General features: G+C 36.0%; 2 protein-coding genes and 2 non-coding genes across 4 annotated transcripts; 3 read left to right on the top strand and 1 right to left on the bottom strand.

Annotated features, from left to right (window-relative positions):
* Positions 1–10,193: 10,193 nt before the first annotated feature.
* Cpr76Bb (Cuticular protein 76Bb) lies at positions 10,194–11,232 on the top strand. The gene is made up of 2 exons (XM_073980408.1): positions 10,194–10,652; positions 10,713–11,232. Exons 1-2 carry the CDS (start codon positions 10,307–10,309, stop codon positions 10,979–10,981), a joined length of 615 nt encoding a protein of 204 aa, XP_073836509.1. The 5' UTR covers positions 10,194–10,306; the 3' UTR covers positions 10,982–11,232.
* Positions 11,233–41,973: 30,741 nt separating this feature from the next.
* Positions 41,974–126,188, top strand: Cpr76Bc (Cuticular protein 76Bc). The gene is made up of 3 exons (XM_073985353.1): positions 41,974–41,985; positions 65,688–65,837; positions 124,875–126,188. Exons 1-3 carry the CDS (start codon positions 41,974–41,976, stop codon positions 126,117–126,119), a joined length of 1,407 nt encoding a protein of 468 aa, XP_073841454.1. The 3' UTR covers positions 126,120–126,188.
* A 12,145-nt stretch (positions 126,189–138,333) lies between these two features.
* Positions 138,334–138,454, bottom strand: LOC141404426 (U5 spliceosomal RNA). Its single transcript, XR_012413025.1, has one exon. It is a non-coding gene; the product is annotated as a U5 spliceosomal RNA (small nuclear RNA).
* Positions 138,455–139,473: 1,019 nt separating this feature from the next.
* On the top strand, positions 139,474–139,595 carry LOC141404428 (U5 spliceosomal RNA). Its single transcript, XR_012413027.1, has one exon. It is a non-coding gene; the product is annotated as a U5 spliceosomal RNA (small nuclear RNA).
* Positions 139,596–144,179: the final 4,584 nt, after the last annotated feature.

The raw sequence follows: 144,179 nt of genomic DNA, 5'->3' as shown, positions 1-144,179 counted from the left end.
GCCCCGGTTTAATGTATATATTTGTTGGTCTTTGTAGTTGATCGCAATAAAGGGAATGTTAATGTAAAATTAATTAGTTTTATTTCGTCTTTGTTTTGTGGTCAGTTTGTTATTACTTGGTAGAGGATACCCTACATTACTTTAGACCGTGTGATTAGATATAACATAAATATGTCATATCACGAATACGAGTATGTTCACTTTACTATAACATTTTAATGATATACTACACCACATTGGGGAAAGGGCATTTTAATAAGTGTGTTTTGCCCAAAATCCATGTAACATCGCGAAATATTCGTCATAGATCGCCTGGCCTGAATATTCCCACGCATTTGATCTAAAACGTAAGCAATTTTAAAAAATATTCGATTTTTTGTAATTTTTGATTTTGAGCGAAAACAAGTAAAAAAGTATCTGGCTTTAACAGAGATATACACTCAGCCTATGTGAATTGAAACTTTCATCTACGGATAGATCGAATGTATTTAGGGTCTTTTCAGAATTTTGTGGCCCTTTTTGAACATTTAAACTTGCCGGCAAAAGTTCAAAAGTGTTGCGGAGGAAGTACTTGAAGGAATGGACCGACATAGTCCATTATGACAGTGGATATTTTGGGAGTCATATCTTTTCGATAGATATCGCGCCCACTTGTGGGTCATCGTATAGCTTTTGGACCAGTATGCCAGGAAGCGTGGGCTGTAAACAGGACCACGACGAACAGCATCGGTATACATTTTCAAAGGATCTTCGAACATACCCTAAACTGCACTTAGACACAAATGTTGATCTTTTGTGGAGGAGGTACCCTAAAGAGAGGACCGATATGGCTGATTTTAGAAGTTAAATTAAATTTGGACAAAATATTCGGAGATCAAAAGTTTAGACCAAATTGGTTGCTCCGTTCAAGAGATATCGCGCATACCATTTTTATAAATATTGGTGGGAAGTAATGGAATTTGTGGACCGGTAGTAACGATCTTCGAACTGAAACTAAGTTTGGACAAAATATGTCGAAGGCCAAACATTGGACAAAATCCGTTGATCAGTTAAAGAGTTATCACGCTCTCCAGCCACTACATATGATGCCATAAGGGTTATTTACACCTTTCGTGCGGCTTTCTGAAGAAGTATTGAATTGTCCCTAAAAAAAAACTTTTACCGTCGTAATGGAAGCAACGAGTGCAAGTTTCTACAACAAACATCAAATTGATTCGAGATTCGGTCTTAAAGTGAATGTATGGGAGGTATCCAAAGGAGCGGACAAATATAATCCATATTGGAACCTGAGTGGAACCCACTCGAGAATTATCATGCGCAAAATGTTTTCGAACATTTTTGATCTTTTGTAGAAGGAATGGCCCGATATGGCTTATCTTCGGACTTAAACAAATTTTGGACAAAATTTTACGAAGGCCAAATTTTGGACCGAATCGGTAGATCCGTTCGTTTTCTCAGGAAGTATGGACTTCTCCCTGATGAAACTTGTACCGTCGTATGGAGGGCAGTGAATACAATTTTTTACAACAAAAATCGATTCGAGAGCAGGTCCTAAACTTAACTTTTCCGAAATTTTGTTTGGGAGGTACACGAAGGAGTCGACCGATTGAGTCCATATTTGAACCTTATTTAAGTCTGGTAGAAATTTTACGATGGCAAAGTATGGACCAAATCAGTTACTCCCTTCAAGAGTTATCGTGCGCTCAAATTTTCCGAACATTTTCCAACTTTTGTTGGGGAGGTACCGGAAGGTGTGGACCGATATAACCCATCTTCGAACCTATACTGAGTTTGGACAAAATATTACGAAAGCTGAATTTTGGCCCGAATCAGTTGATCCGTTCAATCGTGCGTCCGTTATCGTGCGCTCCAGCCAGAGAGACAGACGAACGGACATGGTTAAACAACTCCAAATTATTTGAAACGTATTTCGTCCAAACATACTTGGGGTCTAAAACCATTATTTTGATGAAAGTGTATATTAGGGTTATGACTTTTTTACAACCTCATATCCCTGTATAATATTTTGATGAGCTTTTGCCCAAGATTAGATAAAATCTTACTTATAAGGTGATTCGATAAAAAAAGCTCACGCACAAAAAGCTTTTAAAATTTTTATGTACGAGCTTTTTTGAAAATTTGTTGGAATCACTTCAAGCACATACATAACCAAAATGACATAAGTTTTTGTATCTCATCATTTGTGTTGCCATATCATTACATAAATGTATATCATTTTATACCATATACAAATTTATTCCATATGTCATATCAATTAAAAGTGGTTAGTGCGGTACCTTTTATACCCTCCACCATAGGATGGGGGTATATTAAGTTTGTCACTACGTTTGTAACTACTCGAAATAATCATTGTAGACCCCACAAAGTATATATATTCTTGATAAGCGTGCAATTCTACATCGATATAGCCATGTCCGTCCGTCTGTCCGTCTGTGGAAATCACTCTAGCGTCCGAACGGATTGACGTAGGTTGATGAAATTTTGGGAAAATATGTTATATTTATGTAGGACTTTTGGTATTGAAAGCGGGCTATGTAGGTCCACGCTTTCGTATAGCCCCCATACAAAATGACGCGTGACGCGTCGTCGTTTTAAAGAATTTTTAAGATATTTGGCCCATTTTACCACCGAATTGGTTGTAATTCGGTACTTTGTGTCTCCAGAGGCCAAAAAATATTCCCACCAAAGTTGGGTTATATAGGTCCACGTTTTGGTATAGCCCCCATATAAGGCCCCATGTAAAGTACGCGTCATTTTAATATATTTTGAATGTATTAGAGCCATTTGACCACAGAATTGGTTGTAATTTGGTATTTTGTGTCTTCAGAGGCCAGAAAACATTCCTACCAAAGTTGGGTTATATAGGTCCACGTTTTGGTATAGCCCCACATAAGGCCCCTTATAAAGTACGCGTCATTTTAATATATTTTGAATGTATTAGACACATTTGACCAAAGAATCGGTTGTAACTTTGTATTTTGTATTTCCAGAGGCTAAGAAACCTTTCTACCATAAAATGTTTATATAGGTCCACTGGTTGATATAGCACCCATAATACAATATCTCCCGATTTTCGATATTTTGAACGTTTTAGCCTCATTATCACACCGAGATGGCTGAAATTTGGTATTTAGTCTTCTTTAGGCGTATAAAACTTTCCCCCAGAAATGTGTAGGTATAGGTCCACGCCATCATATAGCCCCCATAGAACGGTACCTTCCGAAATTCGGTATTTTGAAGGTTGTGGCCACATTAATCCACCGAAATGGCTGAAATTTGTGGTGGAGGGTATACAAAGTTCGGCCCGACCGAACTTAACGCTTTTCTTACTTGTTTAATATTTAAATGGAATAAAAGTTATTTTTGTTATTAATAGGAAAAATGTTATTCAATCGTGCAACAGGAAATATTTTTTTTAGATTTTTTTTCCATTCCATAGCATTTTTTTCAAAAAAAAATTTTTGAAAGTGGTTTGTGTGTGGCCTTTTTTAATAATTAAATGGAACGAACGTTATTTTTGGCATTAATAGGCAAAAGTTCATTCGTTCTCGATGCAGGAAAATGGTTTTGAGAAAAAATGTCAAAAAGGCATAACCCTACTTTATATACCCTCGTTAGCATAAATGCTGAGGGTATAAAAATGTGGTATAAATTTAATGATATAAGTTACATTCATATTAATTCAGAGATTTTTTAAGTAACATGGTAAGAGTATTTCTTTTCGGCATTTTTACAAGAAGACCTGATTCCAGGAGAGAAAAAGTTATTTATTAACAAGTAAGAACGGCGTTAAGTTCGATTGGGCCGAACTTTTTATGCCCCGCACCACTAACTGTATTGAAGTAAGTACTAAGCTCTTCTTCTACATTAAGGCTTATTCCTTGGAGGAGCAGAATATCTTAACTGATGATAATCAATTTATATCGATAAATTTCTACGTTGCGGTTTTCTACCCATTGAGATTCCAAAATACCATGTTACATCCACTTCAGAAGGAAAATGTAGCAAGCCCATTGAAAGACCTCACATCGTTTTCTTTCCCAAACATATTCTCTGACAACACACAATACCAAATTGCAGCAATCTCGGTTCGAAAATTTAACAAAAAATCCGCGAAATACATAAATCTGACAAAAACCGGTTCATGAGGGCTATACTAAAACCCGGATATACATGAATAGTTTTTTTTGCGAGTAAGTTTTCTATCTTCTGAAAAAACAAAATTTGAATTAACAAGCATTCGGTAGAAAAACGTGACCATAAATCGGGTGGTACCCTTATATGGGGGGCTAAACCGAAACGTGGACCTATATAGCCTGATTTTTTGCAAGGAATACCTGGTACCTATTATAATATTATATACCCCTGGCAAAGACTAAATACGAAATTTCAGTTATTCTGGTAATGTCGCTAAAACATTGAAAATAGAGAAAATCGGAAGTACCGTTCTATGGGGGCTGTATCAAAACGTCGGCATTTACCGAGAAAATTCTGGGGGAACATTTTGTAACTCTAACGAAGACTAAATACCAAATTTTAGTTAGTTTGGGTTGAATAACTTGGCTAAAACTATCAAATTACCAATGATAGGGGTAACGTTATATGGGGCCATATATGAAGTTTTATATGGGATACTGAGACATAACCTTAAAAAAATTCTGGTGCAAAGTTGTATTACCCCAACAAAGACTTTATACCAAATTTTACCCATTTCGGTTGGATATATGGACCATAACTTTCAAAACACTGAAAATCGGGAGCTACCCTTCTACAGGTTCTATATGAAAACATGGTTCTATACCCCCAAATTTCTGGTGCAAAGACTAAATACCAAATACCGCAACACCAATACCTCAACGAAGACCAAAATACCAAATTTCAGCCATTTCGGTGGGATATTGAGGGCACAACATTAAAAATATCGAAAATCTGGAGGTAACATTCTATGGGGATTATATAACAATCTGGACCGATATAGCCCATTTTCAATACCAAACATCCTGGGAGTAATACAAACTTATATACCAAATTATAAAGCTCTATTCAATATATTTCCAATTTTAACTTGATTTCAGCAGAAAGACGGACGGACGGATATTTTTATATCGATAGAAAAATGCCTTAAAGGTCTTAAAAATATACACCAAAACATGGTTTCTGAACGCTTTCACAGCAACTTCTGGCGATTGATGCTATTTTCGGGTTCATAAGCATAGTCGCGTGCTTGTCACCTGGATCCATCTTATAAATGTTTTAAAGCGCCGCGATCGTACAGGGTGGCCCAAAAAGGACTGAAGGGTTAAAAATAACTGTAATTTTTTTGTTTTTATTTTTTATTATTTTTTTATGTTTTTAAATATTTAATTCATGGAAATTTTTACATTTAAGTGTGAAATATAACATCTCTCAAATGGTGTCCATTTTCTTGCAAACAAAAATTGGCTCTTTTAACCGCATTTTCCATTACTGCCGTAGAGTTTCTGGTTCCAAGTTGCTTATTTCTGCGTGAATGTTGTGCTTAATCTCTTGAATTGTTTGGGGTTTATTGATATACACAACTTCTTTCAAATAGCCCCACAAAAAAAGTCTGGAGCGGTCAAATCTGGTGAACGTGGAGGCCAAGCAAAATCACAATTTCTGGTAATTATTCGTTCACCAAAAATGTTATGAAGTAGTTCCATTGTCGCTCTTGCTGTATGCGCAGTTGCTCCATCTTGCTGGAACCATATGTTTTGATTATTCTCAACATGTGGACGCAAAAAATTGTCTATCATAGTCCTATACAGAGCCCCGTTAACCGTTTCTGGGTGACCCTCCACATCTTCGAAAAAATATGGACCGATCATTTTATCAGCCATAACACCGCACCAAACAGTACATCTGGCGGGGTGTAATTCACGCTGATGTAATGCCCTAGGATTGTGAGTGTCCCAAAATCTACAATTTTATTTGTTTACATAGCCATTTAAGTGGAAATGAGCTTCATCGCTCATTATAAGATTGTTTAAAAAGTTATCACTTTCTCTGGGTATTTGACTAAAACGAATAGCATATTGCAGGCGTGACTGATGGTCTTGGGGGAGCAGTTGCTGTGCCACTTGAATTTTATACGGAAACATTTTAAGATCCAGCTTCAAAATTCTTTGCAGGGATGTTCTGGAGATTCCCAATTGAGTACAACGACGACGAGTAGAGACAGATGGATCTTCGTTTACACTCTGCCGTACAGCCTCCACAACTGCTTCATTGCGCACAGATCGACCTCTTCCTCTTCCTGGAAGATCTGACACTCTTCCATGTTCCTCAAAACGGGAGACTAAGTTCCTAATCATGTTGTGACTGGGTGCTGTTCGGACATTAAAATGACGACGATAATTTCGTTGAGTTGTAATAATAGACCATCCAGAAGAATAAAAAAATTCAATGATTTTGACGCGTTAAATAAGATAAAATAAACAAGTAAAAGAGGGCTATAGTCGAACAGGGCCGACCATGTGATACCCTACACCACTTCCCCTGGGCACTAGTTTTCCGCGGAATTTATTTATATGATTGCGAAGTCTCTCTTGTTCCTTCGGGGATGTTGAGGAATCATATTTATGTATGTATGATTGCGACACGTTATATATTATTTTCATTATTTAGTAATTGACAGATACATTTTGGCTACATATATGTAAATACATATTTCTTTAAAAAAATTAAAAATTTGTATTAAGAAAGAAAAAAATAAGGGAATTAAAGGGAATTTCAAATAGCTTTTGTTGACTTTATCCGATTCGATTAATGAAAGAGGTCAATATTTCGAGGTTTTACATTACTTCTAATCAAAGCTAGCATAAAAACTTGAAAACCCCGTAAAGCATCGTAATTTCCATCAAACAGGCTGTAGCTGTGAAAATTCTCTACAAGATTGACCTTTATGACTTTTTCCTTGGTTTTTCCATTTCTGAGATATAGAAGTTGAATGAACTGAATGAACTGACTGTATCGCCTTTATACAAAACAATATCATACACGGTGCGACTTAATTAAATTTAAGTGGAAGGTGCTTACACCTGGGAAGTTTTGCAGATTCTGAATCTACAATCTCCATAGATGAGAAAAAAAACCAAAAAAAAAAATCGACGAAGGGTTTTTAGTTTTTTTTAGGTTTTCAGGATTTTGCTTGCAAACTGAAAGTCCTATCGAAATGGGACTAAAGAAAATTTTGTAGCAGTGAAAATTCTCAATAACATTTTTTTAAATAAAATGTGACTTTTGACCGCGATTTATTTAAAAATCCCTTCGTCGGTTTTTTTATTTTCTCATCTATGGACATTGTAGATTCACAATCTGCAAAAACTTCCCGGGTGCAAATGACAATCTTGTAGAGAATTTTCACAGCTACAACATTTGCTCTAACCCCATTTCAATAAGACTTGCGGTTTCCAAGCAAAATCGTGAAAACCTAGAAACCCTAAAAATGTGAACTTTGACCGCGATTTATTTAAAAACTCGCTTCGTATTTTTTTTTTTTTTTTTTTTTTTTTTGATTTTTCTCATCTATGAACATTGTAGATTCAGAATCTGCAAAACTTCCCAGCTGTAAGCACCATGATTTTAGACAGTAATTTCTTTATCTAATTGCTACATTGATATAATTTGCATCAAGTGAGAGGTCAAGAGTTGGTGGTCAAGTTTAGTTTTCGTAAGTTGTCCGAATATGCCCCAGAATTTAAATTACTGATTAAAAATTAAATTTGAATACTTTTCCCACAAAAGTTATGGTCAATTTTACACGCTAAATACTATCCGATCATTATCAACAATTATAGGCATTATCCTGCACCAAAACTATTACCTCGTGCAAATATTTGTCAGTACTGAACTATAACTGCGATCTTTAGCATGATTAAGGATTCACTTCCCATAATTAAAGCTAAGGGATCCCTGCATATACTAGGCTGTAACTCTGTTATCTGACCTCGTACATCAACATAATTAGCATCAATGGAAAGGTCAAGCGTTCCTCTTCTAAATATAACTTACATTGGTTTAGCATAGTTTCCAGGAATAAAGATACACACAAAAGTTCTGGTCAATTTAACCCGCTAAATATTATCTGATTATCACGTTAAATTGCAAGCTACTTCTCTGTCGTAAACCCAAACCTTACATAAAATTTCGCGCCGATCATTGCGACCTACAGAGCCGCTACAAAATTGGATAAAAATTTGGTTTTTGGTCCATTTCACCCCCTACACATTTTACGATGGTCGCCAAAAACTATAGGGGTCTATTTTGGTCTGAACCTCCATACAAAATTTCGTGAAGATTGGTCCACAATTGCGGCCTGTAACGTGCGTACAATTTTTAATGCACGGACAGACGGACGGACACACATCTCAAAATCGCTTTATCTCGTCAAGGTATGAATTTGGGTATACCCACGAATATTTCTCGGTGTTACATGAATAGTTCGAAAAACAAACTTATAATACCCTTTCCACATTGTGGTGCAGGGTATAAAAATTCTATTGGACATTTAATATGCTAGAGCTCCACGCAATTTGCAATAATGCTGGGAATTTCTCTATCATGATAGAGGCAAATTGGAGACACATTATTGCAATTTGCATCAGGGGAAAGGTCAGTAGTGCTTTTTCCATGGGTAGACTACTTTGCTGGTATATACCCTCCAGAAAGTAAAATATGGACCAAATTTTAAATTTTTATATTTTTCATACAAAAGTAATGGCCCATTTAACGCACTAGATAATACGAGATCGTCATCCAAAATTGTAGGCATGTTCTTCGATCTAAACTCTTACTTCGCGCAAAATCTCGTGACTATTGATCTATAATTGCGACCTCTAGCGTGCTTTTGATTACACTTCAAACAAATAACAGGGTATATTAGGTTGTAACTCTGTTATCTGAGCACGTAAATCAACATAATTGGCATCAATGATAAGGTCAAGAAATGGCATTCCAAATGGTATTTACGCGGGCGGAATGTATCTTCCAGGAATAAATATATAAGCTGTATATTAAAATTTTTCACAATTTTCACACAAAATTTTGGTCCATTTAACCCTTTTAATCTTATCTGATCACAATCTCAAATTGCAAGCTTCTTCTTTGTAATATACTCTTACCTTATTTCAAATTTCGAGGCGATCGGACTATTATTGCGACCTACAGAGCAGCAACAAAATTGGTTAAACATTTTGTTTTTGGTCCATTTCACATGCTAAATATATCGCCAATAACAATAGTTGTCTATTCTGGTCTGAACCCGACCTCCATGCAAAATTTCGTGACGATCGGTCCATAATTGCGGCCTGGAGTTTAATTACAATTTATAATGGACAAAATCGCTTTATCTCGTCGAGATATGAAGATTGGTATACCACATTGGGGGTCTACGACGAATTGGATTGTTGGATATGACAAAAACAATTGCTGTAATTAACAAGAACAATTGTTGGAGTCACAATACTGCATACGGAATCTAACAATATCTTTACAATACATATTTTGCTCCTCGAATATTGTTGGATCAATCATATTTTTTCTCTGCGAGTAGGACAAAAACTGTTCTAGTTTCCCTCGTATAGAGATCTGCTACATATCATCCGTCTGATTCCACATAAAACCCGGATAAATGTATATTTATTTCCATAAAATAACTGTGATATTTGTTATAAGAGAATACTTTTAACATAATTTAGAGTGTTGTAGGGTATAGAAATACTGACCAACTTCGATGTGCTCCTTACTGGTTTTCTATTTTAGTAGTACAAATTATTTTTTTCACTACTCAAAATTGATTTTGTTTTCATTATTAAACAATGAAACTGTTTTTAATTAAATTACACAAAGAAACGTAACAAAAAGAAATAAACAAAAATATTACTTCAAATATTGCACATTTTTACTTCTTTATTAATTGCACAATTATGACGGTGGTAATAAAAATTAACTCAAGCACAAACACGCGATTTGTATTTTGTGTTCGTAAATATGCAACAATAAAGGAAACAATGAATAACCTCACCAACAATAACGCTGCTCGCTGCTAAATATGAAACTTAGAACGACGCAATAAAGTTCTAATTCTAACTTATTATGAAATATTGATCGATTTAGAACCTATAAATACTAAGCAATAGATGGAAATCATTATCAGTTCGGTTCTAAGTTCTTTAACTTCTTTGTATTTCTTTGGAAACGTCGGAATAGAACGGAGTTTTTGTCTTCTCTTTTCTTCGAGTTCTTATTCTAAGTTTAAGTGGTAGAAATGCATAGATTTAGTGTTTTGTTTTTAGTTTCGGCCTTTATTGGTCTTGTCGTGGCGGGATATTCACACGGTGGCGGCAGCAGTTATAGCACAGTTGTCAAACATGAGATACCCATTCATCACCACCATCATCATCAGAAAGATATTAAATATAGTTCTGGTGGTCATTACGACTTGGGTTACTATGGTGGTGGATACCTAGATCACGGACATGGCTATGTTGGTCATCTTGGCAAATTGGATTACTACAAATATCCTAAATATCAATTTGACTATGGTGTTAAGGACCTAAAGACTGGTGACATTAAAAATCAATGGGAACATCGTGATGGTGATGTTGTTAAAGGTAAGAGATTTTGAAAAAATAATAAATAAAATACAAAAAATAATATTTAAATATCTTCAGGTGGATATTCTCTAAAGGAATCCGATGGCACAACTCGTGTTGTTGAATATCATGCTGATGACCATAACGGCTTCAATGCCGTTGTCAAGAAAATCGGTCATGCCCATCATCCAGAAATCTATGCCAAGGATCATCTACATGGTGCTGGCTATGCTTATGCTGGCAATTCATTGGATCAAGGTTATTATCATGGCGGCTATGGTTATGGTCATGGTCACGAACATGGCCATGGTCATGCCAGTAGTTATGTGAATGTTAAGCAATTGTAAAGGACAAAGTTTGCAAATCCCTTTAACTAAGTTGACGATGTTGATGCAATTGAAACTGACTGTGAATACCAATATCAAGTGTAAATCCCCTATTTCCACCACAACCTAAACCAAGTTCCGCCTCCAATAAAATAGATAACCAAATATATATGTACATGTGTATGTATACATATACATCCATGCAACTCATAATGTGTAATTCTAGTTTGTTAAAATAGTTAAAGTTGTTAAAAGCCAAAAAACCAAAAAAATATATAATCCTTAAAAAGGATATTAATGCAGAACAAATCGTGAATTTTTAATTTAAAAGTGATGAGCTCTTCTAACATTTGCAATTTCTACAAATGTATTGACTTTATCGTTATCGAAATGTGGGAATGCATTAATAATGTTTCAAAATATTAGTACGTAAACTTCACTCTGGTATGATCTAATGGTTAGAATATACCAACCAACGATGCACTATAGGTAATTTGCCCTGTTTTTGATGCAAAAAGTCGATTTTGCAACTTTTAATAATAATAATTTTTAAGTTGGCATTGAAAAAATAACATGTCAAAATTTATTAATATGAATGATATTTTTCAAAATAACGTCATTATCGCGGTTCAAATTGCAGTCAAAGTGAGAATTTCGAAGAAGAACTAAAAAAATATATATTGTAAGGCATTTTTCAATGAGTTTAAAATCGCGGAAAAATAAACCAAATACAAATATATGTAAAATGGAATAGATTGACAATTGCGAGAGGAATTTATTTAATATATAATATAGCTTAAACATTTTGGGTAGCGACCAAGAAACACAAAAAGTCAGAAATAAATATTTTATTTTTCTTAAACTCACTTCATATAGACTTATACTAAATTGGCCGTGTTTGGCCGAGATTTTGCCACCTATAACACATTACTGAAAGTCTCCTGCATTGGTATTACTAGGTTTCAAAACCCGATTTTGCCCCTTTTTGATATTTATCAGATTTTATAAGGTTACTTCTCAACAAAAAGTCTTAAATTTGTGTAAGTTTGGTTTGAGAAAATAAATCTATATATGGCGAAAAACAAAAATTTTTTACAATCGATGAATCCGAGTTTCACCTTTTCAGAATTCGCGAACTGTTAACATATTCTATATAGTATGATATACATTCTTTAAACTGAAGTGTTTTAGGAGGAATCCCATAAGGTCGACCATTAAAATTAATTTACGTGGAAGCTGTGTTGGCATCAATGTAGAAAAATAGGTAAAAATGGGTTGAAGCCAACAAGTTTTTTTATGCTCCCTTCCGATTTTAGGCTTAACCTTACATTTTATAGACATATGCCCAAAGAAAGACTCAAAGAATACTTCATGGGCAATATGATACTAGTGTATCATTTTTCGATATATCCACTGCATCAACCTAAAATTGATGCTTACATTTTGAAGCCGGAATTTCGGGGTTTTTTGAATTGTTTTAATAATTCGGACGCGCAACAAGATAATATTCAAAACTCACATTAGGATTATAAAACTCTTGATTCTACGTCGTTTAATGCATATCTCATGAGTGTGCTCCTTACAGCATCCTAGTAATTGGAGTCTAAAGGCCAATATTTGATGTGTGATTTTTTTTAAAAAACCTATTTTTTGCGTTTAAAATTTACAAGTGCCATTCAATTTCCTTTGTACCCCGCGTGAATTTAGTTTTTTTACGCGACGGATCTAATGAGACCTTCCGCGAGCGAATCCATCCACTAAAACCGCGGATATAGATACCCTGAAAATAGGAAAAGCAGCAAAAAATTATTTCGAAAAATCCGCGTACTAAACCGCGATTTTCTTGAAATTTTTTTACGTAAATGGAATCCTTTATACGCGATTATAATATTTGCGAAAACGCGTGTCATAAATTACAGAGATTCGCGTGTAATATGGGTTTTTCACCAAAAATAGAATGTGGAGGCACATCCGCGGTTCTTGAAGAATCTAGTAAAAATTGGTATATTTGGACGTATTTTTGATAGGCGCTGACGAAACCGGATGCGCATCAAAATCGTATGCAGATTGCGCGACTTTTACCAACTTTAAGGTTTTTTGCAGTGTATGATGCAACTGGTGGCACACAATGGCCCCTGAGTGAAACATCGAAATGTGCATAAATTTTGACAGAGATTGATTCGCTGTATCCAAAAACGGATGCGCATCAACCGACTTTAACTAATTCGCGAATAACAGGCTTTTTAATTATAATATTAATTGAATGATTGTAATTTCAATATTACTCTTAATTTCCTACCCATATAAGTTATCACAGTAATCAGTTAAACTCTGGCGATGGTAAACCATATGTTTTGATGAAGATTTTAGCAAAATAGTTGGAGAACTCCCAAATATTTTTTTCTAATTTTTAGAATCAAACCAAAAAAATATTTGCAACAATATTTTCCAACAATAAGTTTTTCTCTTTTGTTGTTGCTATAATATGCAATTTATGTACCCAATCTCTATAAATTTGGTATCATATTTTTCTACGCATTGTCTAGATTCCGCATATATTCTTTAATTTATTTTTGAGGGTTTGTACGGATTCTGGGACAGGATAATTTGGATTTACTTCAAAATTGTTTTATTATTTGTTGACTTTCCGCGAAAATAATAATAAATTTAATAACTATTTAAACATCTACGAATAGATATGGACTGCTGTTAACGATTTATGCATACATTTTCTCATAACAACAAAAAAGATATTTTTAAATATTTTTTCTTTATATGAGAATAAAAACCGCTATAACTTTTGCGCGCATTGGCCAATTTCGTGAACGCGAGCAGATTTGAAACCGGATTTTTTTTCCTTTACCTCTGTACCAAAAATCGTAGATGTGCTCGTAAAAAAAATTTTTAATTTTTTTCAAATGGAATTGTAAAGGAATTTTGTTATTCGCCATATATAAAAAAGAATGATGTTAGTTACTACGCTTATAACTCAAGAACGGCTGAACAGATTTTGACAATTCACACCAATTCGGAATGGTCTCATGGCAGAAAAGGATAAAACCTAGAAAAATCGCGAAAATCTGCGAAAATTTTGCAAAAATTTTTTTGACATTTTTTGACACATTTCTATGTAGCTTCGTGTTAGGAGTATACTGTGACACTTTCTTTGGCAGTTTTTGGCAAAAATTGTATATGCACCAACTGTCAGTGACCATTGTACTACTCTGTTTTGTCAATTTCTGAAAGTTGTACATACATTTTTTATTCGCAATCAAATCGATTTTCATTTATTTTTAAGCGTCTTTCGAGAAAATTAACAGCGAAAACATTGTTAAAAAGGGAGAGTTTAGTTAAAAGTTTTTAAAGATTAGTAGTTTTTTCGGCCAAATTCCGATTAAAAAGATGAAGATGATAAAGCAGGAAATGGTTCCACAATTTTGAGGAAAAAAGTACAAAATCCACAAAATTGGTGGGTTATTTAAAAAAATCTAGAGCTCGGAGGTAATTTCATTGGAAATGAGGTTGTGGCATATATGTACAAACATATGTATACTTTTAAACCGTAAGTAAAAACATCTTCGAAAGATCAACTTCCGATTTATGTCGTATAAAATTTGAGCGGTACCAGATATACATTGATACTGTCTAGGTCCTGTCATGTTACTAAAAAATGATATCCCCACTGAAAAGGAGTATGAATTCAATCAGTTTAGTTCTCGCAGAGCTGAAACGCAATTGCAAATGCTCAAATACAACCATTGGTCTGTTCCAGAACTGCAAGAATCTTCTAATTTTTTCCGATAACATAAAGGAAAAAAATAGTACCTTCTTGTAGATTCTGGAACAGGGCACATATATATGTATATCGAAAAAGTATGATATTCAAAATTGGAAAGAAACAAGTAAGAAAGTATCAGTCAGCTGTACCCTCAGCCTTTGACCAAAAACAAAAAAGAAGCAAACACAATTTTAAACCAAGTTTGCAAATTTTTTTTTTTTTAAATTTAAAAGTTATCCAGTTTAAGTATGTACCGGCAGGGTGTCATGGAGCTCATCCGGAAAAAAATTGTACCGTTGTAATAGGAATCGTGAAAGCAACCTTCTGCAAAAATCAAATAGATCCGAGACCAGTCCTCAAAATCCACATTTCCCAAATTTTGTGTGGGAGGTACCCGACGGACTGGACTGGATGAAATAGTACGATGTGCAAAGTTTGGACCAATCAGACACTCCCTGCGAGAGTTATCTTCAGACTTTGGTATTTTAGATGGTGCCGTCAAGGTTTCTTGGATTTTTTAGGCCAGTATGTCAGGAAGTATGGACTTGCCCCCCGAAAAAATTGTACCTTCATTTATTTTGTGTGAAAGGTACACGAAGGAGTAGATTGATATGGTCCATATTCAAACCCGATCTATATCCGGAAGGAGTAATACGATTTGCAAAGTTTGGACAAAAGCGATTGCGATCCTTTGTGGGGGAGGTTCCCGAAGGAGTGGACCGATATGGGTCAACATCGAACTTTAACTTTGGGCAAGGTATTACGAAGTTCAAAATTTAGTTCGGTTGATCCGTTCGAGAGTTATCGTGCACACCAGCCATACAGATGGGCGGACAAGGCTAAATTGACTACAAATTGTGTGATAGACTTCGTCCAAACACTCTTGGGGTCTAAAACTATTATTTCGATGAGGCACATTTAGCCTAAAAGCTGATGGTATAAAAAACAAGAAATAGGAGTTACTGAAGAAGTTTTTATGGAATTATGGAAAAATAGTCTGTATCGGCGACATATTAATTAGTGATATTGATACAATTACCGCAGTTGTCCGAGTTACCAGAGCCATTGCATCTAATTCAGAGATGAACAAGAAGAGCGCGCCCCTCTAATTTAAATTAGGATTCTGCATACAAATGCACTCTCCGTGTTCACCTATGATTTTATTCCGAACTTTCGAATTCGGCAGATCACTTTAAACAGAGAAGTCAGAAGAAAAGCAGACGAAAATTGTTACTTTTATCAAGTATCGGAGTAATCGGATCCCTCTGTTCGAAATAGGTTATTTTTTTGCTACTTACATGATATTCTTTTACATATGTATTTACACAAAATGTGTTATTTGCTTAATTATATCTAAGTCCCCATTTACAGTTGCCCAATTGTCAATTTATGGGACAGAGATTCGAGGAAAATAGAAACACTTTGCCCCTCAGTAACCTCTTTCTTCTACAAACTGACATCGAAAGTACAATTGTCGAATGTACATCTGCGTCAAAAATCGTCTAAATAGTTCAAAAAAAGAAACATTTGCAATTGAACTCGACAACGAGATAGCAATAATAGTATAATAGGTTTGAACCAAAGCCATCGACTTCAGTATGTAACAGACTGCGAGACGAAGTTCGCCGGGTCCCCTAGTAATGAATAAAAAAAATATTGTTGTTTATGATTTCATTGCAAGTAAAATAAGGAATGGCGACAAATTGCTCGTTATATCCGTGGTTTTCTATAAACGGTGAGGCAGTGCTTTATTTTATCTCTCTTTTACATATTAATAATTTATACGGTTTAAAGGAGTACCAAACTCGTCTTTATTAACGTAAGTTCAAAAAATATACAAAATTGTAATAACAATTCGTTTGAAAATCTACTCGCGAATACAAATTTTTTATTTCCAAGGATATGTATGGTACAAGTGCACTTTTTTTGGACAATAGATCCTCAATAAACTCACAATGTTCCCTTTGAAAAGTTGTATATAGCATTTGTAGTGTTCAATAAAATTAGAGCAATGTCCGTCTGTCGAAAATTTCAGATATGGCAAATTGCATTGCATTGTATATTTGCAGCGGCTTTTATTTATATTAGGTGTATTCCAACAAGGAACCTGATGTTCAAAGAAAAATTATAGATGTATCAGAAGGGGCTACCAATGTCAATTTTCCAATTTCGGAACTTTTATTAGAAATGTATAATGATATACACAATTGTTCCTCAAACATCCCAGTAGGTATAAGGGAGGCTTCTCTCATATGAATGAGTGCGTCGCGATTCATACTAGCTCAATGATAAGGAACCTACTGTTTATCGCCGAGTCCGAACGACATGTCCTAAGACACCGCATGTAGAGAAGTTTTACATGGCTGAGCTACTCAGAAAATGTCACAATCATTACAGAGGGGTATTTTGCCACCGTTAAAAATTTGATGTGGTCTGGCCTAGGAACCGAACCCGGACATTCAGCGTGAAAGACGGGTGTGCATACCATTGAACGTGGCACCCTATTACATATGTCAAAACATGGAAATTTTAAATTTTTTGATTTTTGAAGAACAGATTTCGGAGATATTTAATATGCTCAAAGCAAAAAAAAAAAAATCATTACGTATCTCCGTTTCTAATATTATTCCATTGAGTGGAGATATATTTCAACTTTACGCCGTTCGCACTTGGCGATAAACTGCAGGTCCCAAGCTTAGTGTGATAAGGTGGCAGAATCGACAAAGTTATTTCTTACAATAAGCTTCTTTGTTCCATAAAGGAATTTTGATTTGATTACACTGTGATACAAAAGTGGACAAAATTTTTTTGCAGGATTTCTGATGCACAAATTCGGTTTTGTGGGAGTCTATAGAAGACGAAAATACCTTTGGTTTCTTTGGGTCACTTCGGGTTTTGATTTTATAACGGTAAATGTAGTGAAAAATGGGGTTTCTTGGATTTTCAAATTTAAACGGACATTACTTCTTTTTTCCACAACCGATTTGCACACAATGTTTTTCATAATAAAGGGGAGAGTAAAGCCTTTCGAACAAGCCATAGATTTTTAAAATCGGTTAACAAATGGCTAAGTAATAGTGGTTTAAGTGTGACAAAAACTCATTAAAAAACAGTAAAATGTTTTTCCTTGTGTTCTAGGCTGCGTAAATGACACCTAACAGTAAAATTATTTACCGTAAGCAAGTAGGAAATTTAGTTGGCTTTCCAAAATGGGAAAAACCAACGAAATCGGTTGAAAAATTAATGGGTTATGGCATTTTTAGTGTTTCAACTTTTTGGTTTTTTTCATATTTTCCTTTATAAAATATGGGTATCTTAGCATGTATGATTCTAAATGTGATTATTCTGCTTAACAATTACGCACAAGGTATCAATGTTTTATAAAGGAAAATATGAAAAAAACCAAAAAGTTGAAACACAAAAAATGCCATAACGCATTCACTTTTCAAGCGATTCCGTTGGTTTTTCCCATTTTGGAAAGCCAACTTGCTACTTGCTAACGGTAAGTAATTGTACTGTTAGGTGTCATTTACGCAGCCTAGAGCACAAGGAAAAACATTTTACTGTTTTTTAATGCGTTTGTGTCACACTTAAACCACTATTACTTAGCCATTTGTTAACCGATTTTAAAAATGTATGGCTTGTTCGAATGACATTACTCTTTCCTTTATAATGAAAAACAGTGTGTGCAAATCGGTTGTGGAAAAAAGAAGTAATGTCCGTTTAAAGTTGAAAATTCAAGAAAGCCCATTTTTCACTACATTTACCGTTATAAAATGAAAAACCGAAGTGACCCAAAGAAACCAAAGGTATTTTCGTCTTCTGTGGACTCACACAAAACCGAATTTATGCATTAGAACCCCTGCAAATTTTCACTGTAGCACTGTGTTATTTAAGAAGAGGGCGTGCTAAAATAGTTCCTTTATAAATCGGGCATAGGCGGGGTACCTCCGCCCCACAAAATATATAGCCTATTTTCACCACGGGTCCTGCGTGTACATTATCTGAAATTTCGAAAAATCGCCTCTGTAGTTTTGGATTGTACATATATAAAAAAAAAAAAAAAAAAAAAAAAAAACATTGTTCCACAACATCCCATACGGGACAAGGGAGACTTCTCTCATATCAACGAGTGCACCCCGATTCATATTAAGCTCAATGATATGGAACCTACTGTTTATCGCCTAGTCCGAACGACGTGTCCTAAGACACCACTTGTGGAGAAGTTTTTCAAAGCTGAAATACTCAGAAAATGACGCCAACATTACTGAGGGGTATTTTGTCACCGTTGAAAAATATTTGATGTTGCCTGGCCGGGGAATCGAACCCCCGACCTTCTGTGTGCAAGGCGGGCGTGCATACCATTGCATATACATATGTATATAACATATTAAAAAAGTGGGCGTGCTAAAATTAAGTTTTTAAACAAGTAAGAACGGCGTTAAGTTCGGCCGGGCCGAACTTGTTTTACCCTCCACCACGAGTTGTATTGAAGTAAAATGGAATATTAGTTTCCTTTCGCGTGTGAAGAAGACTTAATACTAAATTTCAGCAATTTCGATAAAACAATGTGAGACACCATTCTATGGGGGCTATTTCAAAACGTCGATCTATACCGACAAATTTCTGACGGAAAGTTTTTAGGCTCAAAGAAGACCAAATACCAAATTTCCTATATTTCGGCAAGAGAATGTGGCTAAAACTTAAAAAATACCGAAAATCAAGAAGTACGCTTCTATGGGGATATAGGAAGACGTGGACCTATACTGATAATACTCTTCTGGAATATTTTATAACTCTTGGAAGACGACATAACGAATTTCAGCCATTTCGGTTGGATATTGACGTCACAATCTTCAGTATTACGAAAATCGGGAGGTACCGTTCTATGGGGGCTATATCGAAACGTGGACCTATACCGACGAATTTTAGTCAGAAATGGGGCAATATGAAAGCGTGGACCTGTACAGACATATTTCTGGCGAACAGTTTTATATCACATTGAAGACTAAATACCAAATTTCAGCCATTTTGGTGGAATATTGAGGCCACAACCTTCAAAATACGAAAAATCCGGAGGAACCTTTCCATGGGGGCTATATGGAGGCATGGACCTATACCGACAAATTTAAAGGGGAAGTTTGAGTACCCCCAACGAAGTCTAAATACCAAATTTCAGCCATTTCGGTGGAATATTGAGGCCACAAAGTTCAAAATACCAAAAATCGGGGGAAATCTGGGGGAAAGTTGTACACCACCAACGTAGACTAAGTACCATATTTCAGCCATTTCGGTGTGATAATGAAGCTAAAACCTTCAAAATACCGAAAATCGGGAGGTACCGTTCTATGGGGGCTACATGAAGGTGTGGACCGATACCGACAAAATTCTGGTGAAAGGTGTTATACCCCTATAGAAGACTACGTACCAAATTTCAGAAACACCACAGATTTCGCAACGTATTTTTTCTCCTTTGATTTATGTTAAATAAGAGAATAAAATAGAATGTCTTCCGCTACACTGCGGTAGATGAAAAATCTGATACAATCCTCATAATCAAGTTTCATTAACATCATCTGCGTCTATCCCAAAGATTAACACACCCCACCAAATATAATCTACGAGTGCCGAGAGGAAATATATGACCGCAGTCGTGACCTTAAGATAGTAATCTTCTTTAGTCTTTTCCACTTAACTCCTTGAGAAGTATAGGGCATCTATAACATCTTCCAGGATGATCTGTCATTTGCTATTGCTTTTATTTCACTCCATGATTTCCCGCGGATTCTAACTCCTTCATATGACTTCTTCTCCAGGAGTTTTTAGGTCTTCCTTTTTTCCTGCTACCTTGATGATTCATCGTTGGCCAATTCTATTTGCGATGTCCGCTTCTGCTCATTTTTCGCTTGCAATAATGCTTCCAAGATAAACGAATTTCTCTACGAAATCCGTCAGTTCGTCGCCAATAAAGAAGGGATTTGAAGTAGTGGATTTTGCTTTTATTGCTGTGGTTTTATTTATATTGACCTTAAGTCCTGCACTAGCTGACTGTGTTATTAAGTCATTAATGGGTACTTTACACGGTATGTTTTTTACATATGAGTTGTCACTTATCCCATACAAAATGTATATGCAAAGTGACAACTCATATGTAAAAAACATATCGTGTAAAGTACCCATTAATCTCGACTGAATGTCGCAATTCTTGGTGGACAAAAGCCCTATATCGTCTGCATACTCCAGTCCATTGAATTCGTCGATTTTTGTTATAGATTGTGTGAGTGAGGACGTTGTCGATGACCAGCAAAAAAAGAATAGGTGAAAGAAAGCAGCCTTGTATTACACACGACGTAGGAGTGAACGGTTCTGAGAGGCGTCCATTGTGTAGAACTCTGCACTTAAAGTCTTTGTATTGCGATTTTATGATATTGGTCAATTTCTTAGGAATGGCAAGCGAGTTTAGAATACTCCATATATTTGACGGTAAACACTGTCGGACGCAGTAGGGTAGTCGACGAAGGTTAGATATAGTATGTGGGTTTGCTATTCTTAAGTTTGTTCCGTTATGATTCGGAGTGTACGTCGTATTTATATGATCAATGCACGATTTGTTTGCCCGAAATCCTGCCTGCTGCTTACGAAGTAGTTCTTACACTGAGAAATATCTCCTTTTTTGTAATTTTAATTATTATTCCCTCTAACCAGTCTTCTGGCAGTTTTTCTTCTTCCCAGATTGGAAGGAATATTTGAGCCATAATGTCGGGGCAGCATTTTAATATTTCTGGAGGTAGGCGATCATAACCTGGTGATTTATTATTTTTTAGTTTCCTAATTCAGAAACATCGCTATAGAATTTCATCTTACTTTCGATTGTTGATGTCTCTATTGGTGCGTATACTTGGACTATCATTTCGGTCCATTGCGTTATAGCTGAAAAGGTATGCATCCGACTTACAAATCGGTTTAAACCAATAAGGCAGCAGGAACTGATGGGCTACCAGCCGGACTGTTCATTACCAGTGGAGAGATACTGAGTATAAAAGCAGTATACCTCAAGTCCTTAGCGAAATCTGATGGAGGAAGGAGCTTATGTGCCCTTCTGTCGTATACAAAGTGGTAGTCAACGAAATAATTTGGTCATACTAATTTAACTTTAAACTGAAAAATTCACTAAAGAGCAGACTTTTCTCTACTCCAAATTCTACAAAACACCCTTGGAAAGCAGATCAACTACCCGCTATGATCCAAGGTGCTCCAACCTACATATGTATGTCTGAGGTGGCAAATTATGAAGGAAAACATGAAATAAGAAAGAACATCTCCATGCTTTTCAAACGTGTTTTGGACCATCAAGTAAATATCTTTTTGGAATAGATATAACGACATGTATATGGCATGGACATAAGAAGTGAAAATAGTAATTATTCGAATCCCACTACCAAACACAACTTAAAATTTTTGTAATTAATCTTAGTTTAATACAGAAAAATTTCAAGAAAATCGAAGAGTACAATCATTGATAAAAATTGATTTTCATTGATAAAAATTATTTGATTTTAAATGTTTAATCGCGATAATTGCATCCAAGCCCACTGTGCAAAAATTTCCTCTACTTTTTATTATATATCTGAAAAAAATAAAAAATACAAAAAAAGACATTTCCTAAAACTATTGGATATAGTTTTTAAAGAATTCGACTTTTTCAAGGCGCGATATCTCTGGAACTGTTAGGAAAAAATCTGAAAATATACTAAAATGTTTTGCTGATGAGCAGCATCACCACAGCAAAAAATAAAGGATATCAAACACCTCATTTTTAAAAAGTGTACAATTTCACTTAGAAATACCAATTGTTAATTCTTATTAAAAATAAAATACATAAATTAAACAAGTGAGCCAAGGCTGTAGTCGGATCGGGGCCGACTATGTGATACCCTACACCACTACCCCTGTTCATAAGCTTTTAATATTAAAATTGGGATAGCTTAGCGCCTTTGCTCTGAATGTCTTCATTAACACAGGTCAATTTTTTTGAAACGCATTTAAGTGCATCGACAGTACAAATAAAAAATGGAAAAGTGGGATGTATGCCAACCATCAACAGGCTTCTTTCTCTGTTATACCCCCATCAACCCCTAAAATTTCGTGAGGATCCGATCAAAATTTCGTAGTGTGATTGCACAAAAATGGAAAAAGGGATGCATTACCGACTATTGCGATATCTCTGTTGTTTGACCACCTATGACAACATCACATCGTTGTAAAGGTGATATTTTCTACTTTCCTCGCCAGGTTTTGCTTTCGATATACTTCCTACAGAAGGAAGATATTAACTTTGGAATAAAACGTTGGTCTTTTTTCCAAATATTTTTTTTTGTCACATTCCGACCCCTGAATAATATCCGACCATTATCAAAAATCAAAAGGTTTTTTCCTCTGTGGGACCCCCAATAACACCCAAAATTTCGTGACGATCCAATTAAAATTGCGACCTGTAGCGTGATTTCCAAAAAAGTGGGAAAATGTGATGTATTACCGACTATTGCGATATCTCCGTTATTTGGATACCTACGCCAACCTGCTTTACATCATTGTAATTATGGCATTTTTTACTTTCATTGCCAGACTTTGCTTTTGGAAGGTCCCGAACCAAAGCTGTGATATTCGTCATTATTATTAAATGAAAAGTTGTGTTCTATTAGCGGCTATTGCGATATATTCGTTGTTTGAACACCTACGAACCTACTTTACATCATTAGAAAGGCGATATTTTCTACTTTCATGGCCAGGTTCTGCTTTTGGTATACCCCATATTGAAGCTGAGATATTCGCTTAGGAAAAAAACGTTGTCTTTTTCTCCAAATAAGTTTTTTGCCATTTACGACCTCTAAATATTATCCGACCATCACCAAAAATCAATAGGCTTCTTCATCTATGTGACCCCCATTAACCCTCAAAATTTCGTGACGATCCGATCAAAATTGAGACCTGTAGCGTGATTTCCAAAAAAGTGGAAAAATGGGATGTATTACCGACTATTGCGATATCTCCGTTATTTGGTCACCTACGCCGACCTAGTTTACATCATTGTAAAGATGGGATCTTCTACTTTCATAGCCAGGCTTTGCTTTTGGAGTTCCCAACCAAAGCTGTGATATTCTTCATTATAATTAAAATCGCAAAAATGAAAATTTGTGTTTTATTTGTGACTATTGTGATGTCTTCGTTGTTTGATCACCTACGAGAACCTACTTTACATCATTTTCTACATTTATTGTCAGGTTTTGGTGTTGGTATACCCCGTATAGAAGCTGAGATATTCGCTTGGGAAAAAAACGTTGTATTTTTATCCACATACGTTTTTTGCCCATTCCGACCCCTAAGTATTATCCGACCATCACCAAAATCAATAGGCTTCTTCCCCTCCGGGACCCCCATCAACATCCAAAATTTCGTGACGATCCGATCAAAATTGTGACCTGTAGCGTGATTACAAGGTTTAGATGGACAGACGGACAGACGGACGGACGGACGGACTGACGGACGGACACACATAGCCAGATCGACTCAGCTCGTCGAGACATTCATTTTGATATATATATATAAGTATGGGTCTACGACCATTATTTCGATGCGTTACAAACTTTTTGGCCAAAACCAACTTATAATCCCCTTCCCACATAGTGGTGTAGGGTATAAAAAAGTGAAAATTTGCAGGGGTTCTGATGCATAAATTCGGTATTGTGGGAGTCCATGGAAGACGAAAATACCTTTGGTTTCTTTGGGCCACTTCGTTTTTTGATTTTATAACGGTAAATGTAGTGAAAACGGATTTTCAATTTTAAACGTACATAACATCTTTTTTCCACAACGGACATTTACAGATTACATTTTAAAAGGTGAGAATCATGTCTTTCGAACAAGCCATAATTTTTAAAAATCGGGTAACAAATGGTTAAGTTATAGTGATTTAAGTGTGACAAGAACGCATTAAAAAACAGGAAAATGCTTTTCCTGGTGCACTAGGCTGCGTAGAAGACACCAAACTGCATAACTATTTACTTTTATCAAGAAGAAAATTTAGTTAGCTTTACAAAATGGGGAAAATTAATAAAATCGGTTGAAAAATGCGTGAGTTATGGCATTTTTTGTCTTTTAACTTTTTGGATTTTCCTTTATAGAAGTTGGTACCTTGGTGCGTATGATTGTAGTTTGAATTTGTCTAGTTAACAATTACGCACAAGGTACCAATCTTTTATAAAGGAAAAACCAAAAGGTTAAAACGCTAAAGATGACATAGGTTAGGTTAGGTTGAAAAGAGGGGCGCAAGTCGACACATGTCCAATGGACATACACTTAAGCCAGAATAGGCCTGTTGTGCGCTCTAGAATAATTGAAGAAAGGGTCGTATTTGGTCTCTTTATTATTTTAGGAATTCTGTGCCCTTAACAAAATCCCTTACTGTTTAACGTCTTTTACCGTTATCTGATTAAGTCCCGGTATAGTGTCGGTCCCTAAAGACTGGGACCTGATATTTGCGAAAGCTGGGCATTGGCAAAGAAAGTGTTCCAACGTTTCGTCGTCCTCATCGCATGCCCTGCATAAGCTGTTATCTGCGCATTTAATTTTATGCAGATGTGCTTGTAGGCCCAAGTGACCAGTAAGGATACCTGTTAGCCTACTAATGTCTGCCTTACCTAATAATAGTAAGTTTTTATTTTTTCCTCGTTTGGGTCCCCCCAGAGAATCTTAGTGGTTTTCCCTATCTCCTCTCTGTTCCATAGGGATGTATGGGCCTGTTTTGCCCAATTTTTTAACTCTAGACGTGACGCATTTAGAGGCTTTACGCTGTCTAAGTTTATTGTTGCTAATTCCCTGCCATTTTTTGCCAGAGAATTTACTCTTTCATTACCTTTAATCCCCGCATGGCCTGGTACCCATATAATGCGCACTGTTCCTTGCTGGGAATAATTGTTTATCGTATTTATGCAGTCCAGTACAGTTTTCGATTTTACTGTCTTGGATGTTATTGCATTGATTATCATTTTACTGTCCGTAAGGACGTTAACGGTAGTTGGTCTCGAGTAAGCATTAAGCCAGTTCAGACACTCTGTGATCGCCCTGACCTCCGTATTGAAGGACCGTATTGTAATCCGGCAACCGAAGAGAGATTTCGGCCTCTGTTTGGTGTCTTCTACGCAGCCTAGAGCACGAGGAAAAGCATTTTCCTGTTTTTTAATGCGTTTTTGTCACACTAAAATCTCCATAACTTAACCACTTATTACCCGATTTTTAAAAATTATGGCTTGTTCGAACGACATGATGGAAAAAAGAAGTTATGTTTTTCCACTACCTTTTCCGTTATAAAATCAAAAAACGAAGTGACCCAAAGAAACCAAAGGTATTTTCGTCTTCCATAGACTCCCACAATACCGAATTTATGCATTAGAACCCCTGCAAAAAATGTTGTCCACTTTTGTAGCACAGTGTTATTTATCATGATTTGCAAATATTTACCGGAAACATGCAATATTTTGTAACCTCCATTACATTTCGAAAACATTTATTTGACAACTTGCACTACATTGGTTTATTGGTTTGATTTTACTGACGAAATTTAGCTCCGAACTCTTATATTTTCCTCTAATTTTGAATGCGATATTATATTTTACAAGAGTTTCCAATCGGAATCTTGCCTTTCTGGTGTCGGCATCTTTAAAACTAGTACAACAGTTGTCATCTTATTCGAAAATTGTAAAAATTTATGAACACGTACACCACACATGCAGTTATCTTCAATATATTTTACATAAAATTGCATATTTGTACTATGCAACAAAAATTAAATTGGGAAGCTAAAACTAAGTTGCAGCTAAAACAAATGCAGGAAAGCGAAAACTACTGTATTAAATTTGGTCCATGTAAATTACTTTTCTCTGTTAATTGTCTTAGAGAATCGTTTGGATACAAATGAAAATCCAAAGCCCTGAGTACATAATAAATTAAGAAGGCCAAACAAATTTTGAACTGGGTTACCCTTTTCTTTTTTATCGTTTTATCAGCAGCCAGCAAGGCAAGCAGGCGAGGCATCTTATGTACCTACCCAGCAAACCAATCGTACCGACATCTTAACGAAATCGGAACAAAATTCGGACGATACGTCCGATGTCTGATCCGAAATCGTAACGATATCTTAACGAAAGTTGTATGAAGTGGTGGACATAATTTCGGAACGAAATGTCGGGGCGACATCGTATCGATTTCGATCCGATTTCGTAACGAAATCTGATGAAAATCCTTGGGAAATTCGGAAAGGAAATTTCTTTCCGACATTCGTTCCGAAATCGGTACAAAATCTGAACTATTTCCGCTCCGAAAAATCGTTTAGAAATCGGAACGAAATCTTAACGACGTTACTTCCGAAATTGTTCAGACGCGTCGGACATCCGACATTTGGTTTGCTGGGTAGGCTTTAATTGATTGAAAACAGTAAATTCTATATATTTTTTTTTTTTGTTTTTATTTCCTTGGCAAAATTTATTTAACAATATTAAAACTTAAATAAAATTCTATATATGAGACTTTCAAAAATTGACTAAACAGAGACGTAACGTTGTCTAAATGTGTCCAACAAAGTGTCAAGATATACAGCAAATCTAAAAGCGTGGGAAACCAAATTTTATTAAAAAATTGTGTATTTTGTCGCGGATTTTGTTTTTGTGATTTGTTAGGTTTTATTATTTTCGGAGTCAGTTTCGAAAACAGTTCAGTCGTTCTTGAGTTATAACATCGCTGATCTGATCGGAGGAACGACAGGATATTCTTATCGCAATGTATTCCTCTGTAATAAGTAGAATTTCCTATTTAACTTCCTATCCGAATTCTTTTTATTAAAACAAAGGTGTTTTCACACTAATAAGTGTTGAATTTATTTGTTATATATTTAATAATGTAAGATTAAGACTAAATGCATATCTGTACTTTTAACAACAATGTTTCATTTTCTTTGCATGTGAAAGCACAATCGTCTTGAACTGCTTATCCTGCTGTCTCAGAGGTCAATAAACATCCAAATGTTTAAATTACACTAAATCAAGTTTTTTCTGAAACTTTTTTATTATTTCATTTTTATTTGCATGCATTTTTATTACGATTTCCTTTTTTATTATATTTTTAATGATTTAGTTTGAGTGCATTACATCCAAAGTGTTTTTGTTGCTGTACAACTTACATTGGGATCAAGTTGCCTCTTAAGATTTTTTATCTGCCACCTACCCATCGGTATGTATGAACGTAGAGATCAGTGTATTTTTCGCCACAATATTTGTAAAAAAGTAAAAGTTGTTGAATTTGCCATGGACGATTTTCTACGACTTTTACATTTGCTTTTGATCGGTGGCATTTATTCAATATAATGAGGAGAAGATAGTTTATGTGTATGACTATCAGTAGATGATGCCTGTTTGCGTATTCATATTATGTGCATGTGCTTAATGAAGTTTTACAATATAAAATAATAAATAAAATATTATTCTTATACAAATGATTATAGCATTTTCTTGGTAATTTATTGGCAATTCATCGTGGATATTGACAGTTTAATAATTCGTAATGTGTACATACATACATATTTTTAATAAAAATCTAGGGCAATAATAAGAGGGGTTTCTTTATAATTTTATTGTATTTTTTATTATAATAAAAATTTCAAATAAATAAAAAATAAAATGAGAAGCTGTACATATACATGTACATGATTGGGTGATTTGACATAATTAACGCTCAACAGTCAAATGACCCAAAAATAATTGTGCGTGTTTCTACCATTCAAATCCATCTTAGTGTCTTCTTGGTGAAAAAAAACACCTCATTATTCAAAAAGGTACAAATGCTCATTAAGTCCTTAATTGCTCCACAAACATTCCAGACGGGACAAGGGAGACTTCTCTCATTAAGTCCTTACCGAGCTAATTTTCCGTATGTGCAACCTTTCTTCAAGCCAAAAACAAATATGTCCTTCTCAGTTCAATCATGTCTTAAAACCATTCACATTATTTTACTTTTTTTATTACCAAAAAAATCAAAAAGTTGATCGAACTTGTTATAGATATATGAGTTCGATTTCTGTTGAACGTTTGCAGAAAAATTTCCATTTCAATACAATGTTATATTGCCCACATTTCATTTTCCAGTTCACCAAGTTTATCCACGAAAAAAACGTGTAAAGAATCACTGTTAACAAACTAAACATGGATTTGTTGTTTGTTTTTCTCAAGAGCATCATCTTCTCTGTTATTGATAAGAATCCCGTTAGACAAGTTTCCTAATAAAGAAGTTCAATGGGCATTTTACATGCATTGCCATGCAACAGCTAGATAAACCACCACATACTTCTTCTGGTAATACCAGAAAAAGAGAAGCTAACCAATGGATGGCATCCTCAACAACGTCATCCACATACTCGTACACTCACTCACTCATCGCCTGCATCAGCGGCATCGGCAACGTCAATGGCTTTCATAACATTGAACTGGAAATTAGATGTGTTATTGGTTTTGTTCATACTCTTCCAGTTTTGTCGGCATATTCATTGTGACCGGTTTCGACATGGAAAACTACTTTATAGTGATGATCATGATGATGGTGGCGTCATCCATGTACTACTCTCGTCCTCGAACCCGTCCATCTCCATCACTATTAGAAAAAATATAATCTATGGATATTTTCAAGAGCATTGATCAACATTCAAGCATATTAAAAGCGTTAATTGTATTGCACAGTAGTTTACAAATAGTAAATAATAATGTTGGGGTCTGGGGGAATGTTTGCGAAGAAGAAACTGTATGAAAAACCTGTATAGAATGGCAAATATTGGTTCAAAAAACACAGCCTTTAGAATGATATGCAATTATCTTGAAATGACGCGTGACGATTTAAGGAATTTTGAAGATATTCGGCTCAATATTTGGAGTATAAAAATGTCCATATGAAATTTGTCGGTATAGGGCCACGCCCATAGAACGATGCCTCCGGAGTTCCGGTATTTTGAAGTTTTGGCATCAATATTCCAACGAAATTGTTGAAATTTGGTATTAGTCTTCATTCGGAGTATAAAACTTTCCATATTAAATTTGTTGGTATAGGTTAACGCCTTCATATAGTCCCCATAGAACAATACCTCCTGATTTTCGGTATTCTGAAGGTTGTGGCCTAAATATTCCTCCGAAATGGCTGAAATTTGGTATTTAGTCTTCATTGGGGGTATTTAACTTTCCCTTCTAAATTTGTCGGTATAAGTCCACGACTTCGCATAGGCCCAGAGAACGGTACATCCCAATTTTCGCCTTCATATTGCCCTTATAGAACGGTACATCCCGATTTTCTGTATTTTGAAGATCAGCCACCGAAATGACGGAAATTTGGTATTTAGTCTACGTTGGAGGTAAAAACCTTTCCGACGGAACTTCGTCGGTATAGGTCAACGTTTCCATATAGCCCCAATAGAACGTCAATATCCCACTGAAACGAGTGAAAATTGTTATTTAGTATTCCATGGGGTTATAATATATTCCAGAAGAGAATTATCGGTATAGGTCCACGTCTTCCTGTATAACCCATAGAAGCGTACCTCTTGATTTTCGGTATTTTGAAGGTTTAAGCCACATTATCTTACAGAAATATCGGAAGTTTGGTATTTTGTCTTCTTTGAGTCTAAAAACTTTCCGCCAGGAATTTGGCGGTATAGATCGAAGTTTTGATATAGCCCCCATAGAACAGTACCTCGCTAATTTCGGTATTTCAAATTAATGAAATTTGGTATTTAGTCTTCTTCATAAACGAAAGGAAACTAATTGTTCCATTTTACGTCTATATAACTCGTGGTGAAGGGTATAACAAGTTCGGCCCGGCCGAACTTAACGCCGTTCTTACTTGTTGGGTATTTTGTGTTTTCAGAGACTAAAAACCAATACTACAAAATTGCTTGTAAAGGTCCAAGTCACTTTAAAAAAGTTTGGAAGGCATTAGTCCCACTTAATCACCGAATTAGTTGTAATTTAGGAAGTCAACAAATTTATCCACTACACATAGGTCGGCGTTTCGGTATATCCCCCATATAACGATACCACCCGATTTCAGGTATTTTCAAGTTTTTATCTACATTTTTGGGCTGAATTGACTATAATTTGGCATTTATGGTTTACAGTGGTTAAAAACTTCTCCACCAAAAATTTTGGGCTTAGGTGCTAGCTTTGATATATACCCCATAGAACGGTACCTCTTGATTCTCGTTAGCTTAAAGGTCTTAGCCTTGTTATAGTATAGAAATGGTTTTATTTAGTATTCATTAGGCTACAAAACTTTTCTCCAGAAATTTGTAGGGGCCGAAAGGTACTATTCGATTTTGGGAATTTTTAATGAGTTACAGAATTCAACTACAGGTCAAAGTTCTAATATAGCTTAGAACGATACCTCCCGATTTTGGAAATTTTATATGGCCTTGTAGCAACACAAAACCTCTGGTCATACATTGCTGGAGGCTTGCTAACCATGTACGGGTGCTAACTGTTTATTTTTAAATATACGAAAACTTCGGAAATAATTACCAAAATGGAGTACTGCCGTGAAATTATATCGAATTCTTTGTGCGTCAGTTTTCTGGCTACTGAAATTCTCCTTTTAACAGCAAGAACAGATAAATTTGCATCATTACAATGCTACTGTTTAACTCCTACAATCCCTCTCCTCCTTAAGTATCCATATATCCCTAGTCTCTGAATCTTTAATATGTAAAAATAAGGTGACCGGCCTATGAGTCAAGACCTATGCTGTGCAAAAATAAGCTAAATCGAATATTTCTATCTACTTACTGTAGAGGTGACATCACAACAGTTAGAACGGATGGAAGACTCAACCAACCACTAGTGTCCTCGATCTACATGCCTTACAAGGCATGGCTTCTGGTAATAAACAAAGTTTTTGTACGCTTCGACCAGCTGAAAATTAAGGTGGTTTATGCTGCTGTAGTACTAATAAGTGGTAATTATTTTATTAAAGTCGTCAAACCTGATGCTTTGGTACAACTATCAGAATGGGGTCCTAACAATGGTCTCAGAGTGAAACAGCCGAACACGGATCTAGATTCTAGATTTCCAGTTATCAGTTCTGGATAAGGTTGCATTACAGCTTACTCTCCGAGCTAAATACATCAGTACAATCCTGGACCATAGCATGAGCCGAAAAAGGAACATAGATATGCAGGCAAAGAAAGGTTTCATAGCACTATATTGTTGCAAGAAATCCATTCGTAAATGTTGATAATACAGAACACAAACCATGCATTGGTTGTATGTAACCGTGGTTATGCAATCCTAACCGTCTGGTGGCAGGAACTTGGGAATAAGACACTTCTGTTTAAACTATCAAGTATTAAAATGGCTGCGCCAATCCAGATCACCGAAGTAATAAAAAGTACGCCTCGCTGCTCAAAATGCAATCCTGGATATCCAACCTTTGTATATCTTCCAAGCTGTGAGAAAGAAGCACAGATCTATGGGGTTATATGAAACCGTGAACCTATACCGTCAATTGTCAGCAGAAGTCTTTTAGACCCTCGGGAGGGCTGAATCCCAAGGTTGAATAATGTGGCTGAAAGCTTCAAAATACCGAACAATGGGAGAAACCTTCAAAATTCCCAAACGTTCAAAATATCGAAAATCAGGAGATACCGTTCTATGGGGACTATATGAAAGCGTGGACCTAAACAATAAATTATCTGTGGAAATGTTTTAGACCCCATAGAACACTATATACCACAGTAAAGACATTTTGGTAGGATAATGCGTCTAAAACCTCGAAAATATCGGCTGTATCAAAACCTGAACGGATATATAACCCATTTTTGAGTTCCAAACTTCTGAGGAGTAATAGAGACTTCTGTACAAACCTCTTTCTTAAATATTGCGATCTGTATCTTGATTTCAACAGACGGATGAACTGACAGACAACCGGAGATCGTTATATCGACTTTTGAGCTGATTAAGAATCTACATATATTTACTTTGTAGGCTCTCCGAATTAAAGGTTCTCAAGTCGTGGATCATAAACTCACGAGCCATACATTACTTCATAATTTCTCTGCATGATATACATACTATAGTTAAACTTTGCTGGGTTCCAAAGCATAGTAACAAAACGGAAACGATGCTGATGAACTAGGTCAGTAAATTGATTATGATGAATTCTAATAGATCAATCAATTAGGCCACGGATGTGCTATTACATCGAGAAACTTTGTAAGGCTTGTGGAAGCAGGATGCTAAATCTCATATAGAATCGGGCCTGCGATGTTCCAACGTGGAACCATTTCCTTGTCTTTCCAACGAAAAGTTAGGGATGGGAAATGCAGAAGAGATTGTGACAGTTGAGCATCTACTTTGCAGGTGTCCCTTGTTGCACATTAAAATCCAGCGTCTACTGGGTATATATGAAATAGGTACTCTCTCGCCTTATTATCAGCCATAGATCCCATTACCGTTTTCATACCCACAAAAATAGAGAGAATTGCGTCTTTTGTTTGCAGGCAGGTCAAGTTCGAAGATGGACTATATCGGTCCACTTTTTGGTAAATCCCCCATTATCGGTACCACCCGATTTTACATTTTTAGATGTTTTCAGCCACATTTTCCGATCAAATTAACTATAATTTGGCATTTAGGGTTTCTAGAGTTTTTTAGGTACAGTCGCCATATAACGTCTGATTCAGGTATTTTTTACGTTTTTAGCTACATTTTCAGGCTAAGTTAGCTATAATTTCGTATTTAACGTTCCTAGTGGAACTCTTATCACAGAACAAAACGTATCCCCCAAAAATTGTGGACATAGGTCAATGTTTTGGTATAGCCCTCATAAAATGGTTAGGCATTTCATTTTATTTTATCGCATTTAATGTCCATTGACATTTTATGGCCTAAAGGACAAACGTTATTTACTTCGGTAAGATTCGTTTTGGATTTGGATATTTTAATCAAATTTGGAAAAAGTGATTGAAATTGGTCTTGATATGGATAGTAGGGTTATGACCTTTTACAACCTCATATCCCTGTATCATATTGGGATGAACTTTTACATAAGATTACATAAAATCTTAATTTTAACGTGATTGGATAAAAAACCTCACGCACAAAATCATTTAAAAATAGCATTTATGCATTTTTAACATTGACACTATAAAACATAACAAGGATCATAAAACACAAACGAAAGTTAAATATTCACATTGTCATTGGAGAGGATGAATCGCAGTGGGAGGTTGTCCTTGTTAAGGCAGCAGTTGTATAAGTATTGCATACCTTTGATCCCGCGCTCACAACACTGGTTGCTTCGGGCAATATTGATTGGAGATTCATCTTTTTTTCCAATGAGTATTCAAGTATTTGAGAACTTTTGGGTAGTTATTCAGAGCTGCAGATAGTTCTTCGAAATCTTCAGAGCGGAACAGTTGACTACGGAACCAATGATCAGCCCTTGAAAAATAAATGAATAAATAGATTTTACGCAACCTGCTCCGAGTTTCAGGCATCAGTATAAAAGCAAGCAGAGCTAGAATGGCACGAGAGTTCGAGCGCGCATTGCAAATGTTTGGGATCTGCTTAAAATCTACAAAAGGAATCTCACTCTTCTCAGTGAAATGACGGAAAATACGAGTAAGATGGAAGAGAAACTTCATGTCGTCTTTCCAGCCACCTGTTTTCTTAATCAAAGTTGTACCATTAGGGAAGGCTGCTTTCAATTGAGCATAGTTTTTCATCAAATCCTTCACAAAAAAGTATTCGATGTTTGGTGATGTTGTATACGCATAGAGTTCATCGTCCATGACAACTCCAAGAACTCGATTCAGCACATGCTGCTGGCAACTGATAAACTTGGTGCGGTGTAACCTTTCGCTTCAAACATTTGCTGCAGTCGAACTACAACGCCAGTCTTTTTGCCGGTATTCAATTTTTTTGTATCGGCAACAATCATCACAATTGATCCCCAGAGGTTAAACTCCTCTAACAAATTCTGGAGACCTTCTGCGATTGTTTTAGCTTTCCCATCTTTCAATTTGAGCGCAGTCAATCTAATTTCTTTAAATTCGTTCTTGAGGACCACTGTCTGACATTCATAGCTCACAAGGTGTTTGCCGTCAAAATACATTCTCCACTTCTACAGATAAAGCGTGTTTACCAAGTGGTTATTTAACCGAGCAGCTTCCTTGTAGATAGCCCTGTGGATTTCTGACGGATTTCAATGCCTTCAGCGGAAAGCTGCTGAAACATCGTAGCTGCTTTATTGGACGAAATCATTGAACTTGTAACAAGGTACATGCAATGCCTGTTTGGTTATGCTTCCTTTTGTTCTTTGATGCTGCATTTTCATCCTCCCAGGGACTATCTATACTACTCTCGTGAAAATCCGAGCCACTTTAGGAACAATCAGGTATCGCTGAACTGGTAAATATGGGTGCACTCGCTTCTATTTAGGGTGTCCAAAAAACCGGTTTTTCCCAACAAAACGGTTTTCGGTTAACCGAAATTTTAATTTTTTTCAAATACCGGTTTTCGGTTTTCAGCATTTGCCAAAACCGGTTAACCGGTTTAAACCGGTTTTGTTAAATAGGTACAAAATTGTTCATAATTTATAAATAGTTGATTAAAAATGTGCGACAAGGGGTAAATTAAGTATAACGACATCGTTATTATATAATTATTTCAAAATATCCTTGTTATTTGGTATTCAACCTCGAAATGGGGGCGGCAAAATTAAGACAGAAATTGTGCTCTAACAATGGTAAACCATACAAATATAAAATTGTGTACCAAAAAATTAAGTTTACATTTCATTAAGTCCGGATTCTTCGTCTCGCTTTGCCAACCTCATGTTATCGTGAAATGCCTGAATCCAACTTTCATTTTGTTACCGTTACCCTTTATGACATTCGTCTAAATATTGTGTTAATTATGCACAGACTTCCCCTAGTGAGGCTGATCATAGTGAACATTCGGCGATCTGTTTAATAATTACTATGTTGGACTAAACATTGGGTTTAAATTGTAGCTACTACAGCTCTAGTTCCTAGTTCACTGTAGTAGTACAAACTGCCGTGTGATATTACGTACACGCAGTTTTCACATAAAAGCGATGTGGGCTATTGGAACTGCGTAGTGAACTAGATCGTTCAATTGAACTAGATTGGCACAACTTTACATTTTAAACAAAATATATTTCAAATTTAAAGGTTAATAGTTAAATTTAGTTTACTTTCAAGGAAACAATTGTAGTAAAATATTAAAAATATCACTATTTTTTTAAAACCGGTTAACCGACACAAATAACCGGTTTTGTCGGTTAACCGAAAATGACGTTTTTGGTTTTTTTTTCGGTTTTGTACCTCAATACCGGGTAACCGGTTAACCGGTTTCGGTTTTGTACACCCTACTTCTATTGTCTTCTTTTACTTGGGTGAATGGTATTGACACCAGCAGGTTTGCCGCTTGAATAACCAACGCGGCCTTTGCTCTCAATTTTCCCTTTACATTAGTGATGTCAAACAGCTCCCTCATTGGATCAAAGTTTCGTTTTCTTCAGTTGCGGTCGTAGTCTTTCAGAAGAGTACTTAATTTTGCCTGAATGGCTTGGTACGATATATGCGGGAAGATCAATATTTTACTCCATGGAACCTTAAGCTCTACAGCAATTAGAGCGATCCTCTCTGTCCGTCCTTTTGCTGTAGACTGAAGAAATTTGATGCGACCAATGACCTGTATCTTCAGGGGCATGCGACTCCGTTCACTTAGTGCTGTTTCCACAATTGCCACTATGCCTCTTCTTTATGGCGCTTGAAACTGGACTAGGTTCTTTGTCCAGGTTTTGTTTGTTCTTCTCCGCGTTGGAAGCACTCTTCTTGAATGACATGTTATAATTCATTATAACATTCATTATATATTAAATGCGATTATATATGGTGACATTATACCTAATTCAGCACGTGTGCGTTGTAAAATTTTAAAAAATTTCCTAAAAATAAGGCTAATAAATGTGGTTTCTCTAGTCAACGGAAAAACACACATCAATAAAAAATCCAAATCCTTTCCTTCATACATTGAATGTAAAGCAGTGACTCCCATAAATGAACCAGTAGAGCAATTAGTCATACATTTATGAGAGATTATTTGCTCCCTAGTTATTCTTTTTTAACTAATTTGCAAATTGTGGGAATCATAAAAAATCGTCAACGTTTTTCCCCCAGAGATACATTCGATCCAACATGTGATACCTTCCCTTAATTGTAAATAAAAACGTGAGATGTTCATCGATTTTTATGATCAAAGTCTCATTTTTTCATAGGTTTTGTGGCTTTTCGTGGGTAAAAAAAATTTTCAAATTTTTCCGTTTTGGGTTTATAAAACTAAAAAAAGAAAAAAATTAAAAATTTTCACAAAAATATAATTTCAAAGTGGTTTGTGCGTGACCTTTTTTAATAACTAAATGGAATGAACGTTACCATTGGCATTAATGGGCAAAAGTTCATTCATTCCTGCTACAGGAAATCATTTTTGAGAAAAAGGTCAAAAAGTCATAACCCTAATGGATAATTATCCAAAATAATGATATTAAAATCGGTTCAGATTTGGATATAACTTCCGCATATATTTTCGTCCGACTTCACTTAGTGGAAGCACTAAACACACTATGTCTGTTCAATTTCATGTGATGTCATATACACGACCCCATCCGACTATGATCTTTTCCTTACTGGTTAAACTTGTCAAAAACCTGTTACAAACATACATAATTCTTTACTTTTTATCTGTTCCGGTCAGAGCTCCGAGTACTCAAAGAGTACGAGTTTTGCTTATGTGGCAGCTGTCGCTAGTACTCCTTTGTTAAAAAAATAAGAATTGGCGCCAAAGAGTTTGCTCTAACAGTGAATTCGAGCGGAAAAATAAATCAATTCTTTCGTTCTGGTGATTATTTTAGTTGTCCTAAAACTCGACTTTCGACTTTTTGACAACCGCAGAAAATCGATTATAATTTTTATACTTGACTACTGCCGACATCTCTTTGTACTGATTGAAAGTTTCGCTGGTATTCTTGTTTAATCTTTAATACACCAAATAGAATCGGAAATATTTATCATTAAAGTAAAAAACATCAAAATTTTATAATATTTTACCATAAATGTCATATTTTGTATTAATTTAAAGCTCATATGGTTCAGTTTAATTACCAAGCCCTCTCCTTGGAATATGTCCAACAGAAGCAGAAATATCTGACATGGAAGTAAAATTTCATAATTTGGAAATTTGGATATCCCAGAGTCTTTTCCAACATCACAAGCATTTCACCAATGTTGGTAAAGCAATTGGGAACACATCTTCATTGTTGAAACGTATCCAACCCAAGATGAGATACTCGTTAGGGATAAGTAATAGAAAGCAATAATCGATTTTTTCGACTTTTCGATTTTGGTCTAAAATTAAAAATGTGATTTTTCGGTCTTGCGATTATTTCAGTTGTCTTAAAACTCGACTTTCGACTTTTTCATAAGCGCAGAAAATCTATTATAATCGACTATTCGTCGTATTTCGAGTTTTCTTTTGAAACTGTAAAACCGTCAAATGTGTAATGCTTGGTTTACATTTACGAAATCCACTCGATTTCAACTGTCAATTCCTTTGCGAAACTCATCCAAAATCCATTGGATTTCATTTGACGTTTAAGCAATGGAATTGACAGTTGGAATCGAGTGGATTTCGTAAATGTTAACCAAGCATAAAACCTCTAAGCCAACAATCTATGGGCAAACTCGAAAATCGATCACAAGATAATCGATTATGCGATTTTTCCTCCAGACAAAAGTCGACTACGATTTTTAGATTTTTGACTGCAAAAAGTCGATTAAACGATTAACCGAAAGTCGATTTACCTATCCCTAATACTCGTCAGTACAAATCAAATAAAAAACGGAAAAGTGGGATGTTTTCATTATAAAATAGGTGAATTTTCCTAATTTTTCTTTTGGAATAGGACTACTAAAAACGGAGATATTTACATAAGAATAAAGCTTTGAATTTTTGTCCACATAATTTTTTTGCTCATTCCGACTCTTGAATATTATCCGAACATTACCAAACTCAATCTACTTCTTCCTTTCTGGGAGTAGCGTGTGACTTGTAGCATGATTACAAAAATGGAATGCATTACCGATTTTCGCTATATCTCCGTTGTTTGACTAACCTATTTTGAAACAAAGTAAAAGAACTCTTATCTTCTTCCATGGACGGACTTTCCTTTTGGAATACGCCTACTAGAAGCGGAGATATTCGCATATCAATAAAACGTTGAATGTTCTCCACATAAGTTTTTTTGCCCATTCCGGCCCCTGAATATTATCCGACCATCAGCAACATCAATAGGGTTCTTTCTCTGTGAGACCCCCATCAACCCTTAAATTTCGTAATGATCCGATCAAAACCCCTAATAATATTATCTGGCCATTACCAAAATATGTAGTCTTCTTCCCCTCCGGGACCCCCATTAACCACCTAAATTTCGTGACGATCCGATCAAAATTGCGACTTGTAGCGTGATTTCAAAAAAATGGAAAAATGGGATGTATTACGGACTATTGCGATATCTCCGTTATTTGGCCACCTACATAAACCTACTTTGCATCATTGTAAAGTTGGGATTTTCTACTTTCATAATCAGGCTTTGCTTTTGGAAAGTCTCCAACCAAAGCTCTGATATTCGTCATTATAACCAAAATCGCAAAAATGAAAAGTTGAGTTTAATTGCGACTATTGTGATATCTTCGTTGTTTGACCACCTACGGCAACCTACTTTCATTGCCAAGTTTTGCTTTTGGTATACCCCTTATAGAGGCTGAGATATTTACAAATAAGTTTTTTTGCCCATTACGACCCCTAAATATTATCCGACCATCACCAAAATGAATAGGCTTCTTCTCCCCCATCAACACCCGAAATTTGACTCAGCTCGTCGAGACATTCATTTTGGTATATACATATAAGTATGGGTCTGCGGGCAAAACTAACATATAATACCCTTCCTAAATAGTGGTGTAGCGTATAATGAACCTACATTAAATAATAGGTGTTTGCATTGTATCTTTTTTAAGTCACAGACTAAGGGCTTACGTATGCCTGACGGCAAACCCGACTGACACTTTTTACTTGTTATTTAGCCACATTCGATTTCCTTCCACCCACAGTGTACAATTCCGTAAAATGCTGTTTTTCCTCTGATGATAGTTATGCAGCAAAAACACATATCGTGGCTGCTGCAACACATGTTTTCCAGTTCCACATCTTCAGCAGCGGAGAAAAAAATAACATGTAAAAAAGCGTTAAGTTCAGCCGGGACGAACTTTTTATACCCTCCACCATAAAATATTCTGAACTAAAACGGAATAATTATTTTCTTTTCTGTCCACAATTTTAGGCGGAGATATTTTGTGACCACTGACACCTAAATAAGGTATAAAAGCATAAAAATGTATTCAATCGGTAGGGAACCTTATATGGGGCTATATCAAAGTGAAAATCCGGAGGTACCGTTATATAGGGCTATACCTAAACATGGACCTATGTTAACGGGTTTAGTGGAGATATTTTGTGATCACCGGGAACCTCAAACGTGAAATCACAGGTAGTTCTGTCAAAAAATGTAGTTAAAATCCACAAAATACCGAAAATCGGGAGGTAGCGTTATATGGGGGCTATACCAACACATGGACCAATGTTGACAGTTTTTGGTGGAGATGTTTTGTGATTACTAGGAAGCTCAACTGTCAAATTAAAGGTAGTTCGATAAAAAATTTTAGCTAAAATCCTCAAAATATCAAAAATCGGGAGGTACCGCTATTTGGGGGCTATACCAAAACATGGACCTACAGTTGGCAGTTTTTGGTGAAGATATTTTGTGATTACTAGGAACCTCAACTGTAAAATTACAGGTAGTTCGGTCAACAATTTTAGCTAATATCCTCAAAATATCGATAATCTGGAGTTACCGGTTATGGGGGCTATACCAAAACATGGATCTTTGTTGAGAGTTTATTGTGGAGATGTTTTGTGACCACTAGGAACCCCAAACGTGAAATTACAAGTACATAGTGTTACCGCCACTGGTGATCAATACACATTACGTCGCCCAGTAATTAAAATATATTTTTGTTTGTTCTTTTTTCATCAATTTTGATAACATGTATCAATTACTGATTATTATCCCTGATCCTTCATTACATTGTATTTCTTTGTACTAAAATATGTAAAGCGAAGTTAAATTTATAGTGCAGAAGGAATCTCTCTTTCTTTTACAATTTTTGGTAGAGCAGTTAACACACTGCAAATAAAATTTAACATTAAGTCAGCATTCGGCACACAACAACAACAATTTGAGCAAACATTGTTGTCAGTGCATGGTGTTTCAATTAGTGAGTGGAGAGAGATGCTCTCTTTGCTTGCTCGCGAGTAAAGATCAAGAAATGTAGTTAAAATCCACAAAATATCGAAAATCGAGAGGTACCGTTATATGGGGGCTATACCAAAAAGTGTTCCGATATAGCCCATCTTCGATCTTGACCTGCCTATGAAAAAAGACCCTCGGGTGCAAAAATATAGCGCTCTAGCTCAATTATTGCGAACGCTAGAGTGATTACAACAGACGGACAGACAGACATGGCTAGATCGTCTTAGAATTTTATCCTGATCAAGAATATATATACTTTTTATGGTCGCAAATGTGTTACAAACAGAAAAACAAACTTAATATACCCTCCATACTATGGTGGAGGTAATAAAAAAGAAACATTTTAGATTCCATCGTGCACACGTTGCTTCATTCATTCATAGCATGAATAGATAACTCCTGCCGGCCTGCCGTCTGTCTGCTGATTCCAATGGTTATTGGTATAAATACACTGATTTTCATGCATTGCAACTTTAATAGTGAATTTGTCCTTGACATTGACATATCGCTCGGGCGCGCAAAATCCATACAGTTATAGCGGTATCCAATACTTGTTCACAACATCTTCTATACGCCTTGAAGATCCGCTGCAAAAAAAAAACGAAAACGCAAAAAAATTTTTACAAATCTAGTTTTGCTCCTGTTGTTGAAATATCACAACAATTACTTGTTGTTGTTGTTCGGATTATTGTTATTCATAATGTCGATTGATGTAAGTTTGTTTGGTGGAAGAGATGTTGTTTTATATAATATGAAAATTAAGACTGGATTATTAATTGGAAAATCATGTTTGTGTGAAATGAAAGCGAAAGTTTTATTACGACAACTTATTTTTTGCTCTCGAAGCATCGTGTGCATCGTGTGCGTGTGTAGGAGCAACTTAAAACGACATGTTCAACGACAATGTGGCTTTCACTTGAAAGTGAAAGTCCTAGTTAGTTAAAATTATTACATCGATTGTGTTCATTATTTTTTAATGAATGTGCAGTGTCAAAGGATATTGACATTTACATGGATTATAATAAACATGCTCGTATGTACATACGTACATACATATGTCTGTGTATATGGGATTCGTAATTAAATATTACGACAATATTTATCGTTAGCAATGTGATGTAATACCTAAGATGATAATGAATACGAAAATCATCTCAGCAAATAATTGTGACTATATGTGTAATTCTTGAATCAGTATTATCCATCAAAGTTGACAATAAAATGTGAATTTAGAAATAATTGAAATATTTCGGTTGGTGTTCCATACAGTAAAGTGGTTTTCCGTATTTTATATGCAAATATGAAATAAATACTTGACTTACTATTTTGAAAAAAAGGTTAAAAACAAGAACTAAAATTTTATTTAATTCATCTTTTTTTTTGTTTATTATTTTAAAGCAAACCAAAGCCATTAATTATACCCTCAGCCTTTAGGCTGGAAAGGGATTATACACTTTGATACGACCAAAAATGCGCCTAATCGAAATAACGGTTTCAGACAATTTGGAGTCGATTTAGCCATGTCCATCCGTCCGTCTTGCTGGCTGGTGCGCACGATAACTCTCGAACGGATCTACCGATTCGAATGAAATTTGGGGATCGTAATATTTTGTCCAAACTTAGTTTTAGTTCGAAGATGGGCTATATCGCTCCTTCAGCTACCTCCAACACAAAATTCGGATAAAGTGAAGTTTAAGAGCTCTTCTCCGATCGTTTTGAAATCTTTTTCCAGTAGGTTTTCCTTGTGGCTCTCTTTACGACGGTCTAATTGTTTTCTTTTCAATTCCATACTTCCTGAGATATTGACCTAAAAGTTCCAAGAAACCCTGAAAGGTTACTAAACATTTTTGGTATATGTCAACGATTTGGTATATACCTATATTACGGTACGTGTTTGGTTTCGTTTTTTTGTCTGTGACTGAGGGTGTATCTCCGTCAGCATAGCTGACTGATACTTTCTTACTTGTTATTGTCCAATTCGGTCCATAATATGACTGCCGTAATAATATGTTCTCCAAACTTAGATCAAGTTGAAAGATCGGTACTACCCCTTGGCTACCTCCGCCACAAAAGTACCAACATTTTCGGTCTATATCGATCCACTCGGGTACCTCCTACACAAAATTTCGGAAAAATGCATTTTAAGCCTTACTCGCAAATCGTTTTGATTTGTTTGCGACAACATGTATCTGCTGCCCTAATTGCAACGGTACAAGTTTTTTCGGGGGCAAGTTCATACTTCACGGGAAAATTGTTCGAAAGCTATAAAAATCCCTACGGCCATCATGTTTAGCGGCTGGTGCGCACGACATCTTTCAAACCGAATACTGCGTGGGTTCAAACTTTACAAATCGTAATGTATCTTCAATAGGGTTATGACTTTTTGAAATTTTTTCTCAAAAATGATTTCCTGTAGCAGGGATGAATGAACTTTTGCCTAATAATCACTACGCTATCGTTTATTCCATTGAAATATAAAAAAAGTTCACGCACAAATCGATTTTAAAAATATAATTTTTTGAAAAAATGTATGAAATGAAAAATTTTTTTTTTCAAAAATTATTTTTTTTTTTTTGCACGAATGAATAAATATAAGCCTATTAATAACTATAATAATGTTTATTTCATTCAACTATTGAAACAGGTCATGCACAAACCACTTTGAAAAAATTTTAATTTTTTTGTTTTTTGTTAAAAAATTATATCTTTAAATAAAAGTGTATACGACAGTTTTACGATTCTCAGAATTGAAGAAAATTAGGGAGAAATAAATGTTATGTCAGTTTAAATATCGCATCTGACTCTAAAGTTTAATTTCAATTGTATATCTGCTTACAGTGACTTCAAAAAATTTTCCATAATTTTGATAAATTCAAATTTTAAAATAATTTTTGCGTGAGGTTTTTTCACCGAATCACCTTATAATTATGATTTTATGTAATCTTATGGCAAAACTCATCACGCTATGATACAGGGATATGAGGTCGTAAAAAAGTCATAACCCTAATCTTCAAATCTTAGATAAAGTTCGAGGATGGTGCTTATCGATCCAGTCCTACCAAATAGTGGGTTATTGCTAGCCTCTGCGCTTCCAAGTTATCGATGTTCGCTCCACTAATCAATCGGAAATGGGGTGCATGACAACTCTCGAAAGGAGGAACTTTGCATGTGGGAATAGTACTTCCAGTCATATATCGGGTTCGAACCTGGACTATATCGGTCTACTCCTTCCTTTTAATAACGCGAGTTTTCTAATTTGATTCGAAGAGAGAACATGCCAAATTATATGTATGTTCAATTTGTTTTCAAAAATATTCAAAACTCACGGTATTTTTAGTTATATGACTTTTTTGAAGGTGACTTCCTTGGAAAAAAAATATTTTTTTTTAATTTTTGATTTGGGGAAGAAAATATTAAACACAAAAATGCATCCGATTTAAACTAAAAATATACATACATACATACATACATACATACATATGTTCCCACAACATCCCTGAAGGGACAAGGGAGACTTCTCTCATATCAATGAGTGCACGCCGATTCATATTGGCTCAATGATATGGGACCTACAGTTTATCGCCGAGTCCGAACGGCGTGTCTCACGACACCACTTGTAGAGAAGTTCTTCATGGCTGAAATACTCAGGAAATGTCGCCATCATTACTGAGGGGGAATTTTGCCACCGTTGTAAATTTGATGTTGATTGGCCTGGGATTCGAACCGCAGACCTTATGAGTGCAAGGCGGACGTGCTAACCATTGCACCACGGTGGCCCCAAAATATATTTTCTTTAAAGATATATTCACCATGTGTTGTAAAAATGTACATAGGTGCCATGGTCAACATTTTTGTTAATTATATCTGTAAAACGTTCTACTTAGGGATCATGAATGTGCGGTTTATCTGGTCCTTTTTAAAAAAAATAGTATTTATAAAGATCTTCTTCCGAATCAATAGTTTTTGGCCGATCAATATTTTAGTTCATTATAACCTTTTTATGGTTGGGTTGGAATGAATAAAATAGGTAAAATAAAACAAGTAAGAAAAGTCTATAGTCGGAAGGAGCCGACCATGAGATACCCTATACCACTATCCCTGGACAATCGCTCTCCACGAATCTTCTTTTCAATGATTGTGAAAATTTATCATCATATCAGAGATGTAATGTATAATACTTATGACCAAAACCAAAAAGTTATCTAGCATGACAAAGACATTTTTGTAGCAGGAAAGGAAAATTTAGTTCACACAAACTAAAATGTAATGAAAACCATTTATGTAGTACTACGAGTACTACTTCCGTTGTTTAACCGCTACGTTATTGCAATTTTTACCAATTTCACACAAAAGTTTTAGTCCATTTAACCCGCTAAGTAGTATCTGATCTTCACGTTGGTTGGTACGCTTCTGCTTCATCATAAACTAAAACTTTGTTTAAAATTTTGCGGGTTATTATTTTGAACCTACAGAGCCGCTACAAAATTGGTTAAAATTTTGTTTTTGGTCCATTTCATTCCCTGAACATTTCACGATCATCAGCAAAAATTTTTCTGGCCCGAACCCAACCTCCTTAAAAAATTCGTTACAATCGGTCCATAATTGCGGCCTTAAGCTTGTTTACAATTTTTAATGGGCGGACACACATCGCTAAATCGCTTTATCTCGTCGAGATATGAATTTTGGCATACCAAATAAGGGGTCTAGGACGAATATTTCGTGGAGAGACAATCAGCCCAATCATGAATGAAAATTCCGTGCGGAATTTCTCTCTTTTCCCTTCTTTGCTATCAAAAACAAAAAATCCGCACGGAAAAAAATTCCGATGGAGAAAAAGTAGGTATCATGAACGCTCTCAAACATGTGTTTTCCTCCAAAAAAATCTCCCTTGCAAAACTGAAGGGAGATTACAAAAAATGTTGGTATTCCCCAAAAATTTTGTACAAAACATGCAAAATAAACAGTTTTGTTGGGTTTTTATACTAAAATCTTCAATTCGCGGTTGTAAATTTATTAAAAAATGAACATATTTCACAAAATAACATTAGTTTGCAAACTCGGTCACTCTCAACTTTTTGTAACGATCAACGAAGGGATGGCAGAATTTTGCATATACAAAACACCGCTTCGCTATTGTTGAAAAACACTAGATAAATGCATATTTTCAATTATTCTTATTTCAACATTCATATTTTTTCATTTTTTGCCACCTTTTTATTAAAAACACTTATTTTTGATACACTCATGATAGTGGCAGTTCCATAGCACAATAAACTGTTTCCTTGGAATTTTCCAATCTTATTTGATGATTTTCATACCAAGTAACATCTTCTGAATATCTTTGATGTGTAAAAGTTTAATTTATTTGATTAAATTTGTTTATTTTGTCTAAAAACTCAAACATTTAACATTTTCTCTTTGTTTTCACAACAATTAGGGCACACAAGGTATGAAAACGACCGTTCAGTGCTGCCATATTCAATGATTATGTTTCCTCAATTATTCATGATAGGAAGAATGTTCTCTCGAGAAAAAACTATTCCGCGAGAACTGCATTCCGCAAGAATATTCATGATTGGGCTGAATATGTAGCATGGGATAAAAATGTGGTTCTCTACACAGAACCCATTATGTATTAGGCAGTAGGCCCGTTATCTAGCAAACACTTTATTGCAATTTACATCAGAAGAAAGGTCAGTAGTTTTTTCCCATATGTAGGCTACTTTGCGAAGTATATATGTCCTCAAGGAATTAAAATTTCGACCAAAAATAAAATTTTTATATTTTTCATACAAAGGTAATGGTCCATTTCACCCGCTAAAGAATATCAGATCATCATTCAAAATCCTTTTCGACCTATAATCTTACCCAGTGCAAAATTTCGTGACTATTGATGTATAATTGCGACTTCTAGCGAGTTTATTATTACACTACAAAAAAATAACGGAATATATTAGGCTGTAACTCTGTTATCTGATCATGCACACCAACATAATTGACATCAATTGAAAGGTCAAGCGTTCCACTTTCAAGTATATCTCACTTGTCCGGAATGTGACTTCCAGGAATTAAGATATAAGCTGTATATTAAAAATTTTCACAATTTTCACAAAAAAGTTTTGGTCCATTTAACCCTCTAAATATTATCCGATCGCCATCTCAAATTGCAAGCTTATTCTTTGTGATATACTCTTACCTTATTTAAAATTACGCGTTGATCGGACTATTATTGAGACCTACAGAGCCGCTAGAAAATTGGATAAATATTATGTTTTTGGTCCATTTCACCCGCTAAATATTTCACGATCATCACCAATAAGAATAGGGATCTATTCTGATCTGAACCCGACCTCCATACAAAATTTCGTGACGATCGGTCCATAATTGCGGCCTGGAGCGTGTTTACAATTTATAATGGACAGACGGACGGACTGACACACATCTCAAAATCGCTTTATCTCGTCGAGATATGAAGATTGGTATACCACATTGGGGGTCTCCGACGGATATTTCGCGGTGTTACATGAATATTCACCAAAACAAACTTATAATACCCTTTTCCACATTGTGGTATAGGGTATAAATAGGGGGGTAGAAACAAAAATTTTTTCGTTATATCCGCCGTTCGTTAAAACCGTTTTCGTTTGTAATATTCTTATTAAAGCTTACTTTCAAACATTGTATATTGTATTATATATTATTGTATATATTTGAAACAGTGCTGAAATTCGTCGCTATCCGCTTGTACTTAAAGAAGGGGCGTGTAAATCCTAGCTCGCGGGGTGAACATTTTTGTTCGCTATAATCGTAGTAATTTTAAGAAGTTGAATGTGTCTACAAATATTAAGAAAACAATCTTTGGGAACACAAAACTTTGTTCGTTATAATCGTAGTTTCTTATAACAGATTTTCGCTATATCCGAATTCTACTGTGTAATTCTTTGTTTTAGCTTACTTTGCATATAAAGCATTAAAAATGTATAAAAAGCCCATAAGTCCACCGCTATTAATTTTTGCCTCAAAAACAGGCCAAATTACTTATAGTGCGACGCCGCATCTTTTTCGGGGGCAGTGTGTACTTGTGTACTTCCTGAGATAATGGAACAAAATTTCAAAAATACTAACAATTACCAAATAAGGCAGTACGTAAGATAACCTATGCCTACACTGACCCCTCTTTCGGGTTCCTCCCACACAAAGTTTTGAAAGAGTGCAGTTTTTAAATGTTTGCCAACATGTTTTTTTATGCACACATAGTTGTAGGATCAATCGCATTCTAAGAACAAAATACTATATTTTAAAAGTCTTAAAATATATATTGTTGTTTCAACCATGTATATTATGTCAGCCACCATAATGGCACACAATATATTGTTGAGTCAACAATACAAACAGTAGGAAGGCTCCTCAGAAACATCGTCGGCTTTACTTTTTCAAAAATCATCTTGGTCAGTAAGCTCGTCTCTAACGAGAAATTAATTACAAATTAATAAAAAGTGAATAGGCAAAATTTTCAAATAAAAATCAGCTTGAGCCAGACTGGGGTTCGAACCCATGTCCTTGAAAAACACATGGAAAAAAGTGTTGTCACGGCGTGTAAGTGTTCAGAACCAAACTCATAACTTTCAAAGGCTACGCTAAGCGTTTGTCATGAAAGCCATACAAAGATTTGAACAAAAAATTCAACTTTGTAAAAAACAAATTGCATTTGAATGAAGAAAAAAGTTAGATGATAGCGAAGCCGCCCCACAATCGATGTGTCTGAAAAGCCTTCCTAAACCAAAGGCGAAACATGCATGTCACACAGTGGTGATTGTGTGGGTTCGTATCGTCGGCTTTCCTTTTTCAAAAAGCATCTTGGTCAGTAAGCTCGTCTCTAAAGAGAAATTAATTAAAAATTAATAATTTCATTTCCTCTATGCCTGCAAGGTCTGCGTGTGACATCCAGAATAAAGGATACGCCAGGAAATATTGATTTCATTACTTTTTTTGTTCCTTAAATTGAGGGGTGCCTTAGTTTTGTCCACCTATATTTGCGACCTAATATGGTTTTTTGAATTTTAACTTTTGTTTATAAAATTCTTTATTCATTATGTTTGTATTTTCCAATAATAAAGATATAAATAAAATTATAACAAGTAAGAAAAGCGTTAAGTTCGGTCGGGCCGAACTTTTTATACCCTCCACCACAAATTTCAGCCATTTCGGTGGATTAATGTGGCCACTACCTTCAAAATACCGAAATTCGGAAGGTACCGTTCTATGGGGGCTATATGATGGCGTGGACCTATACCTACAAATTTCTGGGGGAAAGTTTTATACGCCTAAAGAAGACTAAATACCAAATTTCAGCCATATCGGTGTGATAATGAGGCTAAAACGTTCAAAATATCGAAAATCGGGAGATATTGTATTATGGGGGCTATATCAACACGTGGACCTATATAAACATTTTATGGTAGAGATGTTTCTTAGCCTCTGGAAACACAAAATACAAAGTTACAACCGATTCTTTGGTCAAATGGGTCTAATACATTCAAAATATATTAAAATGACGCGTACTTTATAAGGGGTCTTATGTGGGGACTATACCAAAACGTGGACCTATATAACCCAACTTTGGTAGGAATGTTTTCTGGCCTCTGAAGACACAAAATACCAAATTACAACCAATTCTGTGGTCAAATGGGTCTAATACATTCAAAATATATTAAAATGACGCGTACTTTATATGGGGCCTTATATGGCGGCTATACCAAAACGTGGACCTATATAACCCAACTTTGGTAGGAATATTTTTTGGCCTCTGGAGATACAAAGTACCAAATTACAACCAATTCGGTGGTAAAATGGGCCAAATATCTTAAAAATTCCTTAAAACGACGACGCGTCACGCGTCATTTTGTATGGGGGCTGTACGAAAGCGTGGACCTACATAGCCCGCTTTCAATACCAAAAGTCCTACGTAAATATAACATATTTTCCCAAAATTTCATCAACCTACGTCAATCCGTTCGGACGCTAGAGTGATTTCCACAGACGGACAGACAGACAGACGGACAGACGGACGGACATGGCTATATCGATGTAGAATTGCACGCTGATCAAGAATATATATACTTTGTGGGGTCTACATTGATTATTTCGAGTAGTTACAAACGTAGTGACAAACTTAATATACCCCCATCCTATGGTGGAGGGTATAAAAAATATCATTTATAACAAGTAAGAACGGCGTAAAGTTCGGCCAGGCCGAACTTGTTATACGATTCACCTCCTCCACTTATATTGAAGTAAAGTGGAACAATTTCATTTCATTTTTATTTATTCAAAAATAAAGAAGCCTAGGTGGCCAATAATATATTACAAAGGTAAACATACGCCTGATACTTATATAATAATAAATTCATATTAATTAAATACAGAATAAAAATTATATCAAAATACATGTTGGCATGTGGATATTATTCTACTATGGGTACCACTCGGACTTTTTTCCAGATTTTAGGGAAAGTAGATGACGTTAAAATAGAATTCACCAAATCTAGTACAAATACGCAATGAAGAGAAAAATTTGCTTAATGAAGTGAATAGGGATTCCATCAATACCGATGGATCTGGATTTGAACTTTAAAAGAGCCTCTAATAAATCTTGTTCACCAATGCACCTAAAAGGTCGAGAATGGTCAGAATCAGAAATTTTATCAAAATCAAAAAATTCATCATTTTGTGTCGACATGGCAAAAGATTCATTGATAGCATTCACATCCTCATCAAAACAAACATCGTCAAAATTCATACAACAAGAAGCATTAAGGACCTTCCACAAACCCGTAGAATTTAATCTTTAATCTTAGTGAAATGTATTCTTCTCTCTTTACATACGTACTTTTTGCTTTGTTACGAACTATATGATAAAAAAAATATTTTTCTATTTTTAGAACAGTTTACGAGGGCGGTTCGGTTAGTTAGTTTTTCAAAAATATTTTTATTTTTCAATATAATCCCCTGAATCTTCAGTACACTTAGTCCAACGCTTTTCTATCCCTTGATTAAAATAATTTTCCTCAAGGTCTTCAAAATAGTGGTTTACAACTGTAATTGCATCTTCATTTGAGGTAAAACGCCTCCCAGCAAGGATTTTTGTAGATTTGGGAACAAGTAAAAGTCACTGGGAGCTAAATCAGGAGAATAAGGTGGGTGGTCAAGCAACTCGTACTTTAATTCGTTGGTTTTAGCCATTGTTAAAACACTCTTGTGCGCTGGTGCGTTGTCTTGATGAAAAATTATTTTTTTGTGTTGTAAGCCAGGAGGTTTTCCTCGAATTTGTACATTTAATTGATCCAAAAGGTTGCAATAGTACTCTGAATTTATTGTTTTACCCTTTTGCAGATAGTCAATCAATAAAAGACCTTTGAAGTCCCAAAAAACCGTTGCCATAACCTTACCAGCCGATTGAATTGTTTTTGCCTTCTTTGGGGCACTTCCTCCAGCTTCAGTCCATTGTTTGGATTGCTCTTTTGTCTCTGGAGTATAGTGGTGGATCCATGTCTCATCAACAGTTCTGAAACGACGCTTAAAATCCATTTTATTTCGCTTAAAACGATCCAAACAAGCTTGAGAAATGTTCATTCTTATGCGTTTTTGATATGTACGCACGTACCTGATTTTACATATTTTCAGTTTGTGTACCCATCGTCCAAATGGAATGACTGAAATATGGAATTTCGGATTCTGAGTGGCTATAAAACATCGATGTCTCATTGGTATTAAACCTTGTTTAAAGGAAGTGATATACTCCAGTTAGCATATTTTTCTTTCAGGAATAGCCTTGCCGTGGCGCAGAATTTAGTACTTTCATAAACGAAAGGAAACTAACACTGTGCGACACGAAAATTATTAACCATATTCTGGCACAGCAGTGGGATAGAAGACCAAAAATAAGAAGATACGTGTCCCGGCATTCCCCATCACTTCAACTTTCGCGGTTATGGGCCCCCAGAGACCTGAGGCCATGATATCAAAAGGTATCATTTTGTCAGGTACATATCCTTTAAACCGCTTAGGATTTGGGATTACTCGTGGAGGCAAGGTTGTAGCTCTCGTCTTAAAGGATAATAATTGTGAACACATAAAATCCATTCAACCTCACCTTCAAGGTCAAAATCGTCAGTGTCAAATTTCCCTTTTAATTTTTTCTCGGATTTTAGTCTACAGATATCAAACCGATCAAAATTTAAGCAAACAATCAACTAGAAAAATGTACCTTAGATCTTAGTTAACAACTTTCTAGAACATACAAACTCTGTAGAAACGGTTCTTAATGGTGAAATATCAAGTCAAATTGCATTTGTATCCTCTTTTATCGGTTCCTGCTCCATAGATACTAAACCGTTCAGAATTCGAGAAAACAATGGACCACAATAATGTAGCAAAGATATCAGCAAACAACTTTCTGGAACATACGAAATGTCTATGACCGGTTCTTTAGTGTGAAAATACCAAAATCTTTTGAAAATATTCGATTTTTATACATTTTTCTCCGATTCCGGTCCACAGATACCGAACCGCCCTAAAATTAAGGACACAGTCAACTACAAAAATGTACCTAAGATTTCAATAAACAACTTTCTAGAATATAACAAGTAAAAAGTCGATAAGTTCGGCCGGGCCGAACTTTTTATACCCTCCACCATAAAATAGTCTTAATTAAAATGGAATAATTAGGGTCCTTTCACAATTTTAGGTGGAACAACTTTTCGACAATGGATAGAAGCCTACTGCCTCCCACTATTGCTTAAATTACACTGTGAACACAAATGTTGGGGCAGAGATAATTCCTTTTGGAGATGAAAGCCATTGGTGTGTGTATATTAAAAACCCGAGGGACAGATGCGCCGTGAGTCGAACTTCCGTGTTATGGCGTGATGAAGTTTTTGCAAGAGACCCTGTAAGCCATCATGAATTAGCATTATATCTTCGTTTGTTATTTTTGTAGAGCACTTAAGCAACAGTGAACAAAGATATAACGATAATTCCTGATTGCCCACAGGGTCTCTAACAAAAATTTTATCACGCCATAACGCGGAAGTTCGACTCACGACGGATCAGTCCTTCGGGTTTCATAATATACTCACCAAGGCCTTTCTTCCCCAAGAGCAATTTTCCGTGCCCCAGATTTTCACCTCCATTTTGTTGCACAGTGTTATCTAATCTAATCTAAAAAATGTGTTCAGCTAGGTGAAAGGTACCACCTACGGGACTATATCAAAAAGTCAACCTATCTTTAAATTTTTTGGCGGAAAAGTTTTATAGCTGCAGGGAACTTCAAAAGTCAAATTGAAGTCATCAAAACAATGTAGACCCTCAAAAATGGACCCATGATGACGAATTTTAGTGAAGAAAGTTCGTGACCACTGAAAATTCCCGAAAATCGGGAGGTACAGTTATATGGGGTGATATACCAAAACATGGACCTATATTGACGATTTTTTTTAATAGACAAAATTGTAGCTAAAATTTTCAAAATACTGATCATTACAGCTAGTACGGTTAAAAATTGCAGCTAAAATTCTCAAAATACCGAAAATCGGGAGATACCGTTATATGGGGGCTATACCAAAACATGGACCTATGTTAACGATGTTTCGTTGGACATTCGTTTTATGACCAGTGAGAACTTCAAATGTCAAATTACAGCTATTTCGGTTAAAAACTGTAGGTAAAATTCTCAAAATATCGAAAATCGGGAGGTACCGTTATATGGGGGCTTTACCAAAACATGGACATATGTTGACGATGTTTGGTGGAGATGTTTCATGACCATTGAGAACCTCAAATGGCAAATTACAGCTAGTTCGGTTAAAAATTGTAGCTAAAATTCTCAAAATACCGAAAATCGGGAGGTACGGTTATAAGGGGGCCATACCAAAACATGGACCTATGTTGACGATGTTTGGTGGAGATGTTTAATGACCACTGAGAACTTCAAATATCAAATTGCAGATAGTTCGGTTACAAATTGTGGCTAAAATTCTCAAAATACCGAAAATCGGGAAGTACCGATATATGGGGGCTATACCAAAACATGGACCTATGTTGACAATGTTTGGTGGAGATATTTCATGACCACTGAGAACCTCAAATGGCAAATTACAGGTAGTTCGGTTAAAAATTTTAACTAACATTCTCAAAATACCGAAAATCGGGAGGTACCGATATATGGGGGCTATACCGAAACATGGACCTACGATGACCATGTTTGGTGGAGATATTTCATGACCACTGAGAACCTCAAATGGCAAATTACAGCTAGTTCGGTTAAAAATTGTCGCTAAAATTCTCAAAATACCGTAAATCGGGAGGTACCGTTATATGAGGACTATATCAAAACATAGACCTATGCCCATATCCTTTGGGATATAAGTTTGTTGATCACTAGGAACCCTAAGTGCCAAATTATAACTAATTCGGTCTGCAAATGTGGCGAAGAACGTCAAAATACCTCAAATCCGGAGGTACCGTTATATGGGGGCTATACCAAAGAGTGGACCGATATAGCCCATCTTCGAACTTGACCTGCCTATGGAAAAAAGACCCTCGCATGCAAAATTTCAGCACTCTATCTCAATTATTGCGGACGCTAGAGTGATTACAACAGACGGACAGAGGGACAGACAGACGCACAGACGGACAGACGGACAGACGGACATGGCTAGATAGTCTTAGAATTTTATCCTGATCAAGAATATATATACTTTATAGGGTCGCAAATGATTAGTTCGATGTGTTACAAACGGAATGACAAACTTAATATACCCTCCATACTATGGTGGAGGGTATAAAAAGATTCTAGGAACGGTAGGTGAAGTTGGCTGGATTTGATGTGTTCACAATTATTATTCTTTAAGACGTGAGCTACAACTTTTCTTCTACGAGTGAACCCAAATTCCTAGCGGTTTAGAAGATATGTGCCTGACAAAATGATACCTTTTGACATCAAGGCCTCAGGTCTCCGCGAAAGTTGAAGTGATAGGGAAAAACGCCGGGACACGTATCTTCCTATTTTTGGTCTTCTATCACACTGCGGTATCAGAATATGGTTAATAAACCATAACGCAAAAAATTACACACAGTGTAATTGTTCCATTTTACTTCAATACAACCTATGGTGGAGGGTATAAAAAGTTCGACCGGCTGAACTTAAAGCCGTTCTTCCTTGATTTTCATACCCTCAGCATTTATGCTAACGAGGGTATATACATTTTCATGTGGGCAAAATGTGCCTCATCGAAACAATGGTTTTAGACCCCAAGTATGTTTCGACGAAATCCGTTTCAGACAATTCGGAGTTGATTCAGCCATGTCCGTCTGTCGGACTGGCTGGAGCGCACGATAACTCTCGAATGGATCAGCCGAATCGCTCCAAAAATTGGCTTTCGTAATATTTTGTCCAAACTTAGTTTAAGTTCGAAGATGGGTTATATCGTTTCACTCCTTCCAGTGCCTCCCCCACAAAAGTTCGAATATGTTTGGAAAAGTTGTGCGCACGATAACTTTTGAAGTAACCGATTTGGTCCATACTTTGCACATCGTGAAATTTCTACTAGACTTAGATGAGGTTCGAATACCTCCCAGACAAAATTTCGGATAAGTTCACTTAAAGACCTGCTCTCGAATCACTTTGATTTCTGTTGAAGCAACTTGCATTCGCTGCCTCAATTACGACGCTAAAAAAAGTTCAAGAAGCGCCAAAGACTATCACCGACAACCCAGGGATCATATGCATCCTGAGATTTACTCCGGGAAACTCACCCCAAATATGGTGAATTGACCGCGGCTGTTTATTCAGTTCGCCGCTACCTAATTTATCTAGTGGGAGTCAAACTATTATCAATCTGTGGACTTGTTCGCACTAATCGGAGAAAGCCTCATTAGACCTCTGCACAAGCCACTTTTCTCACATCGTGTACATGAAGTCATACCCATACATCAATGAATATCATATAAAAAGATCAGGAAAAACATTTAAAATTTTGTGTTTCTTCGTGCTGAAGGTCGTGGGTTCGATTCCCCGGCCAGGCAACATCAAACATTTTTCAACGGTGGCAAAATACCTCTCAATAGTTTTGGCGAAATTCTGAGTATTTCAGTCATGTAAAACTTCTCTGCAAGTGGTGTCTTAGGACATGACGTTCGGACTCGGCGATAAACTGTAGGTCCCATATCATTGAGCTAATATGAATCGCTGTACACTAGGGTTATGACTTTTTGATATTTTTTCTCAAAAATGATTTCCTGTAGCAGGGATGAATGAAATTTTGCCTAATAATCCCTACGCTATCGTTTATTCCATTGAAATATAAAAAAGTTCATGCACAAATCGATTTTAAAAATATAATTTTTTGAAAAAATGTATGAAATGGAAAAAATTTTTTTTCAAAAATTATTTTTTGTTGCACACGTGAATAAATATAAGTCTACTAATAACTATAATAATGTTTATTTCATTCAAATATCGAAAAAGGTCATGCACAAACCACTTTGAAAAAATTTAACTTTTTTGTTAAAAAATTATATCTTTAAATAAAAGCGTTTACGACATTTTTACGATTCTCAGAATTGAAGAAAATTAGTGAGAAATAAATGTTATGTCAGTTTAATTATCTCACGTGACTCTAAAGTTTAATTTCAATTGTATATCTGCTTACAGTGACTTCAAAAAATTGTCCATAATTTTGATAAATTCAAATTTTAAAATCATTTTGTGCGTGAGGTTTTTTCACCGAATCACCTTATAATTATGATTTTATGTAATCTTATGGCAAAACTCATCACGCTATGATACAGGGATATGAGGTTGTAAAAAAGTCATAACCCTACTGTACACTCATTGATATGAGAGAAGTCTCCCTTATCCGTTCCTGGATGTTTGTGAAACAATTATTATAAACTTCCATCTCGAGTAGGGTAAGCAATTGGCGTCACTGAATATGAATACACACCTAACACCTCTTTTAAACTAAGTTATACCTCGAAATACATAAAAAACAAAACTTCAATTAACTACGAATGAACAAAAAACTTCTCAACGACAATAAAAAAAAAACATGTTAACTCTAAAATAATCAAATACAGTCATTAAACAACAATTTTCAGATTTGATTGATTTCTGAACATAACCCACATCGTTGTGAACAGAACGTCGTTACCATTACTCAGTCAGTCGGCTCTGAGATATCATTGGAAAAATCCAAATCATAAAAAAATCGACGATTAATATCGTAAACTTGTATTTATTCGTATGTTCGGAGCTACTGGATTTAATTGACACAAATGTTGGCAAGAAAGAAAGCCAAGCGGCCAATTGTGGCAATACCAGCTTAGAGTAATGATCACAGCCAGCTAGATAAACATCAATTGACCACTTTTTTTGTATTTTTCGTTTTTATTTTAATGTCACTTTGCCAGTTTCAAATGAAAAGGAAAGAATAACGACAAAATATTTTCCTTTAAAGTTATAGACTAAACCACCAAACTCTAAACCGAAATCATGACAACCAGTTTAGAAGTATTTTAAAAAGTTGCTCGATTTTTTCAAAATTATTATGGGGCACTTTTTTGTGAAGTGATCCCAACAAAAATTAAACCAAAAATTGGGTTTTAGGTAGAGCCTTATTTTCTTAGCAAATTTCATGAATTTCAAAACTAGTTCTGTTATCCAGCAAAACATCTCGAAACAAATTAATTGCGTTACAACTTTACAACATTAAAAACGTTTGGAGTTGACTCTTGTTGTGTGGTCACAAATTAACGAACTTTTTTGTGTTTGTGGAGGGAGATACAGTAGGTCGAAATAGTAACTTGGAGTGTAGTGAAATCTAAATCTGCATGAGCTCGCTCTAATATAGAATATTTCTTCGTTCTCGTCGTTTTCATACACATCAGAATATGTAAGACCACCGCATATCCTGTGAAATCTATTCCCACATCGATTTTGTGACTTATTAGTTCCGCTTCTTAATCTGAACAATATATTGTTCAGTACACTTAAGTTGTCAAATGATCAAGGAGGCTGCTTTCACAAAAAAATTTGTATATGAAACGATGGGCCATCGAGTCATTATGACCAAAGCTTCGAAAAATCGAGACATTCACTAATGTCACTCCACATACTAAAATCTCAATGAACACTATCTCATCCCACTGTACTCACAAACAAATTTTTAGTATAGAAGTTATATCTGTGAATATATGTATGTACGTATGTATCTCTGTTCATTACCTGGTATTTCTACATCGGCAATTTGTTCATAGAGTTGCGTTACATTACGCATATTTAGTATATTTACGAATTGTGGGCAATCCATATTAATTTATTGGCTTATTTTTAACCAGGCAACGAAACAACAACAAACGCTTGACAACTGCCAAAAAATTTGAAATCAACCGAAAACTACAAGCATCATTTTTAGGATTTGGTTAGCAGCAGCTGTGTTCACAAAAACAAAATCATATTTTATTTCAACTGCTTTCCGTAAAATGTGAGAAATAGTTAACAGTAAATATTTTAAAAATCAATTAGAATGGAAAATTTGTTTGAAATTGAACTGCTCTGTTCGTTTATTTGCATATAGTGTCGATCTTTACGACATTTTTTAAATATTCGGACATACAATGGCGAACAGTATTTCAACGATACACTCCAAATACTAGAATAAAACACCTAAATTTTTGTTAATGTTAGCTTATTTATGGGAAGTTTTATACCCCCAACGAAGACTAAATACCAAATTTCAGCCATCTCGGTGTGGTAATGAGGCCAAAACCTTCAAAATACCGAAAATCGGGAGATATCGTCCTATGGGGACTATATCAAAACGTGGACTTATATAAACATTTTATGGTAGAAATGTTTCTTAGCCTCTGGAAACACAAAATACAAAGTTGCAACCGATTCTGTTGTGAAATGGGACTAATACATTCAAAATATATTAAAATGACGCATACTTTATATGGGGCGTTATATGGGGGCTATACCAAAACGTGGACCTATATAAACCAACTTTAGTAGGAATGTTTTTTGGCCTCTGGAGACACAAAATACCAAATTACAACCAATTCGGTGGTAAAATGGGACAAATATCTTAAAAATTCCTTGAAACGACGACGCGTCTCGTGTCATTTTGTATGGGGGCTATACGAAAGCGTGGACCTAAATAGCCCGCTTTCAATACCAAAAGTCCTACGTACAAATAATAGATTTTCCCAAAATTTCATCCACCTACGTCAATCCGCTCGAACGCTAGAGTGATTTCCACAGACGGACAGACGGACGGACATGGCTATATCGATGTAGAATTGCACGCTGATCAAGAATGATTATTTCGAGTAGTTACAAACGTAGTGACAAACTTAATATAACCCCATCCTATGGTGGAGGGTATAAAAACGGAATAAGTAAAACAAATGTCCTTAAACGAGGCTCGAAAATCAAAATAAAGTAATCTACATATTTATATGAAAAAATTGGTCGCAATGTGCAAATACTGATTACCGTGGCGTGTCCCCAGTCGTTTTGCAATCAAAAAACACAGATATTCATTAATATTTTAAAATATATTATATAAATGAAGTACGCCGAGTTATTCTAGAGGAATGAACAAAGTAAAGTCTATTTTAATTTCATAAATATAATTTTATTTTTTTTAAATTATGATTTTGAGACACTTTAGCCGTGTCCCTATTTTTTGTCATTCCCGTGGGACAATGTGTTTATTAAAAAAAAAATGCTTTAAAAAGGTTTTTTGTTTATATGTAATCTGTCAATGTAATGACAATTCCCTTTAGTTTCAAAGATAACCGATAGACGTGAAAAATGTAGTCAGTTCTTTGAGAACTGTTGCAGTTTTTAACGTTTTTTATGCATGTTCCTGACATTTTTACATTCCCGTGGTGAGTATTTATACCCTACACCACTATGTGGTAAGGGGTATTATGTGTTAGTGCATTTGTATGTAACATACAAAAGGAAGCGAGATAGACCCATAGTTCCTTCTAGGGATATACATAGAATCACTTTCTGAGTCGATTTATGCATGTCCGTCCGTCCGTCCGTCCGTTCGCAACATACAGGTCGCATTTGTTGACCGATTTCGCTGAAAATTGGGGAATACCATTTTTTTAGCCGTCGGAAGATCAAGTTCGAAGATGGGCTATATCGGTCCAAGTTTTGGTATAGCCCCCATATATATTTTCGGCCGATTTCACGTATTTTCTGTAACACACACGCTATATATGTCCGATTTCGATGAAATTTGGAATGTGTGACTGAATTTGGTCTAAAAATAAATGTGCCAAATTATATCGAAATCGGTTCAGATTTGGATATAGCTCCCATATATATGTTCGCCCGATTTCACGTATGCGATGTACCAATCACGCTATATACGTCCGATTTCGATGAAATTTGGAATGTGTGACTGAATTCAGTCTAGAAATAAATGTGCCAAATTATATCGAAATCGGTTCAGATTTGGATATAGCACCCATATATAATTTCGGCCGATTTCGAGTATTTGCTGCTCCAAACACGCTATATAAGTCGGATTTCAATGATATTTGGAATGTGTGACTGAATTCGGTCTGGAAATAAATGTGCCAAATTATATCAAAATCGGTTTAGATCTGGATATAGCTCTGATTTATATTTTACATATTCACAGTGGTGTAGGGTATCATATAGTCGGCCCCGCCCGACTTTGATCCTTTCCTTACTGGTTTTTCCGTTATTTTTATTATTTTTATTATAATGTTAGTTTTTTTTAGTCTGTATTAAATTATTTTATATATTATAAAATAAATTTAAGATTTGGACATTTAAATCCAAGAACAGTCACGTTTACATTTTATTAGCAGTTGTTAGAGATCCCTACATGTACATAAATCAGTTTGTACATCTCTACAGGCAGCGGAATACATTTCCAAAAAGAGATAATCGTATTAACATTTCCAAACATTTGTTAATACAAACTAAATAATATTTAATTTGTGAAAATTTTTACGGTAACTCACGAGAAGAAAATTTCCCAATGGAGTGCCGTTGGAGTACATGTCGAAATCTTAACTGATGATGGGAAGACAATATCAAACCCATTTAGCAGATGAAGCAAAAGCACTTAAGCTTGGATTAAATGAAGAGCGGAGGAAACACACATGTTTGCGATTGAATTCAATAGAGAATTTTCATAATTTGTGTTAATTTAATAAAGTTATTAATATTTTTGTTTTACACAAATAATAAATGCATTTTATTTTGTTATTCAAAACACGTGCTCTGGACTGCCTCCTATTCTACTCCAAAGGGTCAGTTAAAATGCAATGCCAAAGGATCAGTTAAAATGCAGTGCCAAAGGTTCAGTTAAAATGCAATGCCAAAGGGTCAGTTAAAATGCGGTGCAATGGAGTGCCTCTTTCCGGCATAATGCATAATTTGATGCACTTCCAAATCACTTGTACATATCATTTAACTGTCTCTTTGGAGGCAAACTTTTCGCTGGGTCGATACGTTTAACTATATTGATGTCGTTGTATAGCAGATACAGCTAGTGGTTCATACGACGTCGATATTCACCGTCAACGCAGATTGGTCCGTAGATCTTTCGAAGAATTTTTTTTCTCAAACACGCCAAGCACTGCCTTATCAGCTTGCGCAAGTACCCAGGCTTCGGAACCATACATCAGCACGGGTATTGTCAGTGTTTTGTAAAGCGTTATTTTTGTTTGACGAGTTGTGGCTTTGTTTTTGAAGTGCTTACTTAAGCCAAAGTAGCATCTGTTGGCCAATACAATTCTTCTTTTTATTTCACAACTGATGTCGTTTGTTGTGTTTACGGCGGTGCCGAGGTATACTAAGTCTGTTACTACCTCAAAATTATAGGAACCAACTTTAACAGTTGGTCCGATCTCAATGGAAGCATTGCGCGTCGACACCATCAACTTGGTATTCTCGCCGTTTACCGCCAGACCCACTTTAGCAGATTCTCCTTTGACCTTCATAAAGGTATCGGTTACTTGTTTTACTGATCGTCCCATGATGTCTATATCATCAGCATAAGCAAGTAACATGGGGCTATTGGTGTAGATTGTGCCACTTCTTTTGACGTTTTCTAGCAGGATGTTGAAAAGATCACACGAAAGGCTGTCTCCTTGCCTGAAACCTTTTTGGTACAAAACTCTTCGGCTTGGAATACCTTTGAACGTAGCGGGCTGTCGAAGGCTGCTTTATAATCGACAAAAAGGTGGTAGGTGTCGATCTGCATCTCTTGGGTCTTCTCCAGGATTTACCGCAGGGTAAATATCTGGTCAATAGTGGACTTGCCAGGTCTAAAGCCGCATTGGTATGGTCCAATTATTTCGTTGACCATGGGCTTTAGTCGTTCACACAATATCTCTGACACTATCTTGTAGCCGATAGGGAGAAGACTTATGCCCCTATAGTTGGAACATAAAGTCTTATCTCCTTTCTTATGGGCGGGACACAGGATGCTCAGGTTCCAATCGTCGGCTACGCATTCTTCTGCCAGATGGAGCTAACTAGCTGATGCATACACCTTATCAGCGTGTCGCCTCCTGTTTTAATCAGCTCCTGCTGCCTTATTATTCTTCAGCCGGTTTATTGCTGTCTTAACCTCATCTTGATCGGGTGGTATACATTCAGTACCATCTTCTGGGATTGGATCTGTGGTATCTTCGTCGACTTCGCTACTATTGGATACCAACAGTTTGGAAAAATGTTCCTTCCATATCCTGAGCACGCTATCTGTATCTGTTACCAGATTACCTTGCTGGTCTCTACAGGAGGATGTGCCTGTACCAAAGCCAACTGTTTGATGTTTCACTTTTTGGTAGAATTTTCGGACTTATTTCTGGCTCCTGTGCAACTCTTGATTTTTTCACACTCCCGCTTTCCCAGTTCTCTCTTTTTCTTGCGGAAAAGTCGTTTCTCTTCTCTCCTTTTCTCTCGATATCTCTCTCGTGAGCTACGCGTTGCTACTGACTGTAAAGTAGGCCTATATGCCGCATTTTTCTCTTCGGTAGCAGAACGACACTCCCCGTCATACCATGGATTCTTTGATGGAGGTCTCTGGTATCCAAGTACTGATTTTGCGGCTGTTTGCATGGAGTGGGCAATGTTTTGCCATTGTCCTGATATGTTATCGGGACGAGGAGTACTTTGATTAAGCAGTTGGGCCAGTTGAGTGGAATATGCTGTGGCTATCTGTTGTGATTGCAGCTTACCGATGTCCAACTTCCGTGTTGTGTCTGTTCGCACTTTGTTTGCTACGTTTAACCGGGTGCGTACGGGTGCGTACCTTTGCTGCAACAAGGTCCGAGTGTATGTTTGCTGCTGGGAACGAACGCACATCCAACACTCTCGATGAATGTCTTCCATCTATCACAACGTGATCAATTTGATTTCCTGTTTTCTGATCTGGAGACAGCCAGGTGCCCTTATGAATGTCGAGATGTTAAAATCTGCTGCTGCCAACTAGCATGTTTTTGCCGCTGCGAAGTCTATCAGCCTCATACCATTGTCAGATGTTTCACTGTGGAGACTGTTGGGCCAAAGATATTTTCCTTTCCAATTTTGGCATTAAAATTGCCTAGAATAATTTTAATGTCATGGGCAGGACAACGGTCATATGTTTCTTCTAAGCGCTCATAAAATATATCTTTGGTCAGTTCGTCCTTGTCTTCAGTGGGAGCATGAGCGCAAATAAAGCTCAGCAAGTCTTTCATTCATTGGTGTGAAGCTGGAGGCCAGGTGTTTTAACCTCCGACCAAATCCGCAACCAAACTGTGCGTCACCTTTAGGTGTTGTTGTGACGCCTTTCCCATTCCATCGTATTTCCTGTATGGCAGTAATGTCGGCCTTGTACTTTTCAAGTACACCTGCCAATGCGTAAACTGCACCTTCTCCATAAAGAGTGCGAACATTCCAGGTGCAGATTCGCAGATCATGATCCTTAAAACGTTTGCGGGGGTCGTCAACTTTGAGGGATTTGTTTTCTTTTCTTTTGTTTTTTCATAGTAGCTGCTTTTTCTAGGGGAGGGTTACTAACCCTGCGCCCAAACCCAATCTCTTAACGTTCTTATGAGTGAACGCGCGGCACATTTTAGCTCACTACCTTTAACGGGTGTTTAACGCAGCTACCCCAGGTGACACCACGGGGAGGTCAGTGTCCACTTGAGATGAAAGAGGGCTTTGCCGGTCAGGACCGTTCCTTGGTATCTTCCATCCCCTAGACACTGTGGATAAATCTTCAAAATACCCGTACCGTTCTGATAAAACATGGACTGAAATTTAAAATGTGGGTTGCTGTTGATGTGTAGGGGTGCGATAAGGTATTTTTTTGGAAATTAGAACTAAAGGTATTAGAACTGTATTTAAATGAAATTTAATATTAATTCAAATAGGTATAAGTACATCAAAATAAAAATATTGTTTATATGTATATTATTAATGTGTATATTATCCCCTTTCCGCATACGAAGTAACGGGCATTTTACTAGCAAGTGCATACTTTTGTAGATTTTTTGTTTCAATTGTTATTGTTTAATCAGGGGAATCGTTTTTGAGGATACTGAAGTGCAAAAATGAACGTCGAATGAAACTTCGAAAAATATTTTTTTTTAATTTCTCTTAAGTGTGTTTTTTTCACTTTCGTGTGTCAAAACGCCGTTTTGAGCAGCCATGCTCTAGTCACATTTTGATTAAATTTCGAGAAAAAATCCGAAAACCTAAAAAACTCTTAAAATTTAACTTTTGACCCCGAATAACTTTTTTTGCACACATGGGATCGATGGGGACTTTTAGGAGATTGTTTCTAATGAAAAACCTTAGCTCTCCACCAAAATTCAGTTTTGTGGGAATTTTTGCTATTTCAATTTTGACTGGGCTACATAGCTCATATTTTTGAAGAAGCACGTACAGTGTCATATCAAAAGCGATGGAAATTTGAAACGCATAGCACGTCTGTCCTTTTATTGAACGGATCATTATAATATTCCTATCGTCGGGTATGCATTCCTCTAGTCATAGAGTGCTTATCAAATTAGTCTTATTAGTAAGCCTTCGATACTGTTGATCCCATAAAATACCCACTTTCTGCCTTTTTAGTTTACCACTGAAGTGTCTACGAACGCACTTAATTAAACACCAAACAAACTTGGACATATTTTTCACAAATTGTCTTTTACCAAAAATAATGCCTTTGGTGTTAATTTGATTTCAAAAAATATGTTGTAGTCGTATTTCGTTTTGGGAGCCATTCGTGATTATGTTGTTCGTAGTGAATATTTTACAAATTGTCTTTAATTTAATTTTTGCTTTTTTATTGTCCACATTTGCAGATACCACGTAAGTGGTTCAATTACCTGCTGTTAATCGCTGTGATTGTTGCAAGCCAAGCAAAAACGGTGCAATTACAACCGATACATGTGCCCGACGAAGATGATGGTGGTGAAATCGAGAAAGAAATGATGGAATATGCGCCACAATTTGTAAGTAAATTTGATACTAAAACCACTTTTACATCAAAAATATTTCAAAAAAATATTTCACGCTCCTTTAATTTCATTTACCCCAAAACCTAACCTTATGCAAAACAAAAATCGCACAGTGTCTCTGACTGACAACCATAACTGTTACTTGTCTCGCAAAACTTGTCAGGAATTTCGAATGGACTTTTTATTGTTCTAATTGCCAGTCAACAGTCTCAACTTAGAACTACAAAGAACGAAGATAAAAAATAAAAGGCTCAATTTTTCACCGTTACAATCCCACATTATGTCAATGTCTTGATCCGATTATGTCCGTTAACATGTTTTTGACATACAAATGACATATTTATTTATAGTCGTCGTCATATTTGAATTATATTCGGCATTTATGCAGAATAGATAGCTAAACGTACCAAGCAACGCTTAGATAAGCGGATGGATGAATGGATGGATTGGTAGTAGACAGGCGTTTGGCTGAATGGCAGGCGGGTTCTATAGACTACAACAGGCAATTGCGTACAGCGAACATTTGAATATATTAGAACTGTTGTTGTTGTTGCCGATATTTTTGTTTATTATGTAAATTGGTCTGTTAACAAATCTCACAGTTCATTTACACCTTTCAAATTTGAAATCTAGAAGAAAAAAACGCACTTTGAGAAAATTGATTGGTTTCGGGGGTTGGCATTTTCAATTCTAACAGGTTCTAAAGTTGTTGCTATTGTTGATTGAATATGGTTTACAGTACATTTAACAAAAATGCCAACAACATAGTTTTGAAATATTGTTGTTTTTTTGGTCCTCTTACAAAAATGGTTTTTCTTGTTTTCCTAGAATGCAGATTGACAGACATATCTGACAATTTCATGTTTGTTCTTATGTCCGTTTTCCAATATTTTATGCGTGTGCTGAATTTCAAATATATTTCATTTGTTGTTATTTCAAAATACATTTGAACAAAATTATATCGATTGAATATGAAAAAAAAAACAATTATAACAAGTAAGAACGGCTTTAAGTTCGGCCGGGCCAAACTCGTTATACCCTCCACCACGAGTGGTATTTAAGTAAAACGGAACAATTAATTTCCTTTCGTTTATGAAGAAGACTTAATTCCAAATTTCAGCAATTTCGGTAAAACAATGTCGTTAACCTTCAAGATACCGAAATTCGGGAGGTACCGTTCTGTGGGGGCTATATCAAAATGTCGATTTGAAGCGACAAATTTCTGGCGAAAAGTTTTTAGACTCAAAGAAGACTAAATACCAAATTTCCGATATTTCAGTAAGATTACTTACTTCCTTAGCTGGTCCATTACAAAACATTTGTTCCATAGACCGAACTAAGAAAAGATCTCCAATTCTTTCTGTTTAGTGCTTCGCTCATTCTTACCAGCCAACGCAATCGCTGCATCTCAATACGTTTAACTATATTGATGTCGTTGTATAGCAGATACAGCTCGTGGTTCATACGACGTCGATATTCACCGTCTAGGCAGATTGGTCCGTAGATCTTTCAAAGAATTTTTCTCTCAAACACGCCAAGCACTGCCTCATCTGCTTGGGCAAGTACCCAGGCTTCGGAAACATACATCAGCACGGGTAGTATCAGTGTTTTGTAAAGCGTAATTTTTGTTTGACGATTTGTGGCTTTGTTTTTGAAGTGCTTACTTAAGCCAAAGTAGCATCTGTTGGCCAATACAATTCTTCTTTTTATTTCACAACTGATGTCGTTTGTTGTGTTTACTGCGGTACCGAGGAATTATAGGAACCAACTTCAACAGTTGGTCAGATCTCAAGGAAGTTATTGCGCGTCGAACCATCAACTTAGTCTTCTGGATTTCAGTAAGATAATGTGGTTAAAACCTAAAAAATACCGTAAACCAAGAGGTATGCTTCTATGGGGGATATAGAAAGACGTGAGCCTATACTGATAATTCTTTTCTGAAACATTTTATAAGCCCATGAAAGACTAAATAACAAATTTCAGTCATTTCGGTGGGATATTGACGTCACATATTTCACAATTACGAAAATCGGGATGTACCTCCAACGAAGACTACATACCAAATTTCAGCCATTTCGGTGTGCTAATGAAGCTAAAACATTCAAATAAGGCGTGGACCTGTACCAACAAATTTTGAGGGGAAAGATGAATACCCCCACGAAGACTAAATACCAAGTTTCAGCAATTTCAATGGATTATTGTGGCCATAATCTTCAAATTACCGAAAATCTGAGGTACAGTTCTATGGGGCACTATGAAGGCGTGGACCTGTACCGACAAAATTCTGGGGGAAGGTTTCGTACCACCAACTAGGACTAAATACCAAGTTTCAGCCATTTCAATGGATTATTGTGGCCATAACTTTCAAAATCGGGTGGTACCGTTCTATGTGTGCTATATGACGGCGTGGACCCATACCAACAAAATTCTAGGGGGAAGACTAAGTACCAAATTTCAGCCATTTGGGTGTGATAATGAAGCTTAAACCTTCAAAATATTAAAGCGTAATTTTTGTTTGACGAGTTGTGGCTTTGTTTTTGAAGTGCTTTCTTAAGCCAAAGTAGCATCTGTTGGCCAATACAACTCTTCTTTTTATTTCACAACTGATGTCCATTGTTGTGTTTACTGCGGTTCCGAGGAATACCAAGTCTTTTACTACCTCAAAATTATAGCAACCAACTTCAACAATTGGTCAGATCTCAAAGAAGTCATTGTGCGTCCCATACGGGACAAGGGAGTCTTCTTTCATATCAATGAGTGCACACCGATTCATATTAGCCGCCAAAAATCTATAGGTAGATCCCGAAACCCACCATCTAAAAATTAATTCTACCGAGACCGGTTCTATGCACCGCCACCTCAACATTTATGTGTTTGTGTTCTGTCTTTTTCAATATGGGACCGATAATAATATAATGGATGTAAGTAAAGGGTATACTTTCGAGGCTGATGTGGTCTTAGCCGCATCCAAGACGTCGGAATACATCACCGCAGTCCACCAACAGCAACAAACGTAGCATCTTACACCACATGTTGTTGTTCAGCGCCCCGGCAATGCATCGCTTCTGTAAATCAATTGCATCGTTTTCCGGAACAAAGTCACTGAATTCGTTCACTCAATTGCAACGTTTTCCGAAACAAAGTCGCCGAATTTGTAGACTTTATGAACCGGGGAAAAAAAGCTAAAAATCATCACCTCTAGCTTGCAACGTTGTTATGGTTTCAGCGTTTTGCGAAAGGGTTGTACAAGAAGCGGAGGTGGAGGACCCACCCTTTATGCAACAGTCTGTCCAGTACAGACCTATTTCGCATGAACTTGACGTTAGTGATCCATACATGGAATGTATGACGGTAGCAGTAAAGTATGGGACTGCCGAAATAGAGGTGTTTAATACGTACATACCGCCGACGAATAGTTGTGCCATGAGTTATATGCCTGATATTAGTTCGCTTTTGGAGGCCTCTAACCGTCCGGTGCACAGTGGTTCCGCCCGTGGACAAAAATCGAAAAATTGATGGCGACAAATTTTATTGCGATTGAAATAAATATTATCTAAACATATCATATTTTTAACATCCAGCCTTATTTTTGTAAATTTACAGCGGTTATACGCCAAGTTAAATCGAAGAAGTTGTGATTTGTATGTGAGGCCTTAAAAACGAAAAATACATCCGCAAAGCATTCGTAGGTTATGAGTAAAATTATAAAAAATTGCAGAGGTAAATGTACAGTTTTCAAAATGAAACTTATAGGTGATGGCATTCACGCAGAGAAAAAAATATGATTGATCCAACAATATTCGAGAAGCAAAATATGTATTGTAAAGATATTGTTAAATTCCAAACGTAGTATTGTGATTCCAACAATTGGGTTTTGTTAAATCCAAAAATTGTTTTTGTCAACTGGACAATAGTTCTCTCTTTTCTTCGACAATTTTTTCTCTTCTCTCGCTATTCGATGCCGTGTTGAAAAAAACAATTATGGTGAGTTTTGTTTGTATGACATGATGCCTTTATCTTTGTTTTTGTGTGTATGTATACCAATACAAGAGTCTTCTGTTTTTATTTGTTTCTGTTTTGTTTCATTCTTCTATCTTCATTGTTCTTTGAGGTTTGGTGTTATACCGAAGTTTGTTATGGTGTTTAATTATTCCTTATGTTGTGGTGGGTGCTTGTGGCTTTTTGTTTGTCTTTGTTGTGAGCCAATGCAGCAAACCATGTATTGTGTTCATCAATGATTGCAATATTATACGCGACATTTATATCCAAGTTATGCGAAAAGTGTATATGAGAAGTATATACACTCAAATCAAAAATTTCTGGGCTGGTTTTCTGGGTTCACAATACTTTTTGTAAACAAAATTAGATTATGATAGTTCCTACAGTCGGTATTGTTAACGATTTTTACAATATTGCGGAAATTCGAAAGTTGTTTTTGTTTTCTATGGTTGGAACAAAAGATGGTATTTTTGGATTTGGATTACAATGTTTGAACAAAACAAATATATTTTTGGAACCAAAACAGATATTTTTGTTCCAACAAAAGCGAACAATATTTCTATCTGCGTGTTGGCAATGTTTTTACGAAAATGCCAATTCATAATTCGTTTTCTAACTTCATTAAAAATAAATTCTTAATAAATGACTTTTTCTGCTATTTTTAATATAATTACAATTAATTTATGTTGAGTTTTACTAATGTTGTGAGTATTTGTGAGTCTCGCTAAGTTATTTCTCTAATACCACTTCCGTAAAATCGTCAAAATTCCGAAAATCAGGAGGGACGTTTATATGGGATCTATACCTACACTTGGACATATACAGAACATTTTTGGCAAGGAGGTATTTTGCTCACTCAGAATTGAAAATGCAAAATTACAGTCAAATCGGTTGGAAAATGTGGGTGAAATCGTCAAAATTTTGAAAATCGGGAGGTACGTGTATATGGGGGCTATACCTAAACGTGGACCTACCTATATTGAATATTTTTTGAAAGGAGGTCGTTTATTCACTCAGAACTCAAAATGCAAAATAACATCCAAATCGGTTGGCTGATTTGGCCAAAATCGTCAAAATACCACAAATCGGGCGGTACCTTACTATGGGAGCTATATCCAATATGGACCTACATCCACTAAAAATGGTTCTTTTTGGCTTGTTATAAACCTACGTTTAAAATTTGGAGGCGGTAGGTCGATTAGAACTATTTTTGGCACTCTTTTCCATACCAGTGGGACCACTGTGCGGTGGGAAATTCAACCTCACGATGAGTTTTGGCATTCGATAAGCATAGTACAGAGCTGGCCGAAGTGATAGCTCCACATTTTGCACGGTGAACGTAGAAACTCTCAAGACTAGAAGAGACGATTGACACAGGTCACTAGACATCATTATTTGGTGTCTAGGCAACCCACTATTTCGTATAACTTAGATCACCCTCCTATCATCGTCACCGTTCTTCCATACTTCATAACCTCTGACAGCCATAATTTTCTGAAGTATGGATTGGAAAGGGTTCAGAGAATTTATGAATCATAGCTTTAAGGTGCAGCCCATTCCCTTAAGTCCTCGGGTAGTTAGTTTGGTAAATGCCCGCTGGTCGAATACCCAAAATTAGACGAAATTGCCCATCTGAGTCAACGCGTCTAGCAAATGAGCGTGATGAGCTTAGTAGTACAAACCCTGAAGGCCCAAGAGTTGGGAAACTTATTTTGTACAGCATATAGTAAAGGCCGTATTCGGAGAACACCGGCCATCCATTGCAGCAGAAGGACTTCAGCTTCCTAGGTAAGGACGTCTCAATTCGTATTGGGCTCGAATTGACAGCACGATACCCAACACATGTCACGGTGCTCTTGAACCGCCTTTAAATGAAAGGATCTTACACCTGGGAAGTTTTTGCGGACTCTGAAACTACAATGTTCATAGATGAGAAAAATCAAAAAAAAAAAAAAAAATGGCCGGAGCGCTTTTTAAATAAATCGGGATCAAAGTTCACATTTTAAGTTTTTTAGGTTTTCGCGATTTTGCTGGAAAACCGCGTGTCGTATCAAGATGGAACTAAATAAAATGTTGTAGCAGCAAAAATTCTCTACAACATTTGTAGGTTTTACCATTTTTGAGATACAGAAGTTCCAATTGGGATAATACACTGGCTGTATCGCCTCCTTATGAAACAATGTCATGTACGGTGCGTCTTAAGTAACTTTAAATAAAAACCGCTTACACCTAAAAAGTTTTTGCGGATTCAGAAACAGCAATGTTCATAGATGAGAAAATGCACCCTTTTTCACTCTAAAGGTTTATTTAAAATGCAATGCCAAAGGTTACTGTTACGAACACATTGTTCAACCGAATTCGATGTAATCCGGTACTGGTATTCCTATAGCATAGTAAAACTCCCCGAGAAAACTTGTCAATATTGGTCCATGATTTGCTATACTCCTTACATAATTTCTATCTCCATTTAATGTATATTAGTCCCGGGCCACACTAAGAGTAATTTCACGGAAATTTTGACATAAAAGTGAAGGAAAATGTAAAATAATACGATCTGTTTGTTTCATATGAATATTGCAAAAAAGCAAAATTGCAGAACACGTGAAACCGCGAAACCGTGTACAAACAAGAACAAAAACATTGTTCCACAACATCCCATACGGGACAAGGGAGACTTCTCTCATATCAATGAGTGCACCCCGATTCATATTTAGCTCAATGATATGGGACCTACTGTTTATCGCCGAGTCCGAACGGCGTGTCTTAAGACACCACTTGTGGAGAAGTTTTTCAAGGCTGAAATACTCAGGAAATGTCGCCAACGTTACTGAGGGGTATTTTGCCACCGTTGAAAAATGTTTGATGTTGCCTGGCCGGGGAATCGAACCACCGACCTTCTGCATGCAAGGCGGGCGTGCATACCATTGCATACGGTGGCACCCATTGCACCACTGTGGCACCCAAAAACCGTGTACACTAGTTTCTTGAAATTATTAGTTTTTCTCAAAAAAGGCAAAGTTTCATGTTAAAATTACATTGAAATTACTATAGTGCCCGGGACTAACATATATTTTCAAACGGAGTAAGCTTTAATAGTGAACTCAGAGTTTAGAACATCACATTATAAAGAAATGTGATATCGGTCCACTTTTGGCCACAGCCTCCATATAGGATTAAATCACAATTTTCTAAAGAATTTCTTGTAATAACGTATTTGTGGTTCTCAGTGCGGGAAAAATTGTCACGTTTTGGCTTGCTGCAACATTAGGCTGTCTTAAACAAAAAAAAATTTTATTAAAGTGTGTACCCCCAAATGCTTTTATTTTTCTTTTACGAATTTTCAGCGCGGTTCCAAGTTACCATGATAAAAGAAATCACTAATAGCACAAAAAAACATTTTATTGAACATACATACAAGAAAAGGAAATAAAATTACTTATAAATATTCCAAAAAAATTAAAGTCAGCACCTAAAACCCGTGTTAAACTTTGAAATCTACAGACCCTTGGCTTCAATTTGGTACTAGTGGCAATTCTTGCATATGCTTGGAAAGTAACTAAAACTTTAAGGAAATCCATACATCTATATTAAACATTTCCATTTTGTCCAATATTATAACCAAAATATTTGGCAACCCTTGCAATTTAAAGGAATTGTTATAAGAACAAAAACGAAGCGGGTGACGTAGGGGATGGAAGATACCAAGCAACGGTCCTGACCGGTTTTAACATGGCAAAGCCCAGGATTTATCTTGGTCTCTCTTTCATCCCAAGTGGACACTGACCTCCCCGTGGTGTCACCTGGGGAACTGCCTTTAACACCCGTTAAAGGTAGTGAGCTAACATGTGCCGCGCGTTCACCCATAAGAACGTTAAAAACTTGGGTTTGGGCGTCGGGTTAGTAACCCACCCCTAGAAAAAACAGCCTACTATGAAAAAACGAAAGAAAAGAAAAACAAACCCCTCTAAAGTTGACGAACACCGCAAACGTTTTAAGGACCATGATCTGCGAATCTGCACCTGGAATGTTCGCACCCTTTATAGAGAAGGTGCAGTCTTCGCATTGGCAGACGTACTTGAAAAGTACAAGACCGATATGACTGCCATACAGGAAATACGATGGATTGGGAAAGGCGTCGCAACAACACCTAAAGGTGACGCACTGTATCAGGGACGTACGCAGGATTTCATTTCGGGGGGGGCCCAACTTGACCAAAAATCATGAAAATTGAAAATGGTGTGTAGGGTTACACAAAGCTTTTTTAAGGTTTTGCTGTAGATTTTATATGAAATATTGACACAAAGTATAAAAATTCAATAGAGAAAGATCACAATATTTAGGATACAATTTTAACTTTTTACAGAGTATTAAATATAAGTTAAATATAAGATATTTAGAATTGAAATTGAATTGAAAGTTGCGCCCCGATTTCAGTATTTTGGACCTAGAGATTAAAAAATATAGGTCAACGTTATGGTATATCCCAGCATTTTAAAAGTACAGAGAATTGCCATTATTTCTGCTATCGCAAGATTTTCAGTATTTCAAAGCTCTTAATCTAATTTTTAGAATATCAGCTGTAATACAGATTTTGGGATTCCTTTTTGTGAAAGAGCCTTTCAGAAAGTGATTAAAATATATCCACGTATTAATCCAATCCCTACTTAACTATATTCGAGAGTAGAACGAATTGAGTTATACAGGAGTTATGGGGTATAGGGGTATAGGGGTATAGTTCGACCCGAACATAACGCCTCATTTTTTTAATTAAATATCGAAATACCCATACGACTTCTATAAATTAATTACCTTTAAAAAGAAGAATAACACAAATCTGCGAGCACAGATTGGTTTTCTATATCTAGCTATTGTGTCGATAACCTAAGAATAATCTATTCTTTAATGCCATAAAAACGCCAAATTTGATTAATTAAAAACTTAAGGAATTTAAAAACGGACGATACAGACTACGATTCATAGACTCCAAATCCTTTTCAGAGTACTGTTTGAGACTACAAAACTCATGTTTGGACTAAGCCACAGCATGGTCGATCAAATATCTCAGAAACCAATTGGCAAACTCTAGCTAAGTCGTGACAAAACAATATAAGTCGAAAATTTTCATGATTGTTGTTCCGGCTGCATTCTTTACTTTTGGTATAATGTTAAAGAACGCCTTAACTAACTTTAATTGAAAGGTGCTTACACTTGGGAAGTTTTTGCAGTTTCTGAAACTACAATGTTAATAGATGAGAAAAATCCTAAAACAAGAAAAAAATCGCTGGATGGATTTTTAAATAAATCTCGATCAAAGTTGACATATTTAGGTGTCTTTTAGGTTTCCACGGTTTTGCTTGGAAATTGCAAGTCCTATCGTAATGGGACTAAAAAATGTTGTAGCAGTGAAAATCCTCTTTAACATTTTCTTTAGTCCCATTTCAATAGGACTTATCGTGAAAACCTAAAATAACCCAAAAAATGTGAACTTTGATCGCGATTTATTTGAAAATTCCTCCGGCGATTTTTGTTTTTTTTTTCTCATCTATGAATAGTTACTGCGCCCACAAGCCATTTTAGTTGGTCTCCTTAGTATTTAGAGCTTTGAAGAATGGACTTTCCCCCACAAAATTTGATATCGCAGTAAACAAGACTACAAATGTCAAAAAAGTCCAAAGGCTCAGTCTTAAGCTGCACTTATGTTGAATTTTGAGAGGGACGTACATGAAGATGTTGGCCACACATATTCTCTTGGAACTTGTTAAAGAAAGAAAATTATTTGAAGAACTGGACCGATATAATCAATTTTGGGTTCGATATATTTCTGGAAGAAATACTGCAAATTTCAGATCGAATCGATTACTACCATTTTAGCGAAATTTTTTTCTTTGCGAGATCCAAAACTTTGACCAAATCGGTTGATCCGTTCGAAAGTTATCATGCGCTCCAGCCTGCCAGACAACTGAGATACAGACGGACGGGCTGTCCGTCCAAACATATCGCTCATTTACTCAAAGAGTGGCATAAATAAAAAAAAACGGGTTTTTTGAGTTAGCAATTTCTATTTTTTCTACGACTTTTATTTTATCTTGTGTCAAATTTTCATGTTGATATCTCTAAAACTCAACGAGTTACAGCTTGTTTTCTAGGAGTTTGTCATAAATCAACAAAAAGGTTTTTTGAGGTTATAAAGCACTAAAACAATTCGAATCATGCTTGATCTTGCACAGAAATTTAGCACGAATATCTGGCAAGATCTGTACAAAAGATGATTCCAATAGTTATTTTATTTTTTGTGTATTAACCTTTTTAAGTTGGGAAGTCAAATTTCATTCCGCAACTTAAAACGTGTTTTTCTCGAAACTTGATTTTTTGAAATATAAATGAGCGATATGTGCAATTATAGGGGAAAAAATGCAAGTGAGTATGCTACATATAGCAGATTTTAGCAGTTTTTGACGAACACAAATTCATTTTTCTTCATAATTTTCTCCTCTTGTTAAGCAACAAGTAAAAAAAATGTTGGTGAAGGCAGCGAAACAAATTTCTAATTGGCTTTCAATATATAGTCCACGAAGAACGCTTCATACATTTTGTCCAGTAGACATTTTTCATGCACTTCCATTGGCACAATACTGAATTATTTTGGATTCAGGATAAGTGTAAAGCCTCGAGATCTCAACATAGCTTGAATAAGACATAACAAATATGGAGCATATTCATTACGGAATTCGTATTTAATAGTGGAATGATGTGGCATGAAGACGTAATTCAGATTTCATTGGAAGTTTCTCCCAAACGGAGTATACAAACAAAGTTATATAAGTTTTCATTTGAAATCTCCTAACATAAAAAATGTTTATGACAAAGAAAAAATTTAATAATTGGTTACAGTTGCTTAATAATTTTGTTCGACCAAACCATTTCGGGGGGGGCCCGGGCCCCCCGTGCCCCCCCCCCCCTGCGTACGTCCCTGCACTGTATTATAGCTGCCATGACGTAAAGCATGAATTTGGTTGTGGATTCGTAGTTAGTTGGAGACTAAAACATCTTGTATCCAGCTTCACTCCAGTGAATGAAAGACTTGCTGCAATTCGGATAAAAGCTAAATTCTTCAACATCAGCTTTATTTGCGCTCATGCTCCCACTGAAGACAAGGACGAACAAACCAAAGATATACTTTACGAGCGCTTAGAAGAAACATATGACCGTTGCCCTGCCCATGACATTAAAATCATTCTAGGCGATTTTAATGCCAAAATTGGAAAGGAGAATATCTTTGGCCCAACAGTCGGGAAATTCAGTCTCCACAGCGAAACATCTGACAATGGTATGAGGCTGATAGACTTCGCAGCGCCAAAAACATGGTAGTTAGCAGTACCAGATTTAATCATTTCGATATTCATAAAGGCACCTGGCTGTCTCCAGATCAGAAAACAAGAAACCAAATTGATCATGTTGTGATAGATGGAAGACATTCATCGAGCGTGTTGGATGTACGATCGTTCCGAGGCGCAAACATTGATTCGGACCACTACCTTGTTGCAGCAAAAGTACGCATCCGCTTAAACGTAGCAAACAAAGTACGAACAGACACAACACGAAAGTTAGACATCGGTAAGCTGCAATCGCAACAGATAGCCACAGCATATTCCACTCAACTAGCCCAATTGCTTAATCAAAGCACTCCTCATCCCGATAACATATCAGCGCAATGGCAAAGCATTGCCCACTCCATGCAAACAGCCGCAAAATCCATACTTGGATACTAGAGACCTCCACCAAGGAATCCATGGTATGATGAGGAGTGTCGTGCTGCCAACGGAGAGAAAAATGCGGCATATAGGGCTACTTTACAATCCGTAGCAACGCGTAGCGCACGAGAGAGATACAGGGAGAAAAGGAGAGAGGAGAAACGTCTTTTCCGCAGGAAAAAGAGAGAGATGGAAAAGCGGGAGTGTGAAAAAATCGAGATGTACAGGAGCCAGAATGAAGTCCGAAAATTCTACCAAAGAGTCAAGCATCAAACTGATGGCTTTGGTACAGGCACATCGTCCTGTAGAGACCAGCAAGGTAATTTGGTAACTGATACAGATAGTGTACTCAGGATATAGAAAGAACATTTTTCAAATCTGTTGAAATCCAATAGCAGCGAAGACGACGAAGATACCAGAAGATGGTATTGAATGTATACCGCCCAGCCAAGATGAGTTAAAGACAGCAATAAATCGGCTGAAGAATAATAAGGCAGCAGGGGCCGATGGCTTACCAGCCGAGCTGTTCAAAACCGGAGGCGACACGCTGATAAGGTGTATTCATCAGCTAGTTAGCACCATCTGGCAGGAAGAACGAGTACCCGACGATTGGAACCTGAGTATCCTGTGCCCCGTCCACAAGAAGGGAGATAAGACTGTATGCTCTAACTATAGTGGCATAAGTCTACTCCCTATTGCCTACAAGATCGTGTCAGGGATATTGTGCGAACGACTAAAGCCTATGGTCAACGAGATAATTGGACCATACCAATGCGGCTTTAGACCTGGCAAGTCCACCATTGACCAGATATTTACCCTGCGGCAAATCCTGGAGAAGACCCAAGAGATGCAGATCGACACCTACCACCTTTTTGTCGATTATAAAGCAGCCTTCGACAGCCCACTGCGTTCCAAGGTATTCCAAGCCATGTCTGAATTTGGTATCCCCGCAAAGCTCACCCGGCTTTGTAAAATGACTTTAACTGACACGAGGTCCTCAGTTAAAATAGGAAAGAACCTCTCCGAAGAGTTTTGTACCAAAAGAGGTTTCAGACAAGGAGACAGCCTTTCGTGTGACCTCTTCAACATCCTGCTAGAAAAGGTTATACGAGAGGCAAACGTCAAAAGAAGTGGCACAATCTACACCAATAGTCACATGTTACTTGCTTATGCTGATGATATAGACATCATGGGCCGATCAGTAAAAGAAGTAACTGATACCTTTATAAAGGTCGAAGGAGAATCTGCTAAGGTGGGTCTGGCGGTAAACGGTGAGAAGACCAAGTTGATGGTGTCGACGCGCAATGCGTCCATTGAGATCGGACCAACTGTTGAAGTTTGTTCCTATAATTTTGAGGTAGTAAAAGACTTCGTATACCTCGGCACCTCCGTAAACACAACAAACGACATCAGTTGTGAAATAAAAAGAAGAATTGTATTGGCCAACAGATGTTACTTTGGTTTAAGTAAGCAGTTTAAAAACAAAGCCACATCTCGTGAAACAAAAATAACGCTCTACAAAACACTGATACTACCCGCGCTGATGTATGGCTCCGAAGCCTGGGTACTTGCGCAAGCAGACATGGCAGTGCTTGGTGTGTTTGAGAGAAAAATTCTTCGAAAGATCTACGGACCAATCTGCGTTGACGGTGAATATCGACGTCGCATGAACCACGAGCTGTATCTGCTATACAACGACATCATTATAGTTAAACGTATCGAGATGCAGCGATTGCGTTGGCTAGGCCATATCATAAGAATGAGCGATGATGAACCCGCTAAAAAGGCGTATGAATACATGCCACATGGCGGTGCACGCAGAATTGGCAGGCCAAGGAATAGATGGCGCAAACAAGTGGATGATGAGATGAAAAGGCGCGGTATTCCAGAGTGCAAAGAAACAAAAAGAGAGGAATGGAGATCTCTTCTTAGTTCGGCCTATAGAACAAATGTTCTGTAATGGGCCAGCTAAGTAAGTAAGTACAAAAACGAAGCTTAGGCAATCTACTAAATGTTTCAACTTAAGTAAGGCGTGAATAATAGCCCTTGATTTCAGAAACTCGCTTTTAATATAACTATTTTTTCTCATTTTTAAATACAGTTTTTTCCAAAATTGGTCATGTTTGTAAGGCCTTTCTCCTAAAAAACCGCGAAAAATGGGAACAAAGTTGAGTTTTCGAAAAACTTGGAATGTTTAGAAGCGATTGGTATCTTCAAAATCTTAAAATGATGACATGAATTTTTTGATTTTTGTCCTTGGGTGCATCCACTGTGCAACCCCTGGAGACATTCATTTTGGTATTCGTAATGGTCTACTGCCATTATTTCTATATGTCTAAACAAAAACTTCATGTCAACAGTTTTAAATTTCCTCTCCGGCCCTATTCTGAAGCCTCATCGAAAGAACCAGACAGACCAATTGGCTTCTTACAAATTGTATGCCATGTGTTTGTTTATATGTACATGCGATGACTTTGAGACATTTGTTGCCCAAATTGTTACCAAAAGAGGAGTATGACACCATGAACAAATTTTTACTTGATCTTGATCCAGTTTTCGGCTACCATAAAACATATTCTTTAAATGTTTAATTTTTTTATTACTACTTGGTTGATTAGTCACTCGATTACCTACAAATGAACGCTTTAAACCTTTTATGGCAGCGTGGACGCCTTGTATGAACACCACAAATCAAATCCTTGATCTTAACTGAGGAGAATAAGAAACTAAAAGTGAACAAGAAAAGAAAAAACAACTTCATTTTTTGGACAATCAGCTATGAAGTTGTCAATGACTACCACAACGTGGTTGGAGATTTTAAACTCAGATCAGAATTATAGGAAAATCAAAAAAAAAAAAAATACAAAAAAACCTTATGTTGTCTATAAAAGCTGCTGTTCATTACATTCACCATATGTAGCGGTGCAGCAGTCAGTATTGGGCGAGTTTACACATTTTTTCTTTTTTTGTTTCGAAAATAGAATTGAAAATTGTCATTTGTATTGTTTGTTACGCACAACCACTTTTTGTTTGTGGCAGGTTGGTTGCTTGATTACTGATTTCTCTGATTGTTGTTCACTTCTTCGGGGGGCTTCGGTGACAAAACTTCACTGGTTTGTTGTTGGCCAAAAAGCAAAAAAATTTGGTTTGGAATCATGGCACGGCATGTCTCCGACCACTTGTTGTTGTTAATTGAACAATCTTGTGATTTTCCATAAATAACTACTACACATCAGATAGATTTTGTGGAATGTTTTTGTTGTTGCGTTTAACTGCGTGTCTAGGAGCTGCAAGTGTCCAAGTCTGTGGACAAGATTTTCAATTAGTTTGTCCATATGTAATTGTTTTATTTTTTCCTTTATCCTAAGCTTGTTGTTTGAATAGAATTAAGCACACAGAGTAAGCAGACAGGGGGACAGGGGAACTAAAGAAGTCAAACTTGTCGTATTTCGATCCGAAATTGGCCATTGTAAGGTTAAAAATTATAGCAAAGCTGCGCTTGCGTATGTTTTGACGGTGATTTTATGTTTTACACGTTTATGCGGCTAATTTATACGCCCATCTGCTGTAACAGCATACAATTCACGTTTTTTTTTTGTTATTTGTGCCACGGTAGCTTTAATTTTAAGCCATGAATTTCAAACTAATTCTAATTCTTTTCAGTTTTTGTTTGAACATAAAAAATATTTCAAATATTTATTACTCAATAAATACGATTACGATTAATACGATTAGTTGAAGTATTTTCCTTTTACTTCACATTTATTGTCAATTATATTTCATAGGATATCAGTCATTAACTCATCACTAAGCTCTTTTATACGAGTATATTAAGATGTACGAGTATGTAATATTTCTACAATAATATTATTGGATTATATTTCTTGTACCAGCCTCACATTAATAAAAAAAAATTGTTTAACTGCAGTTTAATGACACCTTGTGATTTTGATTACATCGATATACGAATATATTTTTTTTTTTCGTGGGGAAGTTCATGCTTAATGAACTTAAAAGCTGGTTAGGACTGGTACTGGACTGATCCCCAAAATAGATTCAATTGAGTTTAAAGACAAGTCTCGTATTGAATGTGGTTGTGATCGAGGATACAACATTATATTTTTTTGCTAGGGAAACCTAATGCTTCGTGATATCGGGCCCGAAATTTTCAAATGTTTAAGGCCATTCCTTTATACACCTATCCCATCAAATTTTTTTGTGGTGTTAATGGTCTTTATTACAATGCTCTCCGCCATAAGATGGAGGGCATAATTAACATTGACATTCCGTTTGTAACACATCAAAATATTCGTCGGAGACCCTATAAAGTATATACAGAGGTGACCAGTTCATCTGCAACAAATATGCACGTTTTAAAAAAATGTATTTTAAATACATTGTGAGTATTTTTTTGAGTTATGTTTTATTAACCACATTCTGACACTGCAGTGTGATAAAAGACAAAAAAAGAGAAGATACGTGTATCGCCGCTTTTCCCTATCTCATCAATTTTTGCGGTTATAGGCATCCAAAGCTTTAAGGCTTTGATGTCAAAAGGGATCATTTTGGCAGGATCATATCTTCCAAACCGTTATAGAATTTGATTTACTCTCAGAGGCAAAGTTGTAGCTCTTGTCTTGAAGAACAAAAATTGTGGGCACACAAAATCCATCAAACTTCATCTCCAAGGTTAAAACCGCCAAGGTAAATTTTTTTTATTTTTTATCGGGTTGTGATCTACAGATATGAAACCGATCACAATTGAAGCAAGCAATCACCTACAAAAATGTACTTTAGATCTCAATAAACAGCTTTCTAGAGCATTCGAACGCTGTAGAAACTGTTATTAAAGGTCAAAATAGGAAAACAAAAGTGACTTTTATCTAATTTGCTCGGATTATCGTCCAGAGACACAGACATAATGTATCAATGATATTGGTAAACAACTTTCTGGTAAATATGAACTGTCAGTAAAAGGTTCTCAAAGGTCAAAATAGTAAAACAAGTCGGTCAAAATAGACATTGAAATAGCAAAAATTCCCACAATGCTGAATTTTGGTGGAGAGCTAGGGTTTGCCATTAGAAGCAACGTCCTAAAAGTCCCCATCGATCCCACGTGTGCAAAACAAAATATTCGGGGTCAAAGGTCAAAATTTAAGGGTTTTTAGGTTTATGGATTTATTTTTTGAAAACGGTTGATCTAATCAAAAAGTGACTAAAGTAAATATTGTAGACAGAAAAATTATCTACAAGTTTGACCCTTATAATTTTTTTCTTAGAAGGAACCATTCTTGAGATATAGCTGTTCTAAGAAACAAATGATTTTTATGCACTTATAAGGGAAATATGCACATATTTTCAAAGAACCGGCTAACATAAGCGAAGTAATCGGGTCTGCCCCCCCAAAAAATATATATTTTCTTGAAGAGCGAAATTATAGCTATCTTCTAAAAAAAATTCCAACAAATTCGGAGTGTGTTTGGTAGAGTTATTCAATGTTAGAGTCGTTTTATGCAAAAATAGCCCATTTAACCCACATGTATAATCGAAAGCCCAACGGGAACGACCCCAACGAAAACTCTCCGATTTTTTTCAAATCTTGTCCTAAGGTCGGGTTTGTTGCGCTGATTACGGAAATGTATATTTTTCAACGGTTGCGGATCCGGTTCGCCGGTTATTAGACCCGAAAGGCCAAATTTAAAAACCGGATTAGACCCGGTTCTACTGAACCGATTACTGCAAAGTGGACATCGTTTGAAAGCTTACGGAAGTATCCAACACATAGTGTCGTTACTTTAAACGGTTCGCCTCATAATATACTTACGCGGCTAATTTTTTATTTGACCTTTAGATCGAGATATCTCGAAAATGGTATGTCTTTTTTAAGAATCATAAAGACCACTCTTGTAGACAATTATTGATTCTACAACTTCTACTTTAGCGAGCTTTTGCTTAGTATTACCGTTTTGGAGAAAAATTAAAAAAAACTGAATAATGCCTCCAAAAATGACCTTTGACCCCGAATAACTTGTTTTGCACACATGTGATCGATGGGGACTTTTAGAAAGTTGCTTCTAATGGCCAACCCTAGCTCTCCACCAAAATTCAGCTTTGTGGGAATTTTTGCTATTTCCCCCTTATACGCATGTCTATTTTGACCGGACTAAAACACCTTAGAAAATATTCGATTTTGTTTGTTTTGTTTATTGTTGAAGATTCAATCTCAGTTGATTGCTTAAGTTGGAGTATTCCCCCATTGACTCAACTTCATTTATTACCCCCTATTACAGAGGGTAATAAACTGACATCGTTGCAAAATTTTATTGATCGCTAACAATACCATGATTTCATCCCGGCGAAGAGAATTATCAATTCGTGCTGACATGTTGCAGAATATTTTGATTTTGCTGTTTCTTTGGAAAAGCCGAAAAGTAAGTGTGATTCTCATTCATATGGGAATACTAGACGGTTTTTCGCTAAAAAGGCATCATTTCAAAAACTGAGAAGGCAATTGATAATTCTCTTCGCCGGGATGAAATCATGATATTGGTAGCGATCAGTAAAATTTTGCAACACTGTCAGTTCGTTTTGAAAAACATTACTCTCTGTAATAGAGGGTAATAAATGAAGTTGAGCCAATGGAGGAATACTCCAACTCAAGCAATCAATATTCGATTTTTATGATTTTTTCTTCGATTCTGGTCCATAGGTACCAAACCGTTCAAAATTTACGAATAGAGTCAACTACAAAAATTTACCTAAGATATCAGTAAACTACTTTCTAGAACAAATGAGCTTTCTAGGGACGGTTCTTCAAGCTCAAAGTTCGATTATATTCGATTATATTCTTTCCTGTTCAGATCCGTAAATACAATACCTTTAAAATTTTCTTGAATTTTGAAGAGTTTGTTATTTACACACCTGAGTAGGGGAAAACGTAAACTATAATTGATTTGTTAGTGAATTTCAGATTAAAACGTTATTCCAAGAAAGTAATTTTTTGAAATTTTAGGTACATTTTTGTAGTCGACTCTATTCTTAAATTTTGAACGTTTTGGTATCTATGGACAATAATCGGAGAAAAAAGTATAAAACTCGAATATTTTCTAATGTGTTTTGCTATTTTGAACTTTAAGAACCTTTCACAGACAGATCGTATGTTTCAGAAAGTTGTTTACTGATATTTTTGCTACATTATTGTACTTGATTGTTTTCTTGAATATTGAACGGTTTAGTATCTGTCTGCCAGAACCAGTAAAAACAGGATACAAATCACACTTGCTTTGCTATTTTGACCTTTAAGAACCGTTTATACAGAGTTCGTGTGTTCTAAAAAGTTGTTTATTGAGATCTAAGTTATATTTTTGTGTTTGGTTGTTTGCTTCAAATTTGATCGGTTTGATATCCGTAAACCAAAACCCGTGAAAAAAAAAACGATTATGACCTAGAATATGAAGTTTTATGGAGTTTATGTGTTCACAATTGTTGTTTTTTTAGATGTGCTACAACTTTGCCTAAAAAACTTACCCCTTTTGGCATCAAAGCCTCAAGCTTTTGAAGGTCTATAGCCGCGAAAGTTGATGATAAAGGAAAACAAGTAAGAACGGCTTTAAGTTCGGCCGGGCCGAACTTGTTATACCCTCCACCAGGAGTGGTATTAAAGTAAAATGGAACAACTAGTTTCCAAATTTCAACAATTTCGGTAAAACAATATCGCTAACCTTCAAAATACGGAAATTCGGGAGGTACCGATCTATATGGGCTTTACTAAGGCGTGGACTTGTACCGACAAATTTCTGGGGGAAAGTTTCGTACCCCCATCGAAGCATAAATACCAATTCAATTCAATTCAAATTTTATTGAGTCTTTTCCTTTTTAACATATGCATGTACTATTTTGAACATTGTTTCAGTGGGTCCTTAAAACTATAGCGTTTGGTTTTAATGTCATATGTGTTATGTTCAGCACCATGCTTTTCCATATAATGTTGATTGTGTTAAAAACTAAATTTAATATATGTTCCCGTGTTTGCTCCCGACACTACAATTTTTGAGAGCATGTCTCGTTTGGATTTATCTTACAACTAAATTTAACCTAAACCTAACCTAACTTAAACTAAGCAGATAAACTGTAATAACGATAGACATGTGCTTTAGGCTATAAAACACATTTCTATCGAGAAAACTTTTTATCTGCTCCGTTACCTAGCCCCTGTGCTTACCAGGAGAGGTGCTGATATAGAAATCTGGACACTCAATAGAATCCAAGGCCATAGCGAAATCAATACCAAGTGGGGAAACATAATTTGTGTTTTCCCAATCGAATTGATTTTGTTCTTCAACAACTCTTTGCATAAGTGAGTTAGAATGCATATAAAGTCTATTTGCATAATTCTTAATTAGTTGCATGGCATAGACTGATATTGGGGTAACATGGGCTGCCTCATAAATATACTGATTTGAGAAACGCTTGTTATACGCTTGAAAAATTTTTCCCACACAGAGTCGTAGTATTTTCCTTTCCAGTATTCCGAACTCTTTCATTACCGTTGGTGATATCGAAAACCATATGGGTAAGGCATAGACCAGAACGGGTCTAATAGAAGTTTTGTATAGCAATAACTTTGTTTTTTCAGGTAATACCCTGCTATTAAGGAGTCTTCCAAGTGACCCCTTAATACCATATGCCTTCCCCAAATTGCACCGTGCATTTTGGTTAAACTTAAACAATTTGGTTAACCAAACTCCCAAATATTTGAATCTGTCTTTAAATGGTATTTCCACACCATTCAGAGACAGTCTCAAAGACTTACTTTCAGGAACTACCCATCTCTTGCATTTTCCGGAAGCGTTTCTCAAACACATAGCCTCGCTCTTGGAAGTATTTATCTTTATGCCCCAATCAGTATAAAAAGCATTAACCGTTCTTAAGTGACAGGATACAATAGCTAACGCTTCACTTGGAGATTCCGCGTGTGCATACAAAAGACAGTCGTCAGCGTACAACACACCCAATGAATTTTGATGCGTATGAGGAAAGTCGTGCATGTAAATATTAAACAGGTGTGGCGATAAAATAGACCCCTGGGGAACCCCACAGCATACACTATTCGTATCAGATATCTTATTTCCAAGCTGAATGTAAAACTTCCTATCAGTGAAAAAGCTTCTGAACATTTTTACTATATGCGGTTCAAAGCCTAAACGAGCCATTTTATACACAATGCCATCGTGATAAGTCCTATCGAATGCTTTCTCAACATCCAGCGAGATTGCAACCGTGCATTTTCTTTCTCTCAAATTAGAAATTATATCATTATTAAATTTTGTTAACGCATCCACCGTCGAATGTCCCTTTTTAAAGCCGAATTGAAATTCTGAAATATAGTCGTTTGGTAAACCTGCATCCATTTTATCCCGCAAAATTTTTTCAAATAACTTGCCCAAATTTGAAAGCAATGAAATTGGTCTCAAATTGTTAATATCTGTTGAATTTTTTTCTTTTTGATGAGAAGAATCTTTCCTATCTTCCAGAATTTAGGAAAATATGAATTGTTTAAACAATTATTAAATATAACAACTATGTAATGTATTGCCTTTAATGGAAACTTTCGTATTAGAAAATTAGAAATATCGTCCAAACCACATGACTTTTTATTATTTAGCCCTGACACTGTTAGACGAAGGGCTTCCACAGTTGTAAATCTGCTGTCGAGTTCGTTATTAAACGAAGTAGACTCGGCATTGAATTGAATTATGTGATTGGGAACATCGGTCAAATAATCACTTATTGAATTCTCTATATGAGACAAATCTCTATTTGGAGGCGGCCCATTATAAATTTGAGAAAAATGATCTTTCAATATATTCACTTTTTCATTATCATTTATAACGGTCACACCATTTACAGATAAATCGTTGTCTTCTGACTTCCTCCCCTTTCCTATTAATCCGTAAATTTGCCTATATGCGTTTGGATCAGGCTTAATATTTCGAAGTTTATCGTCAAACATTTGTGCCTGTTCTATTTCTACCTTTTCTTTGATTATAATTTTGAGTAGTTGAATTTGCTTTGACAATAATAAATACTGTGGATTTTGTCTATTCATATTTCTGTGAAATAATCGTTTCAGTTCCTTTTGCCACTCGTGTTTTAATTTATAAAGATTTTCAACATCCCTAGATACCTTATATTTCCGATTCTTCATTTGTATTCTTTTTGAATGCAGTGAAGACACAAAATTTACTGTAGCAGTAAATTCGTCAATATATGTATCAATATCCCTGTCCGAAAGATTTGTATCATGAGGAGGAAAATGAGTCCCCAATTCAGCAGTCAAATCGGCCTTAAACTGACTCCAATTAGTGTTTTCAAACGATCTATATTCTTGCGGTTGTTTAACGACGAATTCCAGATCTCCAAATGTAATTTGCAATTTCAAAGCGTAATGATCGGAAAATGTAGATAAACTTTCTATACGATAATTTGGCTGGAGTACATTCACTAAAGTTGGACTTACTACAAAATGACCCAAAAATGACGACCCATTAGGAAATGATGGTACCGAATCGCACAATCTCACAAGCAAGTTATTATTTAACCAGCGTTGAAGCGCTCTTCCATTTATGTTTGTAAATGTATCACCCCATGAAGTGTTTTTACTGTTTAAATCGCCGCCTATGAGTATACCATCATAGCTTTGTGCAAAATTGTTTATGTTTGACAAACTGTCATTTATATAAGAATCACCTAAGTTCGAGGCAAAATACACAGTTCCCAGCAGAATTCTCTTTAACTGGCCGTCAATTGTCATATTAATGGAAACAAAAACGTTTGGAACTTGTATATGTGGAATTTCCACTCTAGTAAAATCAATGTTATCACGAAGTATAAGTGCTACGCCAACACCAATTTTACTTTCCAAAAATGAATAATTTTTTAAAGATACTCTATGCATTTCCTTCAGATGTGTTTCCTGAATAAATGCACAGTGTATCTTGTAAGTATTTAAAACATTCAATAAATCAATTCGGCGGCTGACATCAATCAGCGACCTAACATTAAGGGTTAAAAAATTAATATTTCTACGGATCATAAGAATGCTTAAATTCGTTTAACAACCTTAAGCATTCTTCCTTAGCCTCACTGGCCGACATTTCTTTATGCCTTTTAATAAAGCGTTCCATTTTTTCCTCTAAAGAAAGCGTTTCGGGCTCACATAGAATTCTTGCGATTTTTAGGAATTCCTGGACTGTATTGGATGTATGCTTTCGAGAGTTATTAAGACAGTTAGCAAATGATTTACCCGGCCGAACCATATTAACTCCATTAACTGAGCTAAAAACGGCTCTCGAAGCCTGACATTTACTTTGTTGTGATGATACTCTAGATTTTTCTTTGAATTCCACATATTTTAAGTAAGAGGGACATTTCCTGTAACTGGATGGGTGACCAAATTCTTTACAGTTCACACAGAATGGCTTGCTATTTTCTGATTGCACATACTCACATTGCCCTGGTTCATGGGATTTATCACACTTAACACATGCACGTTTCCTACAGCAATTTGCTGACATATGGCCCCATTGTTGGCAAGGCCAACATTGTGGAACCTTCCTATTAGCTTTTGGTGATTCAAACCAAGCCCTTTGCTTTAATACGTACCTAATGTGAGAAATGTCAGAAATAGTTTTTCCCGGAAGTAGCGATACTAAGAATAGACCTGTTTCATAGTTGTTCTTTTTAGAGTGTTGAGTACTAAATTTTGTGACTTTATGTACGGTATTTGGTGCCTGAGCATGTAAACATAACTCAATATCGTTAATTGGTGAAGCATGATATACGCCTCGAAGGACAACATTTATATGTCTTAATTGTTTGGGTGTATAAGTATAAGCCTCGAATTTACCGTCACGTAAAATCTCCATAATTTCGGCGTGTACTAAAGGATCCTGTACGTACAGTTTGCTTTTATGCCTATTTTTGTTTACTATTTTGTACACAATATTTTTAGCATTCAACTCACTTACCAAACGCCCGATATTTATATCGATTAGGAAAATAGGTGGGCAAAACTTTACGTGTTTTGGTTCCAATACTCTGCGTCCATGATTTGAATCAGCAACTTTCCTAGAACTCTCAGGTTCTTTTTCAAAATCCAAAGTCCCTAAAATAGCATATCTATTTTGCGAACCTTCACTATGTGTGACATTTACAGAGAGCTGTTTTTTCGTATTTTGGGGTTTTGAAACATCGACATCACTATCGGTTCTTCTTCGTTTGGATCGTTTTTCCTGCACACGCTGAAATCCATCATTATCTTCTCCTGAACTAGCAGAAGCATCCATGCTAACCTCAAAATTAGTTCTTGAAGATTCGTATCCATCAGTATTTTCGTTAAAATCGGTGTCAATTTGATCGTTCATAAATGCAGCAGATTTTTCCGTATTTGAAACGAAAAGCATGTCAGTCTTGGAAAATATTTTTGATGTGCTTGACGTATCAGAAAAAACAGCTTCCTTTAATGCTTTACCAAGATTATTACCAGACGAAGTTGGTCTTTTCGTCACCTTATCAGCGGCTTTCTTCGAAATCTGTCTTTGTTTGAGAACATCTTTGGAATGGTTTAAGGGCATATTTGCAGCATCATTTCCGGTCAAAATCTTATCAGGCGGTTTCTTCGGCTCTTGGCTGCCCAAGGGCAGATGACTATCCATTGCTAGAAACGCTCGCGGCTTGGGGAAAGGAACTCAAAAATTCCTGTTTTTTAATATTTTTTTTCCAAAAATTTGTTGAAAAAATTTGATTGAAAAAATACGTCTGCTCTAATCGAAAATTCGAATCGGAATCCATAAATACCAAATTTCAGCCATTTCGGAGTAATATTGAGACCACAATCTTTAAAATACCGAAAATCGGGAGGTTCCGTTCTATGGGGGCTCTATGAAGGCGTGGACCCACACCAACACAATTCTAGGGGAAAGTTTTATACCACCAACGAACACTTAATACCAAATTTCAGTCATTTCGGAGTGATAATGAAGCTAAAACCTTCAAAATACCGAAAATCGGGTGGTATCTTTCTATGGGGGCTATATCAAAACGTGGACCGATGTAGCCCATTTGCAATATCAAACATCCTAGGAGTAATAGAAACTTCTATACCAAATTTGAAAGCTATATCTTAAAAATTGCGAGCTGTACATTGATTTCAAAAGACGGACGGACGGACAAACGGACATGGTTATATCGACCTAGAATTTTACCCTGATCAAGAATATATATACTTTATAGGGTTTCCGATGAATATTTCGATGTGTTACAAACGGAATGACAAATTTCATTATACCCTCCATAATATGGTGGAGGGTATAAAAAACGGCGAGACTCGTGTCTTTTCTTTTTTGGTTAATAATTTTCGTGTTGCGCAGTGATATTTTTGAACGTTAAATTAGGATTATTTTTGCAATTATTTATACTTAATAGCTCCAAAAATAAGAAAATGAAAGACAAGTAAGAACGGCGTTAAGTACGGCCGGGCCGAACTTGTTATACCCTCCACCACGAGTTGTATTGAATTAAAATGGAACAATTATTTTCCTTTTGTTTATGAAGGCTTAATACCGAAATTGAAAAATGTCGATAAAAATGCATGGCTCTGTACCAATAAATTTCAGGTGGAATGTTTTATGCACCTAACGAAGACTAAATACCATTTCGGTGGAATATTGAGGCCACAACGTTCAAAATACCGAAAATTGGGAGGTACCGTTCTATGGGGGATACATGAAGGCGTGGACCTATACCGACAAATTGGGGGGGAAAGTTGAATAACCCCAACGTATACTAAATACCAAATTTCAGTCATTTTGGTGGGTTATTGTGGCCACAACCTTGAAATACCAATAATCGGGAGGTACCTATACCGACAAATTTCTGGGGGAAAGTTTTATACCGGGTCCAAGGGCCAGATACTTTAAAAGTAATGCAAAGTTCTTCAACTTTCATTTTTCAATTTAACCCATTTCGTACCTGATGTTGATTTTTTAAACAGTAAACTTTGTATGGAAGTAAAACATTTTGATACATTTTGACATATATGATAAGCGCCAGTGTTCGGAATTTGGAACAACATTTTCCAAGAAAACGAAAAATCGGAAAAAAAAAGTTTTAGGGCAGATTTTGACATCGGTGGATCATCTTAATCAACCCAAAAAAGTATTTTTAATTAATAGCAATTAAATCAGTCGGCTTTGCCGACAGAGATATACCCTCAGCCTGCGTGGATTGAAATACTTTAATCCAAATAAAATTTATGTATTTAAGGGGGGTTTCCAAAGTTTTGGGCGTATGAACCGACCAAAGTACGGATAGGATTGAAGCTCAAAAGATTGCGGGGATATCGATAGATAGATACCTTTGGTAAAAATGTCCAAAGGATCCTTGAACAAACAGTTAGCAACACAAAACTGTTGAGCAATTGTGTGGGTGGTACCGCAAGGATTGGACAGATAAGGACCAAATTTGAACATAAACTAAGTTTCGACAATATTTAGATATCGAAAGTTTGGGTGAAATCGGTTGCTACGTCTATGAGATCTTGCGCGTACTATTTTAGCGAAAATTTTCGAACTATTCTAATGTACGAAATATTACAATATCCAAAATGTGGACGAAAACAATATTCGATTCGAGCTCTCCGGCCACTACATATGTTGTGCTGTTTTCTCAAGAAGTATGGATTTGACCCTGAAAAAAATTTTACTGTCGTAATTGAGGCAGCGAAATCACGTTGCTTCAACAAAAATCAAAGAGATTCGAGAGCAGGTCTTGAAGTGAATTCATACAAATTTTATTTGTGAGGTACCCGAAGGTGTGGACCAATATTGTCAATATTCGAACCTGATCTATATCTGGTAGATATATTATGAACCAAATCGGTCATTTCCATCAAGAGTAATCGTGCGTACAATTTTTCCGAACATTTTTGAACTTTTGTGGGGTAGGTACCTGAAGGAGTGGATAGAACTTAAACTAAGTTTGCACAAAATATTACGAAGGCCACATTTTGGACCAAATCGGCAGATACGTTCGAGACTTATTTTGCGCTCCACACGGTGTAATAGGGGTTTTTGTACCTTTCATGCTATTTTCTCAGGAAGTATGAACTTTCCCCTGATGAAACTTGACCGACGTATGAGGGGCAGTGAATACAAGTTGCTACAACAAAAATCGAATCGATTCGAGAGAAGGTCCAAAACTGAACTTTTCCGAAATTTTGAGTCCATATTGGAACCTCGCCCAAGTCTTGTAGAAATTTCACGATGTGCAAAGTATGGACCAAATCGGTTACTTCCTTCAAGAGTTATCGTGCGCACAAATTGTCCGAACATTTCCGAACTATTGTGGGGGAGGTACCGGAAGGAGTGGACCGATATAACCCATCTTCGAACATAAACTACGATCAGTGGGCACATAGACCCCTGTTTTGGTATAGCCCCAAACGGTATCTTTGAGAGTTTTAGCTACATTTTTTGGATTAGCTTCCTGTAGTTTGACATTTAAAGTTCCAAAATATTAACCATAGGTCCATGTTTGGGCATAGGTCCCATACAAAAGTACCGATTTTAGGTATTTTGAAGATTTTAGTTACATTTGTTCACGGAACTAACTGAGATGTAACATTTGAGGTTCTCTGTGGTCACAAAACAAGTAAAAACCAGTAAGGAAAGGATTAAAGTCGGGTGGGGCCGAAATATACCAAAATGAATGTCTCGACGAGTTGAGTCGTCCCCTTTGTCGTCGTAGGTGGTGAAAAAACGGAGATATTGCAACAGTCGCTAAACCCAACTTTTCAATTTTACGATGTTAATTCTAATGACGGATGAACAGTCTTGTTTGGGAACCTTTCAAACGCAAACCCTGACAATGAAAGTAGAAAATCCCATCATTACAATGATACAAAGTAGGTTGGCGTAGATTGTCAAACAAGGGAGATTTGATAATAGTCGGTAATACATCCATTTTTTCTATTTTTTGTATCCACGCTAAAGTTCGCAATTTTGATCTGATCATTACGATCATTTGGGGGGTTAATATGAGTCCCAGAGAGAAAGAAGTCTATTGATTTTGGTAATGGAGCGCGTAGAAGCGGATAGTCCAAATTTCGATGGAAGGCTCAGTGAATGAAATCATCTAAAAAGTAGGAGTAGCGAGAAAAATCCAGGATCTTGGAAGTTTATTTCAAGGAGCTATTCTGCTAGAGTATAAATAAATGTGCTTTTAATTTCGTACAATTTTAATAGTTAAGCACTATGTATGTACCACTTACTTTCTGATCACTAAGTTGCGTACTAACGTATATGGATTTTATTAAAATACATAACATTATGCATGACAATAAGTATCATGGTTTGGTGCTTGCTCTCTTTCTTCGTCCTCCAATTAATAATTTCCCTTTAATTATATTAAATAGTTATTTTCCTGGAAATATGAATTCTACCCACTCCATATGTAGTAGAACACACACACAAAACTAACCTCATAATTAACATATTGATTTTTATGGAATGCGAGCTTTCACATTGGCAACAAATATTATTCAAACCAATATTTATGGCAGTTCGGGAAAATACTGCGTCAGAATCTACGGGGAAACGAACTGCTGCTGCAACAGATGAAGCGAGAGGATTGTGGCAGATTTATGTAAGTCAATTTGTTTGGAATGCAGCGCCGTGAGTTTGCACATTGCAATTAATGTATGGGAGTGAGAGAATGTGCCACAAGTTTCATATCAATACATTTTATTAATATAACCACATTATGTTTAATAACATACTAATTAAAATTAATTACATTACATTTGGTAAAAACACACATGACTAAATGAAGCTAACCAATGCACTGCACTCGATAGAGTGACAAATTTACTAAGTTTAAATGGGTGTTTTAAAAAAAGGGGTGCCTAGAATGCATCTCGATGGTTTACACCGTAGGAACTTATTAATATCAGGGTTTCGGCTAAGTGTCGACTCCGAGTGTAATTTAATAATGTAATAATTTTAACTTTTTCCTACATTTGAGCCCATATAGGCTAATCTGTTGGGTTTTCTTAAAATATTATTTAGAAAGGGCATTCGTTCGGATATAAATTAAATAATAAAAAAAAAATTAATACATATATTGTTTCGTCTGAATCTTACTTAAAAAACGGCAACGAAATACAAGATGTAAAGTATTTGTCGGTTTTGCCGGTTTTTTTTTTTTGTACGAATATATTCTGGAAGGAACTCTTCCCTGTGAAAACAGTTTTAAGCTTTTAAAATATGTGAAAAAGAAGGGACAATACAGAACATAAGGACTACATGCGATAAAACTTATAAGCGATTCATGATCAGGTTGCAAATTAGAAGTAAGCCAACATTTTAGAGTGCTTCGAGAACCTTAAGTTGAAAGCCCAATAAAACCCATTTTCATAATTTTTGTCCAAGAAAACTTTTGTGACAGATGTTTTCTTCATCAGAGTGGGCATAACTTAATCTGCTTTCTGAATTCTTTGTTGAACAAGTAAAAAAGTATCAGTCGGCTTTGCCGACAGAGATATACCCTCAGCCTATGTGAATTGGAACTTTCATCTACGGACAGATCGAATGTATTTAGGGTCTTTTCTGAATTTCGTGGCACTTCTTGGACATTTGAAGTTGCCGACAAATATGTGGATTTGGATTAAAGTTCAAAAGTTCTGCGGAGGAGGGAATGGAACAACATAGTGCATTACGAAAATGGATCTTATTATATCTTTTCGATAGATATCGCGCCCCTAGTCATTTCAGTGGGTTATCGTACACCTGTTGGACCAGTATACCAGGAAGCATAATATGGCTGTAAACAGGACCACACAGAATCGGTGTAAATTTCCAAAGGATCTCCGAACAGATCCTATACTGCACTTGGACACAAATGTTGAACTTTTGTGGGGGAGGTATCCTAAGGAGAGAACCGATATGGGTCATTTTTGAAGTTAAATTAAGTTTGGACAAAATATGACGAAGGCCAAATTTTGGACCAAATCGGTTTATCAGTTCGAGAGTTGTTGTGCTCTCCAGCTACTATACATGATGCCATAGGGGTTTTTTACAACATTCGGGCTGTTTGCCCAAGAAGTATGGACTTGCCACTGAAAAAAATTGAGACAGCGATTGCAAGTTGCTTCAACTGAAATCAAAGTTAGTCAAGATCAGGTTTTAAAGTGAACTTATCCGAAATTTTGTGTGGGAGGTACCGGAAGGAATGGACAAATATAGTCCATATTCAAACCTGATCTATATCTGGTAGATATATTAGGATGCGCAACATATGTACCAAATCGGTCCTTCCCTTCAAGAGTTGTCGTGCGCACAATTTTCCAAACATTTTTAAACTTTTGTGGAGAAGGTACCTAAAGGAGTAGACCGATATAACCCATCTTCGAACTTAAACTAAGTTTGGACAAAATATTGCGAAAGCCAAATTTTGGACCAAATCGGTTCATCCGTTCGAGAGTTATCGTGCGCACCAGCCAGCCAGACCGACAGACGGACGGACATTGCTAAATCGACTCCAAATTGTCTGAAACACATTTCGCCCAAACATACTTGATGTCTAAAACCATTATTTCGGTGAGGCACATTTTGCCCGTATGAAAGTGTATATACCCTCGTTAGCATAAATGCTGAGGGTATAAAAATATTAAGAAGTTTTGTGGCAAATGACCGTCTATGAAACCCTTGTTTGTATACCCTCCACCATAATATGGAGGGTATAATTAACTTTGTCATTCCATTTGTAACACATCGAAACATAGTAACACCCTATAAAGTATATATATTCTTGATCAGCATAAAATTCTAAGTCGATTTAACAATGTCCGTCTGTTGAAATCAAGATACAGCAGGCAAATTTTAAGATAGAGATCTATAATTTGGTACACAAGTTTCTATTGGTCCACATTTTGATATAGAACCATAGAACTGTAATATAATATAATTGTTCCACAAACATCCCATACGGGACAAGGGAGACTTCTCTCATATCAATGAGTGCACCCCGATTCATATTAGTTCAATGATATGTTTGTTTATAGCCTCCATAAAATGGTACTTCCCGATTTTCGGTATTTTCAAGGCTGTGGCCTAAAATGGATGAAATTTGGTATTTAGTCTTCTTATAAATATATTTTCATGTCGTCGAAAAACCCCCATAAAAGCGTACTTCTCGATTTTTGTTTTTTAGGATTGTGCTCTCAATAATCGAAACTGCAGAAATTTGATATTTAGTCTTCGTTTGGGGTTGTACAACTTTCCAACTTTCGGTATTGCTCTACGATTTTCGGTAGTTTGAAAGTATAAACACATTGTTCAATCGAAATTACTGCAATTTGGTATTTAGTGTTCGTTGTAGTTACAAAACATTCCTCCAGAAATTTCTAGCTAGAAGCCTTCGTAGAACGGTACTCCTTATTTTCGTGATGTTGAAATTATTCTTCGCTAAGGTTACAGAACATTGGAAAAATCAGACAGTATAGGCCCACGTTTCGGTATAGCCGCCATATATATTTGTAGCCCTCTATTTTGTTTTTCTTAAATTTTTAAGTCACAAGTGTCTATCAAATTGGTTGTTAATTTGAATTTTGCGTTCCCAGAAGATAGAAAACTTACACACAAAAAACTATCCATATATGTTTATCTAGGCTTAGGCCTATCCTTCACGAACCGGTATTGCCCAATCTTATGTTTTTCAACGGTTTTTTGTTAAAGTTTCTAACCGAATTCCGTTAACGGCCCTCCTTATTTGTTATTAAAGCGTTTTGAGGTGCCAACTCAAGATCGAAAACTAATAAACATCAAAACCTAGTCCTTTATCGATCGATTTTGTAAAAATATTAGTTTTACGGAAAAAGGGTGAAGTTTTTGTTCATATATAAAACGGACAAACAAAATTTGAAAAATCAATTGATTAATTACACTGTGCTACAGTGAAAACTTTCAGGGGTTCTGATGCATAAATTCGGTATTGTTGGAGTCCATGGAAGACGAAAATACCTTTGATTTCTCTGGGTCATTTTTATACCCTATACCACAATGTGGAAAAGGGTATTATAAGTTTGTTTTGGTAAAAATTCATGTAACACCGCGAAATATTCGTCGGAGACCCCCAATGTGGTATACCAATCTTCATATCTCGACGAGATAAAGCGATTTTAAAATGTGTGTCCGTCCTTCCGCCCGTACGTCTGTCCATTATAAATTGTAAACACGCTCCAGGCCGCAATTATGGACCGGTCGTCACGAAATTTTGTATGAAAGTCGGGTTCAGATCAGAATAGATATATTCTTATTGGTGATGATCGTGAACTATTTAGCGGGTGAAATGGACCAAAAACATAACATTTATCCAATTTTCTAGCGGCTCTATAGGTCTCAATAATAGTCCGATCAACGCGTAATTTTAAATAAGGTAAGAGTATATCACAAATGAGAAGCTTGCAATTTGAGATGGCGATCGGATAATATTTAGAGGGTTAAATGGACCAAAACTTTTGTGTGAAAATTGTGAAAATTGTTAATATACAGCTTATATCTTAATTCCTGGAAGTGACATTCCGGACAAGTGAGATATACTTGAAAGTGGAACGCTTGACCTTTCAATTGATGCCAATTATGTTGGTGTGCATGATCAGATAACAGAGTTACAGCCTAATATATTCCGTTATTTGTTTGTAGTGTAATAATAAACTCGCTAGAAGTCGCAATTATACATTAATAGTCACGAAATTTTGCACCAGGTAAGAGTATAGGTCGAAGAAGATGCCTACAATTCTGAATGATGATCTGATATTCTTTAGCGGGTGAAATGGACCATTACTTTTGTATGAAAAATATAAAAATTTTATTCTTGGTCGATATTTTAATTCCTTGAGGACATATATATTTCGCAGAGTAGCCTACATATGGGAAAAACTACTGACCTTTCCTCTGATGTTAATTGCAATAAAGAGTTTGCTAGATAACGGGCCTATTGCCTAATATATAATGGGTTCTGTGTAGAGAACTACATTTTTATCCCATGCTACATATTGTCTCTCCAAAAGTTTATGTAACACCACGAAATATTCGTCCTAGACCCCTTATTTGGTATGCCAAAATTCATATCTCGACGAGATAAAGCGATTTACCGATGTGTGTCCCTCCATTAAAAATTGTAAACAAGCTTAAGGCCGCAATTATGGACCGATTGTAAATAATTTTTTAAGGAGGTTGGGTATGGGCCAGTATAGAAATGATTAGTATTTGCTGATGATAGTGAAATGTTCAGGGAATGAAATGGATCAAAAACAAAATTTTAACCAATTTTGTAGCGCAAAATTTTAAACAAAGTTTGAGTTTATGATGAAGAAGAAGCGTACAAACCAACGTGAAGATCATATAATAAATGGCTGAAACGTTTGTGTGAAATTGGTAAAAATTTCAATAACGTAGCGGTTAAACAACGGAAGTAGTAGTACTACATAAGTGGGTTTCATTACATTTTAGTTTGTGTGAACTAAATTTTCTTTTCCTGCTACAAAAATGTCTTTGTCATGCTAGATAACTTTTTGGTTTTGGTTATAAGTATTATACATTAAATCTCTGATATTTGATAATTAAATTTTCACAATCATTGAAAAGAAAGAAAAGTTCCGTGGAGAGCGATTGTCCAGGGATAGTGGTATAGGGTATCCCATGGTCGGCTCCGTCCGACTATAGACTTTTCTTACTTGTTTGATTTTATAACGGTAAATGTAGAGAAAAACTTAGTTTCATGGATTTTCAACTTAAAACGGACATAAATTCTTTTTTCCACAACGGACTTTTACAGCTTATTTTTTATTTAAAAGGTGAAAATCATGCCCTTCGAACAAGCCATAACTTTTAAAAATCGGGTAACAAATAGTTAAGTTATAGTGATTTAAGTGTGACAAAAACGCATTAAAAACAGGAAAATGCTTTTCCTCGTGCTCTAGGGTGCGTAGAAGACACCAAACTGCGTAATTATTATCTTTTATCAAGAAGGAAATTTAGTTAGCTTTACAAAATGGGGAAAATCAATGAAATCGGTTGAAAATGGCTTGTTCGAAGGACATGATTTTCACCTTTTAAATAAAAAATAAGATGTAAAAGTCCGTTGTGAAAAAAATAAGTTATGTCCGTTTTAAGTTGAAAATCCAAGAAACCAAGTTTTTCACTACATTTACCTTTATAAAATCAAAAAACGAAGTGACCCAAAGAAACCAAAGGTATTTTCGTCTTCCATGGACTCCCACAAAACTGAAAATATGCATCAGAAACCCTGCAAAAAATTTTATCAACTTTTGTAGCACAGTGTTATTAGATTTTGATGTCCTTATTATAACTAGGATTTCATATAATCTTTTGTAAAAGCTCATCACAATATCATATAAGGATTTGAGGTTGTAAAAAATTCATAACCCTAGCAAGCATCTGAAATTCATACTTAGTTGAGCCGCACATTGATTAACTCTTCTTTAAAATTTTTAAATTTAAGTGTCAAAGCTTAGAAGACGTTAAATCTCCAACTATAATTCGATTGTCATAGATATTTCTTTTCGTTTAAAAAAATTAAAGGATCAATTGGACCAAAAATATTCTCGACTCGCATTTTGTGATCAAAATAGAGATAAAAAACTAGACTTCAAGGGATAGTAAATATGTTGTTCCTCTAACTTAGTATAATATACCGTTTGCTTGTATGTTTTCTTATAGCTTTTTTTTTAAAAATAAATAATGATTTTTGAAAAAATTTTGGTGTCCCGAATTTAATGTTATATTTCAATAATGTAAAAGAAAATTTGCCCGAAGTCGAGTTATTTTTTTCGACTCAGACTCCGACTCCAGCAAAATTGCTCGACTCCGACTCCGAAACCTGATTAATATATACATACGTGACTATAACCCAAAGTATGTTCTTGTAGCAGAAAATTGTATAATTGATCTATTGCAAAAAGAAAAACCGACTTAATACCTTCTTCCTTCCATTGGCGCACCAAATTAACTTATTTACCATTCAATGTGTTTTATTATGTTGTTCTTTAGTTGTTGTTTTTTTATTTTTTATTTCATTTTTTATTTTAAATTAATGTTGCCAATTAAGATTTCTTTATTTCACACCCATTTTTTGCCACAGAATAAACCCTACCAACAATTTCAACGCACAAGCCACAAATTAACATCGAACGACCCAACCAAAAATACTGACTGACTGACATTCGCACAAACGCACAAAAACCCAACGAAAAGCAAATCTCTTAAAAAATTGCAAATTGATTTCTTTACCAACTTTTTTATTCCAACCAATTTTTTTTAATTCAAATGTTTTTTTTTCGTTTTGGCGACTGCACCAAATTTAAATTAAACACCCATATTTAGTGATTGTTAATTGACACTCATATACAAAGTTTAATCGCAGCTGTTTGCGAATTGCCTTTGTAATTGTTGCTGTTGTTTTATCTGCATATATGCGACAACACAACAGCAACAACAACAGAAATATAGAAATACATCACACGTTTAATTTAAATTGTATCAGGAGACCTATTTGTTATAAATTGTGTTTTTTGTTGTTTTTGTAGAGTTATTGCTGACTACTTAATGGCGAAAGATATAATCGGTTTATTTCAACATTTTGTAACCAATCAGTAGTACAAAAGTTAGGTATTAGAGTTAAATAAAAGTTTTATATTTTAGTACCCAGCAAAAAAAAAAATCATTAAAAAAAATCATAAAACAATAGTTATTCTATAACCACTAGAATAACTGGTTATTTTATGGCCACTAGAAGTTAAAAAAGAGAACATCTGAGTCGCCATCGTTGTTCTTTCCAAACATGGACCAATATTTAAAATTTTCCGAATTGATGGATGGATATATGGATAGGTTTTTTTTTCTTGTGAGTAAGTTTCCTATCTTCTGAGCACAAAGTTCCAATTAATTCGGTAGACAAATGTGAATAAAATCTTCAAAAAATTTTTAATGGGGCATACCTTATATAGGGGCTCTATACCAAAAGGTGGGCATATACTGTCTGACTTCTTGCAAGGGATATTTTGTACCTATAAAAATGTTTTGTAAATACCAAATTTAAGTTATTGCGGAGGAATAATGCAGCTAAAACGTTCAAAAATAACGAAAATCGGTGGAAAAGTTCTATGGAAAGCATATGAAGACGTAGACCTACACCGACAAATTTCAGGTGGAACGTTTCATACTTCTAACGAAGATAAGGTACCAAATTTCGGCCATTTCGGTGGAATATTGAGGCCACAGCCTTCATAATACCGAAAATAGGGAGGGACTATATGAAGACGTGAAGCTATACAGACAAATTTATAGGAGAACATTTGTATACACCCAACGAAGATTAGGTACCCAATTTCAGCCATTTCGGAGGGATATTGTGGCCACAACCTTCGAAATATCGAAAGTCGGGAGGTACCGTTCTATGGTAGCTATATGAAGACGTGGTCCTATCCCGCCAAATTTCAGGTGTAACGTTTTATACCCCGAACGAAGATTAAATTCCAACTTTCAGCAATTTCGGTGGAATATTGAGGCCACAAACTTCAAAATACCGAAAATCGCGAGGTAACGTTCTATGGGGGCTATATGAAGATGTGGACCTATACCGACAAATTTTAGGTGGAAAGTTTTATACCACCAACGAAGACTAAATACTAAATTTTGGTGGAATATTGAGGCCACAACCTCCAAAATACCGAACATCGGGAAGTACCGTTCTATGGGGGCTATATGCATGCGTGGACCTATACCAATAATTTGAGGTAGAAAGTTTTGTAACCCGAACAATGGCAAGCAGAGCTCCGATTTGCTCGTTTTTACTCGCGAGTGAAAAGTACTCGCGAGTGGGAGTACTCGAAGAGTGGGAGTAAAAAGTCCGATTTGCTCGTTTTTACTCGCGAGTGAAAAGTACCAGCGAGTGGGAGTACTCGAAGAGTGCGAGTTTTAAAAGAAGTTTACTCTCCACTCTTTTGTTTTATTTGAGAGCACTCGCGAGTACTCGGGGTTTAAAAATAAGAGTGGAAGTGAAAATACACGAAATAGAGTACGAGTTCACTCGAAGAGTAAAATCGAGTAAAAATTAATTGATATATTTTCTCTATCTTGATTTCAACAGACAGACAGACGGACGGCTGGGCCTGAAATATTTAGGACCAATGCCTCTGCTACGTTCCCCAATAAAGATGTCGATTTTGTACTTAAATCTAATTTATGGCTACCTCTCGAATCGTTTTGAATGTCTTGCGGCAGGTAGTATATGTATTTGGTCGTTATTACGAGGGTTCAGTTGCGTTATTGGGTATGCCCACATTAAAAAAAAAAAAAACAAATTACGCTTGGCGGCTTTTCCCGCATTGCTTTCTGGGAAGCCCGTAGCACAATTACAGATTTACGGCATCGGGTTCGTTGATACCAGATTGACTCGTAACCACACAACACCCTTGTTCGGGTCAGCGGCTGCCACAGCAATGCACATATGTTAGCATTTGTACCGTTTTTTCTCACTTGGAAGCAGCATATTCCGGAATGCCTGCTCCCGACTTTTTTTGGCCAGTGACTACGACTGTGGTATGCGTACTGCTACTACTACTATGTTGCTGCATACTACAAGAACGCAGCCCCAGTGAGTCGTCGTCATCATCAGAATACAAGACTCCCCCGCAGTCCCCCTAACAGCAGCCGCACACGCAGCGCTTAACACCAGCCGTTGCTGTTCCAATCCCTGAAAATGCACCCTTTTCGCAATTTAATTGCAATGGACTACGGAGCAAGACTGAGGTAATAATGGATTTTATGATTGGGAAGACTATGATTTTAGCGGCCGATCACCAGCATAAGTTCCGTAAGCACCACGCCACGACAACAGCGTCTAACGACATGGATAACACTGGTCAACACGACTTTTGTTTCAACCGAAGTTGTTGTTGTTTCTAAATGAAATCGGCGAGCTATTTTCAAATCTGGTCACGGTTTTTCTCCATCAGCTCTTGTTCTTGAGATATAGCTCAAAATCGGTTTTTACGAGTTTTACCCAGAATTTGGTTATTTTCGGATACAAACAAATATTTTTTCTTCATGACGATTTTTAGGTTATGGGCGAATCGTGGGCGCTATGAACTTTATATTAAATATTTGAATACAGGACTATATAGCAGACACCCTGAGCATATCCGGAATGCCATATGAAGCTTTTATGACTTCCCCCGTTGACGTAATTACAGCTTAAAGTACTCAAAATATGCAATTTTTACAAGATTCGTCGTATGTTTTCTATATTTTTTGATAAATACTCGCCATAATTATTTCAAAAAACGTTTTGTATCGAGCGTACAACATCTTCTTAATGTATTAGTGTCGAAAAACCCGAAAAAAATATTTGTTTGTATCCGAAAATAACCAAATTCTGGGTAAAACTCGTAAAAACCGATTTTGAGCTATATCTCAAGAACAAGAGCTGGTGGAGAAAAACCGTGACCAGATTTGAAAATAGCTCGCCGATTTCATTTAGAAACAACAACAACTTCGGTTGAAACATTCAACTTTTTCAATTTTGTTGAGCAGTGTAATCAATTGTATGTGTGAACGCCAGTCATACGTGGAATTCAAGAACAAGAAATCCAAGCCATGTAGAGTGAAACAGAGAGTTCCCCAAGGTGGGGTAATATCTCCGGAACTGTTTAACCTAAACCTACCTCTCTTGTCTTCCATCCCCTCCAGATGGCATTGAGATCGTAACAGATCGTAACGTATGCGGATGACTGTACGATCCTGGTGTCAGGTACTTTCCCTGATATCATTTGTGAAAGGCTGAACTCCTATTTGATGCATCTTGCCATTTTTTCTAAGCGAGAAATATGCACGGCGTACACGCCGTAGACAGACCACTCTGTTCACTACATGGACTGTAGATATCAGCACTGATTTGAATATCATGGTCAATGGTAGCAGAATTCTGACCACCAACTAGCCCAAAATTTTAGGGGCACACTCGACAGCATGTTCAATACATCCGCGCATGCCACAGTTATCTGCGACAAGCTGAGATGTGGGAACAAGTTCCTCAAGTCCTTCTTGGGGTGCAGATAAAGAAACGTCGTTGACCATATATAACGCGATAGGTCGGTCTGTTGTAAACTAGGCGGATGATGAGCTATATAGGTCCACGTTTTGGTATAGCCCCCATATAACGGAACCGTCCGCTTTCATGTATTTTGACGTGTTTAGTCACATTTCAAAATGAATTAATTTGACAGTTAGGGATCAACAAATGTATATTCCAAAAAATATGGGCATAGGTCCATGTTTTGGTATAGCCCCCGTATAACGGTACCTCCCGATTTTCGGTATTTTGAAGATTTTAGCTACAAGTTTTTACCAAACTAACTAAAATTAGACATTTGAGGTTCTCTGTGGTCACGAAACTTCTTCACTAAAAATCGTCAACATAGTTCCATGTTTTGGTATAGCTCCCATATAACGGTACCTCCCAATTTGCGGTATTTTGAGGGTCTTAGCTACATTGCTTGACGGAAATATGCGTCATTTGACGTTTAAGGTTCCCTGCAGTTATAAAACTTTTCAACCAAAAATTGTAAAGGTAGGTCGACAGTGTCATATTGCCCCGTTAGTGGTAACGTTCACCTGGCTGAGCACATTTTTTTGAATAGATTAGATAATTTAGGCATTTGGGGTACAGATGGTCGAAAAATTTTCCCACCTAAAATTGTGAAAGGATACCAACTATTCCATTTTAATTAAGACTATTGTGGAGGGTATAAAAAGTTCGACCCGGCCGAGCTTAACGACTTTTTACTTGTTCTTTTTAAATCAACTGCTCCTTGCCACCACTACTCGAATTGCATTCAATTTGAAATAATTATTCACACTTTAATATGACACTTTTCATTCGTTCATTTGCTTGTCTTGTTCGTTCTGCGACTTTTCTTGTTCTCCTCGTTTATCTTGAAATATGTGGGGGCTGACAGTTCATTAAAATGAAATAATTCTAATAAATGTTAAATTTGCAAATTTTTGACATCGGCTGGGTGAAATGATTGATGATGGAACAGAAATGAGGTGCCTTTGTAACTAATCGCATGCCACAGGTGTCACGTAATTTGGCAGTGTCAACTGGTTGCAGTGGCGTGAGAAATACAACGTTTTACATTCAATGATTTGCAGTGAAAACAAACAAATTGGTTAACACTGTGACATGACTTTTAACCCACACGGGATTTTAAATCGATTCATTATTCAAAGAGGAAACTCTTAGAGTAGGTCAAGCTAAAAACACATAGGCGCTATTTGTGCATTTTTTATTTCCTTAAAACACCCATGCAGTCACTATGATTTCTTGCGTACATGGTTGTATAAAGGAAGTAGATGTCATAGATAGAAAGAAGTTATAGATAAAATGACAAAATTAAAAAAATGAAAATGGCTTTAATTTTTGGCCGAGTATTTGGGGCAGACCTTTGGCAAAGAGAAACAGACTTTTTGGCTCAGCTTCAAAGAATTTTGTGAGACTTTGGATAGTAATTCCCCGCACTAGAGAGGTATCGTGAGAAAAGGAGAGAGAGAGAGACATAAAAAAACGGAAGTGTGAAAAAATCAAGATGTACAGGAGCCAGAATGAAGTCCGAAAATTCTACCAAAGAGTGAAACATAAAACCGATGCTTTGGTACAGGCACAGACGACAAGGGTAACCTGGTTACAGATAGTGTTCCCTGGTTATGGCAAGAGAATTTTTCAAACTGTTGGTATCCAATACTGACGAAGAAGACAAAGATACCACAGATCCAATCCCAGAAGACGGTTTTAAAGCGGCTCTAGAACAAATAAACTTTAGGAGCCAAAAACGTCACATCGAACAAGAGTTATTATCGTTGTTTACACCAAGGACTCCAGACAAAACTGTTTTTCTTCATTTGTCTACTTTAGTGTGAGTGTTTGTTAGGCTAGACCGATTTATCGTATCTACTCTCAATGTTATTGCACAAATTGGATATACTATTAGGAATAATTCTTTTACAACCCACATAATGGGCCTAGAAGTCCTACAACTTAGCTTTAGGAAAATTTGTTTTAAGACTTGGCTTCTACAATCAAAGTTCTGGGAAATTGGTAGGAAAATATTACTAAATTGTATATTCTTCATCAGGATAAAATTCTGAGTCGAAAAAGCCATGTCCGTCTGTTGTAATCACTCTAGCGTCCGCAATAATTGAGCTAAAATGCAATATTTTTGCACCCGAGTGTCTTTTTCCATAGGCTATAACGGCCCAAGCTATAAATACCCCTCAGTAATGTTGGCGACATTTCCTGAGTATTTCAGCCTTGAAAAACTTCTCCATAAGTGGTGTCTTAAGACACGCCGTTCGGACTCGGCGATAAACAGTAGGTCCCATATCAATGAGCTAAATATGAATCGGGGTGCACTCATTGATATGAGAGAAGTCTCCCTTGTCCCGTATGGGATGTTGTGGAACAATGTTTGTTTTTGTTTATAACGGCCCATAGGTATAGACCCCATATAACTGTATTTTCCGTTTCGCGGTATTTTTAGACCGAACTACATGTAATTTCGCATTTGAGGTTCCCAGTTGTCACAAAATATCTTCACCACAAATCGTCATCATAGGCAAATGTTTTGGTACACACCCCACAGAACGTACCTCCCGATTTTCAGCATTTTCAGCATTTTCAGCATTTTAGCTACATTTTTTTACCGAACTACCTGTAATTTGACGTTAGAGGTTCCCAGAGGTCACAAAATATTTCCAGTAAAAATTGTCAACATATGTCAATGTCTCGGTAAAGCCCCCATATAACAATACCTCTCGATTTTCGGTATTTTGAGGGTTTTAGCAACATTTTTGACCGAACTACCTGTAATTCCGCGTTTGATGTTCCAAGAGGTCACAAATTATCTTCACCAAAAATTGTCAACATAAGTCCATGTTTTGGTATAGCCCCATATAACGGTACCTCACCATTTTTGTTATCTTGAGGATTTTAGCTACCTTTTTTGACAGAAGTACCTGCTGACTTTTGAGGCTCCCAGTTGTCACAAAACTACACTACCAAAAATGTGTAAATATAGGACCACGTTTCGGTATAGCCGGTAACTCCCGATTTTCGGTATTTTGAGTGTTTTAACCAGGGCTTCACAGTCGAAGCATTTTTCCTTCGACTCCGACTCCAGGCAAGATTTTTTTCACGACTCCGACTCCGCAACATTTTTAACGTTTTCTTATATTTGGACCATATATGATTATATGTTGTTTTTCGTAAAATATTTTATAATGCATGTCCCATATTAATTCTGCTGTATCTTACATCAAAACGTAGCAACAGAAACAATTGATTTAAATAAAATGTGCTTACACCTGAAAAGTTTTTGCAGATTCTGAAACTACAATGCTCATAGATGAGAAATATCAAGAAACAAAAAAAATCGCCGGGAAGATTTTCATTTAAGTTCACATTTTAGGGGTTCTTTAGGTTCTCACCATTTTGCTTGGAAACAGCGAGTCCTAAGTAAGTGCGACTAAAAAAAATGTTGTAGCTGTGAAAATTCTCCATTGGATTGACCTTTATGATATTTTCGTAGGTTTTACCGTTTTTGTGATATAGAAGTTCAAATTGAGACAATACACTGTCTGTATCGCCTCCTTATAAAACAATGTCATTACTGCAATTTCCCAAATTAAAGTTATATATCTTGAAAATGGTATAACCTAGGAAAAAATAAATCATCCAATCTTGTAGAGAATTTTCACAGCTTCAACATTTTCTTTAGTCTCATTTTGGTATGACTTGCGGTTTCCAAGCAAAATCTTGAAGACTTAAGATAAAAACCTAAAAATTTGAACTGAACCTCTATATCTCAAAAATGGTAAAACATACGAAAAAACCTAAAGGTCAGTCTTGTAGAGAATTTTCACAGCCACAATATTTTCTTTAGACTCATTTCGATACGGCTTGCGGTTTCCAAGCAAAACCGTGAAAACCTAAAAAACCCCTAAAATTTTGAATTTTGATCGCGATTTATTTAAAAATCTCTGCGGCGATTTTTTCTGCATTTTTTATTTTTCTTATCTATGAGCATTGCTGTTTCGGAGTCCGCGAAATCTTTCCATGTGTAAGCGATTTTCATAAAAAGTTAGTTTAGGCACACTGAGCATGTTATTGTTTTATAAGGAGGCGATACAGTCAGTGCATTGTCTCAATTTGAACTTCTATATCTCAAAAACGGTAAAACCTACTAAATATCATAAAGGTCAATCTTGTGGAGAATTTTCGCAGCTACAACATTTTTGCTAGGCCCATTTACATAGGACTCGCGGTTCCACACAAAATCGTGAAAACCTAAAGAACCCCTAAAAATGTGAACTTAAATCGCTATTTATTTGAAAATCCCTCCGGCGATTTTTTTGTATTCTTGATATTTCTCATCTATGAGCATTGTAGTTTCAGAATCTGAAAAAACTTCCCAGGTGTAAGCACCTTCCATTTAAATTTGATTAAGGCACACCGTGTGGACATGACATTGAAATTAATGATGATATGCCGCGTCAAGGTGGACTGCGAATTAAGGCAGTGCTGATAATTTAACATGCAAGGAGAGATCAACATGATGTCTAAGCATTTCTCTGCATACATATTTTATCAAAATTTTTACGCTTGTATAAGAGGTTCTGAAGTAGGCAGGCTTTGTTCGGGAATATGAGATATGAGAACAAAATCTTCTTTGGATTGCTTAATACAAATGCCAAGACTTGTAAATTTATGCAAGTGTAATCCGGATCAAGACCAAGTCTTAAAAAAGATCCAATCCAAAAGTTTGTATTACTTAACATAAGCCCACATATTTTCAACTTTTGTGTAATTGTACCCGACATGAAAGAGTGAAATGGAAAATTTTATCAAAATATTCCAAAATAGTAGGTATTTTCATAGAAATTTTTCTGATCTCTTCATTGAAGTCCAGTATGTTTTCTCATAGAAGATCTTAGAACTTATGTAGAAAACAGGTTGGTCTTCATGTTGATGTTGAGTAAGATTTCTTATAGAAGACCACTAGTCCAATAGTGGATATGTATGTATCCTTAATCAGGAAGGATATACTTTTACTGAATATTACTAAAAGTACTTAGTTTTCAATATAGAGTGAATATGCATCGATATTATAATACAATCTTTCTGTATTCCCAAGTTTTAAAGTGGGCTTCTATTCAAATGAGCCAATTTTTTTACTTCAATTGTTGACTTTATTTTGTTTTCTTTGTATATAAATATAAATTGGATTTGAATGCAAATGAATGACTTAGTTTACTCCAAACACATGAAGCAAAATATAATAAAACTTAAAAACTTCATATCTATATATATAAAATAGAAAAATGTTTGTACGTTTGTTTGTATGTTTGTTTGTATGTTTGTTTGAAGTTTATGGACTCAAAACAGCTGAACCGATCTTCCTGAAAATTTCAGAGTATATCACTACACGGCCTGAAGTAAAATAGGCTATTAAAATTTCTGAAATTCCGCGTTGGTCCGGAGATATAGCATCAGAATCGGAGGTACCTCCAAAAATTTAAATTTTTTATGCAAATATCTATAGAATGGTAACAGATAATGTCTCCAAATTTTGGATGTGTGAAGGATTTTGGTCTAGAAATAAATTTGCCAAATTATATTAAATTCGATTCAGATTTGGATATAGCTCCCATATATATTTCCGGCCGATTTCATGTATTTTATGAATTAAACACGATATGTATGTCCAATTTCAATGAAATTTGGAATGTGTGACGGAATTGAGCCTAGAAATAAATTTGCCAATTTATATTGATATTGGTTCAGATTTGGATATAGCTCCCATATATATTTTCGTCCGATTTCATGTATTTTATGGACCAAATACGCTATATATAACCGATTTTAATGAAAGTTGGAATGTGTGACGAAAATTGGCCTACAAATAAATCTATCAAAATATATTTTACCTTCGGGATAGCGAAGCGCACCGGGTTCAGCTAGTTTTGTATAATTCGGAAAACATGGAGGTTGAAAAAAATTTTGCAAGGGGGTTCTATTCATGTGAGCTGCAGTGTATATTAAAATCGTACACTTTTTCAAAAAGTGGTTTTTGATTTCTATTATTTTTTGGTGTGTTGATGCAGCTCATCAGAGAAACATTTCAGTATATTTTCAGACTTTTTTACCAACGGTTCCAGATATATCGCGCCTAGAAAACGTGCAAAGAAAAACTCATAACTTTTTTAATATTGTTCAAAATAGAAAAAAAATATATATATATATATATATTTTTTTGTATTTTGGTCGCTTTATCATCTTGGATGCAATTCTCACGATTTAAAATCAATTTTTGTACTCATCGATTTTCTTGAATTTCTTTGTATTAAACTAAGGTTATTTTGTAATCAAAGAGTACAATCATTGATAAAAATTGATTTTAAATATTAAATCGCGAAAATTGCACCCAAGCCTACTGTGCAAATTTTGTTTCAATATTTATTAAATAACTGATAAAAAAAAAGCTATGAGTATTTCTTTGCATATAGTTTTAACAAAATTCGACTTTTTCAAGGTTAGTGAAAGGAAAATCTGAAACTATACTGAAAGGTTCTGTTGATAAGCAGCATCAAAAAAGCAAAAAAAAAAAAATCACTCAGAAATCCCCATATATTTTTGATCAGCACAAAATTAGGTCGTCCGTCTGTGTTTTGAAATAAAGATATATTTCGCAATTTTTAAATAGATGGAGCTTTGAAATTTTGTATAGAAGTTATGGGATATTTGGTATTGAAAATTGGTTATATCGGTACATGTTTTGATATAGCACCCATAGAACGGTACCTCCCGATTTTCGGTATTTTGAATGTTTTAGCCTCATTATCACACCAAAAAGGATGAAATTTGGTATTAAGGATTTCATGGGTGTATAACATAGAAGAGAATTATCAGCAAAGGCCCAAGTCTTCATATAGCCCCCATGGAAGAGTATCTCCCGCTTTTCGGTATTTTGAAAATTGTGGCCTCTATAGCCCACCGAAATGGCTGAAATTTGGTATTTAGTCTTCGCAGGGGAATACATCTCAAATTTGTCGGTTTAGATTTACGCCTTCATGTTTTTAGACTTGGCAAAAAATATTGGCCTTAAAAGTTAATTTGCGTGGAAGCTGTGGCTACATTTATATTAAATATTTTTTTCTTGTTTTCTCTCGAGTTGTGATTAACCCACACTTTTCACGATAATATTGTCAAAGTAAATGTAGAAACCAACTAAATAAGGGTCATCTCACCTATTTATAACTTTTCAAAATTTGATCTGCGTCTACCACTAAATGATACTGACATTTTTCAAAAAATCATATTTTTCGAGCCTAATTTTTACAATTGTCATTCGATTTACTCGTACTTGATTGCAAATTTTAGATTTTTACGTTGCAGATCTAATAAATCTTTACTCGTGAAATTCCATCTACTAAAACGCGAGATACGAGAAATTCCAAGGTAGGAAAATCACCTAAAATGTTTTCGAAAATATCGCGCATTTTATCGCGTATTCTGGGGCCGTTTCCACTGCAATGAAAAAACTAGTGCAGCATCTTCGTTTTTGCGGAAACAGAGATTTAAAAACTTCCCTGATAAGGGAGCTACATTAATTTTATCCCAAAAATAGTGTGTGATGCTACATCCACGGTTCCTGATTGATCGCCTTGAAATAGATATATATCGATGTAGACTTTCTTGGTGACACTGAAACCGGATGCGGAACAAATTTACAGTACAGTTAAATGTGACTACATGTGGGAGACAATTGCAGCTGTGTGGAAATAAAGTCCGCCCTGCAAAAAACTCGTAAATGAATAAGATTGTTAGAGTTGGCAATGCCATCTGCCTTAAAAATCCGGTGTATTGAATTCCTAATTGCAAATTTGCAATAAAATCAGTATATGGCAAAAAGCAAAAATTTTTTACAATCGATGAATCCGAGTTTCACCCGTTCAGAATTCGCGAACTGTTAACATATTCTATATAGAATGATTGAAATTCTTTAAAATGAAGTGTTTTAGGAGGAATCCCATAAGGACGACCATTAATATTAATTTACGTGGAAGCTGTGTTGGCATCAATGTAGAAAAATAGGTAAAAATGGGTTGAAACCAACAAGTTTTTTTATGCTCCCTTCCGATTTCTGGCTTAACCTTACATTTTATAGACATATGCCCAAAGAAAAACTCAAAGAATACTTCATGGGCAATATGATACTGGTGTATCATTTTTCGATATATCCACTGCATCCACCCAAAATTGATGCTGACATTTTGAAGCCGGAATTTCGGGGTTTTTTGAATTTTTTTTAATAATTCGGACGCGCAACAAGATAATATTCAAAACTCATAATAGGATTATAGAACTCGTGATTTTACGTCGTTTAATGCATATCTCATGAGTGTGCTCCTTACAGCATCCTAGTAATTGGAGTCTAAAGGCCAATATTTGATGAGTATTTTTTTAAAAAACCTATTTTTTGCCTTTAGAATTTACAAGTACCATTAAATTTCCTTTGTACCCCGCGTGAATTTACTTTTTTTACGCGACGGATCTACTGAGCCCATCCGCGATCGAATATATTCACTAAAACCGCGGATATAGATACCCTGAAAATAGGAAAATCAGCAAAAATTTATTTTGACAATTCCGCGTACTAAACCGCGATTTTCTTTAAAATTTTTTACGTAAATGGAATCCTTTATACGCGATTATAATATTTGCGAAAACGCGTGTCATAAATTACAGAGATTCGCGAGTAGTATGGGATTTTCACCAAAAATAGAATGTGGAGGCACATCCGCGGTTCTTGAAGAATCTGTTTGAAATATGTGTATATAGACGTATTTTTGATGGGTGCTACTGAAACCGGATGCGCATCAAAATCGTATGCAAATTGCGCGATTTTTACCCACTTTAAGGTTTTTTGCATTGTATGATGCAACTGGCGGCACACTTTGACCGCTGAGTGAAACATCGAAATATGCATAGATATTGAAAGAGATTGATTCGCTGTATCCAAAAACGGATGCGCATCAACTGATTTTAACTAATTCGCTAATAATAGGCTTTTTAATTTCCACATTTTTTGAATAATTGTAATTTCAATATTACTCTTTATTTCCTATACTTATAAATTATCACAGTAAGCAAATAAGCTTTTACGATGGTAAACCATATTTCTTGATGAAGTTTTAGCAGTACACATTAATCATTGTATGGGATTTTAGCGAAATAGTTGGAGAACTCCCAAATATTTTTTTAATTTTTCGAATCAAACCAAAAAATATATTTGCAACAATATTTTCCAACAATAAGTTTTTCTCTTTTGTTGTTGCTATAATATGCAATTTATGTACCGAATCTCTATAAATTTGGTATCATATTTTTCTACGCATTGTCTAGATTCCGCATATATTTTTTAATTTATATTTTGAGGGTTTGTACGGACTCTGGGAAGGATTATTTGGATTTTCTTCAAATTTTTTGTATTAGTTGTTGATTTTCCGCGAAAATAATAATAAATTTAATAACTATTTAAACATCTATGAATAGATATGGAATGCTGTTAACGATTTATGCATACATTTTCTCATAACAACAAATAAGATATTTTTAAATATTTTTTCTTTATATGAGAATAAAAACCGCTATAACTTTTGCGCGCATCGTCCAATTTTGTGAACGCGAACAGATTTGAAACAAGAATTTTTTTCTTAGCCTCTAAGCCAAAAACTGTAGATGTGCTCGCAAAATTTTTTTTTAATTTTTTTCAAATGGAATTGCAAAGGATTTTTGTTTTTCGCCATATATAGAAGGAAAAATTTAGGGTAGAGACTTAGTCAGATTGCCGCACAAAATACACCTGATGAGCGCTTCTCACCAAAGTGCGAAATATGTAGTGTAGTGGTTTGTGATGACAATTTCTCTGACATTCTTTTTCATTTACAAAAACCTTCTGATGAATCAGCTCGTCTCGAAAGAGAAAAATAACAAAATTTATTGTACTTTGCACAAACTAGAGATGTTTTATAGGTTTTTTAATGCTTAGATGCAGCCGATGCTACATCTAAGCGTCCAAGTTATATTTCGAAAAATATATACAAATTAAAATATTTGGTCTTGCTGTACATGAAAATCACATGCGGACAAAACGATTTTGATAATTACGCGATTTACACATATTTTAATAATGCACATAAATTAAAACGGTTTATTTGAACTCTATTTCCGTTAAAGAAGTCTAATGATCTATTTCAACAACCCGATAACTTTCTTGAATGGGAACCCTTCTATTTGAATGTATATAAAGCAAAATCCGCCCATTTTCTTGGGAGTTTCAAGAAAAATAAAAGAATTACTCCTATAGATTTTTTCCAATATTTTCAACTCTAGAATGCATTTGAAAACTACAGATGTAATTCGAAACATTTTAGTTGTAATTCGAAACATTTCATTTGTAATTCGAGAATTCCATTTGTAATTCGAATTATTCTATTTGTAATTCGAATTATCCTATTTGTAATTCGAATTATTCTATTTGAAATTCGTACCATTTTTGGTACATGGATTAAGAAAAATATCGTGGTTTCAAATCTGTTCGCGTTCACAAAATTGGATGCTGCACTCAAAAGTTATATGCGGTTTTACTCTCTTGTAAAGAAAAAATATTTAAAAATTCCTATTGAGTTGTAATAAGAACATGTATATATGAATCGTTAGCAGAATGTGATATCTATCCGTAGATGCTAAAATAGTTGCTAAATTTATTTTTATTTTCGCGGTAAATCAAAAAATATTGAAGAAATCTTGGAATAAATTTTATTTATTCTAAATCAAAGTCCAAAAAATCTCTAAAAAAATAATTTCAAAATACGTACAGAATCTAGACAACGCGTAGAAAAATGTGAGACCAAAATTATAAAGATCGCGTTTATAACTTGCATATTACAGCAACAACAAAGAACGGAAACTTATTGTTGGAAATTATTTCAAAAATATATTTTTGGTTAAATACGAAAAATTTGAAAAATAAATGTTGGGAGTTATTCTATTATTTCGCTAAATTTCGATCCAAATCCTGAAGTATTTTGCTTAAACTTCTACGAGAAAAGTAATTAGTCATCGTGAAAGTATATTTGCTTTCTGTGATAAGCAATAGAAATAAGAAGTAGAGAGTAATATTGAAATTACAACCAAAGAAAAAACACAAAAATTAAAAGGCGTGTAATTCGCGAATCCGTTGAAATCAGTTGGGGTGCATGTGCTTTTCGGATACAGGTAGTCCATGTCTATCAATATGCATGGATTTTCCCATGTTTTATTCAGCGGCCAAAGTGTGCCATCAGTTGCATCTTACTATTCAAAAAACCTTCAAGTGGGCATATGATTATAAGGTGCATCCGATTTCAATGGCCGCCTATTAAAAATACGTCAATATAAATTATTTTAGACAGATTCGTCAAGAACTGCGGATGTGCCACCACATTCTATTTTGGGATAAATAGGGATATTACTCCCGAATCTTTGTAATTTGTGACACACCTTTTTGGCAAATATAATAATCGCGTATAAAGGATTACATTTATGTAAAAATAATCAAAGAAAATCGCGGTTCAATTCGCGGAATTGTCAAAATATATTTTTGCCGATTTTCCTACTTTCAAGGTATCTATATATCCGGCGTTTTAGTGGATGGATTTGACCGCGGAAGAGCTCATTAGATCCGGCACGTAAAAAAACTAAAATCACGCGGGGTTCAGGGGTACCTGTACGACAGTTGTAAATTTTAAAGCCAAAAAATAGGTTTTTTCAGAAAATTTACGGACAAAATTTTCGCCTTTGGACTTCTATTACTAGGAAGCTGTACGGAGCACACTCATGAGATATACATCGAACGACGTGGAATCGCGAGTTCTACAATCCTATAAACTAGTTTCGATTATTATCTAGTTGCACCATCTAATTATAAGAAAAATTCGAAAAACACTGAAATCAAAACTTCAAAATGTCAGCATCGATTTTAGGGGGATACAGTGTATATATCGAAAAGTCATACACTAGAACCATATTGCCTAAGGGGTATTCTTTAGTTCTTTCTTCGAGCATAGGTTTGAATTTTCCGTGGTTTGGCCAGAAATCAAGAAAGAACACAAAAAAACTTGTAAACTTCAACACATTTTTCCCATTTTATTATATTACCACCAGCGCAGATTCCACGAAAATTATTTGTTATGGTCCATATTATGAGATCGTAGCTAAAACACTTCAATATATATAAATGTATTCATATTTTATAAAATATATTAACAGTTCGAGACTTATTAAATGGTGAACCTCAACTTCAACGATTGTAAAACTTTTTTGAATATTACCATACATATATCTTGCTTTGTAATTTTATGAAGTATCTTTCAACAAAAAGTTTGGCTTCGATAACGTACCGCTATAATTTTTTTTTTTTTAATTTTCTTTCAAAAATCCCAAAAGTTGTACGGTTTAAATTGCTTCATAGGAATAGCACATTTTTTAATAACTTGAGTAAAAATGTAAATTTTGAATGCTACTGTTACGATTCTTTAAAATTGGAATAAATAAAAGCTATTTTAAGTTTAAAACGCTAAAATTGGTCGAACTATGACTTTAATACCGGGGAAATAAGACTTTATGAAAGCTGTGGACATTAATTGTTTATAATACATACGTTAACAATTTGGCATAAATTTACAGTTTGTTCTTAATTTTATAAAAAAACTAAAGAAAAATTAAGGTATGAAGGGAGATGGTGCAAAATAAACTTGAAATTCTACAGAAAATTGGGTATTTTTGATCGAGAAACTTCAAATTCCTACGACTAAGATATATAAACTTTCACGAGGTTATTCCACGGATATCGACTAAACTGAAGTAACAAAAAGCAATATGAAATGTGCTATTGACATGAAACAGAGTGTATGTGCTTATTTTGGCTATAATATCCTAACTACTATCCCGATGATTATAAGTTTGGTCTTAATTGATTGCCGTGGAGTCTTTATTTAAAACTGTTATTTTTTTATAATTTTTGACGGGTAAATGGACCTATATTTTCAAAAAATTCGGATTACATTTAAGATTTTGTCAATTTTTTGTAAATTCCGCGAATGCTGAGTAACATTTTACAAATATTATGCATTGTACTTAATGACGTCACTTCGTGATAACTTTTTAGTGACAATTGTGCTCAATAAAATAAATAGCGTTTTTATAATAATTTTTTCTTAAAAGCTGAAGTAAACCCGCGATAAAATTTGCCAGTAAGAACCAAAAATTTGCTCGCGAGCGGATTTGTACTGGAGAATTTTTTCTTAACCTATGTACCAAAAATCGTTGATGTAACGCGAAAAGAAAAAAATCAATTTTTTGGAAATGGAATATGAAATAACTAGCAAAGTGCCCGCTACTTCGTATGCGGAAATGATATGAAAAACAAATAAATAATATATAATATGGAAATGGCGAACGCAGAAAATTTTGTTGCACTAATACCAATTTTAATCAATGTTTTTTTTATCTTAGTACTATTTGTGCCCTTTAGTTCGATTTTCAAAAAGATCAGCCTTATCTCACCATTACACATTACCAGCAAGGCCAAAGTTGCACCCCAATACTCACCCTAAATCCAAAAAACACAAACTCCAGCACTGTCCCTACACTCAACAACAAATTGAGTACTATTAGGCACTTTTCGTATATTTTTGGTACGTATTTCGACGACATATCTCAACCCTACACTGAAATTAATACAAAATAATAACAGTAATCGTAATTCCAAATCTCAAGATTCCAGCCGTATCCGTTCGTCCAATTCTAAATTGTACCAAACTTAGTACCATTTCCTACTCGTCGTACCCATAAGTAAGATTTTCGAAAGCTACCTCAATCCTTCACTTTAACAGTAATCTTAATTCCGAATTTCTGGACTCCAGCTCTATCCGTTAGCCCAAATCCAAATTGTACCAAATTTAGAACAATTTAGAACTTTCGTACCCATAAGTACGCATTTTCCTTCCTCAATCCAACAGGCCTACAATAATCATAGTTTAAAATTGCAGGATTCCACCGCTATCCGTTAACCTAAATCCAAATTTTACCGAATTTAGTACCACGTAGTACTTTTCGTACCCATAAGTACGATTTTTCAAAACTACCTTAATCCTACTCTTCAACTGTAATCGTAATTCCAAATTTCAGGATTCCAGCTCAATTAATACACCCAAATCCAAGTTGTACCAAATCTAGTACCATTTAGTACTTTTCGTACCCATAAGTACGACTTTCAAAAACTTTCTTAATCCTACATTTCTACAGTAATATTAATTCCAAACATCAGGATTCCAGCTTTATTCGTTCATCCAAATCCATATTGTACAATATTTAGTACCATTTAGTTTTCTCGTACTCATAAGTACGAATTTTTAAAACTTCCTCATTTTCCAGTTCCAAATTTTAGGATTCCATCTCTAAGCGTTCAGCTAAATCCAAATTGTACCATTTTAGTACCATTTAGTACTTTTCGTACATATAAGAACGAATTTCCAAAACTATCTTAATCCTACACTCCAACAGTAATCTTAATTCCAACTTTCAGGTCTCCAGTTTTATCGGTTCACCCAAATACAAATTGTACGAAATTTAGTACCATTTAATACTTTTCGTACACATAAGTACGAATTTCAAAAACTATCTCAATCCTACACTCCAACAGTAAACTTAATTCCAAATTTTAGGATTCCATCTCTAACCGTTCAGCTAAATTGTACCATATTTAGTACCATTTAGTACTTTTCGTTAACATAAGTACGAATTTGCAAAACTACCTCAATCCTACACGCGAACAGCAATCTAAATTCCAAGTTCCAGGATTCTAGCTCTATCTGTTCACACAAATGCAATTTGTTCCAAATTTAGTACCATTTAGTACCCATAAAAAAGGATTTTCTAAATTACTTCCATTCCACACTCCAACAATTACCTTAATTCTTAATTACAGGATTCCAGCTCAATCCGTTCACCCAAATCCAAGTTGTACCAAATTTAGTACCATTTAGTACTATTCGTACCCATAAGTACGAATTTTCAAAACTACTTCCATTGTGCACTCCAACAGTAATCTTAATTCCAACTTTCAGGTCTCCAGTTTTATCTGTTCACCCAAATCCAAATTGTACGAAATTTAGTACCATTTAGTACATTTCGTACCCATAAAAACACATTTTCTAAATTACTTCCATTCCACACTCCAACAATAACCTTAATTCTAAATTACAGGATTCCAGCTCAATCCGTTCACCCAAATCCAAGTTGTACCAACTTTAGTACTATTCGTACCATAAGTACAAATTTTCAAAACTACTTCCATTCTACACTCCAAATTTATCTTAACTCCAAATTTTAGGATTCTAGCTCGATTCGTTCACCCAAATCCAAATTGTACCAAATTTAGTACCATTTAGTACTTTTCGAACACATAAGTACGAATTTCCAAAACATACTGATGTCTCAATTCTACACTTCAACAGTAATCTTAATTCCACATTTCAGGTTTCCAAAACTGTACTAAATCCAAATTGCACTAAATTTAGTACTTTTCGTACACATATATACGAATTTCCAAAACTATTTCCTTATATCAACACCACTTCCCAACTTCGATTTCCATGCCAAATTTCAAGACTCTAGTTCAAAATATGCAATTGGTACCAAATTTAGTAACTTTTAGTACTTTTCGTACACTTATGGGTCGAATTTCCAAAAACCCTTTCTTTTTAACTCTCCAGCAGTGACCCTTATTCCAAATTTCAGAGTTCTAGCTCTACCGGTTCGCCATATACAAATGGTACTATATTTAGTACCTTTTAGTACTTTTCGTACCGTTCTAGGTCGAATTTCCAAAAACCCAGCCTTATCTGACACCTTCGGACCAAGAGAGACCATCACCCAAAATTTCAGAATTCTAGCTCCAGCCGTTTAGCCTGGGCGTTGATTATGAATCAGTCAGTCAGTGAGTCAGTGAATCAGTGAGTCATCATTACTCAACTCTTTTATAAGTATAGATAGATTGGCAACATTTCCCATATGCGCACGTTTTCATATAGCTCCCATAGAACGGTACCTCCAGATTTTCTGTATTTTGAACTATATCCAGACATGGCCATATGATCACAATTTTTATTGGAGAAGTTTTTTGACCATTGGGAACCCTAAATGTTAAAAAAAAGATGGAACATGTAGATATAAGATACAAATACCTCAAAGCGCGATACCGCAAAACGAGAACCTATGTCGGTAATGTTTGGTGGAGAAGTTCTATGGACTACTTTTAACCCTAAATTCCAAATTAATAAATTCAGACAGATAATGTAGATAAAATCTGAAGGCTGAAGGTTATAACAAAACGTTATCTACATATGTCCATAATACGAGGGCTACACGAAAACTTTCTGGCCTATGCAACACCGCGTGTTGCCAGGCTCTATTTGATTTTTTTTGTTTTTTTTTTGAAAGTTTGTCATTTTTAGCCTTATCTTACTCAGAATAGTTTAATATACGATGATGTGTTGTGTTTTCGCCAGTTAATTTTTCACAACGTGGATAATCACGGCCAGAGTGCATCAATCAAATTAAATCTTTTTATGCCGACAAGGGGCCATCCTATAGCACTATGAAAAACTTGCCGACACTCGTCAAAAAACGAAGGTCGTGGAGGTCGTCCAGAATCGGCCGGATAATGCACTATTGCCATGTTATAAACAATGAGATGGATACTTCCTTGGGCATTTTTCGCACCACCTAACATTGATATTTCATGAACACCTATAGTGTGATTCTCGAACTCATTTTTTTAATCGCTCAAAAAAGGCTCTTGTGAATTGATGCAACAAAATTGTGAATAAAATCGATAGCGGTGCTTCAAACGACGTTTATAAGATCGTCACTGACGACGAACATTAGATTTATGCTTAGGAGCTCGAAACAAAACAGTAATCGACTGCTTGGGTCTTCGAAAGCAAGCAAAATTCAAGGAAAGTTGTTCATGCAAGAAGAACTTTGAAGCAAATGGTCCCTGTTTTTTTCGGTTAAACTGACCATGTGGCTACCATATAGCTTGAGAAACGTAGGACGGCTAAGTCTGAGTGGAACACAACAATTTGTTTGCCTGAAATCTACTGAGAATTTCGAAAAACGAACATGAGAAGACGAATCATATTGTACACCTTGACAATGCCAGCTCTCACATATCGATTCAAACAGCGGCTTTTTGACCAGACAAAACGTGGAATTGTTGGGTCAACGACTTCATTAGATTCCTGACATCAAAAAACAAGTGAGCAAAGGCGATAGTCAGGACGGAGCCGACTATGTGATGCCCTACCCCACAACCCCTGTACATAAGCTTTTTACTCGTAAACATTTCTTTTAGGGAGATACTAATGTTTTCACCTATCTGGCTTTTATACCAAATGACTAAAGGCGAAGTGAACCAAAATAATTAATATTTAAATTTATATTTGACTACTGTCGACATCTACTTGGTACTGATTGATAGCTTTGCTGGTCTTCTTGATTAGTATTTTACATGTCTTTAATACACCAAATGGAAACACAGGTATTTGTCAATAATGTAAAAATTTTAAAATATTAAAATTGTGAAAGCTTAGTGCCATTTGCAATAACTCTTTAAGCTCAGATGTTTAGTTTCATTATCAAGCTCTCTCACTGGAATATGTCCAACAGAAAAAGAAATACCTGACATGCGTCCCAGCGTCTTTTTCAACATCACAAGCATTTCACCAATTGTGGTAACGTAATTCTGAACATTTTAAAGCTCAGAATGTCTTCATTGTTGAAACGCATCCAACCAAAGCTGAAATACTCGTCGGTACAATTCAAATAAAAAATGGGAAAGTGGGATGTGCGCCAATCTATTTTGCATCATAATAAAGGTGATATTTTCCTCATCCTCTTTTATTTGGGATGCGACTACTAAAATCGGAGATATTCCTAAAGTTTGAATTTTTGCCCTTTCCGACCCCTCAATATTATCCGACCAAATTCAATATTCTTCTTCCCACCTGGAAGTCCTATTAATCACCAAAATTTCATCACGATCCGATCAAAATTGCGAACTGTAGCGTAATAAAAATTGGACTATTGCGATATCTCCGTTATTTGGCCACCTACGCCAATCGTTTTTGCATAATTGTAAAGATGGGATTTTCTGTGATATTCGTCATTGTAATTAAAAGGTTGGGCTTCATTAGCGACTATTGCGATATATTCGTTCTTTGACTACCTACGAGAACCTATTTTACATCGTTAGAAATTTGATATTTTCTACTTTTATTGTCAAGTTTTTCTTTTGGTATACCCCTAATAGCTGTGACATTTGCTTTGGAATAAAATGTCGACTTTTTGTCCACATACGTTTTTTTACAGATCCCGACCCCTGAATATTATCCGGCCGTCACCAAAATCAGTAGTCTTCTTTCCCTCCGGGACCCCCATTAACCACCAAAATTTAGTGACGATCCGATCAAAATTTGCACCTGCAGCGTGATTTCCAAAAACAAAATGGAAAAATGGGATGCATTACCGACTATTGCGATATCTCCGTTATTTGGTCTTATACGCCAACCTACTTTGCATCTTTGTAAATATGGGATTTTCTACTTTCATAGCCAGGCTTTGTTTTTGGAAAGTCCCAAACCAAAACTGTGATCTTCGTCTTTATAACTAAAATCACAAAAATGAAAAGTTGGGGTTTATTTGCGACTATTGTGATATCATCGTTGTTTGACCACCTACGACAACCTACATTACATCGTTAGAAAGGTGATATTTTCTACTTTCATTGTTACGTTACCCGTCATAGAAGCTGAGATATTTACTTTGGGAAAATTTTTGTATTTTTGTCCAAATAAGTTTTTTGCCCATTTCGACCTACACCGAAATCAATAGGCTTTTTCACCTCGGGGTATATTTAATTCTACGACTATTTTTCGATGCGTTACAAACTTTTTGGCCAAAACTAACTATAGCTGTAATACCCTATCCACATAGTGATGTAGTGTATAAAACTACTAATGTTCATGAAACGTATTGTTCAGTACGTTTCATCCCATTTGTGACATACTTATGTCACACAAAAAGCACTGATTAGAAACAAATAATAGCGTGTTCCTGCATAATTTTCGAAAAAAAAATTAGAATTTTAATTTGCACTTATTGCTAAAAATAAACCTCCCAGAAAATGTTTGATTGACATTTTCCTTGCAGCAAGTGTGACATGACACAACCTTCCATTTCCTTCCATTTAAGGTATTGACCAGTGACCATTAACAACAATAAAGTCAGCTAAGCTAAGATATGACAACAAAGTGAGACCTCTCCTAATTTTCCGTCAATAGAAATTTATCCATGTCGACATGATTTCTTGACATGATCACGTTAAAACGAAAAACAAAACACCAACACCAAATACACAGCACGCATGCCTGGCGGTGATAGATAGAACAACACTACCCGCATAGCAAATTCCGATCAAGAGAGAGCTAGCGACAAAATACAATTTTCCCATTGATTTTAATTAAAATGTCCGCTTTGGATGATTGCCTTGGCCTAATTTTTTAATTTTTTTTCTCTGTTAAGCTGTAGAAAATGCTGTTGTTGTTGCTGTTGTTTGTGATTAAGCTTTTTTGTTCCACAAGAAAACAAGAATGAACAATTACACGAAAGATAGAGATGGAGCGAAAAAAAATGTTTCACAATCCGCATAAATCTGCTAAGATTAAAACGCACACACACACAAACAAACACACCGATTCCAAAACACTGTTAACAACCGAAACTTCATGAGAACAAGGTGTGGTACAACTCCACACCAGGGGTTATACGAACAACACCAACAACAACATCTAACGTATTTTTTGTTTTTGTTCAAACTGGGCAAAGTGCGTCTCAAGCAGAACAGAACCATTGCGTAATATTGACAAAACCATTAATTTCAATTTCCAACCACATTTTTTCTTTTTTCATTTATCACTAGGTACACCCAGAATATGCCTTCAGTTATGGCGTGAAAGACCTGCATACCGGCGATGTTAAATCTCAGTGGGAGTCACGTGAAGGTGATGGTGTCAAGGGCCATTACAGTGTACTGGAGCCAGACGGGTCCATACGTACAGTAACCTATACAGCAGATGCCAAATCCGGCTTCAATGCCATTGTCAAGACAGTGGGTGCAAATTCCCATCCCGTCACCGATTCGCCCCATGACACGGATCGTAAAAGTGATGATACTTCCCAATCGAAAATCAATCACTACAGCAAGGATCAGGAGCACATTGTGTTGAGTTCGGATATTAAACCACTGAAAAAGCCCATTGAAGACTTAACTCACTCGCATCCAAAAATACCCAGCCTAATTGAATTCAAACCCCATGCCCGTATACGCCAGGTGCCCATGGAATTAGAACCGGGCATGCGGGAACGTTTACAGGAAGCCCGCGAGAACTATTACAAAGAAGTTTCCATGGAAAAGGAAAGCAATTTCCAGCCATCAGGAGCCATTTCACCCAGTTATGATTCCCATCATGAGAATGAATGGAAAGCTGTGGTGGGACTAAGCCAAGGCTATCAGCATGTTGAGGATTATTTACATCCAGTACCGGCATCCAGTCATTACAACAGTGAGCCGCTATTGCCCGTGGTAAAGCCATCATATAAGCCAGTAAGGCATACCGAATTTATTGCCTCAAAGCCACTTTATGCTCAACAGCAACAACAACATCAAGTCCAGCAGCACCAACAACATCAACTTCAACAGCAACAACATCAACTACAGCAACAACAACAGCACCAGGCACAACAGCAACATCAATATCCTCAACGTTATCAAATAACAGCACCAACTTATCCCGATGCCCAAAGTAATGCCATACCCTTCAATAGCAAGAAAGTCGGAGTAAAGACCACATTGGGCCTTAAGCATTATGCTTCGTTGCCACACAAATATTTGAACCATAAACCGCGCCACGATTACTCAGCCTATTTCCAACGTGGTGGCAAAAAACCTCGCAAACTTGAAACCTCGAATTTGGATCTTCTGGAAATCGACGAAGAAGATGATGACAAGGAAATAGAACAGAATGCCGCGTCTGCCAGTTTGGTCCAATCTATGGTGAAGCGCGACAAAAAGCACATGGCACCAATGTATGCTGGCGACCACTATGGTCATTGGAATTCGGTACAACAGAAGAAACAAAATTTCCGTCCCTATCGGAGACTTTGAATACCCGGATATGTTAATAAGTATTGGATGGATGTATACAGGACATGAGATAAAATGCAAATACGTAACTCGGCGAAAAAAGAAAACTAAATTATGATTTTTTGAAAATATGTATTTTAAACTGTTTATTTTGTTGATTTAGGAATTTAAGTTAATTTGCATTTTAGCTCACAGAGTAGGTACGTATTTTATTAACATAAGATGTTTAATTTACAAACATACATTTAAGTTTTATTTAATTAAATTATTGCATTTTTAGTCTAAGAATTTTATGGAATAAAAACAAAACTTGTAGTGGTTTCTTTTGGCTTTTAATTTCCTCTACAGGGTACATTGCCCAAAGTAAAGTAAGGAAGATTATTTTCGTAACGTAAATGATTTTTTTTAAATTTATTGGAACACAGGCTTCTGGTAAAATGACATTCATCAGCTGTAAAGTCATGGTGTTATGGTTTCCATATCAATATTTCGTCAGTGTCATGCTTAAGTGTTGCATACGCCATTTTTGACATTTTGAGATAAAGGTATCTTACTAGGTTTTAAATCATGCTCTTTCAGATTTTTTAATCGGTTTTCTTCTATCCCCTGTAGCTGTTGAGATATTCAGATGTCAATGTTCCGTATCCGCTTTGTGACGCAAAAAATATTGTCTTTGTTCCATGTCCGTAAAGCCTGGCGTATGGAACAAAACAACTTTGAACTTCTGGTTCCCTAATCATGCCATGTGGCGTATGGAACAAAAGGAGACAAAAACGAAGTGTTCCGCACCAAAAATCATGGCGTTTGAAACAAAAAACATAAACAATAGGTCCAATATCATTGAGCAGATATGAATCGAGGTGCAATCATTGATAGAAGAGAACTCTCCCATGTCCCATCTTGGATGTTTGTGGAACAACTATATATGGGGATTTCTGAGTGAAATCAGGCACTTTTCAAGATGAGAGTTTTGATTTCCTTTACTATTTGCTGTGGTGATGCTGCTCATCGACAAAACATTTTAGTATATTTTCAGAATTTTTTTTTTTCGACTAACGGTTCCAGAGATATCGCGCCTTGAAAGTGTCAAATTCTGTAGAAACTATGTGCAAAGAAATATTCATAACTTCTTTAATATTGCTCCAAACAGAAAAATCGTTTTCTGTATTTTTTTTTTGTTGTTTTATCATCTGTCAAATAAAAAATATAAAAACAATTTGCACAGTGGTCTTGGATTGAATTTTTGCGATTTAAAATATAAAATCAATTTTTATCAATGATTGTACTCTTCGATTTTCTTTATTTTTTTTGTATTTAACTACGATTAATTACAAAAATGTTAAGACCTATTTGGTAGTGGGAATCGAATGATTACTATTTATACCCTACACCACTATGCGGAAAGGGTATTATAAGTTTGTTTTGGTAAAAATTCATGTAACACCGCGAAATATTCGTCGGAGACCCCCAATGTGGTATATCAATCTTCATATCTCGACGAGATAAAGCGATTTGTGTCCGTCTGTCCCTCCGTCCGTCCATCCGTCCGTCTGTCCTTTATAAATTGTAATCAAACTCCAGGCCGCAATTATGGACCGATTGTCACGAAATTTTGTGTGGAAGTCGAGTTATGACCAGAATAGATCCCTATTGTTATTGGTGATGACCGTAAAATATTTAGCTGTTGAAATGGACCAAACACATAATATTTATTCAGAAGAAGATGCCTACAATTTTGGATGATGATATGATATTATTTAGCGGGTGAAATGGACTATTACTTTTGTATGCAAAATAAAAAAAAATAATTTTGGTCTATATTTTATTTCCTGGAGGGCATATACCGGCAAAGTAGCCTACATATGGGAAGAACCGCCACAATTTACGATGGATGATGTTGCAGATGTTATCCGAGGCGCAAAGTCATCCAAAGTGCTTGGACCTGACGGAATTTCTATGGTGATGCTAAAACAGCTGGATGACCCAGGAGCCACCCTAATAGTTCCCGATGCCTGGAAGAGGGGCAGGGTGGTACCGCTGCTGAAACCTGGCAAAGATGCCAGTAGAGGTGAGTCTTACAGGCCGATTACACTTCTATCGCCAGTAGCAAAGATACTCGAGGCATTACACCTCCCAGCATCAGAACGTGTTATCCAGTTGCGGATCATCAACACGGATTCCGGAAGTAGCATAGTACCACAACAGCACTGCACGCCATTTCCACATATATTGGACGAGGACTCAAACCATGTCACAGAACAGTGATGGTAGCATTGGATCTGACCAAAGCATTTGATACGGTCAGTCATGCTAGGCTATTCGAGGATATCGAGAATATCACCCTCCGGCCTTGTCTGAAACGCTGGGTCATCCACTATTTGTGTGGTCGCCAGTCATACGTGGAATTCAGAGACAAGAAGTCCAAACCCCGTAGAGTGAAGCAGGGAGTTCCCCAAGGAGGGCTGATATCTCCGGAACTGTTTAACCTCTACCTCTCTGCAATTCCACGCCCTCCCGACGGCATTGAGTTAATTACGTACGCGGATGATTGTACACTCATGGCGTCAGGTCCCAACATCGATAATGTTTGTGACAGGCTAAATGCCTATCTCATTGATCTTGTAGAGTTTTTCCACGCGAGGAATATGAAAATATCCACCACTAAGTCAACAGCCACACTGTTCACCACATGGACGGCGCAGACGAAGCTCCCACAGAATGTGCAGGTCGACGGTGTATTATTCCGACCTCAAACTACCCCAAAGTCCTAGGGGTCACATTCGATAGCATGTATAAGTCGTCCCAGCATACTACAGTTATCTGCGATAAGCTGAGAAACAGGAACAAGGTTCTCAAGTCCCTAGCCGGCAGCACTTGGGGTGCGGATAAAGAGACCTTGTTAACCACATACAACGCGATAGGTCGGTCTGTGGTAAGCTATGCGGCGCCAGCGTGGTTTGCTAACGTAAGTAATACGCAATGGGATAAACTACAAATCTGCCAGAATGCTGCCCTGAGAACAGCTACAGGGTGTCACCTCATGTCTGCAGTGGACCATTTACATGAGGAGACCAAGATCCTTCCTGTGCGTCGACACAACAGGACAGTACTTGCTTGGATGCTATAGGCAAGACCACCCAAATCATCATCTGGTGGATATGCCTGAACCCCCAGGCAAGTTAGGGAGGATTATTGAGATCTGGGGAAAGAGGTCCAAAGATATAAAAGAAAACCTCTAGATCAACGTGCATACCAGGCAGGTTTAAGGGACATTCACACTGATGCTGTTGCAGAGGCTCTGGTAGCCTACAGTGCGAATATCGTCCTCGACGATCATCCACCACCCGTGGCAGCAGAAGAACAACAGCTGCCAAGACAAACGAGAGTCGTGTTGGCACAACTTAGATCTGGGCCATGATTGATGGCACGCGGTGGCGTCCTTTCTGAACTTGGAGCTGGAGGCAGAGCCGAATCAATAAAATAAGGATTTACATGTACTTGTAGAAGCTGCTACAACAACAACAACATATGGGAAAAGAACTACTGACCTTTCCCCCTGATGCAAATTGAAATAACGTGTCAGCTAGATAACGGGCCTACGGCCTAACATATAATGGGTTTTGTGTAGAGAACCACATTTTCCCATTCCCAGTTTTTGCTTTATTGCAAATTACATGGTGCCCTAGCGTATTTATTGTCCAATTGGATTTTTATACCCTACACCACTATTTGGGGAGATTATTTTAAGTCGGTTTTGGGGAAAAAGTTTGTAACGCATCGAAATACTTATACATACATATATACCAAAATGAATGTCTCACGCTACAGGTCGCAGTTTTGATCTCATCGTCACCAAATCTTGGGTGTTGATTGGGGTCCCGGAGAGGAAGAAGCCTATTTATTTTGGTCGGATAATATTTGGGGGTCATAATGGGCAAGAAAAATTATTATTTCCAAAGCAAATATGGCAGCTTCTATATACCAGAATCTGACAATGAAAGCAGAAAATATCACCTTTCGAACGATGTAACGTAGGTTGCCGTACGTGGTCAACAACGAAAATATCACAATAGTCAGAAATAAAACCCAACTTTTCATTTTTGCGACTTTAATTATAATGACGTATACCATATCTTCCCATCTTTACAATGATGGAAAGTAGGTTGGCGTAGGTGACCAAATAACGGAGATATCGTAATAGTCGGTAATACATCTCATTTTTATTATTATTTTTTTTTTTTTGGAAATCACGCTACAGATCGCAATTTTGATCGGATTGTCACGAAATTTTGGTGGGTAATGGAGGTCCAGGAGGGGAGGAAGACTACTAATTTTGGTGATGGCCATTTTTGCTATTTTAATTATATATTTGATTGGGGACATTACAAAAGCAAAAGTAGAAAATACCATCTTTACAATGATGGAAAGTAGATTGGCGTAGGTGGTTGGATGCGTTGCAACAATGAAGACATTCTGAGCTTTAAAAGTTTCCCAATTGCGTTACTAAAATTGGTGAAATTCTTGTAATGTTCAAAAAGACACTGGGATATCCCAAATTGCAATTTATGGAATTTATTTCCATGTCAGATATTTCTGCTTCTGTTGGACTTATTTCAAGGATAGAGCTTGATAATGAAACTAAACCATCTGAGTTTTAAATTAATACAAAATGTGGCATTTATGGTAAAATATCAGAGTTATTGCAAAAGGCGCTAAGCTATCAGAATTTTAATATTTTGCTTCTATTTGTTGTACAAAAGATATGTATAAAAGATATGTATGTATAATGTATAATCAAGAACACCAGCAAAGCTTTCAATCAGTACCAAGTAGATGTCAACACTATTCAAATATAAAATTAAATATTTATTATTTTGGTTAAGTCTTTTGGTATAAAAGCCAGATAGGTGAAATCTTTAGGGAGATACTAAAGTTTTCACCTCTCTGAATTTTATACCAAAGAAATGTTTACAAGTGAAAAGCTTATGTACAGGAGTAGTGGTGTAGGGTATCACATATTCGCACCGTTCCGACTATAGCTTTTTCTCACTTGTTTTTTGAGATACCGACAATTGTCGGTAAAATTAAAATGATTATAATTTCGGTAATAATCGATGTTTTTCGGTAAGTTAGCGACGAATAAAAAGCTGTCGTAAAGTTCTATCGATAGCAAGACTGTTGTCAACTTTTATTTGAACTTTTCATTCATAGTTTCCTGTTTTAATTTTACCGATTTTTGTCGGTAACTCAAACATGTAAGGAAAGGATCAAAGTCGGGCGGGGCCGACTATATGATACCCTACACCACTGTAAATATGTAAAATATAAATCGGAGCTATATCCAGATCTTAACCGATTTTGATATAATTTGGCATATTTATTTCCAGACCGAATTCAGTCACACATTCCAAATATCATTGAAATCGGACTTATATATCGTGTTTGGAGCTGAAAATACACGAAATCGGCCGAAAATATATATGGGTGCTATATCCAAATCTGAACCGATTTCGATATAATTTGGCACATTTATTTCTAGACTAAATTCGGTCACACATTCCAAATTTCATCGAAATCGGAAATATATAGCGTGTTTGGTACAGGAAATACGTGAAATCGGCCGAAAATATATATGGGAGCTATATCCAAATACGGACCGATTTCAATATAATTTTGCACACTTATTTGTAGATAAAATTCCGTCACACATTCAAAATTTCATCAAAATTGGACGTATATAGCGTGTTTGGTGCAGCAAATACGTGAAATCGGGCGAACATATATATGGGAGCTATATCCAAATCTGAACCGATTTTCACCAAAAGCAATAGCGTTCTTCCTATGGCTAAAAAAGTTGTAGCCCCCAATTTTCAGCTGAATCGGACAAAAAATGCGACCTGTTGCGAACAAAAATACATGGACAGACGGACGGACACGCCTAAATCGACTCAGAAAGTGATTATATGTATATCCCCAAAAGGAACTGTGGGTCTATTTCGTTTCCTTTTGTATGTTACATACAAATGCACAAAGACATACCCCTTACCACTGTGTGGTGTAGGGTATAAAAATGAGTTAGAGAAACGCACTACAGGTCCACGTTTTGATATATCCTCCATAGAACGGTATTCGGTATTTTAAAAGTTTTAGCCTCATTATCACATCGAAATGACTGAAAATTGGTATTTAGTCTTCCTTGGGACTACAAAAAATTTCCCCAGAAATTGTCTGTGCACCAGTTTTGATATAACTCTCATAGAACGGCACCTCCAGATACTTGGCTGGAATATGTCTTCCAGTAATCTATATTAAAAATGTGCACTTAAAAGTTTTGTTCCAATTTAACCCGCTAAATATTATCTGATCATCCACTTAAAATGCAAACTTTTTCCTCTTTGTTCTGAACACAGACCTTTTTTAAATAAACGACATAAACTGAAAAGCAACACTTCATTGGAATCGAAATTGTTACCAATCTAACGGAACATACAGATCGTTTACAGATTAGTCATAGAATATAGTTGTGGGTGAATATTTATATTGCTTGCAATATATTTAATATTTAATATGTGTATTAAAATAAGTCAAAACAACTTTTATTTGCATCTTAATAGACTTCAAGTAGTTCTCAGAAGCTATGCATTATGACTACTTTAAGATTTTTCTCTTCTTCTTCTGCATTGTCTACTTTCCAAAAGTGTAGGCGTATCTGAGGCTCCTACATCCTCTGCACGCAAGCGAAACAAAACTAGACCATGGTCTGATGTGGGATGCGAATTATGACTGAAATAAATAATTGTGTCCATGACTTACTGTTGTTCGGTTTTTTTCGCAATGGTAACAACACCCAGTTTAACCGATTTACCAATATTCTCTCGCATCAGAACAAATCAATGTAAAATTTGAATCATTTTATGGTGCGGTGTATCAAAGCCACGGTTGTCATTCAAATGCAAAATACAAGGTCTATGAAAAGGTCGCTATAAAGCAAACAAAAAATATAAGCAAAGATGGTGACTGCTACTGTTAAACGTTGACGGTCATTTTAGCAACAGTAGCAGCAACAACAACTCAAAATAACAACACAAACTCCAACAACCTTGGGATAAGGTGGCGGCCAGCCTACAATGTCAAAGCCTTCTGTTCAATTCTCAAACAAAAACTTATGCAAATCGATTGCAACACTTTGAGAAGCCATAAACTTCACAGAAAATGTGATAACAGTTGTCACATTAATGGCCGAAAATAATGAGCAAAGAACAAAATTATGAATGACTTTAATTACAAAACTATTTGCATAGATAACACTTTTTTAAGTTGTCATCTCAAAAATATTTACAAAAACAGTCATCACAACACAACCATCACAGCTGTTGTTCTCATTTGTGTCCATTCTCATATCTTTGTGTTCTAGTTGTGCTACAATTTTTGTTAATTCCAATCAACCTGAACCAGTTCATCAGTTAGTTAGAAGCTAGTATAAGGTGCGTAAATATTTACGCTCGAATAAGCACACGTTATTTCATTTGCATCTCACAAAAGTTGATAACCTTTCGTTTGAGTCCAAAAAGTCAATAAGCCAAGCAGTGCAGAGCTAAAAAAACTAACTAAACTAATCTAATTACATTATCGCTAAAATATGTTCTAAAAACATTATGGCATTTGTCGCTGTTTTTTATTTACATGTTTTGTTTTTATCGGATCTCAATAATATTGAAGAGAATTTTAAAGCCAGGTGGTTTTTGTGTTTGCACTCTACTTCAAGTGTATAATGATCAGCGATACAAATGTAACTCCAAAGGATACTAAATACCAAATTTCAATAATTTCGGTTGGATAATGTGGCCTAAAGGTAAAGTCACATTAGGCAAATGTTTGCTCCAGCGACCGGCAGTGTGCGACAACTGAGAGCAAGTGAGCATAAATTTCAATGCATTATTTACGCTCACTTGCTCCCAGTATGCATACACTCCCGGTCGCTGGAGCAAATATTTGCCTAATGTGATCTTACCTTGAGACTTTCATAATACAGAAAATTGAGGGGGTAATATGGTGGCTATTTGAAGACGTGGACCTATGCCGACAAATCGCTGGTGGGACGTTTTATACCCCTAACGAAGACTAAATACCAAATTTCATTCGTTTTGGTTGGATATTGAGGCCACAACCTTCAAAGTACAGAAAATCGGGAGGTACCCTTCTATGGGGGCTATAGGAAAACTTGGACTTATACTAACTATTCTCTTGAAATATTTCATATCCACCTCGAAGACTAAATATGAAATTTCAACCATTTCGGTGGGATATTGACGCCACAATGGGAGCTATAGGAAGTCGTGGACCTATACCGACTAATTTCAGATGAGAAGTTTACTACCCACAACGTAGACTAAATACCAAATTTCAGCCTTTTTGGCGGTATATTGGGACCACATCCTTCAAAATACTGAAAATCGGAAGGTACCGTTCAATGGGGGCTATAGGAAAACTTGAACCTATACTAAATATTCTCTTCTGGAATATTTCATATCCCATCGAAGACTAAATATGAAATATCGGTGGGATATTGACGCCACAACCTTAAAAATGCCACAAATCGGGGGGTAATGTTCTATGGGGGCTATAGGAAGGCGTGGACCTATACTGACAAATTTCAGATGAGAAGTTTACTACCCACAACGTAGACTAAATACCAAATTTCAGCCTTTTTGGTGGTATATTGGGACCACATCCTTCAAAATACCGAAAATCAGAGGGTACCTACCTTTCTATAGGAGCTATATCAAAATGTAGACCGATATAGCCCATTCTCAATACCAAACATCCTAGGAGTAATAGAAACTTCAATGCCAAATTATATCTTAACAAGTAACAAAGTATCAGTCAGACGGAAATATAGCCTCGACCTTTGTGAATTGAAACACTTATTTATCATTGAAACACTTATTTAGGGGGTTTTCAAAATTTTGGCCGTATGAACCGACAAAAACATGGATTTGGATTAAAGCTCAAAAGTTTTGCGGGGGAGGTACCTAAAAGAATCTACCGGCATAGTCCATTTAGGAAGAGAGTTTTATTTTGGGAGTCATTTCTCTCGATCAATATCGCGCCCACCTGTCATTGCAGTTGATCACCATATTATTTAGAGCTTTTGGACCATTATATCAGGAAACATGTACTTGCCTAAGAAAAACATAATATTGCTATAAACAGGGGCACTAGGAAGGAGTACCTTCGGTAAATATTTCCAAAGGATCCTCGGACAGACCCTTAACCGCACAAAAATGTTGAAAATTTGTGTAGATCGTACCCTCGAAAGGACCCATTTTGAACATATACTAAGTTTGGACCAACTTGGTTGCTCCGTTTATGGGATATCGCGCGTACCATTTTAGCGAATATTTTCGATATTTTGTGGGGGGTAGCGGAAGGAGTGGACCTATAAGTACCACCTAATATTCGATGAAATATTACGATATGAAAAGTTTGGACCAAACCAGTATTCGGTTCCAGAGTTGTTCTGCGCACCAGCCACTACACATGCTGGCCGTAGGGGTTTTTTTACAGCTTTCCGGTAATTTTCTCAAAAAGTAAAGACTTTTCACTCAAAAAAATTTTACCATCGTAATAGGGGCTTTGAGAACAGCACGTTGAAGAAAAATCAAAACGATTCGAGAGGAGGTCCTAAACTGCAATTTTCCAAAATTTTCGTAGAAATATTACGATTTGCAAAATATGGATCAAATCGGTTACTGCCTTCGAGAGTTATCGTGCGCACCATTTTAGCGAAAAGTTTAGAACTTTTGTGGGGGAGGTACCCGAAGAAGTGGACCAATATGGCCCGCCTTAGGACTAGTTTTATCTTTGCGCAAATTAATACGACTGTCAAATTTTGAACCGAATCGGTTTAGCCGTTCGATAGTTAGTGCGGGCTCCATCCGCAACACTTGATGCCATAGCGGGTTTTATAGCTTTCGGCTTATTTTCTCAAGAAGTGTGGACTTGCCCCTAAAAAATTGTACCGTCGTAATGGGGGCTGCGAATACAAGTTGTAAGAACAAAAATCAAAAGGAGGAAGTATTAAATCGCACTTTTCCGAAATTTTGTGTGGAGTATACCCGAAGTTACTACGACAAGCACACAACCTACTGGTTAACATATGTAGACAGAAGCAGCAGAGAAGCTCTGGTATAGTAAAAGCTTGACCCAACCTTCAGATACAGGTAGGTGCTCAGAATCCGAAAGCAATAGACACACAAACACAACGAAAGTACAAGATGAACCAGACTCGGCTAAACAAAACAAAATAGCAAGGTGCTCTCAAGCAGATCAAGAACACCCTCTTAAATTCCTCGGAAGTCGCGAAGAGGATTAGATCTAATGAAGACAGGAACCCTTCGATGCCGCCGATGCAAAAACGAACCCACATCTTCAAATTGTTCGAGCAGAGGACGACACAGTGGGCACAAGCATGAAAAGGAGAGCACGACCGCTGAAAAGCCAGGGAAATCTGAAAGAAAATCTCGGGCCATTGAGAAAAGAAAGATGGCTGCGGAGACCGATAATATCTTCCAGATAAACCTTCATTGAAGGAAAACAGCAACTGAGGACCGGTGAAGAGTATTAACTCAGGTATATGTAATCGCTAGAAAAAAGACCAAACAAGTTTTTTTTTAAAGGCAAGTCCATACTTCCTTAGAAAGTGGACCGAAAGAATAAAATAACTCTTACAGCCACCATATGTAGCGGCGTTGGGCACAACAACTTTCGAACTGGATCCTGCGTTGTTCCAAACTTTGAATATCGCACTATTTATGCAATTCTTAGACAAAGTTCGAAGATGGTACTTATCGGTCCATTCCTTCCGATACTTCCCCCACTAAGGTTCAAAACTATTCGCCAACATGGTACGCGCGATATCTCATAAAAGGAGGAGGAGGAAGAACTTTGAATATTTTGTACAAACTTAGTTTAAATTCGAAAATGGACAATATCGGCCCAAGTACAAGGTACAAGTCCATGCTTCCTATATAATGGTCCAACAGCTCTAAATGATACGATAACTGAAATGACTGGTGGGCACGATATCTATCGAAAGCAATAACTACCAAAATAAGATCCACTTCCAAAATGGACAATGTAGCTCCATTGCTACCGCAACACTTCTGAGCTTTAATCCATATCCATATTTTTGTCGACAAGTTTATTCGTCCACAATTCTGAAAACTCCCTAAATACACATTTTTTTGGGAATAGACGAGTTTAAATACCGCCAAAGCCGACTGATACGTTGTTACTTGTTTTATCGCCGTTTACTTCTATTAGGGAGAGGTATGTCGACTTTCGATTAATAAACTTTTTGCAGTCAAAAGTTTAAAAATCGACTTGGCGGTTTTATCGTTTTGGCGGTTTTACAGTTTCAAAAGAAAACCCGAAAATCGACGAATTTTCGATTTTCTGCGATTATGAAAAATACGAAAATCGAGTTTTAAGACAACTAAAATAATCGCCAGACCCATGGTTTAATAATAAAGGTTAGCTAAAGCTTTCTGTCAGTTTAATTTTTTTCTTTCGAGTGTACCTAAAACCTCAATACAATATACACAAACTATGTATGTGTGTGTGCTGTTTGAATAATATGCCAAACAATTTTAAAAACAATCGAATTCAATGATTTTTAAAATTGTTTTTAGAACATTTGTATGAAAGAATTTCGTCAGCTTTGCATTGAAACAATCATTTTATCATATCCACTATTCGATTATGTTGAGCAACTTTTACACTTCATTCATTTTTCGCGTTTTTTATAAAATGCTCAAAAAAAGGTATTGTAAACAAACCCACTTGTTGCTTTTGTTTTTACTAATTTTGAAGTTTTTGGAATTCAGGAAAAACAAGTGTTCTATAGATTATTTTCAATTAAATCTACCTCTTTACTTATACCATGGCCAGACCGAATCGCATTTTTAGTTTTACATCAAAATTGAAAAGTCGAAAAATCGATTATTGCTTTCCATTACTTATCCTTAACTTCTATATTCACTTTAACAGTTTCTTTAGTTAGGAATATCAATTGAGATGACTTAAATAGAATACCTTCGAATGAAAAGACCTATGGAGGCTGTCTACTACTTTGCGAAAATAAAAACCCATACTTTACCACAATGTAAACCCATTTGTTTTCCCCAACTTAGTTCAATATTTCTAAATAAAAATGTAATGTATTTATTGATGGCCCTCCCAAAAAAGGAAGACCGAGTAAAAATTATTTTAGACTCATTAGAGTGCTCCTCTCCACGGAAATCTTTAGTAAAAGGCGAAAGATTTATTCGACAACTGAAGAGAAGCCAGAGTGATTTTATCAGTACCCAACCGGATATTATGTTCTTCGGATTGATTCAAGTCAATGAGAATTTTTTAGCACTATGAAAAGGTAAACATCGCAACAAACCACATCTTTGAGTTAAAGAAAACACAAGAAGCGGCTCAAAAGAAAAATTATTGAGAAATGCTGCGATGTATGGTTAGTAGTTGTTGTTGTTGTACACCCAAAAAAGACACTGCTAGTAGGTAGGTTAAGAAAAGAACAACCACCACTTAACGCTCAGATATAAAAGAACATACACATGTACATATTTACATCGAGTGGAAAAAAATTCCAAATGAATGTCTTCACATTTTAGGGTTTCATTCGACATCATTAAGGTGGCGTGTTGTGTATCAAGATTTCCGAATATGTTGTGCTAACTACCAAATTGTTTGGCCACGCAATGTGTATCAGTCTTTCCCGTTGTTTCAGTGTAGAGATTTCAATATACAAGTTATTTTTAACTACCTTTGCAACAATTGTAATATGTATGTATCTCGTTGGAATGTTCGTCTTTGTCTTAGGCCACGGTATGGATTCAGATAAATTTAATTTTAAAGAATCTGATTTTAGTTATTTCCATCGGACCCACTGCAATTCTAAAATAATTAAAAAACCAAAATAAATACTTGGACCCTTGGATCCACCTTAACGAAGTTGAATGAAACCCTAAAATGTAGAAAACATTAATTTAGAATTTATTTTCCACTCCATTTAAATATGTACATTGTACATGTGCATGTTCTTTTATACCTGAGCGTTAAGTGGTGGTTGTTCTTTTCTAATCTACCTACTAGCAGTGTATTTTTTGGGTGTACAAGAACAACTACTAACCATAGATCGCAACATTTCTTATAAATTTTACCTTTGAGTCACCCTCTTCGCTTCTTGTGTTTTGTTTAACATAATGATGTGGTTTGTGCTCTTTACCTATTTATAGGGCTAACGAAATTCTCAATGACTTGATTCAACCCGAAGAACATAACATCCAGTTGGGTACTGACCAAATCACTCTGGCTTCTCTTCAGTTGTCGAATAAATCTTTCGCCTTTTACTAAAGATTTCCGTGGAGAGGATCACTCTAATGAGTCTAAAATAATTTTTACTGGGCCTTCCTTTTTTAGGAGGGCCATCAATAAATACATTAAATTTTATTTAAAAATATTTATCTATATTGGGGAAAGCAAATCGGTTTACATAGGGTAAAGTATTTCTTTTTATTGTCGTAAAGTAATAGGCTGCCTCCATAGGCCTTTTCGTTCGAAGGCGTTCTATGTAAGTCATCTCACAATTTTATATTCCCGACAAGGCAATACCTAAAGGAACTGCCAAAAAGGATATAGAAGTGAACGGCGATAAAAAAGTATCAGTCGGCTTTTTTCCTAAAAAAATTTACTTAGGTGTTTTTGAGAATTATGGACGAATAAACTTGCCGACAAAAACATGAATTTGGATTAAAGCTCAAAAGTGTTGCGGAAGGAATGCACACTGGTCCCAACCAGGGATGGAAAATTCAGTACAATAGTACTTTTTTCAGTACCATTTCACTATAAAAAGTACCGAAGTACCCCCGCGGCCTATTCAGTACCATTTCACATACTCTAGTCCCACACGTTGACAAATTTTCTGTGAAACTAAAAATGCAAAATTGACATTCCTAGAAACTTTAAAAATCTGGATGTATATATTGGTAATATGCCTAAATATGATCCCACAAATCTGAGAACCTGCAATACTCCCCTATAGGGGCTATATTAGTGCTGGCAAACTATATATTGTCCGACTACAGTTTTGATTACTAACGTAAAACAAAGTTTACATCGGCCACCAAAGCATGTTTTTTGGGATATCCGTCGCAAAGTACTTAAAAAATAACTTGTTTAGAGTTCAATATAAACATACTTCACTACAGCGATTAGACGATAGTCTGAATATCGATAGTTTGCCAGCTCTAGGCTATATTAAAACGTGCAACTATATCCACAATTCTCTATAGGAATGTTTTATACCCATATCGAATACCAAATACCTAATTTCAGTCATTTCGATTGAATAATGAGGCTAAAACCTTTAAAATACCAAAAATCGGGTGGTACCGTTCTATGAGGGATATATCAGAACGTGGACCTGCACTGATAAATTTCTGGGGGAGAGTTTTGTAGCCCCAACGAAGACTTAATACCAAATTTTAACAGTTCTGGTATGATAATATGGTTCAAACCTTCAAAATACCGAAAAACGGGAGTTACCATGGTATGGAGGCTATATCAAAACTTGGACCGATAGAACCCATTTTCAACACCAAACATCCTAGGAGTAATTGAAATTTCTGTACCAAATTAAAAAGATCTACCTTAAATATTGCGAGCTGTATCTTGATTTCAACAGACGGACTAAAATGGATATATATAATATATTGGGTCTCCGACGAATATTTCGATGTGTTACAAACGGAATGACAAAGTTCATTATACCATATATACGATTTTGCAACAGCCTTTGTTGTTGTTTTTTACTGAATACAATTTTTTTAATATTTTCCTTAAAAAAATAATAAAAAAGTACCTTTTCAAAGAAAAAAGTACCATTTTGGTACTTTTTGAAAATTTAAATCTTCCATCCCTGGTCCCAACCTGCGACAAAAATCGAAAAATCGATATCAGCAAATCTCTGCGACAATTCAGCAAATTATCTCTAAACATATTATATTTTAATATTCCAGCACTGTTTTTGTAATTTATAACGGTATTTAACAAGACAAAACAGAAGAAGTTGACATTTACATATGTTCTCTTAAAAACTTTAGAAACATCAGTAAGGTTGTGACATCTTACAATGCAAGTAACTCAAAATTGAAAGGATGAAATTATTTTTTTCGAAATGGAAGTTTGAGTACACGGTTTTCTAATTATTTTCCATAAAATTTTGTACACACTATTCGCATAAAATGTGCTGGAAATCACATTTTTTATAATACTTTTTTGTGGATTTTTATTTTCAAGTCCTAAAAATTGAAGTTGAGTTTTACTAAATTCGCCATCCTTCGCCACTCTCCAAATTTTTTGAAAAATGTTCGAAATAGTGTCAAGTTTACAAAAAATTTGGTTCTAGCTGCATATATTTGCGCTTCCGTGTGTGACATTAAAATACTGACGATGCCTCTGGTCGTTTCAGTGAATATGCCGTATTACTGTATGCTCAGTTTCTTCTTTGTTTTGTGTTTTAATTGTTTGTTTTGAGTTTTTTTCTTAATAAATTAGACATTTTTGTTTTGGGATCTACTTATGAGTGTATTTTTTACATTTGTATATTTTTGATATATGTGTGATGCTACATATAAAATGAAAAACAAGTAAAAATGTAAAGTTCGGTCGAACCGAACCCTAATTCGAGGGCTATACCGAAACCTGGACCTAAGACCACAATTTTTGGCGCTGAAAGTTTTTGATCATTGAGAACTCCAAATTGCAAATTACAACCAATTCGGGCCGAAAATGTTGATAAAATCTTCAAAATACCTGAAATCGGGAGGTACCGTAATATGAGGGCTATACCGAAACCTGGACCTAAGCGCACAATTTTTGGCGCAGAAGGTTTTTGACCATTGCGAACCCCAAATACCAAAGTACAGCCAATTAGGGCCGAAAATGTAGATAAAAGCTTCAAAATACCTGAAATCGGGGGGACCGCTACATGGGGCCTATAGGAAAAACTGGACCCATATTGATGATTTTTTGGCTAAAGTATTTTTTACTTATTTTTAGCATATACTGAAAAAAATCAGATTGATCCGACGATTATAAATATTTTTGTCGCACCTTCCCATACAAGTGGGACCACCATGGAATGGAGCAACATAGTCCATTTTAAAAGTGTGTTATCTAGGATGTCACTTCTTTCGATAGATATCGCGCCTATCAGTAATTTCCCTGCAAAAATACTCACTAAAAATTGACCTACTATCTCATTATTTAAACGAAGGTATGTCACTAGAAATTGGTAGTTATTTTTTGGCCACTAAAAATTAGTTAAATAAGTAGTTACATCTTGAAGTAAACAGACAGTAACTACTTATTTATCTACTTTGTAGTGGCCAAAAAATAAATACTTATTTCTAGTGATATGCCCTTGTTATAAAAATGAGAAAGTAGGTCAATTTGTAATGAGTATTTTTGCTGGGTTCAGTTGGTCACCGTATAATTTACAACTTTCGGGTCACTATATCAGGCAACATGGACTTGCAGTTAAACAATAATCTTGAACATTTGTGAGGGAGGTTGCTCCGTTTATGAGATATCACGCGTGCCAGGTTAGCGAATATTTTTTAACTTTAGTGGACGAAGTATCGGAGGGACTGGATGAGTTATTAAAAGCTTTCGGGTCATTTCCACAGGAAATAAAGATTTGTCCTTTAAAAAAACTTGTACCGTCGTAATGAGGACAGTGAATACAAGTGAATACAAGACCGATATAGTCCATATTCAAGCCTCATCTATGTGTGGTAGAAATATTACGATGTGTTGCTTTCGAGAGTGCCCAATAAGTGTGCACAAAAGTTTTGAACTTTTGTGGTTGATGTATACGAAAAAGTGGACCGATATGGCCAATCTTCGAACTTAAACTGAGAAAAAACTGACCATGAGGCGACTGTACAGCTTGAGCAACGTAGTACGGTTAATTCTGGGTACACTACAATTTGTTTTCCTGAGGTCTCCTAAGAAATTCGAAAGACGAGCACCATCACAATGTGAGCTCTCAAACATCAGAATCGATGGGTCATTCGCCGTACAGCACTGGCTTGGCACCAATGACTTCATTTGATTCCCGCACATCAAGAAAGAAAGGCGTGGTCAACGGTTTTCGTCGCTAGAAGATGCTGTTGAAGCGTTCAAAAACCGTGTTTTGGAGGTGCCTTAATCGGAATCGGAGTGGAAAAAGTGCTTCAACAATTGGTTTGATCGCATGAAAAAGTGTGTAAGTCATGCTGAGCACTACTTAAGAAAACAATAAAACTATTTTTGATGGTAAGTATTCGCGTTTTCAATATCATCTTCTGGAATTGGATCTGTGTTATCTTCGCCGTCTTCGCTACTATTGTATACCAACAGTTTGGAAAAATGCTATTTCCATATCCTGAGCGCACTATCAGTATCAGTTACCAAATTACCCTGCTGATCCCTACAGGAGTATGTACCTGTACCAAAGCCATCAGTTTGATGTTCACGCTCTCGCTTTTCCCTTTCTTTGTGTTTCTTGCGGAAAAGACGGAATGGTCTGATGTGCCTGTACAAAAGCCATCAGCAGTTTGATGTTTTACTCCGTGGTAGAATTTCCGAATTTCATTCTGTCTGATGTACATCTCGAATTTTCACACTACCGCTTTTCCATTTCCCTCATTTTTCTACGCAAAATGCGTTTCTCCTCTCTCCTTTAATACCTTTTCACTGTGCTGACAAGTTATGGGAACAAGAAGTGCTTTGATTAAACCATTGGCCCAAATGAGTGGAATATGCTGTGGCTATCGTTTATGATTGCAGCTTATTGATGTCCAACTTCCGTGTTGTGGCTGTTCATACTTTATTTGGTACGTTTAATCGGATACGTACATTTGATGCAACAAGGTGGTGATCCGAGTATATGTCCGCTCCTCAGAACGTGATTTCGTGTTTTTATGTCTGGAGACAGCCAGGTGCCCTTATGAATGTCCAGATGCT

This window comes from Musca autumnalis, unplaced genomic scaffold (genome assembly GCF_047663935.1).
Source record: "Musca autumnalis isolate F117 unplaced genomic scaffold, ASM4766393v1 scaffold_4, whole genome shotgun sequence".
NCBI classification, from domain to species: Eukaryota; Metazoa; Arthropoda; class Insecta; order Diptera; family Muscidae; genus Musca; species Musca autumnalis.
This window is presented reverse-complemented; position numbering and strand designations above follow the sequence as displayed.

Bases quoted from the DNA above. Each gene is read 5' to 3' on its own strand.
- Cpr76Bc (XM_073985353.1), top strand. The intron at 65,838-124,874 runs GTAAGTAAATTT...ATTTATCACTAG, and splicing joins TGGAATATGCGCCACAATTT to GTACACCCAGAATATGCCTT.
- Cpr76Bb (XM_073980408.1), top strand. From the start codon at position 10,307: ATGCATAGATTTAGTGTTTTGTTTTTAGTTTCGGCCTTTATTGGTCTT. The intron at 10,653-10,712 runs GTAAGAGATTTT...AAATATCTTCAG, and splicing joins TGATGGTGATGTTGTTAAAG to GTGGATATTCTCTAAAGGAA.